Source organism: Saimiri boliviensis, chromosome 2 (assembly GCF_048565385.1).
Source record: "Saimiri boliviensis isolate mSaiBol1 chromosome 2, mSaiBol1.pri, whole genome shotgun sequence".
Classification (NCBI taxonomy): Eukaryota; Metazoa; Chordata; class Mammalia; order Primates; family Cebidae; genus Saimiri; species Saimiri boliviensis.
In genome coordinates this window covers 4,678,985-4,819,608 of record NC_133450.1, presented here as the reverse complement: position 1 = coordinate 4,819,608, position 140,624 = coordinate 4,678,985, and the positions used below count along the sequence as shown (strand labels likewise).

The window sequence follows — 140,624 nt, the reverse complement described above, 5'->3', positions numbered from 1 at the left end:
GAACTCATGAGCTCAAGTGATCCTTACACCTCAGTCCCCCAAAGTACTGGGATTACAGGTATGAGCCACAACACCCAGCCCAACATTGCTTCAAGTGTATAATTGGAAGAGAGAGTCCATGGAATCTGGTTAACTATTTATGCTGGGGGAAAAAGTTTCCATCATAAAATAAGCCTGGGAAATGCTGAATTAAACAAAACAAGATAAACCCTATGCTGAGGCTTTCTGAGGGCTTTTAACGTGTTCATGCATGTTGTTAAACTAGCAACATTAGCAAGCGCAGTTTTCCAAACTTATTTGACTATGAAATGCTTTGCCGTAGACTACATGGTAACACTGGTGTTCAACAGAACACATTCTGGGAATCACTCTTCTATAGAATTTTGAGACATGAGTTGTGACCTCACATTTTAACAACTTGCCTGGTGCATTCATGCATGAAGGCAACAGAGAAAGACTTTCCTACATGTCAAAACTTAGGACACAGGTCGTGTATGGTTCTATTTTTCATGGGGAAAAAAATAATCAGAGATGCACTGTTTCCAAGTCAGCAAGAGTCAAAGTAATTAAAATAATAGTGAGTGCAAAAACAAGTCCTGGGCTACAGTTCTCAACTTTGGCGCAAATTAATTCTCTAAATTAAAAAAAAAAAAAAAAAAAAAAAATCCAGCCTGGGCAACATGGCAAAATCCCATCTCTACAGAAAATAAAAAATTAGCCAGGCATGGTGGCACAAGCCTGTAGTCCCAGCTACTCAGGAGGTGGGCGGAGCCGACTGAGCCCAAGAGGGCCAGGCTGCAGTTAAGCGGTGACAGCGCCACAGCACTCCAGACTGGGCAACAGAGCAAGACCCTGTCTCAAAACAAAATAAAACAAAACAGAAGCAAACAAACAAAGAAAAACCAAATCAACACAGAGAAATTGCATAAAAGCTCTGGAAGTGAATTTTAAAAACATGTTAAACACATGGTTATGCACGTCTCAGTCAGGAGACAGAAATCACACCAGGGCCACTTCCTTCCTGCCCAGCCCGGAGCCCCACAAACCGCATTCATCGCCCCGGATCCCTTGTCCTCCAGCTCCTTGCAGAGTCAGACCACAGCAGGTATGGGCAAGAGTGTGGGAGGCGGGAGGTGAGAAGGGCTGGTGTATCTCGTCTGTGCCCCGCCTCTTTTCATGCCCTTTCTCTGGCAGGGCCTTTGTTCCTCCGAAGCTCAGCTCCTGCCTGCTCCTCTTCTCCGAGGTCCCAGCTCTCCCTGGGCTCCAGTCACACTGGTTCCTCCTGTTGTCCCTGAAGCCGTAAGGGTGGTCACGTTCACCACAATGTCTAGTCTCTGGGTACCTCATCATCCCTCGTTTGTTCCCTTAACCACATTTCCTTTTTGTTTGTTTGAGACAGCGTCTGACTCTGTCACCCAGGCTGGAGTGCAGTGGCGCCATCTTGGTTCACGGCAACCTCTGCCTCTCGGGTTCGAGTGAGTTTCCTGCCTCAACCTCCTGAGTAGCTGGGACTACAGGCATGTACCACCACGCCCGGCTAATTTTTTGTATTTTTAGTGGAGATGGGTTTTGCCATGTTGGCCAGGAGGTCTCAAACTCCTGACCTCAAGTTATCCACCCACCTCAAGTGCTGAGTTACAGGCATGAGCCATCACAACCAGCCCCCTTATCTCGATTTCTATAAGCAGTCCCTTCATTAAAGTCTCTTTAGTTAAACCATCCTGGATGAGTGTTTCTTGCCAGGACCTTAACTCAAACCCATCTCAATTCTTTTCGTAAAGCCAAAATAACCCTGACGCTAAAACCTGACAAGTGCCACAAAGAGAGACAGAATGAATGAGTCATATACCAGCCTCATTTATGCAGATGTAGAGTCCTAATGAAAATTTAATCAGATCAAGTCCAATGTATGTCAACAATGTATTAAAAGAATACACCATGAGCAAACATTCCTGGAATGCATGGATAAGTCGATATTAGAATGGCAGTGAACTGATTTACCACAGCAATAGGTCAAAGGAGAAAAAGATCATTTTACGTACTGAATGGATGTTTGGTAAATTGCAACATCCATTCTCGATTTTCTTTTTAAAAGCTCAAGTAAATGGGAAATCAAAATATACTTATCTCACATTATAAAATAAACAAATAAATCTCAAACCAACAGCCAAAGTCACAAGAGTAAAATACAAGTAGGATTCCATCAAATCTGAGAACAAGATGAAGAGTTCTAATAGCTTGTTACTTAACATTATTCTAAAGATCTTAGCTAACGCAATTAGATATAAAACATCAAAAAGAGGGAAACAAATTATAATTATTTACAAATATGATTGTCTTCCCATAAAAAACTAAAGGAATACAAAATTTTCAAAATATAAGGGTTTACATTAATGTGGCTAGTTATCAAATGTCTTCTCTTTTCTGTTTTTGAGACAAGGTCTTGTTCTGTCACCCAGGCTAGAGTGCAATGGGGTGCTCTTGGCTCACTGCAATCTCTGCCTCCTGGGCTCAAGCGATTCGTCCACCTCAGCCTCCCAAGTAGCTGGGACTACAGGTGCTCACACCACCATGCCCAGCGAATTTTTGTATTTTTAGTAGGGACAGGGTTTTGCCACGTTGCCCAGGCTGTTCTTGAACTCCTGGGCACAGGCGATCCACCCACCCCTGCCTCGCAAAGTGCTGGGATTACAGGTGTGAGACACTGTGCCCGGCCTAAAATAAATTCTTCATTTCCTAATGAACTGTTAGAAAACATGATACAAAAAGGGGGGAAGCTATATTAGTTATTTTTGCTATATAACAAATTAACCCAAAACTGAGTGGCTTAAAATGACATTTATTATCTCAAGTTTCTGTGAGTAAGGAATCCAGGTGTGGTTTAGCCAAGTCCTCTGACTCCACATCTCTTACAAGGGCAAAACTAAGGGGTCAGCCAAGGCTCAGGTGTCATCTGAAGGTTCAACTGGGGAAGGATTTGTTTCTAAGTTCCTTCACGTGGCTGTTAGCAGCCTGTGGTTCCTCACCAGTTTTGGGGCTGCGGGCCTCAGCTCCCGGCTTGCTGTTGGCCAGCTCCCACCCTCGGTTCTCCACCACACACATTTCCCATTAGCTGGCTCACAACACAGCAGCTGGTTTCATGAGTGCACACAAGCTAGAGGGTCAGAGAGACAAAGTCACAGCAAAATAGAAATTAGCCTCTTACAACCTAATCTCAGAAGTAACAACCCATCATTTTCTTTTTTTGCTATATTCTATTTATGAGCGAGTCACTAGATCCAGCCCATACACAAAGGAAATGGATCCTACTGGGGGTAACTACCAGAAGCTAAGAATCACTGGGAACCATTTCAGAAGCTGCCTGCGACACATGTCACTGCTGTATTTTATGAAACTAAGCACCAAACACACTACATTCATCTATAAACTAAAGCTTTCCTAAAGAACTATAATAAAAAAGACCTTAATAACAGAAAGACATGCCACGTTCCTGGACAAAGATATTCAACCGTGCAAAGAAGTTGATTACCACTAAGTTAATCTACAAAACAAATTCAATAGCAGTGCCCAGTGGGATTTTTGTTTGCTGGTTTATCTTGGCAGAAAAAAATGTCTAGAATTTATCTTAAAGCATATATATAAATGGGCCGGGCGTGGTGGCTCATGCCTGTAATCCCAGCACTTTGGGAGGCTGAGGCAGGTGGATCACGAGGTCAAGAGATCGAGACAATCCTGGTCAACATGGTGAAACCCCGTCTCTACTAAAAATACAAAAATTAGCTGGGCATGGTGGCGCACACCTGTAGTCCCAGCTTCTCGGGAGGCTGAGGCAGGAGAATTGCTTGAACCCAGGAGACGGAGGTTGCAGTGAGGCGAGATCATGCCACTGCATTCCAGCCTGGGTAACAAGAGCAAAACTCCGTCTCAAAAAAAAAAAAAAAAAAAAGAATATATAAATGACCACAAAGAACACATCAAAAGAAATGAAATGGGCCGGATGTGGTGACTCAAGCCTATAATCCCAGCACTTTGGGAGGCTGAGGTGGGTGGATCACTTGAGGCCAGGAGTTCAAGACCAGCCTGGCCAATATGGTGAAACCATGTCTGTATTAAAAATACAAGAATTAGCCAGGCGTGTACTCCAAGCTATTCGGGAAGTTGAGGCGGGAGAATCACTTAAACCAGGGAGGCAGAGGCTGCAGTGAGCCGAGATAGCACCACTGCATTTCAGCCTGGGCGACAGAGTGAGACCCTGTCTCAAAAAGATTAAAAATAAAACAATGGAACTTGTACTCTCAGTCATTAACCCCTATTAAAAAGTTACAATTATTAAAATAGGGCAACAAATACCAATGTAAGAATGATGTGATAGGCCAATGGAACAGAATGGTAAACCCTATCAAACACACAAAAATATCTGGTGTATGATACAATGGCCTTTCAGAGCATTGGGAAATGATCACTTTGTTTATAATTCATTTAGGGATAGCTGCTTAATTTGCTTTAAAGTTATGTTCTTACCTCTTACCACACATGAAGATAAAATCAAGAGTTTAATGTAAAAAAGTAAAATAAAATCATAAAGTCACAGAACAACATTTACTTTCTTTTTCTAAAAAATATATATTTTTTAAATAATAGAGACGGGGTTTTACCATGTTGGCCAGGATGGTCTCGATCTCCTGACCTCGTGATCCACCTGCCTCAGCCTCCCAAAGTGCTGGGATTACAGGCATGAGACACCGTGCCCGGCCATTTAATTGAAAATTTATATGTTCCCGGTGAAGGCAACAGTTATGCAATGAGAAAGTCCAAGACCACAAAGAAAAGATTAATGATCTGACAGCTTAAAAATGAAGCATCAAGAAAAGTATTTTAGAAATTGATGGAAATGACAAATTAGTTGCACAATATGTGACAAAGAGAGATACGTGAAAAGGGGCTAAATATACTACATCTTATAAACCAATACTAAAAAAATGAACATTGCAATAGAAAATAGTCAAAGAACATGAACAGAAAATTTACCATTCATTCACTCAACAAATATATATCGAGCACCTCTTCTGTGCCAGACAAGTTTACACATGGGACACAGCAGTGAATAAGACAAAGGTCCCTGCCCTCAAGGAGCTTACATTCTACTGGAGAGAGACAAACAAACAAATAAGGAAAACATGACGTATTTTAGAAGGTGATAAGTACTATTGGAAAAAAAAAAAAAAAAGAAGGAGAGTGAAGTAAGGCCATCAGGAGTGAGGTATGGGGAACTCAGGGGCTGGTGGCGCCTCATGAGGCAGGAGACATTTGAGCAAAGCTTTAAACAAGTTCAGGGAGTTGACCACGAAGAGCAGGGGAAATGGCCATGGTGTGGCGGGAGGGCAGGAGGAGGCCAAGGTGGCTGGAACAGAAAGAGCAAGGGACCAAATGGTGAGGACTTGAGAGGCCTTGAGCAGCACTTTGGCTTTTAACCTGAGGACCACCGCAGAGCTTTAAGCAGACGAGTGAAATTTTGCTCGATGTCTCAAAAAGATCATTCTGGCTCCCGTCTTGAGAACGGACTTCTGGGGTACAAAGGTAGGAGCAAGCAGACCATTTAGGAGTGCGACACACACAAGGCAACACGCTCACTCTCACAGGTAACCAAAAAAATGCAACCCAAAAATGTGTACGCTTGTTTTTAACCTGTCCGATTTTTAATATTCTTTACGAAAACAGTGTCCAGTATCAGAAAGGGTGAGGGCAGTTCAGGCAGGTAAATGGGAACCACCTTCCTGGGAGCACATGGGCATTTTTTATGCCAAAGCCTTAAAAACACTCTAACCCTTTCACCACAAATCCAACTGCTAATAAATTAATCTAAGAGTCTACAAATCACTGATACTTACTGAGTGCTTGCTCTCAGCTAAACCCAGGCTCTGAACTAAACCCATTCCATGTTACCCCATTTAAATTCTTACCATTATTCGCGTTTTACAGAAAGTAAAAAGGCACGGTGAGTCACACTGTGCACAAATGAGGGCTAGAACCAAACCCAGGCACTGTGACCTGCTATACAGCAGAAGCAGACATGAAGATTTCTTCAAGGGTGCCTATTACAGCATCATTTATAATAGCAAATAAAGTTTGCTATTACAAGAAAATTAACAAAGGAGGTTATTCATTCAGTTATGATTTGTCCACATCAGTCAGTCATTAAAAATCTTGTTAAAGAAAACTCGTTTCCGATGCAGCCAGGTGCTGAGACAGGCAGAACTTTCTGGAGCTCCTTGGAAGCTGCCAGCTGCTGTGATGTCCTGTTTCTTGATCCAGGTGTTAACTTCAGAGGTGTGCGCCCGTTGGGATCATTCACCTAGTGGTATACTTAGGATCTGTGGACTTTTCTCTGTGTCTGTGTGCTATACTAATGTTTTTAAAAGTTATTTTTAAAATTTTAAATTGCCGGGTGTTTCTCCTCCTAGGGGGACACAAGAAGGCTGCGAAGCCCTAGTTACGTAGACCCAAGGCTGGTAGCCACCACCTGCTCCACACGGAATTGGCTCTCAACCTTCTCCGGTCTGAGAAAGCCTGGTCCTTCCCATACCACAGGAAGGAAATCCCTAGGCAGGAAGAGGCTGGCCTCCTGGGCAGATAGAAATGAAGGTACTCCCCCACCCGACACTCCCCTTTGCATTCCAAACAGTGGGTTGACATTTCCACCTCTAAGTGAAACTGGCAATCAGACTGCAGGCCCAGGGTTCAGGTCCAGTCCTGAAGGAGACAAGGTCCCAACAGGGGAGGGGCTGTTAGGAGCCAGCCCCCGCACCACTCTGGAACAGAGTGGGTATTTTGGGGGGGTGGGGGACAAAGTCTTGACCTCCTCTTCATCTAGACAGGCAGGAGTTCCTGTGATCAATCAACATGAACACTCGAAGGAGAAGTGGGTCATGGCAGTTACCGTGACACAAGGAACTGTTCGTATTTAATAATACGAACATAACAACTGTTATTATGCAAACAAAGCAGCTTGCAAAATCACATAGACAATATTATCCCAATTGTTTTTTTTAAATGAGTGGGGGAGGGGGGAAGGTGGCGCCTAGAACAGTGGTTACAGAATGAATTATTTTTTCTTTTACTCTGTATTCTAAATTTCCTATAATTGACCTATTTCTTTTGTAATCTGGGACTAAACATTGTATTTAAAAAAAAACAAAAACAAAACCAACTTAAGGGACAGATTGCTGATATCTCATCTCTATTCTTCCTTCATCACCCTGGGGCCCTTTGCTTTCCCAGACCCCAGCTGGGTAAAACCAGACTCCAGTGGCCCCCTGGCTAGCAGTGGTCTATGCCTATCTTTTGATTATATATTTTAAAAGGGGTGGATTATTCATGAGTTTTCTGGGCAAGAGGTAGGGGGTTCCCAAAACTGAGGGTTCCCCTTCCTTTTAGCCCATATAAGGTAACTTCCAGATGTTGCCATGGCATTTGTCAACTGTCATGCACTGGTGGGAGGGTCTTTTAGCAAGCTATTATGTGACAATTAGGGTACTACGCAGAGCAATGAGGACAACCAGAGTTCATGTTCACCACCATCTTGGTTCTGGCTGGCTTTTTCATTGCATTCCGTTTTATCAGTGGAGTCCTTATGACCTGTATCTTGTGACCTCCTATCCCATCCTGTTAGATATGGAGTGCTATATCAGCTCTGTCATTTGCAAATCCCCTGTTACTACCAAGGCCTAGCTTCCTGGAAATGCAGCTCGCAGGTCTCAGCCTCATTTTACCCAGCCTCGTTCAAGATGGAGTCCGTCCGGTTGGAATGCTTCCAACATTTCCATCATCCACCTCCGCTCTCACCCCACACCACCCCCGCTTCTCCAGCTCCACTACCAACCCCCACCACAGGGAAATAAGTCAACTGCATGAGCTCTGCAGAAAGCAGAGAAAAAGCCACCTCACGAAGGTGAACCAGGGACTGAGTCACTGCAGACATTGATGGATGGGTAAATGGGCGTACAGACAGACACGGAGACTGAAATAGAAGCGCTTCCCAAAGGTCACAGAGTCAGTGCCATGTCTTCACCTCCCAGGACTACCACTTGTGACGCCTCCAGCAGCCTGGGCACCCGCTGGAGATTTGGCAGGTCTGGCTGCTCTCTGTGATGACTGCAGTCATCAGGGCCTGGTATTCCACAGATACCCAGGGGAACATGCTGAGCGAGTGAGTGAGTGGACGAAGGAAGGAATCGTTCATTGGGAGAAACCTCAGCAGACAGAGATGGAGGGGGGCAGTGTGTAAGAGAGTCGAGGAAGGACAGAAACAGATGGTGACGGATGGAGGCTGCAAATCGCCGAGATGGCCACAGACAGAAAATGAATGCATGAGACGGAGGGAGGTTACTGCGGAGAACTGCAAAGTATAGAGAGCCAGGCATGGTGGCGTGCACGTGCAGCCCTGGAAGCTGAGGCAGGAGGATGGCTGGAGCCTAGAGTTCAAGGCTGCTATGAATCCACCGCACTCCAGCCTGGGGAACATGGCAGGATCATGCTTTTCAAAACAAAAACAAAAAGCTCGAGAAACCCAGAGATGTCCCAGAGAAAGTTACAGAGACGAAAAGGAGTGAGAGAGAGAGAGAGAGAGACAGAGAGAGACAGAGAGAGAGAGAGAACGAGAGCACACGCGCAAGCCCTCCCTCAACCTTGTCAGGATGTTAGCGGTCAGAACCAGGGGTTCCTGCCTTAGTTTCCCTCCTAGTTGTGCAGGCCTCTGCTGGGCTGTGTCCCAAGGGCCTGGTGCCCTGCTTGGATTTGCCAGTTCTCTCCCTCGGGTAGGGCACAGTTGCAGTTGACCCCTTACCCCCACGCATGCCAGCTCAGGGCCCTCCCACCCAGAAGGCCCCAGAACACTACACAGAATTCTCCCCGCTCCCACCTAGGGTCAGGGGTGGGGTTGGAGGTGGAGGTAGAGACAAGAATGTTAACCTTTCTGCAGCCACTCAGAGTCCGCCTGCCCCAGACTCTGGGGAGGGGTGAAAGTCAGGGAGGAGAGAAGCTCTAAAGGGCCGAAGGGGCTTCAGGCTTCCACAGAGCCCAACCAGGATGCCCAGCTCTGTTATTTCCAAATCCCCTGGGAGCCATGGGGGAAGGGGCAGGGAGAGCTGGGAGGAAACCAACTGGGAAGTGGCCAGAGCCACAGAATTCCCCTGGGTCCTAGAGAAGGGTGGGTTCCTTCCATCCCCCACCCCATTAGTCCCTCGAAAAGGCTCTGACCTCACCTCACCCACTTCCAGAGTGGAGTTCCAGCCCTGATGAAACACTTCCAAACCCACAGCTCTGGCCCCCTCCTCGGTTGCCTCGGCCCTGGGGACTGGGTCCCCCTCCCCACCATTGTGCCAGATGTGGCTGCGGGGGAGGGGTGGACACGGGGTCCAGCTGGCAGTGGTCACTCGGTGGTCCTCTCCCTGCAGAGTCAGCGCTTTCTGTGCCAGCTCGCCCAGCCTCCTCACTCAGCACTTCCTCCAGCTTGCTTTCCAGAGGCAGCAGCTGCCTGGGTTGGGTCTTGGATTCCCAGTGCAGCCCAAAACCCATCTACAACGCAGTCCGGAAGATGGAGGGCTTGGGTGCTCCAGGGCCTGCTCTCATGGCTTCCCCACAATCACAGAAAATTCCAACCCTCAGTGGGCCTCCTGGTCCTTCCCTCTGCAAAGCAAGTGAGGAATCCCACAGCTCCTGACCTCTCTCTGCTCCCAAGACCCACTGCTGGTCAGGCCTACTGCTTCCTGGCTCCCCCATAGACTTTCCAGAGCCTGGACTTCCATGACAGGGTCACAGGACCCTGGCTGCTCCGTGGGAGGCCCAGCAACAGAGAGCTAAGCACGCGGTAGGGGCTTAATCAAGTCGTGCGTGATCAACAGGCCCTTTCAGCCTTCTATCACCAGCCCTCCGAGAGGTCTTTGATGCTGGTTCCTAGTGCCAGGAACTGGCAACAAGCCTCAAGCACATGCCTGGGTCTTAAAAAAGTGGGTGTGAATCCTAGCCTGTAGGGACAGGCAGAGAGAGAAGCTGCCCTCCCCCCAGACAGCTCTGGCCCAGCCCAGCCTGGAGTCCAAGCCCTCATCTGACCCACACTCTGCACCCTCCATAGCTTCCCAGGTCTCTTTAGGCCCCCACCCTGCACGTTTCAACCTAAGGATGCCAGGACACCTCCAGCTACTGAGGCAAGGCTTCGCCTTGAGGTGAAGGTAGGCAGGCTCCCCTGGGCTCACAGAGCTGCTGGGCCTGTCAGCCGCTGCAGGAGACCTAGACCCAAGCAGAATGAGGTCATTGCGAGGGAGCAGAGACGAAGGGAGAGGACAGCTCTGGCTTCCCTGCACACGGTTCATCCTGGGCAAGGAAAGATGCTGAAGACAGATAAAAACAGGAAAGACAGAGGGAGTGGGAGTGGGGGTCACCCCAAAGAGAGAAACCCCTCCCTTCTCTTACAAATCAAGAGGAAAGAAAGAAAATAGTGGCCACATGTCTGGCTCTGTGCTGGGGACTTTTCATAATCCCCTCATTCCATCCTCCCAAATATGCCACAAGAAAGGTATGGTTACCCCCAGGTCACAGACGGGACTCTGAGGCTCTGAGAGCTTAAAAAGGTTTCCTGGGCAGTGGCTGGGCCAGGCCAGGTCCCTAGCTCAAGTCACAGTGTAGACCCCCGGCTCTCCATCTCAGCAGGGATGGCTGGCAGGACCGCAGTCCTGGCCAGGGGAATCTGTGCAGAGGCCCAAGCTATGTTCAGAGCGGAGTTTATTCAGACAGAGCCTAACAGGAAACTTGGCTCCTCTGACTCACTCTGATTCTACCTTAAGAAAAAAGAGAGAGGAGCAGGAGCCAGCATCGGGTAAGGTTTCAAGCCAAGAGCTGGCTCCGAGGCCAGCTGAATGGAATGGCCTGTGCCCTGATCCCCCCACACCCAAAGCCTCGAGGCAGCCCCTGCCCTGCTGTCTGACTCAAGGCGAGGGGTCCTGCCTCCACTTCAGGGCAACGGAGTTCCCATCCTCACGGCCACCCTGTCCTCCCTCCACTCCTCTTCCCCTCCCTCCCTGCCTAGGGGTACCCAGAGGCCTGTTGCCACTTCTCCTCCTCCTCTGCAGCCGCTGCTGCCCATCTGGCTGGTGGGAGGGCCCTACAGGACCCCAGGGATTCTAAGCAGTAGAGGCCAACGCTGCAGGGGGCAAGCAGGAGGGAGGGAAGGCTTAACCCTCCAGGTCCCAGCCCTCAGTGAGCGCTGTCTCAGCATCTTGCTTGGTGTCAGTCACACCAGTGGCCCTTTGGAGGAACGGTGTCTGGAGTCTGAGATGGAAACCCCACGGTGGGGAGCACGGACAGGCTGCTGGCCAGGAGGTGTTGGAAGCCCCCTGCCTCCCTGGCTGGATTCTAGGCCTTTAAAGGGCAGAGACATTCAGGAGTCCAAGCCCCAGCCCTGAAGAACAGTGCAATGGGTGAACAAACGCTGCCTGGAGGGCATGGGGTTGGGAGGCCCACAGTTCCCGAGGAATGTCCACTCCAGTTACCTCCTCCCCAGGTGGGCTCCAGGAGTTTCCAAAAGAAGAAGGAATATACAGGGGCTGAATTAAGGACAGGTCCTTCCTACCTTGTTCATAAGCACGAGGGGCCAATTTCTGCCCTCCGGTTCCCAGGAACATGGTTGGAGAAGGCAGTCCCGGGGAGGCCTGAAGAGCAGCATTTGGAGTGCGATTTTCTTGGATGCCAGAGTGTTCAAACTTCTGGGACCCCCCCCCCTCCTATCCTTGCCATTCCCAGAAGGAACACAGAATCTCCCAAAACACTCTCAGGAACCATGTGGCCTCATCTTCCATTGGTCAGATGTGGCAGCTGGATCAGACAGAGTAAGGGACAAGACACACAGCCACAAGACCAGGCCCGTTCTCCGGGAAACCCCCCTTCTGTTGTTCGATGCTTACAGGATTCCCTGCCCCACAGTGACCCCTGTCCCACATCAAACACAGCCCCTGAGCTTCACTCTATCCATGTGTACACTCAAGTTATTCCCAGGCTCTGCAGAAGGAACAGATGCAGGACAGAAACCATAAGTGACGGTGTGGGACGTTGATCTCTCCCATGCTCTCCCAGGAACACAGCCCACTCTTCAGACCGGGGAAGTCAGGCCCTGAGGTGGGATGGGAGGCAAAAGCTGCAGCTTCAGTGCCTTTCTATGCAGGTACAAGAGCGGAGGTGCACCTGGGCCCCGGAATTAGAGAGTGAGCAAGGTGGAGACCAGGGATACTGCGTCCAAAGCAGAGAGGAATGGGGAGGGTGGTGCTGACACCCCAGCCCTTTTCTGCCTGCCAGAGCCCCCACTTACCAGGCCCGAGTCCCCAGAGGCCCCCGCCTACTGCCTGCTTGATTCCCTTCCTCAGAGGCCTGTCTGTGGCTTGGCTGGGAACTCCTAGGGACAGAGGGAGCACTCCAGCTGTGGGACCGGCGCATAGCTGAAAGCCGGCGGGCCATAGGGCCCCGCGGAGGAGGCCCCAGCAGGCGGACCAGGAGGCCGAAGCCTCCAGACGCTCCCAGCCTGTTGCTTATTCATTCAGAGTGGGAAAGCGCCAGCCGAGCGGCCAGCCAGTGCGGGGCTGGCCATGTAAGGCCCACAGGCGGTCCTGCCCGCCCGGTGCCCTGCAGAGAGCCTCGTGCAGCCCTGGGCATCGCCTCTGCCCTGCCCTGACCCTTTGGCCTCGAAATGCTGTCATCGGAGGAGCCGTCCCGCTCGGGACAAGGCCAGCATGGACAAAGCTAGAGCTGGAGCGAGTAAGGAGCCTTTCTGTCCTCGAGGCCGTGGGAAGAGAAGCGCGCACAGGGGGCCACTCCTGAGAGCCTCTCTGTCCACCCGGCCTCTGCTGAGTGGCCACCATGGCTCTGGCCCGAGGCAGCCGGCAGCTGGGGGCCCTGGTGTGGGGCGCCTGCCTGTGCGTGCTGGTGCACGGGCAGCAGGCGCAGCCCGGGCAGGGCTCGGACCCCGGGCGCTGGCGGCAGCTGATCCAGTGGGAGAACAACGGGCAGGTGTACAGCCTGCTCAACTCAGGCTCAGAGTACTTGCCGCCCGGGCCTCAGCGGTCTGAGAGCAGCTCCCGGGTGCTGCTGGCCGGCGCGCCCCAGGCCCAGCAGCGGCGCAGCCACGGGAGCCCTCGTCGTCGGCAGGCGCCGTCCCTGCCCCTGCCGGGGCGCGTGGGCTCGGACACCGTGCGCGGCCAGGCGCGGCACCCGTTCGGCTTCGGCCAGGTGCCCGACAACTGGCGCGAGGTGGCCGTCGGGGACAGCACGGGCATGGCCCGGGCCCGCACCTCCGTCTCCCAGCAACGGCACGGGGGCTCCGCCTCCTCGGTCTCAGCCTCGGCCTTCGCCAGCACCTACCGCCAGCCGCCCTCCTACCCGCAGCAGTTCCCCTACCCGCAGGCGCCCTACGTCAGCCAGTACGAGAACTACGACCCCGCGTCGCGGACCTACGACCAGGGTTTCGTGTACTACCGGCCCGCGGGCGGCGGCGTGGGCGCGGGGGCGGCGGCCATGGCCTCGGCGGGGGTCATCTACCCCTACCAGCCGCGGGCGCGCTACGAGGAGTACGGCGGCGGCGAGGAGCTGCCCGAGTACCCGCCGCAGGGCTTCTACCCGGCCCCGGAGAGGCCCTACGCGCCGCCGCCGCCGCCGCCGCCGCCCCCCGACGGCCTGGACCGCCGCTACTCGCACAGCCTGTACAGCGAGGGCACCGCGGGCTTCGAGCAGGCCTACCCCGACCCCGGCCCCGGCCCCGGCCCCGGCCCCGGCCCCGACGCGGCGCAGGCCTACGGCGGAGACCCGCGCCTGGGCTGGTACCCGCCCTACGCCAACCAACCCCCCGAGGCGTACGCGCCGCCGCGCGCGCAGGAGCCGCCCTACCTGCCTGTGCGCAGCTCCGACGCGCCCCAGCCGGGTGGGGAGCGGAACGGCGCGCAGCAGGGCCGCCTCAGCGTGGGCAGCGTGTACCGGCCCAACCAGAACGGCCGCGGTGAGTACCGCCCCCGACCCCCGACGCGCGCCCCTGGCCGCGGGGAACTGCCCCGGGCGCCGGGCCCCTCCTCAGAACTTTCCCGGAAGCCTCCTCTGAGCTGCTGAGCGCGGAGCAGCGCCCCCTCCCGACTCCCCCGACCCATCCAACAGCCTGGCATCTCACCTGGCACCTCACCTCCCAGCTTAAACTGCACCCAGGCACCATCAGTGCCAGGGGTTGGCCAGGCAGGTGTGGGCTCTGATCCTGACTTTGGCGGAGGGACTAGCCTAGCTTTGGGAGGAGGCGCCTTCTGTACCTGGCTTGGGTCATGTGAGGACAAAAGGAAGGAACCCCTCATCCTGCCTCTCCCTCATTCCAATGAGGGCATCTCCTTCGCCCCTTAGAGATGCCCTATGTCAGCTCACAGGGCGAGGCAAGGAGCATCAGAAACCTGAGTCTTCAGGGCCAGAGTGGCCTTAAGGGGTGCCCTGGAGGTGTGGCAAGTTGCCCATCACTGGGCACGGTGTGAGCTTGGCCTGAGTCCGCAGGAGGTTAGAGCAGAGCCTGTGACTCCAGGGGGAAATCTGCAAGGCTGGGGCGAGAGAGACCCGTCAGGCACTGGCCTGGGTGCAGAAGTTCAGGGGCTATCAAAATAACGCAATAATTGAGATGAGCAATATTGAGATGTATTTTTTAAAAGTCAGAATTAATGTTAAAAAACAAAACTCTGTGATAAACAAAATATCCACATTTTTAAATAGAGTCCGTAATAGTGGTGTGCCAAGCCATATTGGAGCCTGAGGCAAGCTAAAAAATCAGCAACACGGATCCTGTTCTTATTTAAAATTTGGATATTTTATTAATCACAGACATTTTTCCATTAATTTTGATTTTTAAAGCTGTTACGTTAAATATTATCTCGGTTACTGAGTTTTTTGGCATCCCCTAAAATTTTGCACCCCAAGCCAAAAAAAAAGAAAAGAAAAGAAAAGAAAAGAAAAAAACACTTCACCGGCCTCGTCCACTCACCCTGGTCCTGGCCCTGGCGGAGAGCCCCAGCTGTGGACAGACCTCCCTCTGGCTTTTCAGGGGATAAGGATACGTCCTCCTCTTGGGAAGGTCAAAGCCCTCTGCACATGAGGACACAGCTGAGTGGCAGCTTCCACACATGCTATTAGCAGATGGGGTTACTGTGACAAGGGTTGACTGGTGGGTCTGGCCGAGGCTGGACGGCCATCAGCCATTCTCTGCTGCCCTAGAATCCCCCTCCCTGCTACTCTCTCCATACAGATAGCTTTTTGGTGAAGGTTTTCCATCCATCCCGGTTGCTTATGCAGTCCAACCGTTCTTTGCCTCTTTCAAGCTGTTGTCAGTTTCGTCTACCCATGATTCTCTGCTCCCCATTGAGGTTGCTGTGCCTGGCCCACCAAGTAAGGGCTGAGCCCTGCAGTGCCATGCACTGTAGGTGCTACCACCCCAGCCTCCTCCTCAGCCTCTGTCAGCAGAGGGTTGATGCCTTGTCTCCAGCCAAGCTGACAGTGAGAGACAGTGAGAGGCTGCTGCTGACGGAGTGCCTGTCTCCCTGGGTCACGCTGGAGGCCAAGACTAGGGGAGAGGAGTGTCTGCACTGGGAGCACCCACTCCCTCACATCCAAGGTGTAGCACTTGAGTTGGGTGCTGAATCCCACTTTAAGAACCTGTGAGACCTCGGGAAAAATCAGATGGCAGGTCCTTCTGTGATGTGATGAAGGATGCATCCACCTGCTGTGGTCCTGACCAGGAACCTGCAGCATCCCTGCAGAAGGGCACATTGCAGCCATGCATCAGCTGCCCTAGGGCCCCTTGGAGCATAGGGTGTTTTACTTAGAGGGTGCGAAACTTTGGCAGTGGCTTTTCTTAGAATGCAAGACCTCAGCATGAGGCTCAGCCTGATGGGCCCCACCTCTGGGCAGAGAAAACCGAGCCCTCAAATGCCACAATACTGGCAGAGGCAAGCCTGGGACTTGGCATCTGGGCACCAAGCCAGTGGGTTTTCTAGGGCCTCTCTTTGGCCTGTTAGTTCTTAAGGAAGCCAGTTGGTTGAGAGGGGAATGCGACAGGGCGAGGCCATGTCTGGAGCCAGGGTGCTTGGTGCTTAGCAGGCCTCTGGCCACTGCCCCTGCGCCTCACAGTTCCTTTTGGGTCAGAAACATTTCTCCCCTGAAGGCAGCATCCTAGGTGCCAAGCTGAATGCGTTCACATGCATTGAGTCCAGGCCCTTCCCTGGGCAAGTCTAGCAGGAGGGGCATCTCAGTGCTGTGATTAGGCAAGCATTGGCGGGGCCGGGGGCTTTGGGAGCCCAGACGAGGGCCCTCCCAGTCAGGCGCTGGGGCTCAGGGAGACTTCCAGAGGAGGCAATGTCTAAGCATTGCTGCAAGGGATGGTCATCAGTACCCTCCAAGTAGCCCTTCCCCTAATCATTGAGGGTGTGGGGTGGGAGTGTGTTTTTTGCTGGGGAGGGGGTTGCAGGCTAGTTTAGGACTCACGAAGAGGCCAGAGAGGGAGCAGTAGTCTCCCCTGCCATTGGTTCCTCCCTCCCCACCCTGCTAAGCCCGACCGTGGAAAATCCCAGCCCAGGGAAGGCCAAGCCTTGTACTTGAGATCAGACCCCCAGGCCTGGTGTGGGAGCCCAAAGTGGATTCTCTGAGACTGACTTCATTCCTCCTGGCCCCACACCCAGGGGTCTGAGGCTGGGCGCTGGCAGCCTGCATGTGTGTGCGGGCGTGGACATGTCCTCACAACACTAAGCACATGTGAGCACCACCCACCTCCCTCCACGGGTGGGTGGTTTCCAAGCGCCTGTCCTGAGCCCAGTTTCTTCCTTGGGCACCTGCACCCTCTTCCTTCCCACCCTGGGCACTGGGAATACCCAAGGCTTCCTGCAGTACCATTCTCTCCAACTCTGAAATGTGAAACTGAAAATAAACTAGAGGAAACAGAGGCCCAGAGAGGGTCACACACTTTGCCCGGCTCTCCGGGATAGCAGATCCTTGAAGAGAGCCCTGGAGAGTGGCCAGCTGCTTCCCGGCCCAGCTGGGTCCCCTACGACGTGTCGGCTCCCTCGATGTGACCTCTCCCTCTGTCCCCACCAGGCCCTCCTCTCCTGGGATCCTCGCCTCAGTTCCTGCCTCCCCACACTTTCGGCTTCTCTGAGCTGGGGATCTTAGTGCCACATAAGAAACTCCACAGCCCCAGAAGACCAAAGCTCCCCTCCCAAGGCCTTACCCTCCCACCCCCTGCCTGACTCACCGGCTCTGGCAATCCTTTGAAAGGAACATGGAACAGGCTGCCCTGGGCATCCTCCCAGGGCATCTCAGATGGCTATGCTAGCCTTGCCTGGCGTGTGTCCTCTATCCCTGACCTCACATGGCCAATCAGAGGCCAGGAGGAAATTGGACCTGCCCCCTCCCCGTATCCTTGTCCCCATTCTCTCCCTCTCCAGTTTGTCCTACATGTGGGGCAGATAAACCCCAGCAGTCTGGCCAGGTTACTCCTCCGCTCAAGAAGATTCTGTAGCTCCTCAGGGCCTTTGAGACAAAGTCTAGGGTCTCAGCCTAGCACTCCAGAGCTAGAGGTAGCCCTTTCCTGTCCTTTCCTCCTTCTCCTTCGCTCAAGCCTCCACAGCCCCCACAGGACCATGCTGCTCAAGGGGCCTAGATGTTACATCTCCCTAGACACATGCAAGGGTGTTTCCAGGGTACCGCCTTCTCTGTCCAGCCTCCTGCACCCAAGAGGCCAGACCTGTCTGGACTCTCAGTTCCTGAGAGCAGCTCTGGCTGCCTGCTACCACCCCTCCTGCCTGAGCCCCTAGCTCTCCTGGGCCTGTCCCCCCGCACCACAGGCTGCCTGCCCACCTGCACCCTCCAGGTCGGCCACCTTTCCCCGCAGAGTTGGAAGTAGATGCAAGGAAGGACCAAAGCGGGCTTCACCCAGCAAGCTTCCAGAGGTAGAGCCCAGAGGCAGGGATGATCCTACCAACGTGGCCATTTGCTGAAGACTACGTCCTGGGCTTAGCAGCCTCAACGCACAACCTCCTAGTGAGGTGCAGATGAGAAAACTGAGGCCTAGGGAGGTGGCACAAAAGGGTACACCCGAGCCTGAATTCAAACTGAGCCTGTGCTCTCTGCATCACAGTGAGATGACCCAGGAGGAAGCCATGCTCCACCTGCAGGTGGGGCAGGGCAGGCGGTGAGCATGGACCCCTCTGCCAGCTTTGCCTCTGTGGGCCTTACCTCCGCCATCTGCATCCAGAGGGAAGAATTACGCTTGCATTTGCTGAGTGCGTTACATGACATGTCCTTTTGTTCCCAGGTCCGAGCCAGGTACTGTGATACAGATAAGGTGACAGGCTCCCTTGCTGACTTTTAGTAGTGGAACCAGCATTTGAGTCTGTGTGACTCCCTATCCTGAGTTCTTAACAACCATGCATTTAAAAAAAAAAAAAACAAAAACTTCTGTATTAATTGCTTAGATCCTGTATGCCTCACTTATTCACTCATTCATTTGGTCATTCATTCATTCAACAGGTATTTGACTGCTAGATTCTGGGTATTGTTTGTGACAGGGTGAGACGGGACAGTAGGTGTGACAGACTTTGGAAGCAGAGCCTCTCCCCAGTGTGGTGTTAGGGTGTTGCCTGGTCATTATTATTGCAGATTTCAGAAGGGTTGTGTAACAGATACTCTTATAGTGCATACTAAGTGCCGGACACTGTTCCTGGAGCTTTGCAGTTGGAGTCGCTTAATCCTTGTAACAACCCTGGGATTGCTATCCCCATTTTGCAGATGAGGAAACTGAGGCCCTGGGAGGTTCAGTGACTTGCCCTGGAGGTAGAATCACAGATCAGCATCCCTCCTTCCTTCCCTGAAGATGTCTCAGATTGCTCCTTCAGAAAGAAAGAGTCTTCAGGCTGAGAAAGCTATGTCAGGTCAGACAAGCTGTAGAAACAGAGGGTTCTGGGCCCTTCTCTTGCCTCCCTGTTTCTCTTTTGAGAGTCATTAGTGTCTGGACAAACAAACAGAGTCCCAAGCAGCCTCATCCCAGGCAGACTTCCTGTCTCCTCTCTTATCAGCCACTTGCAAAGCACCTTCTCTCCCGGCAGTCTCAAACTGGACCATCCCTGTAAGAACAGACAGCTCCTGTTTTAATGAGTAATAAGAATAGCTGATAATTATTGAACAGACACTATGCCAAGCATTTTATTTCTCTCATTTCATTCCCACAACAACCTTGTTAGATAGATAGTATTATCATCTCCATTTTATAGATGAGGAAACTGAGGCTCGGAGAAATGAAATCACTCACCCAACATCTCAGGGTTAATGAGTGGCCACACTTAGACCTAGGCCCCGGTCTCACTGTGTTCTGTCTCTTAGGAAAGGGTGTTTTCTCTTCCGTGCTACCTGTCTCAGTGTTCACTGTTCCTCTGAGGTCTAAACACCTGAAAAAAACAAAATGTGGGTTTTTGCCTCAAGTTTGCAGGCCCCACAGAGCTGCTGGGGATGGTGGCAGAGCAGGGTCGGAGCCATTAGTGCCTTTACGGGCACCAGGCTACTGCTAGACTTGGCCTGGGAGTTCTGGCTTTTTGCCTACTCTCCTTCCTCCTAACCCCAGGGGTCCCCACTGCAATGTCCTCTGGTCTCAGAAGGGGTACCCCTCCCCAGTAGCTCCCAGCCTGAGTCCATTCTACCTCCTTTCTAAGCCAAGAACACATGGAAGACTTCCCAGGACAGTGGCTGAAATGTGCAGGAGAGGAAGAGGGCAGGGAGGGAGCAGCGGTCCGCCCAGGCAGCCCACACCTGCTTCCAATTGCTGTGCCTGGCATTCCTGCGGAGGAGCAGTCAGGGTTGGGATGCTGGAAGGAGAGGCTCGGACTTGCCCCCTCCCCTGGCCCCTCTTAGCCACCTCCTCACCACAAGCAGCTGGACCAAGGGCCTTCTTTTTGTCTGGACTCATGATCACGGGGTGAGGATTGGGTCTGGGTCCCTCTCCCCCTTGCTGATAGGCACCTCAGAAACTGGGCATTGAAGTACCACCTGGAAATCGGGAGAGGGGTGTCAGAATGCCAAAGCAGGAAGAGACTCAGGATGGGAAAGCGAGGCCCCAGAGGTCTTTGCCATCCAAACCTCAGCAGACAACCCACCCTTTCCCCTGCTTGTGGGCCAGCTGGAACCACAGGTTTTCCAAGCCCAAAGCAAATCCTTCTGCAAAAGAAAGGACTTTGGAATGGATTCCAGACCCTGCTTGACACTGAAGTCTGCGCTCACACAGCCAGTGCCACCAGACCCTTGTGGAGTGTGGGCATTGGCTCTTGCACTTGTCAAGGGTATACAGGTGCCAGGCCCTGAGTCGAGCATGGAGAATTCAGGGGCACCCCAGACCCCTCCCTGGCCTCACTGACATCTCAGCCTGGCAGCGAGAAAATAGGCGCCTGGAGTGCAGAGTGGCCCACGCCCATGTCTGTCTTTTCCAGCTCCCGTAGCACCTGCTGTGCACCTGTGAGACCTGCCCCAGAAGCTGGGCACAGGCGAAGGGCATTGCCACCTGCCCCTGCCCTCACGGGCTCTTGCCTGGCTACAGAGTGCAGATATCATCTTGTGAGGAAATAGTCATTTGACAAATATTTATTGAGCGACTGACTGTGTGCTGGCCACTGTTCCAGAGCTGGGTATTCAGTCATGAAAAGAGATAAAACCTTGCCCTGTTGGCTCTTCTATTTTCATATATGAACATAATAAATCGGTTTAAAAAAATAGAAGGTGCTAAGTGCTGTGGAAAAATAGAGATAGGTAAGGAGGATCGGGAGGAGAGGAGAGGGGTGGGTGGCAAAGGTCGTCAGGCCTCATGAAGGTGACATTTGAGCACAGATTTAAGGAGGCACCTGAGTGAGCTGTGGAGCTGTCGTCAAGAGGAGCATTCCAGATAGGAAGACAGCCAGTGCAAGGCCCTGAGCTCCTGGGGTCTTCAGGTGTGCTCCAGTGTGGTTAGAACAGAGTAGAGCGGAATTGGATGAGGAGAAGGGGACAGGTCAGAGAGGTACGGGGGGCCCAGGCCATGGGGAGGCTTGTGGGCCACTGTGCAGGCTTTGGCTTTTCATTTCTGTGCATCCCTTTTACTCAGGGTTTGGGTTCGGCAGAGATATGGGCCCCTGACTGCTAAACAGGGCCCCTGACTGCTGTGCCAGGAGTGCACAGTGGGGGGTCAGCCAGGGAAACCTAGAAGAGGCTGGTCCAGAGACCAGAAAGAGTGGCAGCCATGGGGGAAGCCAGCTGGAGGGTATGTTCTTGAGATAGAGCTGAGGGGATTTCCCGCTGGGTTGGATATGGGGTATGAAAGAAAGAGAGGTGTCAGGGATCACACAGAGGTTTATGGCTGGTGCGGCTACAAGGTTGCAGTTGCCTTAAGCTGAGACAGGAAGGCTGTTGGCAGAGTAGGTGTTACAAGAAATATAAAAATTGGCCGGCCATGGTGGCTCACACCTGTAATCCCAGCCCTCTGGGAGGCTGAGGCGGGCGGATCACAAGGTCAGGAGATCGAGACCATGTGGACTAACGCGGTGAAACTCCATCTTTACTAAAATGCAAAAAATTAGCTAAGCGTGGTGGCAGAGGCCTGTAATCCCAGCTACTCGGGAGGCTGAGGCAGAAGAATCACTTGAATCCGGGAGGCGGAGGTTGTGGTAAGCTGAGATTGTGCCACTGCACTCCAGCCCGGTGACAGAATGAGACTCCATCTCAAACACAAAAACAAAAAAGAAATGTAAAAATTTCAGGTCACTGTTGGCAGGGTGTGAGAGGGAAGGGAGGGAACCCCTGGAGTGACTGAAGCATCAGAGGAAGCTTCTAGAGGTGAGTTCGGGGGCACCAGGCAGGTCCTGCCAGGACGGAGAGGGCTGCAGGGGCAGGGGTTGGGTTCATGCTGGGAAGAAATGTGCATTAGGTGTGCAGAGAGACAGCAGAGGCCTGGCCTCTGAGCAGGGAGCTGACTTCCCCAGTGGGTAGCGTCATCTGCCTCCCCCTCAGCCCAGGGCATCCTGGGCAGCTGGTGCAATTGAGCACACACAGATACCTTCTGTGAGTCAGGCCCTGTGCTGCTGCCGTCTCCTCGACGGAGGAGTGGGCAAATGAGTGCTGTAAGAGGGTGCAGGGTGCTGGTGGATGGGGAGTCAGGACTGACAAGGTGGGCTTTGGCGCTAAAGAGTGCTTACCCCTGCATGGGTAGAGCTGGGGTGTGTGTGTGTGTGCGCGTGCACGCACATGCATAGCTGGGAATTCCAGGACAAGGGCACCATGGGGTCAGGGGGTAGAAAAGGTTGGGGTATTGCTGCTAGAGACCTGCCTACTGACCCTTAGGGTTAAGAGTTCTGGAAGGCTAGGTAAGGCCAACCACAGAAGGCTTTGGCTGTCATTCTAAGACTTCTGGGTTTGATTCTGTGGACAATGGGGAGCCATTGAAGATTCAAGGCCTGGCTTCATGGCCATCCTCGCTCATGTGCCTGGGCTGGGATTAAACCTTCATGATGAGGCACAGTGGAATCTGCAGCCACTTGCCTGCCTGCTCACCAGGCAGGTGTGGCACCGCCAGGCCAGCGCTGACAAGTTAATTTCCTGATTATGAGCTAATCATTTCCTAAGGAATAGGGCAGCCAGCTCCCGCCCTGGAGGCCTCTCTGGCTCATCTTTATTCAAGGGCCTGCTCTGCAGAGCTTTCTGCTTCTCCCCCACCTAGGGGCTCCTCTGGAGTCTGGCTGCGCTAGCCAAAACATCCCGCTCAGCACATATTTCACAAGCAACTGACCGGTTCCTGCTGGACTTTGTTTATCCTCCACCCCTGGGCTCAAGAGATTAGGGCTCTTTTGCGTTCCACTTTCCATCCTCTGCCCCTCATAAGCAGAGACTCGGAGAGGAAAGATTTCAGAGACAAGGTTTACTGAACGCACAAAAAAGGGGAAGCCAAGAGGGAGACAGGTGAAGTGTGGGCGAGCGATGGGAACGCAGCCACAGGGCCCTCCGCGCTGGGCAGCCTCCAGGAACCGCCGGGCAGGAGGGAACAGATTTCTAATGAAGCAGGAAGGATTTAGGTCAGACGGTGGGAGAATTTCCTGACTGCTAAAGTATCGTCTGTAGGGGTTGTGAGAGGTCTTGGGCTCTTGCCCAAGGCTGGGAATGAACTGAATGACTCCTAAAAAGTATTTTAATCTCCAAGTGTTTATCGATCCATCCAACCTGTGTTGAAGGGCCAGCTCGTTCAGTCGCCCTCATCATCCAGATGGGGAAAGTGAGCCTCAGAAAGGGGACTGGGGAGACTGGACAAGATGGTGACCTCACCTCTAGAGCCTCGCCGCTGAGAAGGCCCCAGCTGCATCCTACCGGGGAAGGGGCAGATGGTCGTCATCCTCTGGTTCCTGAGGGCTGGCACGGGAGCCGTCAGCAGCTCCAGACCCAGCTTGAGCAGGAGGACAGAGTGGACAGGATGGGCTTGTCCCAAGCACATGTGCCCCAAGAGTCAGAGTGACAGGTTCCTCCTGCTGTGCCCCTGCCTGCTGCCACAGAGGAAGCTCCAAATACAAAGCCAGGATACAGAACATTGGTTCTATCTTCTTGGTTCTGTGTCTTCACTGCCTTGGAGGGTTGAATGGGGCTGCTATAGCTGAAAGGCTCACCCCACACCAGCGGCTGGCTGTCTCCCTGTGGAAGGGCCCTGAGATCCTGTCCCCTCTCACCCAGCTCCGCCCTAGCCAAGGAGTCTGGCTTTGGCCATCTCTAGGGTCTTCCCCACCCCATGCATCCCTGCCATCCTGGCCCAGGCTCTGTGCAGTCTGCATTTGAGGAAGAGTGCCCACAGAGGCCAGCACAGGGCCACAAGCCCCAAGTCAGATGGAGGACAATGAGAAGTAGAAGGATGGAGGCCAAGAAGCCCGAAGTGGGGCTGGGAAGGCCCAAGGCCACGCAGAAGGCCCATGACAGAGAAGGGTAAGAACTCAGGCTCCCATCTCCCTCCTGGGAGCCAGGAATGGATAGCGGCCAGGGTTTCTTCGGGTAGCCTGAGCAAGCTCATCCACCCAGTCTTTGGTGATGAGACCCACCCCAGCACACCCCCTACCAGTTGTGCTGGGGGCTTGGGAGAAGACTGAGCAGGGCTGAAGGTGGCCAGGGGAGCTGAATGTGTATCTCCACCAGGTCCAGGGGGGGCATGTACAGCCGCTCACTGTTGAGTGTTTGCGGAGTGTGGTTTGTGGAAGCGGGAGCCAGGAGGCCAGCCGGGTACGGTCACTCATGCCTGTAATCCCAGCACTTTGGGAGGCCAAAGTGGGCAGAACACTTGAGGTCAGGAGTTCGAGACCAGCCCGGCTAACATGGTGAAACCCTGTCTCCACTAAAAATACAAAAATTAGCCAGATGTGGTGGTGCGCACCTGTAATCCCAGCTACTAGGGAGGCTGAGGCAGAAGAATTGCTTGAACCTGGGAGGTGGAGGTTGCAGTGAGCTGAGATGGCGCCACTGCCCTCCAGCCTGGGCAACAGAGCCAGACTCTTTGTCAAAATAAATAAATAGAACAGGAGGCCAGCTGGAGGGGACTTGGAGGATGCACATTGTGGAATCCTATGTGGCAGTGACAGGCAGTGAACCAGATAGACCTTAAAAGTTTACGTAGATTGGGCGCCGTGGCTCCTGCCTGTAACCCCAGCACTTTGGGAGGCTGAGGCTGGCAGATCACCTGAGGTCAGCTGTTCAAGACCAGCCTGGCCAACATGGTGAAACCCTGTCTCTACTAAAAATACAAAATTAGCCAGGCATGATGCCACACACCTGTGGTCCTAGCCACTCAGGAGGCTGAGGTGAGAGGATCACTTGAACCCAGCAGGTGGATGTTGCAGTGAGTCCAGACTGCACCACTGCACTTTAGCCTGGGCTGATGGTTCCCCTGTATTTGGAGTAAGAAAAAAAAGACCTTCACTTGGCTGGGTGCAGTGGTTCATGCCTGCAATCCCAGGACTTTGGGAGGCTGAGGCAGGAGGATCGTGAGCCCAGGAGATTGAGGCTGCAGTTAGCCATGTTCACGCCACTGCACTCCATCCTGGGCAACAGAGCAAGACCCTGTCTCAAAGGAAAAAGAAAAGATAGAGGTGATGTGGGGAGCTAGATGTGTACCTTCACCAGGTCCAGGATCTTCCTTTAAAATGCATATTTTTGAGGTGAGGGCTGATCACACAGTCTGATAGTAACTGGACTGCACCCAGCATTGGCCACCCTGCCTGGAGGGCCTGTCACACCCTACAAGCCAGAAATTGCAGACCGGCCTCCCCACTCCCACACGGATCATGTCCACCAGCCCCCAACTCAATCAACCCTTCTTTATCCCCTTCCAATATCACATAATCCCCCCGCCCCAAGCCCTGCAGAGGGGCCGAGAGCCCAAGCCTGCAGGCCTGGTTGCTGACGAAATGTCCTCTGGGAGAGCTTCCCAGAGAGGGAGGCATCGTTCCTTCCCGGAAAAACATACCAGCCGTGGGAGGGGGCCCTGCTGTTCCCTGGGACCTCAGCGAGGATCCTGAGGGTGAGGCAGGGGGACCCAGCCTGAACTCCTGAGGCTGCTCCTTTCCAGCAGCTTCCCCGAGCTGCTGCCTCCCGCGTTGTCCCCCCACAGCCATGAGGGTGTGACAGAGGTGGAGCACAGAGAGGGAGCCACTGGGGGAGTCACAGGGTATAAGAAAATTACAAAGTAAGGGTAAGAGTGACTCCATTTAAGTCCTAGAAAAGGCATAACTAATCTACAGTGATTAGAAGCAGGGCAGAGGCTGCCTGGGGTTGCAGAGGCTGGGAAGGGACATTTAGGGAAGGGGCCAGAGGGTGACGGAAACAATCCACAGCTGGATTGTGGAGGAAGCCACACAGCTTATACATTTGTCAGAACTCGCCAAACCCTACACCTCAGGTCTGTGCATTTCACCGTGTATAGATTATAACTCAAAAAGTTTGTTTTTATAAAAAGAGCGACAGGAAGAGTCTTGGAGGGCAAGGAGACCCAGGATCTCCTCCTGGGGTACCCCGGCTCCCTGTGTGACTGTACGCAGATTTCTGGACCTCTCTGAGCCTCGGTTTCCTTGGATGTTTCCAAAGGCATTGTGTGCCCTGGTGTCCGGGGTGGGGGAGGGCAGGACATGGAGCACACTTGGGGGTGCCCGGAACAGTCATTAAGGAAGCTCTTTTGACAGAGGCCAAGGGCTTTGGGCCAGCCAGTCACCTCCAAAGCAAAAGTTGCTCCACTGAGGGTGAGGAGGACTCCGGCCCTGCCCGAAGAACGCCGTCTGGAGGGGAGGAGGCACACGCAGGTTAATATGGTGAAATCTAAGTGTAGAGCATCTGTATAGATAGGGTAGTGAGATAGGAGAAGTGTGTGTAGCCTGAGATGGCATTGCAGTCAGGGGAGACGTCTCACAGCAAGAGGCACCTGCCTGATGAGATTCCTCAAGAAGAGGAAGAAGATGGTCATCTGTGGCAAGGCTCAAGGCTCAGATTGTGAACGGCAGCCACAGGCTGCTTGTCCTTAGTCTGTCTTCCACATCTCCGGGTGTAGTACTGTACACATGCCCCTCCTCCGTAACTCTGGCACTTATAACCGTATCCCTCTCAGCTTTCATCATAAAGCCGTGATGATATCACAGCAATTTATTTTTCCTTTAGCTGAAGAGCTTTAGTCCATCTTCGGAGTACACAGAAATGAGACTGAGATTCAGAATTGCTGATAGACATCAGACCTCAGTGTGTGACCAGGATCAGGGCTCAGTGTGTGACCAGGATCAGGGCTCAGACTGTGACCAGGATCAGGACTCAGACTGTGATCAGGAACAGGGCTCGGGGTATGATCAGGGTCAAGGCTCAGGGTGTGCCCAGGGCCAGGGTTCAGTGTGTGACCAAGGTTAGGGCTTAATGCGACCAGGGTCAGAGCTCAGTCTGTGACCAAGGTCAGGGTGCAACTGTGATGAGGCACAGGGCTTGGTGTGTGTACATAGTCAGGGCTGGGAGAGGCCAGGAGCAGCACTGGCCCTCGCTGGCCCCACCTGGCCTCTTCCTCCCTGCTCCTCCAACTTCCCTGGGTTGCGTAGCCAGCCCATGAAATAGCCTAGAGAGGAAGGCTCAGGCCAGAACAGCTTTGTGGAGCCATCTGTGTAGTGTTTCTTGAAACGGGGCCTGGGGTGGGGGCAGCAAGCTGTCTGATGTAAAATGCTGGGTCCCCTGAGACTTAACGCCCAGCTACCCCACCCTGTACACAGCTGAGGGAAAGGCACTGGGTGATGGGGATGGGGCCCATCCCTCTCGTCCTCACCCCTCCCCCAGAGGCTTCCAGGGTCCAGAGAGTGAGAACCAGCTCCCAGCTGGCTTGAGGGTCTATGGGTCCTTTGAGAAATGACTGCAAACATTCCTAGGGGCTCAAGTAACAGGGCCTAGGCTGGCCAAGAAGTCCCCCACCAGCCAGGAGCCACCTCATCCTTACCCACCCTTGCACTCCGAGCTTCCTCTTCATTCCAAGTAGGTGAGATCACCCTGGCTGCCTGGACCAGGCTCCCCCATGAGGCCCAGGCCCCAGAGAAAGCAAAGCTAGGGTCTGGGAACTCGGGATGGTGTGGGGTGGGGGACATGCAGGCAGACACTTCTGCCAAAGGCTTAGAAGCCAGCCTTCCCCTCCTCGGCCTCATCTTCCAGATCTAAAAGCTGATGAGAGGGTCTTGGCAGCAGGAAAGGGGTGGAAAACCCCTCCACGGGACTCAAGTCCTCTCACCTTGCCTGTTCCCACCCTTCGCGAATCCCTCAAGAGCAGAGGTCTTGAAAGAAACGAAGAGGAGCTTACAGCCTCATCACTTACCTGACAGAATCCCTGAGGCCAGAGAGGAGGGGGAATTAGAGGCCCCAAGACCCCTCCCCTTTAAGTCAGTGGCTGGGCTGGGATAGAGCTCAGGGCTCTGGAGTCCCCCCTGCCCATACCAGCCCCAGCCCACACCTGCCCTAGCCTGCACCCCGTACCTGCCCCAGCCTGCACCCCATCACCCCAACATTAGGGTCATTCCTTTATTCCAGTGCAGGATGGAGTCTGGACACCTGAGTCTGGTTTCTGCTTATTCCTAGTAACTCTTGCTCAACCTAATGCATGCCCAGGGAGGAAGGTGGAAGGGGCAGGGACAGGATGCACAGGCCCCGGGCTCTGGGACATCCTGGGGAACAGGGGACCACAGGGACTGGAGCAGCCTCCAGACTTCCCCTGGGCGCTTGACCCTGGGCTTTGCAGGGGTGGGGGCCAGAACCTCCCTCAGGTTGGTGGCAGAAGGTTGCAGACAGGGGAGGGTGTGGTCAGGTCTAGGGGGCTGACGGTAGGAAGTGGTGGCAGGTGATGGGAGGGTACAGGGAGGAGTGGCTGTGCCAGGCAGGAAGGAATCCTGAGAAGGTCGGGCTGGGTGCACAGGCTGAGAATCCTGCCCCATCCGCAGCCTGCTCTGGGGAAGTGTTTTCCTTCTAGCCCATCCTGCTCACCCAGACCAGCATCCACCTGGCTCTGCCCATGAGCCTTCAGGGACACACTCCAGGCCAGAAGCCCAGGGCTCTCTTGGTGGTTCACAAAGAATGCTGACTGCAGGGATGAGAGGAACGGAGGGTGTCTGGGGGCTGGTGTCCAGAGGCCTGGGGAGGAAGGACTTGAGGGAGTGCCTGTGCCAGGAAATTACTTGGTTCACTCAGTCCCGCCTCCAGGCCTTTGTTCATGCTGTTCCCCTGCTGAGGACACCCGTTCCTGCTCTCTGGTTCTCTCAATCCCACCCTGTCTCCCAGATCTTGGTCACGTCCCACCTTTTCCGGGGAGTCTCAGTAGCTCTCACACCACAGAGCTCGAGATGCAAGCTCACTTTCCTAACCCCACACCTGAGCCCAAGACGCAACACCCGAGGAGCACGGCAAAGGGCTTTGGGTTACGGGAGGATGTTTGGGGTGGGAGGAGGTCTCTGGGCATTAGCAGTGGCCAACCTGATGCTCTCAATGTCATGCTCTTCCTCCCCCCACCCACTGCCCGCTCCAGGTCTCCCCGACTTGGTCCCAGACCCCAACTATGTGCAAGCATCCACGTATGTGCAGAGAGCCCACCTGTACTCCTTGCGCTGTGCTGCGGAGGAGAAGTGTCTGGCCAGGTAAGGAGCTGAGGCAGAAGTGGAGAGTGTTGGCGGCGTCCCCGGGAGTCACCCAGAACCCAGCCTCGCTGTGGCTGCCAGCTAGGCTGTCTGCAAGCTGATGACCCTGGCCAAGTGCCTGAGCCTCCTAGGACCCCGACCTCTTCGTGTGTGAGCCTTGCCCGCCCCGAGGGAGTCAGGAGGGGAGGGGAGCAAGTGGCGGTCCAGCGTTTCTGTATACTGTTCCTCACTCTGCAAGGACCTTCACTTTTACTGTGACTCTTCCTCTTCGCACGAGCCCTGAAGCTATGAGTTGCCGCCTCAGGAGACTGAGGAGCAATGAAAGGAACCCAGACCTCTTGGGTCTGAGCTGCTGAATGAGAAGGTTCCTCTTGGGAGCCCAGCTTCCAGCACTCTTACAGGGACCCAGGGAAGTTCTATAGGGCAGGTGTAACTGCGGGGTAGAGGCCAGGACTGCGCAACCACGTCCACAGAGGACAGCTGTGGCTTTGGCTGGCCCAGGCTGCCTCTGCGTCGTCACAGCAGGGGCAGTGAGCCCGGGGGACAAGGAAGCTTCAGTGAGATGTTGCACTGGAAAGAGGAGAAGGAGACCAGTTTCCATGAACCCAGAAGGTGAGCACAGCTGATGTGCCATTATTCGTGGGTGATCCTGCCTCTCGCAGTGTTTGCTTCTCATTTATTAGCAGTTCATATTCTGCTGAAATACAGGTGCTTTGGGGACACATCCCTGGGCTAAAATAACCAGTTAAGATTGTGTTATCTGCTTCTTTTGTTAATGTCCCTCTATGTTGAAAGCACCTCTTTTTCTTAGTTACCCGCTTTTTGGACATTCGAACTCTCTGCTTAGTTTGACTTTGTACTATCTAGGAAACTCTTTGGAATCTCCACATTTTCTCACTCCTAGAACTTCTAGTTCACGAGTTCACTGTCATTATAAGTAGCTGACCATAAACTCTTATCTGTCTGTAATAAGATAAAGAGCTTGCATCAGAATGTAACTCAACTCACTCCTTCATTGAGAAAGTCTTCCTTTAAAAAAAAAAAAAAAAAAAAAAAAAAGTGTCCACTGAACTAAGCAGAGTGATTAGTAATGTCATCAATGTACATTCTGGTGCACGCTCCCCATCCCATCCCAGGCTGGCATCAGTGCTGGACCTGCCCCTGGTCCAGGGACCACCACTCAGCCAGGCTCTCCAGGTACGTCTTCTCTTGTTTCCGTTGTCCTTGGGAGAAGAGTGTAATAGTCCTACTGGATTTTCTCCAGCAATGAGGAACTTAGAGCCTCCATGGCAGCCCTTCCAGTCTTAAGAGATTAACTCAAAGCTAAACCATGAATATCACTGCTTCTTCACGGAGGATTCCGAGTGCCCGCACCTGCGCTCCCCGCTGGGGAGAGGAGGCAGCCTGTCCTCTGTCCTGGAGGGTCTCCTGGTACACCTGGAGAGAGCAGCCCTCACCCATTACCCAGTGACAGAACCAAGACACGAGTGGAACCAGAGCCAGAAGGAGTGGTTCACGGGCCAGTGCTGCTGGGGGTCAGAGGAGGGAGGGGTCAGAAAAGGCCGAGGCCTCAGAGGAGGGGGGCACAGGAGTACAGACCTGGAGAGCCCTGCAGAACTGGGGCCCTGGGATGGGAGGGCCCTCTGAGATCATTTCAAATACAGGCCGCGGGCTGGTGCCAGTTCACACGCTGCAGGCAGAACCCAGAGAAGGAAGGGGACCGGTTCCAAGTCTCACCGCCAGTTTGTGGCCACGCTGGGCCTAGAACCTAGACCCTTATGGTTTCCCACGGTGTGCTGAGCCGAACAGAAGGGCAGGATTGAACGGAACAGAGGGAAGGAGGATGTTTTGTTTAAGCCCAGACATAGACAGATTCCAAGCCTCCCCCAGACAAGGCTGAGGGCCTTTCATCCTGGCAGACAGTCTGAGCCGCCTGTTGTCCAGACGTTCTCTCAAAGAGAGCGCTAATCCCTACCCCTGGCCACCGCTCCTCTCTGGCCTTAGGAACGGACCTTAATGAGTGCCAGGGAAGAGCCCCTGAGGCCAACAGAGTTAGCTGTCAGCTGTCACCGCTTTCCTGTTCCTACCATGCACACGTGTGCATGTGTGTATGTATGTGTGTGTGTATGTGTGCGCGTGTGTGTATGTGTGCACGTGTATGTGTGCGTGTGTGTATGTGTGGGCGTGTATGTGTGCGCGTGTGTATGTGTGCGTGTGTGTATGTGCGCGTGTGTGTGTGTATGTGTGCATGTATGTGTGTGCGTGTGTGTATGTGTGGGTGTGTGTATGTGTGCGCGTGTGTGTGTATGCGCGTGTGTATGTGTGCGTGTGTGTGCATGTGTGTATGTGTGCGTGTATGTGTGCATGTGTGTATGTGTGCACGTGTATGTGTGTGTGCGTGTGTGTGCATGTGCATATGCGTGTGTGCATGTATGTGTGCGTGTGTGTGTGTGCATGTATGTGTGCATGTGTGTGTGCATGTGTGTATGTGTGCGTGTGTGTATGTGTGCGCGTGTGTATGTGTGCATATGTGCATCTATGTGTGCATGTGTGTATGTGTGTGTGCATGTGTGTATGTGTGCATGTGTGTATGTGTGCGTGTATGTGTGCGTGTGTGTATGTGTGCGTATGTGTATGTGTGCGTGTGTATGTGTGCGTGTGTGTATGTGTGCGTGTGTATGTGTGCGTGTATGTGTGCGTGTGTGTGCGTGTGTGTGTGCATGTGTGTATGTGTGCGTGTATGTGTGCGTGTGTATGTGCATGTGTGTATGTGTGTGTGTGTGCGCGTGTGTGTGTGCGTGTATGTGTGCGTGTGTATGTGTGCGTGTATGTGTGCGTGTGTGTGTGCGTGTGTGTGCGCATGTGTGTATGTGTGCGTGTATGTGTGCGTGTGTATGTGTGCATGTGTGTATGTGTGCGTGTGTGTGCGCGTGTGTGTGTGCGTGTATGTGTGCGCGTGTATGTGTGCGTGTGTGTGCGTGTGTGTGTGCATGTGTGTGTGTGCGCGTGTGTGTGCGTGCATGTGTGTATGTGTGCGCGTGTGTGTGCGTGCATGTGTGTATGTGTGCGCGTGTGTGTGTGCGTGTGTGTATGTGTGCGCACATGTGTCTCCACTCAGTGCAGCCCCTCACTCCTCTCTCCGCCCTTTTCCTTTTGTGGCAAGACCTGCCTCAGCTGGAAATCTGGAGTCAGCAGGTGAGTTGGGAGCAGGCGATTCATACCAGACCCAGGCTCCCTGAATGGAAAAGGGCAGGTTGCCAGCCAGAAGTCATGCAATCAGGGAGAGGTGGCCCAGTCATACCCAACCCAGTGCAAGATGCAGGTGGTAGGTATCAGGCTGTGCCACAGACAGCGCCGTTAGAGCTCACAGGCAGTCTGAATCCTCTAAGTGAAGCAATCAGGGGAGACTTCCTGGAGGCGGGGACTTTTGAGTTGACCCTAGGAGGCTGGGTGAGCTTTGGAATTCTGGGTCAAGCAAACAGCATGGGCAAAAGTATGGGTCAGGGAAAAAAAGTTGAGCCTGTTTGGAAAATAGGCTTTGAAGCAGGAACCCGGGGTATGTCGGGGAGTGGAAGAGCAGATGGGACTAGAAGAGTAAAGAGGCTTTGACCAGAGGATCTCAAGCCTATTTTTCAGGCCCACACCCAAGCCATGGCATACTCTGGTCAACAGTTAGGGCTCTGTCTGGAGGAGGGAAGACTTACAGACGCTCTTGGACAGGACTTCCTTTTCTTTTAGAATGGGGGTCTCACCGTTGTCCAGAGTGCAGCAGCACAGGCACAGCTCACCACGGCCTCGAACTCCTGGGCTCAAGGGATCATCAGCCTCCCAGTAGCTGGGACTATGGGCATAAGCCACCTTACCCAGCTAATTTTTTAGTTTTTTTAACATTTCTTTAATTAAATTAATTTTTAATTGTAATTTCTCACTGTGTTGCCCAGGCTGGTCTCAAACTATTGGCCTCAAGTGATCCTCCAGCCTGGACCTCCCAAAGCTCTGTAATTACAGGCATGAGTCAAAGTGCCTGCCCCCCCGACCCCCCAGGTAGGGCTGTTTTTCAGAGGTTTCTACAGGCTCCTGCACCCAGGGGCTGACCCCAGCTGAGTCACCTGCAGGTGCCAGGGACGCTGCCACGCCTGGTACCACTTCAGAAAGACGCTGTTGGCAGCCGCCGGCCACATGGTGGAGGCCAGAAAGGAAGGGACAGCCATGATTCCACGGGGTGGGAAGACGGAGGAAGAGGGCGTCCTCCGCCACAGTTCGAGGCGTCAGAGGAAAAGATCTTCAGGGACAAGGGGGTGGGGACGCAGGACCAGTGGCCAAGGGCTGGGGGTGGGGCTGAGGGGGCCCATGCTGGGTTCTGGTGTCACTGCGCCCCAACCCCCCTCTTCACCCCCCACCCCGTCCCCGCAGCACAGCCTATACCCCTGAGGCCACCGACTACGACGTGCGGGTGCTGCTGCGCTTCCCCCAGCGCGTGAAGAACCAGGGCACGGCGGACTTCCTCCCCAACCGGCCACGGCACACCTGGGAGTGGCACAGCTGCCACCAGTGAGTGCGGAGGGGCTGGGCCGTCCTCTTCCCCTTCTCCTCCGGGCCGGGCACCTTGGTGCCCGAGCTGCCCTCCCACCACGCGGACTCTGGGAGATACAGGTCCTGGATGAGAGGGCCCGGGGAGGTGTTATCTGCCAGCTCTTGCTACTGGGACAAGAGTTTTTCAGAGAAGCCGTAGCCAAAGCGAGGCTGGAAGATGGATATCAGATATCAGAGGACTGGCCTCGGTAAGGGGTGGACGTGTCTAGAATACACGGCATCGCCCAGCGAGGCCAGTACAGGTGGGAGCCCAAAAAGGAAGTGAGGAGTCCAGAGGAGGCGCCGTGGTGGAGCGACCCAGCTAGGTGGGGGGCTCAGGGGACAGAAGAGTCCAGACCGGTCAAGAGCCCAGACCGGTCACAGCAGGGTCCCCTTGAGCCCGTCTCAGGATGGGGACAGGATGAGAGGCCCAGGGAAGACTAGGCCCTGTTCTGTCTCCTCTCCTCTGCCCCTAGACATTACCACAGCATGGACGAGTTCAGCCATTATGACCTACTGGATGCAGCCACCGGCAAGAAGGTGGCCGAGGGCCACAAGGCCAGTTTCTGCCTGGAGGACAGCACGTGTGACTTTGGCAACCTCAAGCGCTATGCGTGCACCTCTCACACCCAGGTCTGGCTGGAGAGACAGGGTTTGGGGCACAGGAGGATGAGGAGCGGGAGGCAAAGAGCAAGACCCGCTGAGGCCGGCTGGGGACCGGCTCGTGCCAAGGCTTCCGGCCACTGCGCTCTGCTCACAGTGAGGGTCGTCTGACGAGTCCTCAGGCCCCCAGTGCCTTGCGGGGACTGCTCCCTCCCTGCCCAAGCCCCTTCCCCTGTTATTCTCAGGCGATCTGCTCCTGGAGAGAAGGACACATGGCAACAAAGTGCGGAGAGCAACATGCCCCACTGGCCTATTCCCCCACCCACGGCCCTCTTTCCATCAGCCAGTCTAAACATCCACACACTGTCCGTCTGTCGCGTCTCTTTATCATTCTGCCATCCATCTTGCCAAGCCTCCCTGCCCCTCCGTCTCATCCCTCCCACTTGGCGATTAGATATCGCCGTTTTTCCTCTGGTCCATCTAGAGGGTGGCTCCAGGAAGGAGTGGACGCACCTGGGCCAGGGTCAGGGGAGAAACCCAGGGGAAGGGGGGCCTGCAACTCCTAGAAGTCGGCATAGGGTGGCTCTGGGGAACCAGCAGCATCACCGCCTCTCCTCCTGTCCCCTTCCCAGGGCCTGAGCCCAGGCTGCTATGACACGTACAACGCAGACATCGACTGCCAGTGGATTGACATCACCGACGTGCAGCCTGGCAACTACATCCTCAAGGTGGGCCTCTGGGTCGGGGCTTTCCCTCCAACCCGATGTTCATGTCCAGTGTCCTCCCATTCCCGAAAGAAGCGTCAGCCTCTGGGCCTGTTCCCTCCTCCCCAGCTGCTGAGCAGAGGCAGCATCCTGGGCATCCCTGGAGGTTTAGGCTTCCCAGGTGAAGGCTTAGGTCTCAGGCTGACGTAGCCTCTCTTTCCATGAAGAGCCCAAGGGACCTTTGCCACAGCTGTGGTGATGCTAGAGGCAGTGTCTCCCTAAGTGTCAGAGGACCAGAGCGGACAAGGAAGCCTTGGAGAGCCATGTGGTCCATCTTCCTGCCTCCAGACACGGCAGACTTTGTGTCGTTTGGGAGACAGATGAGAGGCCCTCAGCTCCTCCCAAGGACCCCTGCAAAGCCAAGGGCTCCTGTGGCCAAGACCCTTTTAGCCTGAACCCTTCCTACACCATCACCTCTTCCCTTGGTTGGGGGAAAAGCAGAAAAGCATGTTAACCACACACAGCCAGACTTGGTGTATCTGTGTAAGCCAGGCTGTCCTGGGCTCACCTGGGGAAGCCGTGGCTCGGCCTCCTGCACACAGGTACAAAATGAGTGGGGATCACTCCACCAGTTCTGGACCCACGCAGAAGCAGAAAGGCAGCTCAGCGAAGGAAGATCAGTGAAGGCGGTTTGCAGGCAGAGGCCTGCCTGCAGACAGGCAGCTGGTGGAGAGATGCATTCAGCAGCGATTCTCTGCAGTTCCTTCCGGAGCGCCCCGCAGCAGCCTCCAGGCTTTCTCCCCCAAGGTGTGGGGTTGTCCAGGATATTGGTTCTTTTCCTCATTCACCCACTTATCAAACACGTAGGAAGTCCCGTCTCAGTTCTAGGCACTGGACACACAAACCTCATAAGCAACACGGTTCACAGTCCCTGCCCTTCGGGAGTGTGCCAGGATTTGAAAGTCACGTCCCTGCATCTGTTCTTAAATGTTCTGCAGATAAAGCTGGCCCTACCCCAGTTAACCCAACATTTAGAAGTATTGTATCCCAGCAGCTCCTTTTCAGACAAAAGGCACGGATCATCTCGGGCTATCATCTCGGTGAATGCTGGGCACTCTGGGCTCCGGAGCAGGGGCGCTGACAGGCCCTCGATGGGTCACCTGGGCAGGGATGCATAGTGAACGACTTTGAGCCTCGGAGTCGGGGAAGCCAGGTGTTGAACCCCTGCTCAGCTCCTCGTTACTGCATTCCCCGGGGCAGGATCTAACCTCTCTGGCCCCAGATGCCCCATGCAGGTCTCACCTGGCACAGGCTCTAGCTCTAGGGAAACATCCCATCTCCCGATAAGGGGGATCAAATGATGTTTTCTTGGACTACCAGCTGCCCCTTCTCCTCTGTGTCTCTCTAGCAGTGTGTCTTTGTCTCCATGTCTCCTGGCCTCACAGGGTCTCTCTCCGTCTCCCTGTCTCCCTGTCTCTGTCACCTCTGTGTCTGTCTGTCTGCCTCTTCACCACCTTCTCTGGTGAGCAGGTGAGGTACAGCCCCCCTGACCAGACCCCCTTTCTCTCCCTTCTTCCTCAGGTGCACGTGAACCCAAAATATATCGTTTTGGAGTCTGACTTCACCAACAACGTAGTGAGATGCAACATTCACTACACAGGCCGCTACGTTTCTGCAACAAACTGCAAAATTGTCCAGTAAGCGCTTGCCCCCCGCCCTTCCTGGCCCTGGCCCTGGCCCTTTCCTGCCTGGGGAGCAGGCAGGGCCACCTGAAGTACCTAAGACACCTACACTTTAGGTCACCCTGATGGCCGAACGCAGCTGCAGCGGGGCCCAGTAGACAGAGCCTTGACCGTGCCAGCTGCAAGCTGAGTGTTCTCGGTGGGGCTCAGGCTGTAGCGTGTTGATCTGGGGCTGCCTCCTCTGGCTCCCTGAGATGTCCCAAGTGAAAACCAGCAGAAGGCAGAGCCGTTTGGTACAAGGGCGTGAGCTCCACAGTCCCAGTTCCAAAGCTTCCTCGCTGTGTGACGTTGGGTGACTCACTGCACTTCCCTGAGCTCCTTTTCTTAACTGTAGAATAGGGATTTCCGCACAGGCTGGGGATGAGGATCTACGGGCCTGGTATCTGCATGTTGCAGCCCAGCACACAGTGGCACACAGTCAACAGCAGCTGTGATCATTAGTGTCCTTACCAAGTGGATTGGATTAAACAATCACAGATTAGAAGTGATTCTGGTTAAAAGCAGCCATCTTCAATCCTAGGCACCTCCCATCCCGTTGTAGAAGAAGTCCATAAAACCTGGACTTGGGATTTTGGCAAATGGCTGCTGGGCAGGGTCCTCAGTCTTTCTCCTGATGCCCCACGTGAAGTACTTTGCAGAGGGACCTCCTGCTTACAAGCTCACAAGGAAACCCCACCACACTCCATGTGAATTTAAAATGTTTAATCAGATCAAAGTAACTCTTTTCTATTAAAAAAAAAAAAAAAAAAAAAAAGTAGTCCTTTCAGCCTTAGTTCATCAACTGGGAGGAAAGTGGTCGAGATCCCAAGGCCCAGAGAAGCATCTTTCCCTAAATGTGAATGCTTATTAATGGATGGCAGGTATGAGAGATTAAGCCTGTGACTGTGGTCAGGGTGCAGTGTATGGCCTGGGTCAGGGCTAAGTCTGTGGCAAGGGTCAGGGCTCGTTGTGTGGTGGCCAGGGGCAGGGCCCACCATGTGACCAGGCTCAGGGCTCAGTCTCTGACCAGGCTCAGGGCTCCATCTATGGTCAGGCTCAGGGTTCAGTCTGTGACCAGGCTCAGGGCTCAGTCTATGGTCAGGCTCAGGGCTCAGTCTGTGACGAGGCTCAGGGCTCAGTCTATGGTCAGGCTCAGGGCTCAGTCTGTGGTCAGGCTCAGGGCTCAGTCTGTGACCACGCTCAGGGCTCAGTCTATGGTCAGGCTCAGGGCTCAGTGTATGGTCAGGCTCAGGGCTCGGTCTGTGACCAGGCTCAGGGCTCAGTCTGTGGTCAGGCTCAGGGCTCGGTCTGTGACCACGCTCAGGGCTCAGTCTGTGGTCAGGCTCAGGGCTCAGTCTGTGGTCAGGCTCAGGGCTCGGTCTGTGACCACGCTCAGGGCTCAGTCTATGGTCAGGCTCAGGGCTCAGTCTATGGTCAGGCTCAGGGCTCGGTCTGTGACCAGGCTCAGGGCTCAGTCTATGGTCAGGCTCAGGGTTCAGTGTGTGACCAGGCTCAGGGCTCAGTCTGTAACCAGGGTTAGGGCTCAGTGTGTGTCCAGGATCAGGGCTCAGTCTGTGACCAGGGTCAAGGCTTAGTCTGTGTCCAGGGTCAGGGCTCAGTCTGTGACCAGGGTCAGGGCCCAGTGTGTGTTCTGGATCAGGGCTCAGTATGTGTCCAGGATCAGGGCTCAGTCTGTGACCAGGGTCAGGGCCGTCTGTTACCAGGGCCAGGCTCGTTTAGCGACAGCCCTCTCACACTTGGCTGCTACCACTAACCTGACTGTTCACAGCATGTTGCCACCACATCATGAATATTAAAAATGGGAACAGCAGCCTCCGGTTCAGTGCAGAGATTAGGTTCCTCATGAGTAGAAAGAGGTCAGAATTCCCCAGGGCACACAGCATGTTTGAAAGGACGGACCCCTGTCCCATCACTGGCAGTTTGGCTTTTTAGCGGGCCTGGGTTCCCAGCACATTCCTGCTCCTCAGGGCCTGTCTTAGCCATTCAAGACCCAAGCATCACCTAAGTGGTAGAAGCCATTCTAGGGAAGGAGGAGAAAGGAAGAATGGGGTACGCAGGAAACAAAAGAGGCTGCAGGGGGCTCAAGGAGGCAGGGAGTCCCGCCTGCTGCCGGGAAGGGGACATGGGAACAGAAACAGCGTCCCTTGTCCCGGGCGCCTGGAGCTGCCAGGAGGGCTCTCAGCAGGGCAGATGGAGAAGCAGCCGGCAAGACCCCCCCAGCTCCCCGGAGGCCTGTGGGCAGCAGGGGAGGCCAAGTCCTTCCTTCCAAGAGCTCTTTACATAAGTGCTTGGAAAGGCCGGGTCTTATTAGAGCGTCTCCGTCTCTGTGACCCTGACCGCAGGCAGGCGGCTGGGCCAGTGTGCACAGGAAGCCGGACAGAACGTTCCCAGAAAGGCCACGGGGCTGACGCCTGTGGGTTTCCATCGTGTTTCTGGAGGAAAAGGGAGGCTTAGAAAAGAAAAAAGTATTGAGTTAGAAAAAACAGGAAAGTATTTCCAGGCAGTAGCAGCTCTGCTAATGGCCTGGAGAACAAGCTGGGACTAGAGCTTGGCGGTGGGGGAAGGTGCTGAGACCGTGCCCTGGGTAGGGGGGAGTCTGTCAAACCCCGCCTTTTGGAGCTGGGCCGAGGGGGTCAGCCCTTTCTCCCGAGGGAAGTGGATCTGGGCTGTGGGAGGGAAGTCCTGGCTGAGGCGGCCCCGGGGGCGCTCCCTCGAAGCCCTTGACTGACCCACTGTCTTTCCTTCCTCAGATCCTGATCTCCGGGAGGGACAGATGGCCAGTCTCTCCCCTTCCAAAGCAGCCCTGCTCCCCCAGCAGCCTCCCGCCCGCCAAGGGGCCCAGCCCCCAACCCACAGGCAGGGGCATCCCTTCCTGCCGGCCTCAGGGAGCGAACGTGGATGGAAACCACAGGGATTCCGGATGCCAGACCCCACTGTATACTTCACTTTTCTCTACCGTGTCGTTTTGTTGGTGGTTTTTATTTTTTATATGTTGGCCATACCACAGAGCTAGATTGCCCAGGTCCGGGCTGAATAAAACAAGGTTTTTCTACTCTGTGGCTCTGCATGTGGCCTGCTGGCTGGCCAGCCACGGCTAGTTTGGGCTTCGGGGATGTCCTTGGGCGTCATCCTTCCCCTCGCTTGATGTGGAAAGGGCAGCCACCACCCGGTCAGGACCACAGTGGCTTTGAGGTCGCGGAAACCCTTGGGGTGGAGCCCTTGGCCAAGCCCATTGTATGGGAAGAGGACCACATCCGGCGAGGGAAGGGCCCAGCAGTTGGGTGGGTGGTGCCAGCCTGCTCTCCCTGCTCGGCCTCTGCTCCTGTCTGGGCTCCTTTGCCCTCTGCCACCCCTTCCCAGCCTTCAGCCTCCCACTCCCAGTGCCCCTATCCCAGCCCTCTCACACCGTTCGCTGTCCACCAGCCACCCACAATTGTAAGTCCCCCTTACAATTGCAGGCTCCCAAATTCAGTCTCTCGAAGGCCAGGCGCTGTGCTGGGCACATGCAGGAGCATCGCAGTTCCTGCTCTTAGGGAGCGCGCAAGCACAGGGAACGGGGAGCACGTGGTGCCCAATGAGGCCGAACTTAGGGGCAGCCGGGAGCCTTCTCATGGAGAGGGCCTCCTTCCAGGCAGGGAGGGGAGAAGAGGATTCTTGGCAGAGAGACAGCCTTGAGCAGAGGCCATGGGATGGACCTGCAGGCTGGCAGGGTGTGAGTGGGAGATGGAGGGAAGCCCCGTGGCCCTGCAGCCCCCATCCCCTGCCCTGGCTGTGGCATCCCAGAGGTCCTGGACACTGGGATGGACCAGGAAGAAGTGAGAGGGTCCTGCCTCTCCTCCTCCCCCGACCAGCGAGCCCTCAAGACCAGCGAGCCCTGCCCTTGGGATGGCTCCTCCTCCAACCAGCGAGCCCTCAGAATGCCTCCAGACCCACCTGCCTCCCTGTGGAAACACCACCAGTGAGACAGGGAAAGAGACTTTGCCCAAGTGCCAGGGCTCTGGGTTCCAGGCCAGTCCTACTGCTCACTGGCTGTGTGACGGTGAACAAGTCAGACTTCACCTCTGGGCCTCAGTTTCCCCACGGGTTAGATGGGAATGCCCTCCTGCCCAGTTCCCACCTAACACAGAGAGCTGATGAGCTGCTGCTGCAGTGGGGGCACTGTACAAGGTGTTGGCACCCACCCCTCCAGATCTTGGCAGCCTCAGTGCATTTGCAGATCCTCAAGGAGGGATCCCCTGCTTTCGGCTCTGATGGGATCTTGCCTCAGGGTGCCTGGTAGCAAGGAGGTTTTCTTTTTTGTTGTTGTTTGTTCAGTTTTTGTCTGTTTGTTTGTTTTGTCGTTGTTGTTGTTTTGAGACAGAGTTTCGCTCTTGTTGCCCAGGCTGGAGTGCAATGGTGCAATCTCGGCTCACACCTCCGCCTCCCCGGTTCAAGCAAGTCTCCTGCCTCAGTCTCCCGTGTAGATGAGATTATAGGCATGTGCCACCACGCCTGGCTAATTTTGTATTTTTAGTAGAGACGGGGGTTTCTCCATGTTGGTCAGGCTGGTCTCGAACTCCTGACCTCAGGTGATCCGCCTGCCTCAGCCTCCTGCAAGGAGGTTTTCTGATGCAGTAGAGGGAGGGCTTCTTGGAGCCATGCTATGCTTCCAGGAGGGGAGCCCTTGGGCCACTCACCAGCCCAGCAGTAGGGCAGAGCGGGTGTGGCTGCAGCCCTCTCTTGCCCTCCCTCCCCAAGTCTGGCTGGGATTTAACTCTGCTGACTGGGTAGGTGGCACAGCTCTGCCACTCTCCCTCTGGGGCTGGACCAGGAGGACTGAGAGGAATGTGGGCACATGCCTGTCATTCTGCCCCAGCCCCTGCCCTTGTGCCTCCAAGATACCATCCTTATTGCAGCCCCACCTCTCTCCATTCCAGGTGCTCCCTGGGGTGAGCCGGGAGGCATCAGACGAGGTCAACCAGTTCCAGACTGTCAGGAGGCCCCCATGAGGTAGAGGCAAAAGTCCTCAATTCTCAGGTCAGAAAACAGGCCTGAGACCACAAGCCAGTTCAAGGCAGACACAGTGCTAGAGCTCACCTCTCTAAGCCCAAGGCCAAGGCCAAATGCCACGTGTGTGCAGTTTTTTGGGGAGATCTGTACCCTCAGATGTTCAAGGGGGGCCCTGGCCCAGAACGCAGAATCGGGTGGAAGGAGAGAGGAAGGGTGGCTTTTCCAAAAAGAGGCACGTAACAAATTGTGGCGAGCTGGGGAGCACACACGGAGACTCCCAGACACTGCGCTCCCACGTGCACACGGACCTTTGGCCTGAAGTTCAGGTTCGAGGGGGCTGGTGGGTGTCCTCAAGCCTGCCGTCAGACTGAGGATACCTGGGCAAGCCCCCACATGCTGGGAGGACTCTGAGATTAGATCTCTGGGGAGGGGCTTTAGACACCTCTGGTTCCCGAAAAGCAGAGGAGGCTTTCACCCAAAGGAGGAGAGAGACAGAGACAGAGAGAGAGAGAGAAAGAGACAGAAGACAGCCACGGTGCACAGGGACCTGGCCAGCCCTCTCCGCTCCCTGGCTGACCTGTCAGGGGCCCATCAGTGCAGCTTTACAGCACCGCCCAGCAGTGACAGCCCCTTGGAAAGGGAGATGCGGCTGCTCCCACCTCAGGGGACAGGGCCTCCTCAGGTATTGTGACTCCATGTAGAATGGCAGAGTCTCCCTGAGAGTGGGGAGGGAAAACCTGTCAAGACTCAGGGCCCTGGCAGGCGCTGAGCTGAGGAGGGCGGCTGGGAGAGGAATGCTCTGCTGACGCGGCTCGGCCTCTGGAGGCCTGTCTGGCTGTCACTGTGGAGGAACAGTCTGCTTGTTCCTCGTTCCTGCTGTCACCCGGCTCAGGCTCCTCCTTAGGTAGAGCTTACCTGGTGGGAGGTGGATCGCCTGGACCCCTCCCCAAGCCAGGCCTAGGGAGGGGTGTGTGAGGCCCACAGGAGGCCAGGTCACACGACACAGGGACCCAGGCTCACTGGTCCCCTCACCCTTCCATCTGCACCTTCAAGGCCAGCTGAAACCCTGATTTCTCAAAGCCTTCCTTAACCATTCCCTCCCCCCATCTTCGACTGGGGCACATTGTGTGGCCTCACCCAGAACTCTCCCACCTCTACCTTGCCATGGACACACATGGGCATGGGAGGAGGCACCCAGGCCTTGCAAGCTGGTGAAAGATTACGTAAGTGCCATCTCAGCCAGGCGCAGTGGCTCACATCCGTAAGCCCAGCGCCTTGGGAGACTGAGGCGGGAAGATCACTTGAGGTCAGGAGTTCAAGACCAGCCTGACCAACATGGCAAAACCCCATCTCTACTAAAAATATAAAAATTAGCTGGCTTTGGTGGTGGGCGCCTGTAATCCCAGTTACTTGGGAGGCTGAGGCAGGAGAAGTGCTTGAACCCGGGAGGCAGAGGTTGCTGTGAGACGTGATTGTGCCACTGCACTCCAGACTGGGCAACAGAGTGAGACTCTGTCTCAAAAAAAAAAAAAAAACCAGCAACAACAACAAAACATAGGTGTCATCTTCACTCCTGACCCAGCGCCACCTTCTGGGCTGCATGGGCGGAGAGTGGTGGGCACCGTGTGCAGGAATCCACCTGGGCTGCACGGGCGGAGAGTGTTGGGCACCGTGTGCAGGAATCCACCTGGGCTGCACGGGCGGAGAGCGGTGGGCACCGTGTGCAGGAATCCACCTGGGCTGCACGGGCGGAGAGCGGTGGGCACCGTGTGCAGGAATCCACCTGGGCTGCTATGGCCTCGAGTCGCCGGCCCAGCCGCCCCTCCTGTCCGCTTCTTGCTCAGCCGCAGTGTTGGGGAGCTCACTGCTTCTCGAGATACCTTGAGGTGAAACAGAACCCCCGAAGCCTTCCCTTGGGCTGGGCCTCAGGGTCTGCTAAGTAAATGACTCAGGTGGGGTGGACGTGACTGGACAGCAGGAAGGACAGAGAGAGCAGAGCCAATGCCTGGCAGGGGACACAGCTGTGGCCCGCCTGTCCTCCAGTGGGCCTCGGTCTCCCCATCTGCCCTGAGGGGGCCGAGTGTCCCCCTATTCCTTGCCTGGCAGAGAAGAGGGGCAGGGAAAGAGAAGAGAGGGAGGGGAGGGAAAGGGAGGTGGAAGGAGGTTGGGTTGGGGAGTGGTGGGCAAAGTCCAGCCTGGGGGAAGGTGGGCAGGCAGCAGGGGGGCTGCCAGCGAGGGGAGCAGGGAGCCAGAGGGAGCACTGCTGGCTTGGAGGATGCCACAGAGGCCTGAAGTGGGGGCACTGGACCTCAAACCAGGGCTGGCCTGAAACCCTTGGAAGGGCTTGCTGATGATAGAGACAGAGGTGCCCTGGACCCTTGGCAGGTGGGGTGGGCTCTGAAAGCCAGCACGACAGGACCAGTCCAGACCTGACCCTCCACGGCCTACCCTCCCAGCCACAGACTTGACCTTCTCCCTCCCCCTGCACCTCAGATGCCCGCACACTCCTGTGCCCCACGCTGTGCCCTCCCACCCAGGGCAGCAGCCCCCTGCAGGGAGGGCCCAGGCCAAAATCCCACCCATCCTGTCTCCTCTCCCTCCACTAGAATCCCACCTGTTTTGAAAAGTTAGCTGGGCCTGTGTTAAGGAAGCACCTGATAACCAGGGTGAGAGTGGTAGCGCTGGCCCCGTGTCCTGTCTCACTTTTAGACGAAAAGCTTCTTCATCCTCAAAGAAATGACTCACTCAGAAGAGAGCCCTTGAATAGACTTCTCAGCCAGAGGTAAAGGGCTCGTAAGGACACTTAGAGATTCCTTGAAAACAGAGCTTCCAACGTTTAACCCTGGAGAGAACGGGAGCCTGGGCCCCAACTCCCGACCCTGCCTGAGCCTCCTCTCTGTACTGGAGGCCTCTGTGCCTGGGTCCGCACACCCCACACTGGCCCACAGGCCGTGGCTCCCTTCCGATACCCCCTGAGGCTGCTGGCATTGGCCAGGGCTCCCTCAGCACCTCCTGAGGGGCGCTCCTGCTTTCCCTACTTACTGCAGCCTTGGTTAGGGGGTCCACTTCCCAGCTCCCGCCAGGCCGCTCCACCCCTTTGTGGTCAAGGCAAGAGAGACCACGCCCCCTTGGATGTCCAGGCACCGAGTCCCTGCCGGCCACTCATACGGGTGCGCCGTCCCCAGCCGCTCCTCACCACGGCTGCATCCGGGCCCAGACCACATCCACAGCATTGTTGAAAAGCAGCTGCGCGCATCCCCCAGACTGAGTCACGCAGGCGGCGTCCATGGGCAGGCCTGGCCGGGGTCGGCACCAGCTGGCCAGAGAGAATGAGAGGCACCAACCACACCCAGGAGCCTCACCAAAGCCCGTGCATAAGGGTCGGGGGAGCAGACAGATCCCGGGACAGCAGGGTGCCTGAGACATGCATCACCCTGAAAGTCACAGCCGAGCTTTTCTGAGAGGGATGGCAAAGTCCTGAGAAGCTTTAACAACAAAACTCAACATAGGGAAGACAGAGGAAGCAGGTACGGATTCTGGTGGTTTTTGTTTTTGTTATTTTTAACCCCAATTATGTGAAATAGTTAAAAAAATTTTGAAATCACATTTAATATGCGTTGAGCCCCTTGGATACCAGGTGGGAAATTCAAAGTCCTGAATCCTTTACTCCTACCCTGGACACCTTGAACTTCAGAGGGAAGTGGTGTGGTCTTTAGTCCCCCCGGGTCACCGCTCAAGGGCTCATTCACTCTCCCCCAAGGGTGGTTTCTCTACTTACTGTAAAGCTCGGGCACATGGGCAGCCACCTCCCCAGGGCACTGCCAGGAGGCGCTGTCCTCTCTGCTAGTGAGCTAGAGCCGCCACCACCACCAGAGCCGCCACCTCCCCAGCCCAGGGAGCTCCCGCAGCCTCTTTCCTCGGCCTGTCTTCACTGCCTCCTAACTACTCACTCCTTTCCTCTTCCTCTCCGGGCAACGTCCCATCATCCCTGCCATGTGGCTTGGTTCACGGAATCAACTTTGGATTCTGGCCTTTGAGATGAGGAATCATTAAGTACCTCCTAGGAATGAGAAAGAGGAGAAGACCCAGCAGGGGAATGTCAATATCAGTGACACTCACTAACTTCCTCAACACTCAGCCATGGGCCAGGCCCTGCCCCAAATGCTCTATAAAGGTTAGGGTCCTTTAATCCTCACAAGGACTCTGTGAGGGGGACACTGTCCTTCCCATTTTGCAGATGGACAAGCGGAGGCACAGAGAAGCCATGTGACCTGCCCCAGTTCCGCCAGCTAGTGAATGGGAGAGCCAGAATTCCAACGGGTGCCTCCAGGTCCTCAGTGGCATCTGGGACCTGAAGAGAAGCCATAGGTCCGTGCTGTGAAACAGACAGAGCACTGTTCACACCGTCATCTCCTGCCTCCGCAAGCCCTCTAGAATCACGCGTGACGCGTGGAAACCACAGCTGGAAAAGACTGGCGAGAAGCAGAATTCCTCTTAGAAGTCGCGTCCTTAGTGTAACTCAGTCTTAGATTGTTCTTCATGGGTGAGAGAGAGGGCAAATCAAAATAGATAAGCCGGCCTGATGCGGTGGCTAATGCCTGTAATCTCAGCCCTATGGGAGGCCAAGGTGGCTGGATTGTTTGAGCCCAGGAGTTCAAGATCAGCCTGGGAAACGTGGGGAACCCCTGTCTATACAAAATAAACAAAAATTAGCTGGGTGGTGCATGCCTATTGTCCCAGCTATTTGGGAGGCTGAGGTGGGAAGATTGCTTCAGCCAGGAGGTGAAGGTTGGAGTGAGTTGAGATTGTGCCGCTGTTATTCCAGCCTGGGCAACAGCATAAAGCCGTGTCTCAAGAAAATAAAATAAAATAATAAAATAAAATAAAATAAACCATCAGCTAGTCAACAAAATATTTAAAAAAATATATATGAGATTAGGGCTAGCCACAGTGGCTCACGCCTGTAATCCCAGCACTTTGGGAGGCCGAGGCGGGTGGATCATGAGGTCAAGAGATCAAGACCCTCCTGGCCAACACGGTGAAACCCTGTCTCTACTAAAATTACAAAAATTAGCTGAGTGTAGTGGCAGAAGCCTGTAATCCCAGCTACTCAGGAGGCTGAGGCAGGAGAATGGCTTGAACCCGGGAGGTGGATGTTGCAGTGAGCCAAGATTACCCCACTGCACTCCAACCTGGCAGCAAAGTGAGACTGTCTCAAAAAAAAAAAAAAAAAAGAAAAAGAAAGAAAGAAAGAAAAGAAAAGAAAGAAAATATGGGATTAGAAGGGATATGAACACAGCAGCCATGGAAATGACTTTTCAAATTGAAGAAACTAGTGAAGGCTTATAATTTGGAGTGTTCCAACATTAAATAATAATTTTCTAGGAATGTGTTTCTAAATTGCCAAAACTGATACAAGAGTGAAAAGCACAAAAAGACCAATTACCATAGAAGAAAATTTAAAAATTATCATGTCTAAAAAAGACACCAGACCTAGAGACTTTTAGCATGAGTTATTTCAAACTGGAAGAACAGTGAATTTCTATGTTATTTAAACTCTTCCAGAGCATATGGGGAAAATGCTGAATTGATTTTATGCTTCTGAATGGATTTTATGAAGCTAATCCTAACAGCAAACTCTGATAAAAATTGCTATCCTGCACCACCCACCCTCACGCTGATAACCACAGACCAATTTTACTCCTGGCTACAAATATGAGAAGTCCTGGATAAAATGCTGCCAGTGGAATCCTGTACCATTGTACTGTCAGATGGAGCCCATATCCGGCATGCTTTCCTCTGTGCCCGATGTGTGCCAGGGAAAAACTGGAACTTGATATCTGGGTCCAGGCAATTTGGACACAAATTCACTTCTGTAGTCCTAAGTGCCCCTCTCAGGAAGCAGAGAGAGTAAAACGAAGCAGGTGTGCAAAGCTTGCAAACATACAGAAAGGTTACAGCTTGCATTACTGCTGTTGCCTGACAACATGGTTAACCACAATATCCCACTAGAGGGATTGTTCATCATTTCTTTTTTCTTTTTTTTTTTTTTTTGAGACAGAGTCTCTCTGTATCATCCAGGCGGGAGTGCAGTGACGCAATCTCGGCTCACTGCAACCTCTGCCTCCTGGGTTCAAGCGATTCTCCTGCCTCAGCCTCCTGAGTAGCTGGGACTATAGGCGCCTGCGACCACGCTCGGCTAATTTTTGTATTTTTAGTAGAGATGGGGTTTCACCATGTTGGTCAGGCTGGTCTCACACCCTTGACCTCAAGTGATCTGCCCGCCTCAGCCTCCCAAAGTGGTGGGATTACAGGTGTGAGCCACCATGCTCACCTGTCATTTCTTTTCCTTGTTGAGAAGTTCTTAGTATTTTTTGTGCTGTTTTGTTTTATTTTGTTTTGTTTTTAGGTAGGTGGCTACATTCTCTGCCTTTTCCCTGCAGAGTTTAATAACATGATTGAATAAGCAAGTCCTAATAAATTCCCTCTTTGCCGTATCAACATGCATACCCCCAAAATGCTTGGCAGACAGTGCCTGTGGTGCCCTGGGAAACTGAAACCTGGGCCCAAGGGACAGGATCCAGCTGGTAGTGTGCCTGTGCCAGGTGACGGAAAGGGACCTTGCCCTCTGCTGGAGTCGCAGCCGCTTGGGAGCTTCTCATCTGTGTTCACTGTTCATCACTGAAACAGAGGCCACCCTATTTCAGAGATAGGTGACATCAGAGGCCGTGTCATTTCTGATCCAGAGCCATTGCCCCTTCCACTTCTTCACTAAAATGCAGGTATATTAAGAAATATGTATTTTTTTGAGATGGCGTCTCACTCTGTCACCCAGGCTGGAGTACAGATCATGGCTCATTGTAGCCTTGAGCTACTTGGGCTCAGGTGATCCTCCCACCTCAGCCTCCCGAGTGGCTGGAACTACAGGCATGTGTTACCATGCCTGGCTAATTTTATTTATTTATTTGTTTGTATTTTTTTTTTTTTTTTTTTTTTTTTTTTTGTAGAAACAGGGTTTCACCATGTTGCCCAGGCTGGTCTCAAACTCCTGAGCTCAAGCGATCCTCCTGCCTTGGCCTCCCAAAGTGCTGGGATTACAGGCATGGGCCACCGTGCTCAGCCAAGAAATAAGCAGCAAAATGTACCCTGTTTAGGTGTACAGTTTGATGAATTTTGACAAACATACACAATGATAGAAACACTGGCCGGGCACGGTGGCTCAAGCCTGTAATCCCAGCACTTTGGGAGGCCGAGGCGGGTGGATCACAAGGTCGAGAGATCGAGACCATCCTGGTCAACATGGTGAAACCCCGTCTCTACTAAACATACAAAAAACTAGCTGGGCGTGGTGGCGCGTGCCTGTAATCCCAGCTACTCAGGAGGCTGAGGCAGGAGAATTGCCTGAGCCCAGGAGGCGGAGGTTGCGGTGAGCCGAGATCGCGCCATTGCACTCCAGCCTGGGTAACAAGAGCGAAACTCCGTCTCAAAAAAAAAAAAAAAGAAAGAAACACGCCCACAGTGAAGATGTGGAACACCTCCATCACTCAGGACTTCCCTTGCGCCTCTTTCTGGTCCCTTTTCTATTCCTGCCCGCAACCCCTGGCAACCACTAAGCTGTTTTCTGTTCCTATAGTTTTACTTTTTCCAGAATCTCAACTATACAGAATCATATAGTATGGAGCCTTCTGTATCTAGCTTGTTTCACTTAACATAATGCTTTTTAAGTTTTATTTTTATTTTTCATTTTTGAGACAGAGTCTCACTCTGTTGCCCAGGCTGAAGTGCAGTGGTACAGTCTCAGCTCACTGCAACCTCCGTCTCCCGGGCTCAAACGATTCTCCTGCCTCAGCCTCCTGGGTAGCTGGGATTACAGGTGCCCACCAGTGTGACCTGCTAATTTCTGCATTTCAGTAGAGACAAGAGTTGCCCCATGTTGGCCAGGCTGGTCTCTCAAGTGGTCCTTCCACCTCGGCCTCCCAAAATACTGGAATTACAGGTGTAAGCCACTGCACCTGGTCTAATTTTATTTTTAATTGTAAATTAACAAATAACTGTTGTATCTATGGAGTATGAAGTGATGTTATGATTTACTAATATGATGTTGAATAATCAAATCGAGCTACTTAACATATCCGTCACCTCAAATACTGTTCTTATTTTTTGTAATAAGAACATTTGGAATTTACCCTTTTGACAGTTTTGAAATGTGCAATGCATTATTTAAGATATTTGGCCAAGGGTGGTGACTCACGCCTGTAATCCCAGCACTTCGGGAGGCCAAGGCAGGTGGATCACTTGAGCTCAGGAATTCAAGACCAGCCTGAGCAACATGGTGAAACACTGTCTCTACAAAAAATACAAAAATTAGCCAGGCGGAGTGGTGGGCACCTGTAGTCCCAGCTACTCAGAAGGCAGGGATGGGAGGATCACCTGAGTAAGTGAACTGTGATCCAGCCATTGCACTCCAACTTGGGTAACAGTGGGAGGCCCTGTCTCAAAACAAAAACCAAAAACAAAGTAGCTGTTGTTCTATACGCTCACCAGACGCATTGTATCCTGTTTTTTAAAGCCATTCTAGTAGGCACACAGTGGCAGTCCTCCTTCCATATTCCTGGGGACTGGTTCCAGGACTCCTAAAAATAAAAAAATCGGGGGATGCTCAAGTCCCTGATATAAAATAGCATAACACTTGCATATAATGCACGCTCATCCCACTCTATTTTATCTCTAGATTACTTACGATCCCCAGTATAATTTAAATGTGATGCAAATTGTTGTTACACTGTACTGTTATTTGCTTTGTTTTTTATCATTGTATTGTTATTTTTTTTTTTCAAATATTTTTGATCTGTGTGTTCACTGTGCAGTGGGTTGAATCTGTGGATGTGGAACCACATCCATGGATACTGAGGGCCGACTGTATTTCATTCTGGTTTCATGTTCATTTCCCTAGTGACTAATAACGCTGAGCATCTGTTCCTGTGCTTGTTTGCCAGAGTATCTCTTCTTTGATGAAGTTTCTGTTCCAATCCTTTGCCCATTTTTAATTGGCTTGCTTGTCTTATGATTGGGTTGGAAGGGTTCTTTATCCATTCTAGATACAAGTTCTTTATCGATCATGTGTTTTGCAAATACTTCCTCCCAATCTGTAGTTTGTCTTCAGTACCTTCTAAAGAGCAGAAGCTTTTAATTTCGGTAAGAGCCAATTTATCCGTTTTTTTTTCTCCATTATGGATTGTGCTTTTTGTCCTATCTAAATCTTAACTTAAATAATGTCACAAAGATTTTCTGTAAGCACTGCAATAAATGGTATCCCATGAGGACTAAGCTCTGACTTTTTATCATGCCCAAATTCCTAACCAGACATTCTCATCAGATGGGTTTTATCTGACCCTATATATTGTGACTTACTTTTCTTTTTTTTTCTTTTTTTTTTTTTTTTTTTGAGACGGAGTTTCGCTCTTGTTACCCAGGCTGGAGTGCAATGGCGCGATCTCGGCTCACCGCAACCTCCGCCTCCTGGGTTCAGGCAATTCTCCTGCCTCAGCCTCCTGAGTAGCTGGGATTACAGGCACGTGCCACCATGCCCAGCTGATTTTTTGTATTTTTAGTAGAGACGGGGTTTCACCATGTCGACCAGGATGGTCTCGAACTCTCGACCTCGTGATCCACCCGCCTCGGCCTCCCAAAGTGCTGGGATTACAGGCTTGAGCCACCGCGTCTGGCTGTGACTTACTTTTCAATCTGACTCTGGCATAACATTACAAGGAAAGAAATATTTAATCTCAAAATATATTTCCCTGCCATACCTTGAAATTGCCCTGCATAGTCTCTTGGGGGAAAAATTCACATTCTCTGGAGAATTGCCTTCCTACTTTGTTTTCTTTCCTTTCTTTTCCAGATTCAGGAGATAATCAGCTAAGAGCCAAGCACCCTTTTAGGTCTCAGAAACATTTTACAACCCCCCCCCCCCCCCAGCCAAGTCTGCTATCTGAGAGATTCCTCTGCACAATTCTTTATCTAAATCTGAACATTCCTTTCCATTAATCCCAGGTCTCCAGATAAACTCAACCAATTGTCAGCCGGAAGATGTTTAAATTTACCTATAGCCTGGAAGTCCCTGCTTTGAGTTGTCCCGCCTTTCTAAACCAAACCAATGTATTTCTTAAATGTATTTGACTGATGTCTCTTGCCTCGCTAAAATATATAAAACCAAGCTGTACCCCAAGCACCTTGGGTATGTGTTCTCAGGACCTCCTGAGGGTTGTGTCACGGGCCATGGTCAGTCATATCTGGCGCAGAACAAATCTCCTAAAATATTTTACGGAGTTTGATTCCTTTCATCGACAGTTTTGACATGTTATATTTTTCTTTCCATTTAATTAAAATACTCCTAATTATCCTCATCTTCTTTGAACCCTAAGTTATTTCAAAGTGTGTTGTTTAATTTCCAAACATTTGGGAACTTTCCAGATATCTTTCTGTTACTGATTTACCGTTTAATCTCATTATGATAAGATAACATACTTGGTATGATTTCAATTATTTTTAATTTGTTAAGATTTTCTTTATGGCCCAGAGTATGGTCTATTTTGCTAAAGTTCCATGGGCACTGAAAAAGAATGTGTATTCTGCTGTTGTTGTGTGGAATGTTCTATAAATGTCAATCAGATGAAACTGGTTATTAGTGTTATTCAAGTTATCCATACTCAGACTGATTTTCTGTGTACTCGCTCCACCAAGTATTGAGAGAAGAATGGATTTGTCTATTTCTCGTTTCAGCTTTAGCGGTCTCAATTGCATGTATCCTGACTGTTCTCCCGTGCACGTGCATGGATGGTTATGGTGTCCTCTTGATTAATCAACCTCTTTATATAACGGTCGTTCTTTATTCCTGGAAATACTCTGTTTCTATTTCAGCTAATATTAATATAGACACTTGAACTTTCTATTATTAGTGTTTGCATGGCATGTCTTTTTTCCATTCCTTTGATTTTAGGCTATCTAGGTTCTTTATTTATTATCATTATTATTATTTTTTTCTGAGACAGAATCTCACTCTGTCCCCCCGGCTAGAGTGCAAATGACGCGATCTCGGCTCACTGCAACCTCCGCCTCCTGGGTTCAAGCAATCCTTGTGCCTTGGCCTTCCAAGTAGCTGGGATTACAGGCGGGTGCTACCACACCCAACTAATTTTTGTATTTTTAGTAGAGATGGGGTTTCACCATGTTGGCCAGGCTAGTCTCGAACTCCTGACCCGAGGTGATCCTCCCGTCTCGGCCTCCCCAAGTGCTGGGATTACAGGCGTGAGCCAGCTCACCCAGCCCTAGGTCTTTATATTTAAAGCGTGTTTCTCACAGACAGCTCGGGGGTCCGGGGAGTTTTCTCCAAGCTGCGGCTGCACCCTCAGCTCCCAGCGCCCCTGCTCGCCGGCACCGCCTCGGGGGCCCTCTGCTTGCTCTTGTCCGCCCCCTGGTGGTCAGCGCCGTTGCTGCTCCCCTCGGTTGGGCTGGTGGTGGAGGCAGTTCGTGGACGTGTTCAATGGGGTTTGGGGGCGCTGGCTGGGATGTGGCTCCCTTCTCCTGGCCCAGCCACCGCAGAGCCCGTGTGCTAGGGTCTCAGAAGGTGGAGTCTGTCCTCTCGTGCCTTCTATCTCCTGTGGGTTTGCCCAGGAGAGTGCGTCCTCCCCTCCCGCAGCGGCAGGTGGTGTTTACTTTGATGCTGCCCCAGGAGCAGTGGATCTTTGTTTCTGCCTCTCCCGCAGCAGCCCTGGGGCCAGAGACTGCAGCCTCCCACGTGGCCTGGCCTAGAGGGAACCGTCCTGGGGAAGCAGGTGGGGGTCCCGCGCAGCAGCCAATCACCGGTTGCAGGCTTGTGCCACCGCAAGAGGGGAGGGGTCTCTCCCGGCTCCCCCTCTGCCTCCAGCCTTTCTCCTGCAGTGAAGCCCAGTGCAAAAAAGCCCAGAAGGCAGTGCAGACACCCTCCTGCCCCCGCAACATGCTTGGCCCAAGACAAGACAGTTGGTCCTGCCTTTCCCTGGAGGGGGTTGTCCCTCTTTGGAATTCAGTTGTCTTGGTTGCCTGCCACCTCAGCTCTCTGACTGGTTTAAGAAATTACGTTTTTGGCCGGGCGCGGTGGCTCAAGCCTGTAATCCCAGCACTTTGGGAGGCCGAGGCGGGTGGATCACGAGGTCAAGAGATCGAGACCATCCTGGTCAACATGGTGAAACCCCGTCTCTACTAAAGGTGCAAAAAATTAGCTGGGCATGGTGGCGCGTGCCTGTAATCCCAGCTACTCCGGAGGCTGAGGCAGGAGAATTGCCTGAACCCAGGAGGCGGAGGTTGCGGTGAGCCGAGATGGCGCCATTGCACTCCAGCCTGGGTAACAAGAGCGAAACTCCGTCTCAAAAAAGAAAAAAAAAGAAATTACGGTTTTGCCAATTAATCTGGCATTTTGTTATTGTTAAGAGTCGGGGGCGGGGTGGCTCACTCCTGTAATCCCAGCACTTTGTGAGGCTGAGGTCAGTGGATTGCTTGAGTCCCGGCGTTTGAGACCGGTAAGCCTGGGCAACTCGGTGAAACCTTGTCTCTACACACACACACACACACAAAATTAGCCAGGCGTGGTGGCAGGAGCCTGTAGTCCCAGCTACTCAGGAGGCTGAGGTGGGAGGATCGCTGGAGCCCCCCCTAAAAATGAATGGGACAGATGTGTCCTTGTAGTTTTCTACATCCTAAAAGAAAGTAAAACACTCTTTCACTTTCAACGTATGCAGATGAGACTCCAAATGCCTCTGGGCAATGTCTCCTGGCTCGCAGTGCCCCGGGATTTTTCCCATTTCTTTCCTGACTGCGATTGTATTTGCTGTCTCTCAGGCAGCTGATATGTACCAAGCCCTTGCTGTGTTCCAGCACGGTTTCATTTAGAACCATCCCTGAAATGACTCCTCTTCTCTCTCAAACCCACGTTCAGCTTGTCAGATAATCCTGTTGGCCCTATGTTCAAAATATAACCAGTTCCTTTCAAAAATAAAAATGGACTTATCATAAAACCCAGAAATTGCACTCTCATGCTTTTTTTCCCAGAGAAACGAAAACTTATTTTCATGGTGAAACTTGTACACAAACGTTCATAGAAGCTTAATTTGTAATAGCCTCAAACCGGAAAATACAAACGATGGTATATTCATGCCATAGGATACTATTTCGCAATAGAAGGAATGAGCTATTGATAGAAGCAACAACTTGAATGAACTTTTGCTCAGTGAAAAAGCCAGCTCAAATGATACATCACTTCGTGATTCCATTTACATAGCAATGGTGAAATAATATAATTACAAAGATAAGGAACAGATTAATGGGTGTCAGGAGGTAAAGAGTGTATATTAGTCTGTTCTCCTCTTGCTATAAAGAAGTACCTGAGACTGGGTAATTTATAAAGAGAAAAGGTTTAATTGGCTCATGGCTCCGCAGGCTGTACAGGAAGCATGGTGGCTTTAGCTTCTGGGGAGGCCTCAGGGAGCTTACAATAATGGGGAAGGCAAAGGAGGAAGCAGGCATGGCTTACCGGCCAGGACAGGAGGAAGGGGTGGGGGAGGGTGGCTCGGTGCTACACGATTTTGAACAACCAGATCTCATGGTGCGAATCCATTCATGAGAGCTCTGTCCCCATGATCCAATCATAGTTCCCGTTCCTCAGGTTTGGTAATTTGCTAGAGTGGCTCACAGAACTCAGAGAAACACATTGCTTAACTATTACTGGTCTATTATAAAAGACACAACTCAGGAACAGCCCAGTGAAGACATGCATAGAACTGGGTGTTGGGGGGTTGGTGTGCAGAGCTTCCCTGCCTGCTCTGGACGTCACCCCTCCACCATCTCCATGTGTTCCAGCCTGGAAGCTCTCCAAACTCCATTGTTCTGGAATTTTATAAAGGTTCCATTACAGAGGCATGATTGATGAAATCACTGGTCATTGGTGACTGAACTCCATTTCTAACCCGTCTCCTCCCTGGTGGTCAGAGAGTGGGGCTGACCCTCTCATCGCCAATCACGGCTTAGTCTTTCTGATGAGCAGTCTGCATTCAGAAACGATTTAGGGTCCTCATTAGCATAAGCTCTGGTATGGTTGAAAGGGATTTGTTATGAATAACAAGACATTACTGTAACTCAGGAAATTTTAGGAGGGTTTTTAAAGCTCTGTGCCGCCAGGTGGGGTGGCTCACACCTGTAATCCCAGCACTTTGGGAGGCTGAGGCAGCTGAATCACAAGGTTAGGAGTTGGATACCAGCCGGGCCAAGATGGTGAAACCCCGTCTCTAATACAACTACAAAAATTAGCTAGGTATGGTGGTGTGTATCTGCAATCCCAGCTACTCCAGAGCCTGAGGCAGAAGAATCGCTCGAACCCAGGCGGCGGAGGTTGCAGTGAGCTGAGATCACATCACTGCACTCCAGCCTGGGACACAGAGTGAGATTCTGTCTCCAAATCAATCAATCAATCAAGAATAAAAGCTCTGTGCCAAGAACCAGGGTCAAAGACCAACTCGATATTTCTCACTATATACACAATTTCCCATTTCCTACAGGCACACGCAAACACACAGGCACACGCAAACACACACACACACATGGGTGCGTGCATAACTGTTTGATTCTGAATAAACTCAGTGGATTGTACCGGTGTCCATTTCTCCATTTCGATACTGTACCCTGGTTATGTGAGTTGCTGATATGAGGGGCAGGAAACATGGGACTTCTCTCTATGTTTCTTTGTGATCTTCTGTGACCCTACGATTATTTCAAAATTAAAAATTTTATTTATTTACTTATTTTTAACACGGGGGTTTCACCATGTTGGTCAGGCTGGTCTTGAACTCCTGACCTCAGGTGATCCGCCTGCCTTGGCCTCCAAACTGCTTGGATTACAGGCGTGAGCCACCAGGCCCGGCCAATAAAACATTTAAAATACAAACAACCAGAGTCTAACGCCCACTGTGCTACCGGCCTGGTCACACCACTGTCTTCTCTTACCTGGATTATTGCAGCAGGCTCTTCATGGGTCTTCCTGCTTTTACATGCAGTCTATTCTCAATAAAGCAGCTTTGTAAGACAGGTGCTGCCACTTGTAGAAATAAACAAAACCAATCAAACGAGAAACGCAAGGGCTGCTTATTCTGAGCTTGCTGTAGCAAAGGAGTCAGCCAGCATCACTTACATTTTTGTAGGGACTCAAGTCAGAGCGGGCCATAGAGTGGAAAAAAAAAAAAAAAAAAAAAAAAAAAGAACCGCTCCCTCAGGCCTGAATGTGGCGGCGATTTCTGCGAATGGACACCCTGGGAGGAGGTCGGCAGGGCTGGTGGGGAGGTGACACGCCTGAGCGCACGGGCTCTCGAGAGGAGAGACGGGGAAATCGGGCGTGCTCTGGGGCTGAGGGGGTCGGGTGGCTGAGCTGGTCGGGCGGCTGCAGGGTGGTCCTGCGCCTCAGTTTCCCTGTCTGGGGTCTGTTCAGTCTGGTGCAGGTCGCTTCATAGCAGGGCAGAAGGGATGGTCTGAGGGGCGCCAGGATTTTCAAATTTTGGTTTGTTGATTTTGAACAACTTTATTGAGCTGCTATTTGCATACCATAGTAGTTCGCCACTTTTAAGCTGATGACTCGGTTATTTTTAGTAAATCTTCAAAGTTGTGAAGCCGTCACCACCATTCAGCTCATCCCGCTTTAGAACTCTGCATCAGGCCGGGCACGGTGGCTCATGCCCGGAATCCCAGCACTTTGAGAGGCAGAGGCGGGAGGATCACTTGAGGCCAGGAGATTCAGAGTAGCCTGGGCAACGTGGCGAGACCCCATCTCTAAAAAAGATAAAAATAAATGATTAGCCAGGTGCAGTGGTACGTGCCTATAGTCCCAGCTACTCGGGATGTTGAGGCGGGAGGGAGGATTGCTTGTGTCTAGGAGGTCAAGGCTGCTGTGTGCTGTGATCATGCCACTGCCCTCCAGCCTGGGTGGCAGAGCGAGACCCCTACTCAAAACAAAACAAAACAAACAAAAAACAAAACTAAACTTTAAAAAAGCCGGGCGCGGTGGCTCAAGCCTGTAATCCCAGCACTTTGGGAGGCCGAGGCGGGTGGATCACGAGGTCAAGAGATCGAGACCATCCTGGTCAACATGGTGAAACCCCGTCTCTACTAAAAATACAAAAAAGTAGCTGGGCATGGTGGCGCGTGCCTGTAATCCCAGCTACTCAGGAGGCTGAGGCAGGAGAATTGCCTGAACCCAGGAGGCGGAGGTTGCGGTGAGCCGAGATCGCGCCATTGCACTCCAGCCTGGGTAACAAGAGCGAAACTCCGTCTCAAAAAAAAAAAAAAAAAACAAAAAAAAACAGGTGGGGGAAGCCTTTGGGTGTGCCCTGATTGGAGGCTAAAATAACCTGGGAAGCTGCAAGTGGGATAATTTGGAGGGGGCCTCTTCTGATATTGGCTGGGGAGGGGTGGGTACATATTTGGCTTTCTCTTGCTGGCCCTTGGCTGGAAACTGGGACAAAAATTAGGGCAGCTGGCAGTTTTTAATCAAGTCCTGGCCTTTGGGGGCTGATTGTTAGAGAAGTTATTGTTTTGCTTCCTGGATGGCCACTGGAGATAGTCATCTGGCTCCCTACACGTCTGACTTACAGCAGACTGGCATCCTGGACTGTTACTACAGATGAGGGGGTGTGTTTCCTGGGCAGCTGGCTGCAGGCTAGGGTCGGAGCTCTAGTTTCCATAGGGTCTGGCCATGGTGCCTGTGTATGCTCAGTCCCTCATGTTGCTCTGCTCAGAACCCTGCAGAGGGGCTCCCACTGCACTCAGCCCGTCCAGTGTCCTGCCAGGCCCTACACGAGCTGGCCCCACTTCCCCTCCAGCCTGGTCTCCGGCTACTCTCTTCCCTCTCTCCATCCCAGCCACCTAGCTGGCCTCCTTGCTGTTCTAGATCATGCCAGGCCCCCCCAGGGACTCGTGGTCTTCTAACATACTGTGTGCCTTTCTTAGCTAGCTATCTGTCTATCATCTATCTATCCATCCAACATCTATCTATCATCTATCTATCCATCTAACATCTATCTATCAATCTAACATCTATCTATCTATCATCTGTCTGCTATCTATCTACTATCTGTCATCTAGCTATCTTCATCTATCTTCTATCATCTATCTATCACCTATCATCTATCTACTATCTATTATCTATCATCTATCAATCTATTATCTACCTATCTATCTATCTACCTACCCATCTACCTGTTTGAGTCAGGAACTCACTCTGTTGTCCAGGCTGGAGTGCTGTCGTGGACCATCCGAGACGGGTAGGCACGTCTGCCGGGGGTCTCTCGACCTGCAAGAGGGTCCCAATACCTGGAAGAGGGAGTGCGCCTGGAAAATTAATAAAGACAGAGAGAGAGAGAAAGCGAGGCGTCTGGAGGGCTGATAGGCTGTGCCTAAACAGCAAATTTTATTTTTCAAAGGCCAGGAATAAATACACTTTCTTGGCTCTGGTTTACGTCATAGCAAGAGGAATGCAAATGTATGCCTCACATGGCCTATACAATAGAGAAGTCAGATACGCAATCAGTGGTTGTAAAAAGTAACAGAATTTCCTGTAATCACAAAGCTTGTTTGCATCCAAACATTATTCACAAAGCTTGTTTACATCCAAACATTATTCACAAAGCTTGTTTACATCCAAACATTATTCCTTCTGGCCGCAGGTATCTCTGGTTTGACCTCGTTTTAGAACTGAGATGCGAAAAGTTTTTCTGATTTTGCTCATCAGAATATCTTTTAATCGGATTCTCCTTTGTCTACTCCTGACTCAACTTAACTCAACTTCCCCATTCAGGAATCTCTGAGTCAGGAATCAAAGCCATCCCTTATGGTGGCATTTGCTTTGCAAATATCGACAGTTAAACCATTATCTAGGGTACAAGGCAGTCAGGTAAGGTTTAAGGCTTATTCTTAAAGAGTCATAAAAAGGTTAAAAGCAGGAACTGGTTGCCGGCAGGGGCAGCAACGCATAGTTTTAGGCCCAAACGATATTGTGGTTGATATTAGAAACTGATCATCCATCTTTCAGATCCTATATTTCCGGATAGCTCGGCTGCCTCCAGTAGGAAACTGTGTTTGGGATCAAACTCACCGTATAGTGAGACTCACGCCTTTTGGGGGTCTCACACGGGAATGTTCCCCACAGAGTGCAGTGGTGTGATCCTAGCTCACTGCAGCCTCAAACTCCCGGGCTCAAGCGATCCTCCCACCTCAGCCTCCCGCCGAGCTGGATTCCGAGCGTGAGCCATGACACCCAGCCTCCTTTCTGATTTTTAATGCTTATTGTGTATGCCTAACTCTCAATTATGTAAATTCCACAGGGACAGGGTTCTTGGTGGGTTTGTTCCCTACTATATCCCTGGCACCTAGAACATTGCCTTGCCCAGCACATAGTGAGTGCCCCAATAAAAAATATTTGAGTGAATGAATGAGTTTGTGAATCTGTAAGTGCAGATACATTTACTAACGTCAACTGCTTTTTATTAGGTGTTTAGCATTTACCAGACACTATGCTGAGTGCTTTCATCCAGTATGCAATTTTATTCTTCATAGCTTTCCTACGGGTAGGTGTCATCGGGCCACTTATCTCTCAGGTAAAGTGGTCCCAAAGGACATGCTCAGAGCCCATGAGCTTCTCAGGGACTTAAATAAATGTTTAAAACCCGAGGAAAGTCTTGGCTCCAAAATGTAAAAACTACAGAATCATCTAAATTAATAAACATTTAATCAAATGTCTACAAAGTGTCATCGATGGCTAATTTATGTCATTATTCTCTATTGGCCTCTTGAATTATTAAATGTCGTGTTCATAAGAATTTCATTACATTTGAAAAGAATTTGTAGACTAGATGTTTTTAACTCTTCAAGCACAGTCATGCATCTGTTCACCACAGGAATATCATCTGAGAAATGAGTCATTAGGGGATTTCAGTGTCGTGCAGACATCAGGGAGTGTCCTTCCGCACTGGGATGTGGAGCCTGTTCCACGCTCAGGCTCCATGAGACAGACTATTCCTCCAAGGCTACACGCCTGCACGGCATGTGACTTCACTGAATACTGTAGGCAATTATAATACAATCATAAGTATTTGTGTAGCTAAACATAGAAAAGGCACAGTAAAAATATGATATAAAATATTCAAAACGTACACCCGTCTCGGATGCTTACCATGAATGGAGCTCGCAGGACTGGAAGTCACTCTAGGTGAGTCAGTGAGTGCATGGTGAGTGAAGGGGAAGGCCTGGGATGCTACAGTACACTACTATAGACTTTAAAGTCACTGTCACTTAGGCTATACTAAGTTTATTCAAAATATTTTTCTTTGACCAGGTGTGGTGGCTCATGCCTGTAATCCCAGCACTTTGGGAGGCCAAGGCAGGCAAATAACGTTAGGTCAGGAGTTCGAGACCCGCCTGGCCAACATAGTGAAACCCCATCTCTATTAAAAATATGAAAAATTACGCCGGGCGCGGTGGCTCATGCCTGTAATCCCAGCACTTTGGGAGGCCGAGGCGGGTGGATCACGAGGTCAAGAGATCGAGACCATTCTGGTCAACATAGTGAAACCCCGTCTCTACCAAAAATACAAAAATTAGCTGGGCATGGGGGTGTGTGCCTGTAATCCCAGCTACTCAGGAGACTGAGGCAGGAGAATTGCCTGAACCCAGGAGGCGGAGGTTGCGGTGAGCCGAGATCGCGCCATTGCACTCCAGCCTAGGTAACAAGAGCGAAACTCCGTCTTAAAAAAAAAAAAAAAAAAAAAAAAGAAAAATTAGGCAGGCGTGGTGGTGGGCGTGGTGGTGGTGGTAGCTGTAATCCCAGTTATCCGGGAGACGGAGGCAGGAGAATCACTTGAATCTGGGAGGCGGAGGTTGCAGTGAGCTGAGATCATGCCATTGCACTCCAGCCTGAGCAACAAGAGAAAAACTCCATCTGAAAAAAAAGAAAAGTTTCCCTTCAGTAACAAATTAACAGCTTACCACAACTTTATGAACTCTTAAATGTTTTAATCTTTTTGACTTTTTGTAATAACACTTAGCTTAAAACACAAACACATTATACAGCTATACAGAAATATTGTCTTTCTTTGTAGCCTTATTCTATAATTTTTTTGCTTTTCAATTATTTTATTTTTACTTTTAAAACCTATTTGCTATAAACTAAGACACAAATACACACATTAACCTAAGCCTACGCAGGGTCCCGACCATCAGTATCACTGTCTTCCACCTCTACACCTTGCCCCACTTCAGAGGCAGCAACACGCATGGAGGTCACCTGCTATGACAACAATTTTTCCCTCTTTCTTTCTTTCTTTCTTTTCTTTCTTCCTTCCTGTCTTCCTCTCTCTTTTCCTCTCTCTTCCTCCCTTTCTCTCTCCTTCCTTTTCTTCTTTCCTCCTTCCTTCCTTGCCTTTCTTTCTCTTTCTCTCTCTCTCTCTCTCTCTCTCTCTCTTCGTTTCTTTCTTTCTGACAGAGTCTTACTCTGTGACCCAGGCCAGAATGCAGTGGCATGATCTCAGCTCACTGCAACCTCCGCTTCCAAGGTTCGAATGTTCCTCCAGCCTCAGCCTCCCAAGTAGCTGGGATTACAGACACGTACTACCACACTGGCTAATTTTTTTTTTTTTTTTTGAGACGGAGTTTCGCTCTTGTTACCCAGGCTGGAGTGCAATGGCGCGATCTCGGCTCACCGCAACCTCCGCCTCCTGGGTTCAGGCAATTCTCCTGCCTCAGCCTCCTGAGTAGCTGGGATTACAGGCACGTGCCACCATGCCCAGCTAGTTTTTTGTATTTTTAGTAGAGACGGGGTTTCACCATGTTGGCCAGGATGGTCTCGATCTCTCGACCTCGTGATCCACCCGCCTCGGCCTCCCAAAGTGCTGGGATTACAGGCTTGAGCCACCGCACCCGGCTCACACTGGCTAATTTTTGTAGTTTTAGTAGAGATGGGGTTTCACCATTGGTTGGCCAGGCTGGTCTCAAACTCCTGATCTCAGGTGATCCACCCACCTCAGCCTCCCAAAGTGCTGAGATTACAGGCGTGAGCCACCACACCTGTCCAACAATGACTTCTTCTGGAATCCCTCCTGAAGGATCTGCCTGAGGCTCTTCTTGAGGAAGTGTTAGGTCTTTTCAGAAATATGTCCATGGTGGTTTGCCAGGTTTGTTTCTTTTCTTCATTACAGATTAGCATGAGTAATGCGTTGAATTGGCTAGAATGTTAGATAGTCTATGACGTCATTAGGCAATAGGAGTTTGTCAGCTCCATTGTAATCTTGTGGGACCCCACTGCATACACAGCCCATCACTGACCTGAGACATCGTTATCTGGGGCATGACTGTACTTTAAGAATGCAAATGAATGCCCAGGGAGGGCTGAGGACGCGTGGGTAATTATACTGTCAATGAGTCAATGAATTACTCTTAGCCGAGTAATTTCCAGGGCAAACATACAAAAATCACTTCATGTTATCTTACACTGCTATGTTATAGTTCATGTAGGAATTCTGTGTATTTTCATATTTAATAAGGTGTGAGAAGGAACTTCCAAAGGTAATAGCACCTGGTCCTAGGGAGGTCTTATAACACCCTTTAATTTTGATTTCAGAATGCCTCATTTTGCAGATTTTTTTTTTTTAAACGGAGTCTCGCTCTCTCGCCCAGGCTGGAGTGCAGTGGCACCATCTCAGCTCACTGCAACCTCTGCCATCCAGTTCAAGCGATTCTCCTGCCTCAGCCTCCCGAGTAGTTGTGACTACAGGCGCACGCCACCATGCCCAGCTAAATTTTTGTATTTTTAGTAGAGACGGGGTTTCACCATGTGGGCCAGGATGGTCTCGATCTCCTGAGCTCGTGATCCACCCGCCTCGGCCTCCCAAAGTGCTGGCATTACAGGCTTGAGCCACCGCGCCCGGCCCATTTGTTAGATTTAATCTAGAATCCGCAGTTTCTGGCGACGCATTAGTCCACCTCGCCCAGTTTCTTCTGGCCAAAAGCCCCCACTTTCCTCCCTACCCCTACAACCTTGTCGAGCACACCTGGGCCAAGTACGACAGGGGTGTGTGTATGCGTGTGTGCGTGCGTGTGCGCGAGTGTATGCACGTGTGAATGCATTTGGGAAAGGCTGGGCAGGGTGAATATACCCTAGACCCCCTCCTTCACGGTGGTTCTCCCACAGCTGCCCCGGCCCTCCCTGGCCTTTGCAAGCAGCCTCTGGAAAGAGGAAACACGCTTTCTCCTGTGTCGCCACAAGATGGTGCCACAAGCTCGGGACTGGGCTTCTCTGAGTTCCCACCTGGAAAAACGGGAGCTGTGACCCGGGAGCCAAGGCGTCCAGGGAGGCCTCTGGGTGCCCCTCCCCGGGCTGCCTCTCCTCCTGGGGTGACTCGGGCCCTCTGGTGTGACCCGCATGGCTTGGTGGCTCGGGTGCCCACGGGGCCCAGAAGCCACCATGGAGACTCAGGGCCTCTCTTGGGCCGCTTTTCTCCTCATCCCCAGTGTGGAGACCAAGGTTGGGATGAAATCTGAACACGGGGCAGGGTACCTGACCCCAGAACAACTCTGAGAGCACCTCGCCCTTCTCCCCACGGCACACGCCGGCCTTCCTCCCCCGCTCGGCCTCTGCTGCTGCTTTCTTTTTTTTTCAGACAGGTTCTCACTCTGTCGCCCAGGCTGGAGTGCCATGGTGCAATTACAGCTCACTGCAGCCTCGACCTCCTGGGCTCAAGAGATGCTCCCTCCTCAGCCTCCTGAGTAGCCGGGACTACAGGCACACAACCATGCCCAGCTAATACCCAGGCTGGTCTCCAGCTCTTGGGCTCAAGTGGTCCTCCCACTCGGCCGCCTAAAGTATTGGGATGAAAGCTACGAGCCACCGCACCAGCTTGCTGCTCCTTTCTCCCCCTGCAGCCCTGCTTTTCACTCTGTCTCTGCCTCTGTCTCTCTCCAGTCTGGCTCCTGTCCCCTCTATCCCTGACCGCCAGTGGTTTTGCCCTTCCTAGTTTACCATCTCTCTTTCTGCCTCTCTCTCTCCCTCCCTTCTTCCATTCCTCCCTTCTTCCAGCCTCCTCAATATCTAAGACATCGTCTTATCCAACAAGCTCATTTTGCAAACCCGTTGCTGGTGCCTGATATATAGCAGACACCACGCCAGGCTCTGGAACGTCATTGAAAGCAAACTGGGACACAGGCCAGAGGGGAGCGATGGTGGACAAATCTTCAGTGCTCGGAAGAGTCTCTTTCATCTTCAGCTTCCTCCCTCTCTGTCTCTCCCCACCACCTCACATTTCCTGTCTGAGTGGGGATGGAGGGGTGGGGGCGTGGGGGCGGGAATCTGGGGCAGTAGGGGTAGAACCGTGACCCCTCTGTCCCACCCCCACAGCCCCCCTCCCAACTCCTATGCAGTGGAGTCAGGCTTGGCAGAGCAACTGAAAGGCCCAGATCTCAAGACCCTCTTTATTCTCACCTAATCCTACATCCCCACAGTTATGGGCATGGAGCCATGAGACCTGGGTTCAGGAACCAGCTTTGCCCCAAATTCCTCTAGGAAGGTTTTCTCTGGGCCTGTTGGACCCCCATCTTCCCTGGCCAAGTGGATCAATAATCCCCTGCTCTCCTCCCACTCTGCACCCCAAGGTGCTCCTGAACGCTGTTTCACCCCTGCTTCAGCTCCATCTAGCACTCCCAGCTGCCCTCAACAGTCTGGAAGACGTTGGCCCTGAATCATCACTGAAAGACTTGCTGTCCTGGTTGGACTCCACTTGGCCCAAGACAGGAATGAAAAACTACCCACCAGCCCCCACCACCCCCATCATATAAACAAGTCGCCCAATCGCCCCTTCTTCCTCACTCGCTATGATTTTGGGCTGGGAGGCCACACTGAGGGGCTAACCCAGAGCAGCTGATGCAAATGACCCGATGACTAAGATTTTACCATTAACACTTCTTTCCCTTGAAATGGTTACAGGTAATGAACATCGCAGAGCCAATGGGGTAAGATGGACTACAAAGATTTTCAACCTTTACCCAGGCCTTTACCTGCTTGCCCCGCCCCCTCATCCACACCCATCATACTTTCTCCCATCTTTCTCCAAGGCAAAGTTTCTTTGCCCCTTCACTGGGCTTGGGACTCCGGTCCCTTCTCTTCATCTAGAAACTCCCTCCTTCCCAGGTATGGTGGTGGCTCACATCTGTAATCCCAGCACTTTGGCCAACCCGAAGCAAGACGTCAAGCAAGACGATCACTTGAGGCCAGGAGTTCAAGACCGGCCTGAGCAATGAAGCAATTTTAAATCATGTGTCTACAAAAAATTTAAAAATTAGGTGTGGTGGTGCATACCTGTAGCCCTAGCTACTTGGGAGGCTGAGGCAGGAGGATCACTTGAGCCCAGGAGTCCAAAGCTGCAGTGAGCTGTGATCGCCCCACTGCATTGCAGCCTGGGCATCAGAGCAGGACCCTGTGTGGGTCTTGCTGTGCTGTCCAGGCTGGCCTTGAACTGGGCTCAAGGGATCCTCCCTCAGCCTCCTTAGTACCTGGGAATACAGGCATGTTTCACTGTACCCAGCTATACTAAAAACTTTTAAAGCTTAAGAATATTAATAGCCCAGGCCGGGTGCGGTGGCTCAAGCCTGTAATCCCAGCACTTTGGGAGGCCGAGGCGGGTGGATCACGAGGTCGAGAGATCGAGACCATCCCGGTCAACAAGGTGAAACCCCGTCTCTACTAAAAATACAAAAAATTAGCTGGGCATGGTGGCGCGTGCCTGTAATCCCAGCTACTCAGGAGGCTGAGGCAGGAGAATTGCCTGAGCCCAGGAGGCGGAGGTTGCGGTGAGCCGAGATCGCGCCATTGCACTCCAGCCTGGGTGACAACAGCGAAACTCCGTCTCAAAAAAAAAAAAAAAAAAAAAAAAAGAAATGGGCTATTAATATTCTTTTTTTTTTTTTTTTTTTGAGACGGAGTTTCGCTCTTGTCACCCAGAGTGCAATGGCGCGATCTCAGCTCACCGCAACCTCCGCCTCCTGGGTTCAGGCAATTCTCCTGCCTCAGCCTCCTGAGTAGCTGGGATTACAGGCACGCGCCACCATGCCCAGCTAATTTTTTGTATTTTTAGTAGAGACGGGGTTTCACCTTGTTGACCGGGATGGTCTCGATCTCTTGACCTCGTGATCCACCCGCCTCGGCCTCCCAAAGTGCTGGGATTACAGGCTTGAGCCACCGCGCCCGGCTAATAGCCCATTTCTTAAATGGGCAAAATATTTGAACAGATAGTTCACAAAAGAAGTTACATGCCCAATAAGCAAATAAAAACTGGCTCAGCATTGTAAGCCACGCCCGCTAGAGGGGCTAGAGCTGAAAAGACTGACTATATCGCATGTCCATGTGACCGCTTTGGAAATGTTTGGCAGTTTTTAAACCCAGCAATTCTACTTCTAGGTATTTACCCAAGTGAAAATATGTGTCCAAACAGAGACTTGTACACAGACATCTGGAGGAGCTTTAATAGCCAAACCTGAAAACGACTCAAATGTTCATCAACAGATGAATAAATCGTGCCTCTATTTAGACAATGGAATGTGACTTGGCAATACAAGAAACTGCAGATACACAGAATAACATGTATTTCTCTCAAAAGCATTACAGTGAGGGGGAAAAGCCAGACACAAAAGGGTACATACAGTGTACTCATTTCATTCCCATGAAATTCCAGAAAAGTGGAATGTGACCAGCAGCTGTGGAAAGGTCAAGGCTGCTTGAGGCTGGAGGTAGTGAGCACTGACTGGGAAGTGAGGTGAGGAACTTTGTGAGTGGATGGGAATGTTCTGTATTTGATTGTAGGGGGTGGTAGTTACTCAGGTGTTCACATTTGTCAAAGCACATCAAACGATATGCTTAATTTTAATTTTTTAATTTATTTATATTTGAGACGGAGTCCCGCTCTGTCACACAGGCTGGAGTGCAATGGCATGATCTCAACTCACTGCAACCTCTGCCTCCTGGGTTCAAGCAATTCTCCTGTCTCAGCCTTCTGAGTAGCTGGGACTACAGGCGTGCGCCACCAAGCCCTGCTAAATTTTGTATTTTTGGTAGAGACGGGGTTTCACCATATTGGTCAGGCTGGTCTCAAACTCCTGACCTCAGGTGATCCATCTGCTTCAGCTTCCCAAAGTTCTGGAATTACAGGCCTGAGCCAGCCAAATGATACCTTTTAAAAGGGTGTTTATCATATGTAAATTATACCTTAAAAATATGTCAATGTTAGGGAAAGACAGAAAACAGGAACGACAAAACCTGACCCTGTTCTTTGCTGGGGCTAGAAATCCAAGTCTTACAAAGCAATGAACAATTGGGCAACAAACAGGCTGGGCTAGGTGGCTTATGCCTGTAATCCTAGCACTTTGTGGGGCAGAGGTGGGATGATCGCTTGAGGCCAGGAGTTAGAGACCAGCTTGAGAAGACGCTAAGACGCTGTCTCTCAAAAAAAAAAAAAAAAAAAAAAAAAAAAAAAAAAAAAAGAGCTAGGTGTGGTGATCGCTTAAGCCTGGGAGGTTGAGGCTGCAGTGAGCCATGATCACTGCACTGCATGCACTCCAGCCTGGGTGACAGAGTGAGACTCTGTCTAAAAAAAAAAAAAAAAAAAAAAAAAAAAAAAAAAAAAAATTGATCAATAAGCACAAAAATTACACTGAAATACAAATTTTTACTTTCCAGAATGTCCAAAAATCTAAAAGTATAATAACACAGTGTATTGGCACGTCTATGAGAAAAAAAAAAAAAAAAACACCACTGACGATGGGAGTGTAAATTGGTCTAATCCCCAGAGAGGGTATTTTGGCAATATTTACTAAATTATAAATGCTTTGATCCAGCAATTCCATGTCTAGGATTTTATCTTATAGATAAACTCTGCCACAAATAGCACATGTTAAAGATTATTCATTGCAAAAGTGTTTAAAATAGCAAAACACAAGAAATAATCTAAATGTCTATCAGTCCAGGACAGGTTGAATAAATTAAGATGCATCCATACTGTGGAATCCTATGTACCTACAAGAAAGAACAGCGAAAGGCTGCCTCTGGTAGCCGGGAAAGATCCTGAATGGGTGATGTTAAGGGGAAAAAGCAACATTGTGTTTCTATGTTGCCATTTGTATAACAACAGGAAAAACAAAAACCCAGAGGATATATAGGTGGATTTTCTTGTATATGTTAAAAAAGCAAAACAAAACAAATCTCCTGGAAGAATTATGGAGAAACTAGTCACAGGGGGTGGGGGAAGGCATGGGAAATATGTATGGAAGGACAATTTTCATAATATGCTTTCTTATCTTTTTAAATATTCAGCCAATCAAATTTTAAATACTGGCTGGGTACAGTGGCTCACACCTGTAATCCCAGCACTTTGGGAGGCTGTGGTGGGAGGATCCTGTGAGCCTGGGAGTTCAAGATCAGCCTGCACAGCAAGGGGAAACACCCTCATCTCTATAAAAGAGATTTTACAAATTAGCCGGTTGTGGTGGCACACACCTGTGGTCCCAGCTACTTGGGAAGCTGAGGCAGGAGGATTGCTTGAACCTCAGAGTTCGAGGCTGCAGTGAGCTATGATCATGCCACTGCACTCCAGCCTGGGTGATAGACCAAGACTGTCTCAAAATAAATTTTTTTTAATAGTTAAAAATAAGGCCAGATATCATGCCTCATGCATATAATCCCAGCACTTTGGGAAGGCCTAGGCAGGCAGATCACTTGAGGTCAGGAGTTCCAGACCAGCCTGGCCAACATGGCGAAATCCCATCTCTACTAAAAATACAAAAAATTAGCCATGTGTGGTGGTGTGTGCTTGTCATCCCAGCTACTCAGGTGTCTGAGGCAGGAAAATTGCTTGAACCCGGGAGGTGGAGGTTGCAGTGAGCTGAGATCATGCCACTGCACTCCAACCTAGGTGACAGAGTAAGACTCATCTCAAAAATAAAAAAAAAACATACTTTCAAATAACATCAGAATAACACATTGTATATTTATATTAACCAGCATACTATAAATATTACCATTATGCACCAGGTTATCTTGAAAAAACATAATACATAATAGTCCAGTATCAGGACATATTTGGCACACAGTAATGGTTACTATTTCTATACACGGCCCCCCAAATGGCCCGCACACAACCTGTCTCGTACTCCCGGTTCTAGTTCCCGGAAGCCCAGTTGCCTGGCTGCCCCTTCCAGCTGTGCCCTTGCAGCGACTTCCCCTCTGCTGAATGATTTTCCCCATCTTTTCTCATTGTCCACCTAGCTGGTAGCTGGAGTGTGGGTGATGTCCCCTCCTCAGGGAAGCCTTCTCTGATTGACACACACCCTCCTCCTCCCTCCTCACACCGACCCTTTAGGTGGCCCTTGTCCTCCCTCCCCTGTGGACTGCAAGGCCTGCTAAGTCCCTCCGTAGCCCAGGGGCCATAGCCCGTGGGCCCCCGTTTCTGGAGTGCTGGCCAAGGATTAATGGCTGGGGCAGGCCTTACTCTCCACCTACAAAGAAAAGTTTCGGTTTTCTCTAAACGTTATGTCGATCTTCCCACGCCCACAAAGGAAAGATGAGCTTGGGTTTCCCCTAAGTTGTGATCTTATTTTTCCTGTCTCCCCTTCCCCCCAGCCCCAACCCAGCCAAGGGGCAGTGTCAGCTTTCATTGTGAAGCTGCCTGGGGTCTTCTGGGCAGCCCTTCACACAGTGTAACAGCGATGGAAGGAATCCACAGATGAACGCTGATGTGGGAAGCTCCCAGTCCAGCAGGGAAGGCGACGTATAGTCAAGGAGCAGGAACGCACAGTGCAGAACGGGTGCAGAGAGCTGGTCAAGGGCATAGAGGACAGGTATCATTGGGTCTCAAAGGGTGGCTGCAGGGACTGGAAGGCAGGCTTTGGAACGTATAGACTCAGCTAGAAAGCCCTGCGGGGGCCCAAGAGAGGCCTCCGAGAGGGCAAGGGGGAAGCGGCAGGGGCAGCAGGCTGCGACTCTAGGAAGGGGCCCTGGAAACCCGCCCCTCAATGGCCATGGCAGTGACAGAGGAGTCTGTGCTGGGCTTTAGGGAGGTGCCTCAGGCAAGGTGGAGGACGTCTAGGATGAGGGACAAGGCAGTGTCTGGCAAAGGCAGGGGCAGAGAGCAAATAAGACAAAGCCAGGCACCCAGGAAGGGGAGAGACCCCTGCGGGGAGAGGGAAGATGCGGTGCCAGAGGACAGGCTGGGGGCTGCTCTTAAGGGAAGGCTCTGTTTTTATGGTTTTGTTTTTCCCAGAAGCCTCTCCAGGGAGTAAGATTCCTTTCTTAGGACTGGAGAAGTCAGATGTCCCCTTCTCTGGGGCCGGGGTTTTGGGCTGGAGTACTGGAGCAGAAAGCAGGGCTGGCCTGGGCCTGGGGCCAGGCCTCAATGACTGTTTCCTTCCTGTTATTCAGTGGAGAAGCAGCGACAGAGTGTACTAGGAAGGGCAGCTGGCAGTGGCCCCAACTCCTCTTGAATGAGACATGCGCCCCCCCAACCTGACCCTCAGTGTTTGCAGGACCAGTTCTGGCACACTCATGCCTTCCTGTCCTGCTGAACCCGTACTCCACTACAAAGAGGGACAGAGAACTCCCCACCCAGACCCACCCCTGCTTGCAGGGACTTTGAGACACTCAGGAGGAAGAACTTCAAATATTGTGAGGGTCTGTGTCAGCCACCAGGATGTCGATCCCTGCCTGGGCTGGAAGCAGGGACCCTGTGGACCCTCCTAGGCCACCTCATGCTCCCAGGACCCCCACTTGGCTTCTCTTCTATACATTGTAAACACCACATTTATTTGTCTGAGGCTTGCAAACCTCTGGTAAGAAGCACAGAATGCAGGGCTCTCCTTCATGCTGCCCTGGACCCCAGCTCACCAGGCATGCAGGATGGAGCTGGCCTATGAGTCAGACGTCTTTGGGAGCAGTGGCAGGGGAACAGCAGGCTCTTCTCCTTCCTGTGCCCGCTCCCACCAGTCTGGGCCTGGACTGCAGCCAGGAAGGTGGGCCGGCCAGGATCCCCAGATAACTCCACCGCAGTGACCTCTTCTTGGAGACTGCCTTCCCTCCTGTTCCCCTCCCTCTCCAACTCCCCCAGAGCTTAGAGCCTGGGCCACGTGCTTGATCCCTCACACAAGGACCAGACCAGCTGCTGTCAGGCTGTTTCTGTGTGTCCTGCCTCTCCAGTCAGGGAGCTGGCAGGGCAGGGCAGGGCAGGGCAGGGCAGGGCAGGGCAGGGCGGTCTGGCTCTCCTCCTGGCATCACACCGTGCACCCAGCTCAGGGCTGGGCACTCAGCCGGGGACCAGGATGGGCAAAGGCTTGTCCAGAGAACCACTGTAGGGCAGACGTGCAGGGCAGCAGGACTCAGCCTCCCCCAGCCTCCAGCCTCCCCCAGCCTCCAGCTTCTCCCAGCCTCCATCCCTGTGCTCTTGGCTGGGCCTGAAACTTGTGAGGGCCTCAACTCTCCGTGGTCCAGATGAACATCTCCAAGATGCCCCTCGGGCTTGGTGCCAGGCTTGGGACTGGGCTATGGAAAGTCAGCCAAGGCTGCTACTTCAGGGCCCTGAGCACAGCCTCCAGCTTCATGGCCACGGCCAGGTCGCCCGTCACCTTCAGCCGTCCACTCATGTAGGCCCCCAGGGGCCGCAGCTCCCTGCACAGCAGGGCTTGTAGGTCTGCCTCAGCCAACTCCACCACCACATCAGGGATGCCATCGGGCACCCCGTGTCCCACCCTTCCTCGTCCTGTGGGGGAAAAGAAAGCCAAGTGTCAGTAGGGGGACGGGGGAGCATGAAGGAGAGCTATTGGGGGAGAGAGGGGCTGGCATTTCCCATTGGGAGGAGTGTACTGGTCAAGAGTTCAGGTTCTAATACTCTGAGTTTGAGTCTTACTGGCTGTGCAAACTCCTGGAACCTCAGTTTCCAAATCTGTGATAATGCTGATCCCTTTAGAGATGCTGAAATTCCTATAACATAGGCTCATGGTGAGAAGAAGGTGAGGTGATGCCTGGCTTAGGGCCTGGCAGGCAGCACCTGTAACATGGGCAGGCTTCTTGGTGTTGGAAGCCTGGCTGCGTTGTCCTGCAGATGGCAGGGAGACCAGGACACAGACAGTCACTGCCTGGAAATGGTGTCAGAGCCCCTGCCTGCCATGGGTTCACCCCAAATGATTGGCAGGAGCAGGGGACAGTCTACAGAGCACCATGGGGGTGGGTAACAAGCAACCTGGCAACTTGGATGGGAAGGAGGGGCAGGGAGGGCAGCTGCACCTGTAGTGAGGTCTAGGAAGTAGGCGCTCTGGGTGCCGCTGGGCAGGACGACATTGAACTGGTAGCAGGCCCGGACTTGGCTGACCAGGGCCTCAGACAGGAAGGGCTGTAGAGCAGTCAGCAGCCCCTCCACCACAGGCTGCTTCAGACTGGGCCCGGAACCAGCTCGAGGGGCAGGCGGCTCAACTTCACTCACCATCTCCATGGTGTCTGCTGGAGGTGGCCAACAGGGTTGGGGAAGGAGGCAGAGAGGTGGTCATCGCGCTGCCAAGGTCAGGACCACTCACTGCATCCTCCACACCTTTTGTGGAGGTTTCCTCTTACGTTCCCTTCAGGCTTCTGTTCAACGTCCTCCTCTGCTAGAAAGGTGCCCCTGAGCTTTCAGCCTAAACCCCAAGCCCAGTTTCTAAACTACTCCAGACTCAGATACAAAACTATTTTTTTTTTTTTTTGAGATGAAGTCTCACTCTGTCACCCAGGCTAGAGTGCAGTGGTGTGATCTTGGCTCACTGCAACCCCCACTTCCCAGGTTCAAGCAATTCTCCTGCCTCAGCCTCCTGAGTAGCTGGGACTACAGGTGGCTGCCACCATGCCCAGCTAATTTTTGTATCTTTAGTAGAGACAGGGTTTCACCATCTTGGCCAGGCTCATCTCGAACTCCTGACCTTGTGATCCGCCTTCCTTGTCCTCCCAAAGTGCTGGGATTACAGGTGTGAGCCACCGTGCCTCGCATAAAACTGTCCAGCTGCCCTTCTGGTGCTGTCGCCTCCTCCACACTCAGACACCTGGCCTCCTCTCACTGCCCTGGCTGTGGTCAGCGTGAGCTGAACATCTGTGCAGGGTGTGTACTGCACAGAGCTGCTGGGTTAGGGTGCCCCAAGCTGCAAAGTACACCCACCCTCCTCACCAGGGATCCTCACCTGGCCCCGGGGATGGGGTACCTCCTGCCACTGAGTTCATGCCTCCTCCCAGGAAGTGCAGGGCCAGCTGCTGGAGGGCGCTGTCCAGGTTGGGCCCGGCTGGGCTGTCCTGGGGCGGCTGCAGCACGGCCTCCACTGCCAGTTCCACACGGTCCACCTCCAGCCCCCAGGCCCTGGTCACATCGTTGATCTCCAGCTGGAGGACAGTGTGGGGAGAAACGCAATTCATTCAACAAACTCTTCCTGAGTACCTCCTTTGGGCAGACTGTGTGGCCGTGCATGGACATGGAGACACCACACCACCCTTGAGACCTCCCAGCCTGGGAACACAGGCAGAGGGCAATGACCACTCAGCTGTGGTAAGTGCCAAGACAGAAGCAAGGCCCATGGTAAGCCCCCAGCAGAGGAGGGTGGTGCTAGCAGGAGGGGGTCCTCAGGTGGAGGAGGACCCTTACAGGCAACAGGAACAGCATGTGCAAAACCGCAGACAAGAAAACCTGGCATGTTCGTGGAGCTGTGAGGAAGCAGAGTTCCATTTGGTGGGACCCTCGTGTGTTGGCTGGGGGACTGGAGACAGCTGAGGGGTCAGAGGTGGGGTGTTCCTGCTTACTTGGATTTATTCTGAGGCAACGAAGAGCCCCAGAGAGAAGTTTGAGCAGGCAGGTGACAGAGCAGACTTGCTTTCAGGCAAGATCCTCCTGGCTGCTGTGGATGCTGGATTGCAGGGGGCGGAGGGGAAGGACAGAGACCACAGAGGACATCCTTTCAAAATACAGCCAAGAAATGATGCTGAGCGGGTGAAGGCGGAGGGGAGCTAGGAAGCCGAGATCCACTGAGGCAGGCACACCCCTGTCAACTCTACTGAGCCACACCAGGGCACTAGGGAAGTGCGAGCACCAGGTAGGGGGTGCCTAGACATGCAATGATATGAGAGGGGGCGGAAGTGGGAGGAGTCAGGCTCCCTAATGGATGAGTGTGGCCTTCACTAGAGGACACACGGGGGTGGGGAGGGATGGCAACTGTTTTTTTTTTTAAACAAAACTACTGTAAGCTTGAGGTGGGGCAGTCAACTGTCTACTAGGCAGCTGGAGGAATGGCCCAGGGTCCAGGAGCTTCAGGGCTAGGCCAGGGCATTGTGAATAAAGAGCGTCCACAGGCAGCAGACAGCCCAGGCAGATGAGCTCTTCCAGGGAGGTCACAGATGAGAAAAGGCCAGTGATGAAACCCTGGAAACTACAGGGCAGGAGAACAAACGGCAGTAACCAGGGGTGACAGGGAAGGAGGAAATGCAGGGGATTCTGGGGGCTGGGCCTGGGTCCACCATGTCAAACGCTGCCACCAGGTGGTGCAAGGGAAGGGCTGAGAGGTGCGCACTGGGCTGGCATGTGAGAGGCCACTGTGATGTTGGCCAGTGCTGCCGGGGAGCCCAGGAAAGCCTAGATGAAGGATGTGGGGCAGGGATTGGGGGCATGGATGAAAGTATTGCAGAAGAAAAGGGGAGACAGAGAATGGGAGATAGAGGGGCCTGGGGCAAAGGGAGGGCACATTTCTACACAGAAAGGAGAAGTGACAGAGAGAGAGAGTGCATGGAGTGGAGGGAGGGCATCCTGGGAGAGCAGGGGACCCAGAGCACTGTGCAGTGCAGGGATGAGCCTCAGAGACTGGAGGCAGCCAGGCAAGGAGGCAGGAAAGCAGCACAGAGGCAGGGGGGTTTGCAGGGTGAAACTGGAGGAAGCAGAAAGACGCTTATCCTAGAGTCTTCTCCTGAGCGTTAGGAGGCAAGGCCTGCTGCAGAGAGCAACGGGCAGGGGTGGGGGCTGGAGGAGGGCAGGGAAGGCGTGAGGCAGCTGGCTGGGAGCACTGGCGGGGAAAGAGTGGGTGACTGGCTAAGGAGGGTCCAGCAGGTGAGAGGTGGGGACTCTGTAGAAGAAAATCAGGCAAAAAGGGGCATGTGAGCAAGTGTACGCCTCAGTCAGGGCCCGAGGGCAGTGTGCCGGACTCCCTGAGTTCTGTCTCAGCCACAGCCATAGATCTCACTCTACCAGGTGCCCACTCAGTCTGGGAAATGCGCCCTAAATGACTCACATCCTGGTGTGGGACTGACTTCCCCAAACTGCCACTTTCATACCAAAGCCATGTGCAACAAGACCGAGACCAACTTTCTCTTCCTAAAGGTGAATTAACACGGGACATGGTTTGATGAGTCAAAGTTGTTATCCACTTGCTACCTGAGTTGTGTCAGGCCAGACACTGGACTGAGGGGACAGGTGGGATGCAGGCAGGTGGTCTGGCCCTGGCTCAGCTCTGCCCTTGACCGCAGCTCTCAGAGGCAAGTCAAATTATTTGTTAGCCTTAGCTTCCTCCCTCCAAAATCAAACAGTAATACAAACTTGCAACAAAAGTCTGAAGCTCAGACATGCTGGGCCAGACAAAAGGACTCTGTAAACCATAAACTGCTATGCACATGGGAGCTACTGTTAGGATCTCAGATAGCATTTCCTCAGGGGTTTCAGCTCGCTGCCTGCAGTGGGCTCTCCAGGACTGGCATGTATCCCACTCCCCTGCCTATCCTCTAACCTCAATTCCCCAGGGCAAAGCAGAGCCAAGAGGAAGGGGAGAAACGTCACCTATGTGCCGCTATCAGGACACAGGGGAAGGCACAAGCTGAGTGTGACTGCAGGGACGTGGCCTGCATGTGTATTTCTACCCCAACTCAGCAGAAGAGATTTCAGGCAAACTCCAGTACACACATGGAGAAGAGGCAGGAAAGGGATCCAAATGTCCTCATGTGCCTTTGTTCTGTTCCAAACAAGGAAACCCAAATCACAAGAAGGCACATGCTGCAAGGTGAGCACGGAATTCCCCAGCAGGTAACCGGGCTGGGAGGATCCCTGCTCCTCCACCCACCTGCCTGCCCCATGAGTCAGGCCCAGAATGGGAGCTGCTGCAGAGGCCAGCACCATCACGGCAGAGTAGCGAAGGATAAAGCCTCAGCAGTCAGGGGCAGAGCCCCAAGAATTTCTGCCGGGGCCACTTCCTCTTCTCAGGGACATGTTTGCCCAAGATCACTATGGTCTCTGCCCACCTGCCATTCCTCAACTCATAGCCCCACCCAGACACTGGCTCTTCAAAGGTGGTTATACAGTTGGGACATATGGTAAACTGAGGCCCGGAGCAGTCTGATGCTTTGCTCAAAGTGACCCAGCAGGTGGCGCCGGGTCGGTGCCATTGCCCGAGCTCCGTCTTGTGAGGCGTTGCCTACCAGAAGCTGCTCGCTGATCTTGAGCTTCTCCATCTGGATCTCCCGCAGCGGCTTCTTGAGCAGGGCCTTGGTCATGGCGTTCTGTGCCGTCATGCGTGTGGCTGTGTTCAGGTCTTTCACAGTCATCACCGACAGCACCGGGTCCCAGATGCGAAACTGGACATCGGCTCCCACGGACAGCACAGCCCCATCCTTAGAGGCCAGCTGTTGGGGGAGACCATGAGAGAGAGACACTCAAGGGGCTGGGGTGCAGGGAGGTCAGGCCCACGAGGGCCAGCTTGACCCGCATGCTTGGCGGCTAGCTCCTCAAGGGCAAATGGTGTCCCCAAGTATGTAGGATTAGGTGTATGAAGCCAGGATGTCCCACTCCCCTCCATCAATTTTTGGTGGCACCACGAGACATTCTGGACAGGTCCCCGATTCCTCTCAAGGCAGCTGAGAAGCTCCTCACCTTGCAGGGAGGGACGCTGAAGGCTCGAGTCCTCAGATCCACCCTCTGAAAGGAGTCAATGAAGGGCAAGAGCAGCACCATGCCAGGTCCCTGGGGGGTGCGGATCCGGCCCAGGCGGAACACGATCATCCGCTCGTAGGTGGGCACGATCTGTCCACGACGGAAGGGAAAGGGCTGAAAACGGTCAGCCCAGGCCGGCCAATGTCATCTGCCTACGTCCTTCCTCCCTTCGCTCCTCCTCACCCGGGTCACAGTTAGGGATCCCTAGCTCTGTTTTTAGACGAAAGCCCACAGAGGCTAAGTGACTTGCTCAAAAATCACGTAGCCCCTAAGTGAAATTGGGAAGATTTGAATGTAGCTCTGAATAACTCCAAAGGCCATGTGTCTTTTTTTTTTTTTTTTTTTTTTTTTTTGAGACGGAGTTTCGCTCTTGTTACCCAGGCTGGAGTGCAATGGCGCGATCTCGGCTCACCGCAACCTCCGCCTCCTGGGTTCAGGCAATTCTCCTGCCTCAGCCTCCTGAGTAGCTGGGATTACAGGCACGCGCCACCATGCCCAGCTAATTTTTGTATTTTAGTAGAGACCGGGTTTCACTATGTTGACCAGGATGGCTTCGATCCCTTGACCTAGTGATCCACCCGCCTCGGCCTCCCAAAGTGCTGGGATTACAGGCATGAGCCACCGCGCCTGGCTAGGGCCATGTGTCTTAACCACTGCACTGTATTGACTTGATCCTTAGAGAAACTTTTCATGTCTGTGGTCTGAAGCTAAACATGACTCACACCAGCAAACTGTCAGTCCTTGGATTATTTAGGAGAAAAGCCTAGGCTGCCCTAATAACACCCTGAGGCAAAGGACTTTGTGAACTTTAGGTCCCTGGACCTCTTAAAGAAGTAGTGATGTCCAAATTGAGAAATGAAGGCCCAGAGAGGCAAAGCAACCTTCCCAGGGTCACACAGCATTTCTTTCCGTAGCAGTTTTAGAACTAGGATCTAGGGCCATTTAAGGACTCCCTTGCAGACCACACCAAACCCAGAGGCTGTCTAGAGAAGGGGACTGTTGCCTAGGGCCAAAGGGCAAGGCCTCCTTGGGCCTCCCCCTTCCCCACGGCTTTCACGTGTGATGCTGAACTGCAACTCCACAATTCTTCCTTTTCCCACTGCACCACCCCTTGTTGAAAATGAGGCCTGAATTCCTATGATGCATTACCTGCTGGGCTAATAAGTTGGGTGTTTTCATTTCCAAGTTAGTCTAACCCAAAGAGAAGATGATCTGGCAAAGACATCTATGTGCACCTTAAAGCCAGTGTCCAGATGCCAGGACTTAGGAATTTGGAACTTGTTTCTACCCGCTGTTGGCTCCCAGTGTGACTTTAGACAAGCCCAAGCCTTAGTTTCCTCGCCTTAACAATGGGAATTAATGATCCTTGACAAGCCCATTTCACAAAGGGGTAATACTATTTAGGGAAAGGGGGCAGAGGATACGCAAATTTCTCTCTTAGTGTGGCCCAACCACCCTGGGGGCTGACCCAGCCAGCCTTACCTTCAGGGCAAACCAGCCAGAAATGGGGAAGGTGACCAGCAGCAGCAAGAACCCCAGGAAACTGATGAGGCCATGACAGAGGCAGGAGGGCCAGCTCTGGGGTGCATCTGCGGTGAGAGCAAAGGTGGTCAACTGGACCTGCCGGAACAGCTGCAAGTAGAGTGAACGTGGGCAAATGTCCTCACGCGCACCTTCCCTTCCAGAGGCTCCTTCCTTCTCAGGGTTCTCCATTTGGCTCCTTGTCTAATATCCCCATACCTTTGGGCAGGTGTGAGTTAGGGTCTGTTCCCTCCTCCCATTCATCCACACTCATCTGTCCCAAGTCCAACAACCCTCACAAGGCCTTATTCTCTTGCTAGGCAACAGCCATTCAGTCTCAGAATCCAGTCCATGTGATGATGCTCTCCTCACTGGACTGGGGAGGGGTCAATCCTCTTGTTTGATTGACATTGCCTATCCATACCTGGCAAGGAGCCAGGAGCACCTGAGCATCTGTAAACATCCACTGAATGCTGCTGGCAAAACACATTCCTCCTATAGCATCAGCCCCAGAAGTGTGTTTTCCAGGAGTCATGAAGATGCCTCAGCCTACAGGGATAAAGCATGAATGGCTCATCAACAGGAGCCACAGATGAGGAATAAGATTATTTTTTTTTCAATTCCTCACCCTATTTTAATGCCTTAATGACCATTAAAAAAAAAAATGCCCATTTCAATTCAAGCAAATTGTTGGGAGGGGGCGGGGCTAGAAAGGTGAGGTTTATCCAAGCCAATTGTCCTGGCCCCTGGAGAACCAGGAGCAGGGGATGGGAGTGAAGCTGAGACAGCTCCAGAATCTGGGATGAGGTTATCTGCTGCTTTCCTTCTCCCAACCCTGGACAGGAAGCAGTCAAGAGCCTCTCCTCCATTCTTCCAGGAAGCCCTGCCCTCTGGGCTAAGCCCCAGAGCACTGAGGCTCCACTTGGTGCCTGGCTCTGATCCATCAGGCCTCTGAAAAGAGTTCTGAGTAGGGACAGCTGTCAGAACAGGAAGGCCAGGGAGGGATCAAATCCAAGGTTAGGTGGTCAAGCTGAGCAGCATGGGATCTGGCCTTGGGCCAAAGGAGCCACAGAAGACTTTGAGGACAAGACAGAAGCTGGGCAGATCCAACAGGCAGCTGAGGACCTGTCTTTTTGGCCTGCACATCCAGTAGATGTCTAGTTCCCAGGCTTCTAGAGGTGCACCCTAGGGTGAAAATTCTTCCATTTCTGTGCAGCAGGTGCCTTTAGGGTGCTGGTGGCCTCCTCTACCTAGACCTGTTTCTTGTATGCCCAACAGGAAGCTGAAACGTCTTCCCAGGCCTAAAGGGCTGGTAAGAGCCGAGGAGAAGCGCGGGGAGGTGACGTTTTGGAAGATGGGCGCAACGCTGGCTGGCTCTGGGGCCACAGCCCCGTGACCTTCGGGAGGGCGGATCGGCGCTAGCACCTGGCGCCCGATCCAGCCCCGTCTCCACATCTTATCCCTTTCTCAGTCCCCCCACGTAGGGTGCGGCGGCGCCGGGCCGGCCGACTCCACAGAGGCAGAGATTCAGGCCTGGGGATTGCCGGGCGGCCACTCACCCGCCCCCGTCCCCACGCCGCCCCGCTCCGGGGACAAGCAGCCCTTCTGCGAGCCCAGAAAGCCGAAGCTCGACTGCTGGAAACGGTCAAAATCCCCCAGGGGCAGCGCCCGGTACCCAGACCTCCCGAGCATGGCTCTTGACAGGGAACACGCCCCGCTCCTCCGCTCGGCGCCCGCCCTGACCAGCGGGCCCCAGGCGGCCCCGCCCTGCTGGCTGCTGCTTCCGGCTTCCCCCGCGCAGCCAGCGGCGGCGGCGCGGGCGCAGGAGGAGGAGGAGGGCGGCAGGGGCCCGCTCCCGCCGTCGCACGGCGCCCCCTGCGCTGGGAGGACCGAACTGCGGCCGAGGACTAAGGGGTGTGGTCGGCGTTCCCGGGAGCCCGCTGGAGTCACCGCCTCCTTGCCTCTTCTACCCAGCCTTAGAAAAGCTGGAGGGGAAGCTGGGCGCGGTGGCGCATGCCTATAATCCATCAGTCTGGGAGACTCAGGCAGGAAGATCGCTTGAGGCCAGGAATTCAGGACCAGCCTGAGCAATATAGTGAGATCCTATCTCTACTAAACATTTTTTTAAATTAGCCTGGCGTGGTGGTGCCCTGCCTGTGGTCCCAGCTACTTGGGAAGCTGAGACGGGAGGATCGCTTGAGCCCAGGAGTTTGAGGCTGCAGTGAGGTATGATGGCACCACTGCACTGCAGCCGGGGCGAGAGAGCAAGATCTCATCAGGGTTTTCAGGAAGCGAATCTTCTCCAGGATCAAGGACATGCTGTATCAACCTTCTCAGCACTCCTTCTCTCACACTGGAGGCAGGGCATGCCATATCTGGACTTCGGCTTTCTCTGGGACATGGTCTGCAAATTATTCGTCTTTGTGAACCCACTGCCCAGCAAGCAGCACCTGGCATAGAGTCACTGTGACCAAGGTGGACCAGGAAGGCCTGAACTTTGGCACAAAAAGAAAGAAATTTCTCATGCAGACCTGGGGGAGCATGGGGGAGTAAGGAAGAAGGGGATAGCACAGAGCTACATGAGGACAGGGGCCCCAGAGCACCACGAAGGCGAGCCCCGCAGTCCTGCATCCAGAAACACGCAGGCCCCTTGATCCGGGTACCTGGAATTAACTTGCCTCTCCAGGGCTCGAGAAGACCCGAATGCAAATTGCGAATTTACTCTGAGAAGTATTCACTTCCAACAGGACACTGAGCAGTCTGGGAGCAAGCTATCTTCCAAAGCAAGCAAAGAAATGAATAAAGCTTCCCCAGCCCTGCCTCCTCAGCCAACCACCTCGGGCTTCTGCAGCCCGATCCTGCCAGAGCTCACTTCCAGGTCCCTTGTGCAGATGGTAGCCCACCATATTTGGCTTTAATGGACTGGTTCTCTAAAGGCCTGGGAGTACTGACCAAGCTGGAGGGAAGGGCAGGCTCCTGAGGCCTCTTACAGTCCCTGGGAAGTTGGGTCTGTACAGTCCCCCCCAACCCCTGCCCTCCACCCTACAGACTATAAGCTTTGCAAGAGCCAGGCCCTATTACCATCCTTTCTAGTCTATTTCTAAGTTGGAGCAGAGCACAGAATGGGTACACAGGGGCCAGCACAGTGGTTGTGATGATTTAAGTTTGAGGCCAGGGGCAGTGGCCCAGTGAGGTCACCTGGAGCTCTGCTCTTTTCGCCTTACCAGCTGGGAGTCTGGCATGTTTTTCCATTGGTCAAGACCTAGCTGGCTCTCCCTTTGCCCTCTTCATACCTGCTCTCCAGCTCTCCCCCTCCCTCTTGCCCCCACCACCTCAGATCCACCAGCCTTTCCAGCTGTCACTCAAGGCATCCCTGCTCCCTGACCTCCAGTCACTGGCTTCCTAGGGTCTTTGGCTCAAGTCCCTCCTCTGCATCCCACAGCCACTGTCCACAGGCCACTTGCCCCTAGGTTGTCAGAATGACTGTCCCAGCATGCACCGATGATCGTGTTATTCCCTGGTTCGAAATCCCTCACCAACTTCCCATCACTCACCGACCTGGTCCAATCTCCTTAGCTAAGATCTTGTCTCAGCACACTCCTTGGGCATCATTTCTCATGAATTCTCTCTTAAATCTGAAAATGACCAAAACTAGTTCCCAAACAGGTGTTTGTGTTTCAAACTTCCACGCCTTTTGCCAGAGGTATCCTTTCTGTTTCTGTTTATTTTTCTTTTCTTTCTTTCTTTCTTTCTTTTTTTTTTTTTTTTTTTTTTTTTTTTTTTTTTTGTGAGATGGAGTCTCACTCTGTTGCCCAGCTTGGAGTGCAGTGATGCAATCTCAGTTTACTGCAACCTCCACCTCCTGGGCTCCAGCGATTCTCCTGCCTCAGCTTCCCGAGTAGCTGGGACTACAGGCGTGTGCCACCACACTCCACTATTTTTTAATTTTTAGTAGAGACGGAGTTTCTCCATGTTGGCGAGGCTGGTCTCGAACTCGTGACCTCTGGTGATCCGCCTGCCTCAGCCTCCCAAAGTGCTGAGATTACAGGCATGAGCCACCGCACCCGGCCTATCCTTTCTGTTTCAAGTGTCGCCTGTACCCCCCCACCTACAACCCTGAATCCCTGGGGAATTCCCACTGCTTTTTCAGGCCCCAGTTCACGGCTCTCCTTTCCAGAATGTCTCCGTTTGCAGGCCTGCTCTTCCATTACATCTAGGGCTCTTTGAAAGCAGGGGCCGCGCGTGTGACTCAGCTCTGGGCGCCCAGCTCCCAGCAGGAGGTGGCAAGAGGCAGTGCCAGTGTGAACTGATGAACGGATCAAAGCCGGGGGCGACGCTGCCCCCTGCAGCTCCGCCCTGCCTCTCCCGCTTTACCGTAAGTCAGGTGTGGGTCTGCGGCCCCCGAGCCTCTCCCCTCTTCCCGCTCTGGGCGTGTCTTTAAAACCCACCGTCTGCCTCTCAGCCCCTAGAACCGCCCCCAGCTTCTGTCTCACTTCCTCTCCAGAGGCGGGCCCTGAACGGGCACCTCCCCTTTCCGACCGCCCTAGGGGCTCTGCCAACTGGCTCACGTCTCCCTTTCACGTTTCCTCCCGCCCTCCAAGATCGAAACCGAGAATCGAAACTAAGCTGGGGTCCATGCAGCAGGAGCCTGCACCCGCCCGATCTCCGGGGCCCCAGCAGGACCCCGCCCGGCCCCACGCGCCCACCATGCCTCCCCCCGACACCCCCTCTGAAGGCCGCCAGCCCAGCCCCGGCCACAGCCCTGCAGAGGTATTACTGGGTTATGGAATGATGGGGTTAAGCTTTGTTGGTTTGCTGGGATGGGGAGAGGGCGGAAGAGAGAGGTTCTAACGAAGGACTTGGTCAAGTACCCTAGAGAGTGACCCAAAGCGGGAAGACTAGACACAGGGGTCCTGACCGTCTCGGCTGGGGCAGGGAGGGAGGGTAAGACAGTAGAAAAGGGGACCCGGAGGAGTTGGGGGGTCTCGCTGGATTGCGGTTCCCCACTGAGCAGTTGGGCAAGAAGGGTCTGTGGCCTCCGGGACTGGGCCCTGCCGCCCACCATGGAGCCTCGACGCTGCTGCCTCAGGTGCCGGACCACAACTTAGGGTGGATGGAGGCGGTGGCCCTGTTGGCGCAGGTCTGGAGCCAGGGGCATGTCCCATCGCTGCAAAACCAAAACCGACTTCGCAGATCCGAGGGGACACCTGGGGCCCGCGCTGAAGAGGTATCTTTGCCAAGGCCTTCCAGCTTACCTGCTTTCTGCTTACGGAAGCCTCCCGAACCCTTCTCTTGCCAGGCCTTTCCTGCCCACCCCCACCCCCACCCCCAAAGGAACCACTTGGGTTTCTCGATCTGCTGCCTTCCAGGCCCTTTTGCTCCGCTTCATGAAAGCACGGCGGAAACCGTATTACAGCAACTTTTGTTAGCATTATTGCAACTAAGAGTAATATTACTTAGCAATGCTAGCTAACATTTATGAGCACTTCTCATGTGCCAGGTACTTTATTAAGCACTTTGAGTTTGTTTTTTGTTTGTTTTTGTTTTTTGAGACGGAGTCCCGCACTGTAGCCAGGGCTGGAATGCAATGGGACGACCTCTGCCCACCGCAACCTCCGCCTCCTGGGTTCAAGCAATTCTCCTGCCTCAGCCTCCCAAGTAGCTGGGATTACAGGCACGCACCACCACACCCGGCTAATTTTTTGTATTTTTAGTAGAGAGGGGGCTTCACTATATTGGCCAGACTAGTCTTGAACTCCTGACTTCGTGATCTGCCCGCCTTGGCCTCCCAAGGTGCTGGGATTACATGTGTGAGCCATCACACCCGGGCTGTTTTTGTATTTTAAAAATTGTGGTAAAATATACCTAACGCATAAGTTTCTGTGTATACCATTTCTTTTTTTTTTTTTTTTTTTTTTTTGAGACGGAGTTTCGCTCTTGTTACCCAGGCTGGAGTGCAATGGCACGATCTCGGCTCACCGCAACCTCCGCCTCCTGGGCTCAGGCAATTCTCCTGCCTCAGCCTCCTGAGTAGCTGGGATTACAGGCACGTGCCACCATGCCCAGCTAATTTTTTGTATCTTTAGTAGAGACGGGGTTTCACCATGTTGACCAGGATGGTCTCGATCTCTCGACCTCGTGATCCACCCGCCTCAGCCTCCCAAAGTGCTGGGATTACAGGCTTGAGCCACCGCGCCCGGCTCTGTGTATACCATTTCTAAGTGTACAATTCAGTGGCTATAAGTAGATTTACAATACTGTGTAACCATCACCACCATCTATTTCCAGAACTTTTTCATTATTACAGAAACTCTGTACGCTTTAAACCATAGGGGAAGGGAAAATGGCTTCCCTCCACCCTTCTGGTTTCCTTGGCTGGGCTATAAATGGTCATAAAATAGATTAACAAAGGAAAACCGATATTTAATTACATATGTATACGCAGGAGTCCCAAAAAGTATGAGACTCAAAGAAGGGTCAGATGATTGAAGCCTATATAATATCCTGAGCTACAGAAACGATAGGAGCTTGGAGTTTCTGGGTGGTGGTGATGCAGATAAAAAGATCTTAGATTTGCTGCCTTCCTCCCCATCACCTGTATCTGGCATTTCTCCCCATGCTGTCTCTCCCCAACTCCCCACCCCCGCCACAGACCCCAGTGTGTGATGCTCCCCCTCCCTGTAATCACACTGCCACGTGTGTTCCTATGCAACAATCTTGCATGTTCTTCACATGTACCCCCAGACCCAAAATACAATTTTAAAAAAGTTCTTAGATAATAAAAGGTGTCTGGAGCAACCCTCTTCTAATATAGATCATTTTACTAACGTAGATTTTAAGATGTAAATGTCGCCGGGCGTGGTGGCTCAAGCCTGTAATCCCAGCACTTTGGGAGGCCGAGGCGGGTGGATCACAAGGTCAAGAGATCGAGACCATCCTGGTCAACATGGTGGAACCCCGTCTCTACTAAAAATACAAAAGATTAGCTGGGCATGGTGGCGTGTGCCTGTAATCCCAGCTACTCAGGAGGCTGAGGCAGGAGAATTGCCTGAACCCAGGAGGCGGAGGTTGCAGTGAGCCGAGTTCGCGCCATTGCACTCCAGCCTGGGTAACAAGAGCGAAACTCCGTCTCAAAAAAAAAAAAAAAAAAGTCTTTCTTTTAGACAAAAGGAAAGGTTTTCAGAGGTATTCTTGCATCAGCAAGTTCCTCAGAATAACCAGCTTAAAATATGCCAACAAAGTATATTTCAGGGGTGGCATATCCTGGCCTCCTGCAGTCATATTTTGAAGTGGCGTGTCCTGAGTCCCAGCAAAGCAATGGCTCCTCATTTTCCCCTTCCCTTAGCCCTTGGTAAACTTCTATTCCACCTTCTGTCCCTGTGAATTAACCTATTTTAGATATTTCATGTAAGTGGAATTGTCACCAGTAGAGGGTCTTGACTGCAAGTTGTTCAGGTTCTTGGCGTTTTGAACAAAGAACTGGACAAAATGCACAGCAAAGCAAGGAAAGAATGAAGCAATGAAAGCAGAGATTTATTGAAAATGAAAGTACCCTCCACAGGGTGGGAGCGGCTGAAGCAGGGCTCAAGGGCCCCAGTTGCAGAATCTTCTGGGTTCCAACGACCCCCTAAAGGTTTTCCATTGGCCACTTGGTGTTCACATCATGCAAATGAAGTAGGAGTCCTCAATCAGTCTGACTGGGTTTCTTTCCACAACCAATCAGAGGCTGAAGTGAAGTTACAAAGATTACACTCCTATGCAAATGTCTGATTGCTTGCACAAAGTTTTATGCAACCAGTCAGAGGTACTTTCCATTTTCCACCTGCCCCGCAGGAACGGGGGTGGTTTGCAAAGGGAGTAGCCTCTGGTCCTTTTGTTACGCAGGCATGGAGAGCTGGAGTTTTCCTTTGGATTTAGTAGTTCTAGGAAGTCAGCGGGAATCGGCCTTAGGTTCCTTGCCTCCAGACCCTATTCTCCTGCCTCAGAATCATACAGTATTCGTCCTTTTGTTTCTGGCTTATTTCACTTAGCATAATGTCACTGAGGTCTATCTATATTGTAGCATGTGTCAGAATTCCATTTCTTTTTTTTTTTTTTTTTTCTGAGACGGAGTTTCGCTCTTGTTACCCAGGCTGGAGTGCAATGGCGCGATCTCGGCTCACCGCAACCTCCGCCCCCTGGGTTCAGGCAATTCTCCTGCCTCAGCCTCCTGAGTAGCTGGGATTACAGCACGCGCCACCATGCCCAGCTAACTTTTGTATTTTTTAGTAGAGACGGGGTTTCACCATGTTGACCAGGATGGTCTCGATCTCTTGACCTCGTGATCCGCCCGCCTCGGCCTCCCAAAGTGCTGGGATTACAGGCTTGAGCCACCGCGCCCGGCAGTTCCATTTCTTTTTAATGCTGAATAATATTCCATTATATGTGCAGACCACATTTTGTTTATTTCACCTATTGATGGAGACTTAGATTGTTTCCACATTTTGATTGTTGTGAATAATGTTGCTATGGACGTGGTGCACAAGTATGTGTTTGGGTCTTTGTTTTGTGATCTCTTGGTTTTGCTGGGTCATATGGTTGTTCCATGCTTACCTCTTTGACGAACCCCCAAACTGCGCATGAAGCAATTTACATGACGTTGGTACTTAGTGTATCTGCCTTCCAAACTGAATTCCTTGAAGGCAGAATGTATCGTACACCTCTTCTTGTACCTCAGGGCCTGATACTGTGTCTGATGAGAAGTAGATGCTCAATAAATGGTGCAGTGAGAGCTGGATGGCCTGAGTAAATGGGAGGAGCGCTGGGGTGCTGATAAGCCAGGGTTTTGCATCATCCCATGACTGGCTGGAATGGAATATGAGGTCCTACTCCAGGCTCCAGCTGTAAAGTAGGGTGGTTGGCCGGCGGGTGGGGGCGGGCTCCTGGGACTTCTCCAGGCCTCACCTGACTCTCTGGTCCCCCAGCAAAGCACGGAGGAGGAGTTCCGGTTTCTGCGCTGCCAGAAATGCCAGGCGGAAGCCAAGTGCCCGAAGCTGCTGCCTTGCCTGCACACGCTGTGCTCGGGATGCCTGGAGGCGTCGGGCATGCAGTGCCCTATCTGCCAGGCGCCCTGGCCCCCGGGTGCAGACACGCCCGCGCTAGATAACGTCTTTTTCGAGAGTCTGCAGCGGCGCCTATCGGTGTACCGGCAGATCGTGGACGCACAGGCTGTGTGCACCCGCTGCAAAGAGTCGGCCGATTTCTGGTGCTTTGAGTGCGAGCAGCTGCTCTGTGCCAAGTGCTTCGAGGCACACCAGTGGTTCCTCAAGCACGAGGCCCGGCCCCTGGCAGAGCTGCGCAACCAGTCGGTGCGTGAGTTCCTGGACGGCACCCGCAAGACCAACAACATCTTCTGCTCTAACCCCAACCACCGCACCCCTGCGCTGACCAGGTGAGTGGGCCGGCACAGGGTCGGGTGGTGCAACCGAGTGGGAGGTAGAGGGCGAGAGGAACAAAGATCCAAAGAATCACATAGGTGAGGACAAGGAGCTTCTGGGGCCTTGCAGCTCAACATGTGGTCTGTAGATATGCAGCGTCCGTGGTGATGACCGCAATTTACGTTGCCAGTCCTCACGCATAGTTAAGTTTCCAATTTCCTCCTGTAATAAATAGTAAGTTTCCAATTTCCTCCTGTAATAAATAATGCTGCAGAATCATCTTTGCATCTTTATCCAGTAATTTCTTTAGGATAAATTTTTAGAAGTGCCACTGCTGGATGTAGGGGGATGGAAATTGTACATTTGCTACATGTTACCAAAATGCCCTTTAGAAAGTGGAGTGGCATTTTCCATGAGCCCTGACAGGGAATCTCAGTAAGGCTGGATTCTGGGATCAAAGGCAGGTAGTTAGTTTTTGTCTGAAAAGTTGAAACCATTAACACCAGGCCGTCCTGTCTGAGAATGTCTGTATGGGGAAAAAAAAAAAAAATCACATCCAGTTGTAATTATTTTTATTAAGCATATTTGAATTCAGTTTCAATTTTTTAATAGGTAATACATTTGTACAGTTCACAAACAAAATTTGTAAAAGGAGAGAGAGAGAGAGACAGAGACAGACAGCAGCCCTTCTGTCCAGCCCCATCTGTCTAATTTCCACTATTTCTCCCTCTTCCCATCCACAAGTAGCTATTGTGACTAGTTTTGAATGTTTCTTCTGAGTTTCTTTACGAATATATAGGCAGGTAGGAGCAGTCTGATCAGGTCTTATTTTACCTCTTTTAGCCAAAAAGGGAGCATAACTATGTGAACTTTTGACCATCACAAATAGGTTGTTTATAGAAGGCTTCTCGGTGGTTCTTAGGGACCCACTTGCAAAATGAAAGCGTTTTTCCACTGGTTTTTGACAACTCAGAACTACATACGGCTAAACCACATACCTGCTAAAACCAAGTGTGGTTTTGCTTCCTGCTTTAGAATGAAGTTCCCTTGCTATCAGAATAAGCTCTTCCCTCAACAGCTGATATCACCGTGTTTCTTAGCTCCCTGTAAAGGTTGAGTGGCTTTCCACTTGTTTATTAGCCGTTGTGTTTCTTTGCTTGTGAATGGCTTATTTAGGTCCTTTGCCCGTTGTTGTTCCCTTTGAGAAATTCAGGGACTAATTAAGGAATTCAGGAAAAAAATTCCTTGAAGGACAGAAATGTATGCTTTTCTTTCGCCCTTATCATTTATGCAGCTTTAAAACTTTCATATTCATTGGATCTTGATTGAAATTGCAATAAATTAGGGAAAATTGGCTTTATCTCTGGTTGTATCTTCTGGATTAAAAAAAAATTTTTTTTTTTGAGACGGAGTTTCGCTCTTGTTACCCAGGGTGGAGTGCAATGCTGCGATCTCGGCTCACCGCAACCTCCGCCTCCCGGGTTCAGGCAATTCTCCTGCCTCAGCCTCCTGAGTAGCTGGGATTACAGGCACGCGCCACCATGCCCAGCTAATTTTTTGCACCTTTAGTAGAGACGGGGTTTCACCATGTTGATCAGGATGGTCTCGATCTCTTGACCTCGTGATCCACCCGCCTCGGCCTCCCAAAGTGCTGGGATTACAGGCTTGAGCCACCGCGCCCGGCGCAAAAAAAAAAAAATTTTTTTTAATTCTTTGTTGTTGTTTTTGAGATGGTGTTTGCTCCTTTCCTGTCACTCAGACTGGAGTGCAGTGGCGTCATCTCAGCTTACTGCAACTTCCACCTCTCTGGGTCGGAGTGATTTTCCTGCTTCAGCCTCCCAAGTATCTGGGATTACAGGTGAACACCACCATTCCCAGCTAATTTTTTTTGTATTTTTAGTAGAGACGGGCTTTCACCATATTGGTCAGGCTGCTTTCCTGACCTCAGCTGATCTACCTGCCTCGGGCTCCCAAAGTTCTGGGATTACAGGCCTAAGCCACCACGCCCAGCCTTATACTAATTTCTTAATGAATTTGTAAGTTTCATGTTTTGAACATGATAATACAGCCATCCCACAGGATCCATGGGAGATTGGTTCAAATTCATGGATGCTCAAGTCTCTGTTATAAAATGGCATAGTATTTGTCTATAACCTCTGTACATCCTGCCGTATACTTTTATTTTTCATTTTATTTTCATTTTCTGAGATAGGGTCTTGCTCTATCACCCTGGTTGGAGTACAGTGCTGCACTCACTGCAGCCTCAGTTTCCTGGGTTCAAACAATCCTCCCACCTCAGCCTCCAGAGCATATGAGACTACAGTCATGCACCACCACACTCAGCTAATTTTTAAATTTTTTGTGGAGACAGGGTTTCGCCACATTGCCCAGGCTGATCTCGAGAACTCTTGGGCGCAAGTGACCCTCCCACAGAGGCCTCTCAAAGTGCTAGGATGACAGGCGTAGCCACTGTACCCAGCCCCTCCTGTATACTTTAAATCATGTCTAGATTACCTATAATGCCTAATACAACGTAAATGTTATATAAAGAGTTGTTTTACTATATTTTTGAATTTTTTTTATTGTGGTACTTTTTTTTTCTCCTGAATATTTTCTATCCAAGATTTGTTGAATCTTGGATCAAAACATTACATTATACCATGCATAATATACAGATACTGAGGGCTAATTCACTGTTGTTATTTCCTTTGAAAAATTGTTTAGCATGTAATATATGCTAAACATATACATATAAATTATTTAGCATAGTGGCTGGCATGTTTTAAATATTCAGTAAATGTTAAAGTTCTATTATAATTTCTCTGCTCTAAAACAGTTTGAAGAATATAAGAAATTCAGGCTTATAAAAGTTTTTTGGAAAACCAACTGGGAACTGGTGACTTTTTTGTAGTAGATTTTTGAGACTCTTTCCCATTTTTGCCATGGCATTAATCTATTCTGTTTTGGCTCTTGCGTGAGAATTTTGGAAAATTTTCCAGTTTATCCTGGGTTATCTTTCATAATTTAAAAATCTCTGTGCCTGTAACTCTACCCTTTTTTATTTCCGATGTTGTATATTTGTGGTGTGGTGGTCTTTTCAAAGTACTGTGCTTTTAGTCTTTCCTTAGAATGCTGACTGATTTTAACGTTTTCTTCTTTCTGTTTGATCATTTTACTTTTGTCATTTTCTTTCTTCTAACTTTTGACATTACTGTATTCATTTTCTAGCGTCTTGAACTTTAATTCATTTATTTGCAATCTTTATTGTTTAGTAATAATAACTTTTTTTTTTTTTTTTTTTTGAAACGGAGTCTTGCTCTGTCGCCAGGCTGGAGTGCAGTGGTGCAATCTCGACTCACTACAAACTCCGCCTTCTGTGTTCACGTGACTCTTCTGCCTCAGCCTCCTGAGTAGCTGGGACCACAGAACAGCGCCACCATGCCTGGCTAATTTTTTAATTTTAGTAGAGACAGGGTTTCACCATGTTGGCCAGGATGGTCTCATCTCTTGACCTTATGATCTGCCTGCCTCGGCCTCCCAAAGTGCTAGGATTATAGGTGTGAGCCACTGTGCCTGGCCATAACTTTTTTTTTTTTTTTTTTAAAAAGAGTCTCTCTCTGTTGCCCTGGCTGGAGTGCAGTGGTATGATCTTGGCTCACTGCAACCTCTGCCTCCTGGGTTCAAGTGATTCTCCTGCTTCACCCTCCCCAGTAGCTGAGACCACAGGTGCCCACCACCACGCCTGGCTAATTTTTGTATTTTTAGTAGAGATGGGGTTTCACCATGTTGACCAGGCTGATCTCGAACTCCTGGCTTCAAGCGATCCACCCACCTCAGCCTCCCAAAGTTTTGGGATTACAGGCATGAGCCATAGCGCCCAGCCTAATAGTAACTTTTTGAAGGCATAAGTTCTCTGTATATGGCTTTGGCTGTATGCTATAATTTTTGTAACTTTATTAGTGTTCTCACAGTCAATCATTTCTCAAATATCATTTCAGCCTTTTTTTTTAAAATGTTCTCTTAAAGTTGGGAGTTTGAGACCAGCCTGGGCGACATAGCAAGACCTCATCTTTACAAAAAATAAAAAAAAAATTAGCCAGGCATGGTTTTAGTCCTAGTTATTCAGGAGGTTGAGGCAGGAGGGCTGCTTGAACCTCAGAGTTTGAGCCTGCAGTGAGCTGTGATGGTGCCGCTGCATTCCAACCTGTGCACCAGAGCCAGACCCTGACTCAAAAAAGAAATTTTTTTTTCCTCTTGAAAAATTTTAGAGAAGAGTGTTCTCTAAAAATTTCAAGTGGTTTGTAATGTTTGGTTTCTTGCTCTGTCTTTGGGTCGGAAAGTGATGGTGCAGTTTCATAGTTGTTGCTAATTTCTGCACTATGGCCAGTTTATACAGTCTGTACAAGTTCTACATCTAAGACTATATTGAGATTTTCTTAGTGGCCTAGGATATTCCTTGGACTCACATATTCCTAGCAATAATCCTTAGAGTTGAAAAATTATATTTGTTGTACTTGTACAGTATACACATATATATACATACACAAATATATGTATATAATGTATATATGCATATATTTATACGTATATATCCATATATATGTAAGTTCCAGTGCGTGTGTGTGTGTGTATGTATCTCCACCCTATTGAAACTTTCTACCTTTCTTTCCTTCCATTCTGTTTCGCCAGTTCTCTAAATGATAATAATAGAGAGGTAACTTCCCCATTAAAACAGGTAAATAGGCCGGATGTGGTGGCTCTCATCTGTAATCCCAACACTTTGGGAGGCCAAGGCCAGTGGATTACTTGAGCCCAGGAGTTTGAGGCCAGCCTGGGCAATATGGCAAAACCCTGTCTCTACAAAGATTAGCTGGGCACAGTGGCACATGCCTTTATCCCTAGCTATTCAGGAGGTGGAGGTGTTCCTCGGGAAGGGTCACCTGAGCCTGGCAGTTCAAGGATGCAGTGAGCCATGATCACGCCACTGCACTCCAGCCTGGGTGACTGAATGAAAACTCTGTCTTTAAAAAAAAAAGTGTCTGTGCGCACGCGCACGCGCACACACACACACTACCACAAAGAGTAGAATATGAATATAACTATTCTTCCAGAGAAAATAAAACATTTAGCATACTTTTTCTTCTCTATTCCCTCTCACTTTCAGATTTAGTTGAAATAATGTGAACTTTTAGTTCCAGATTACTACCAACCTTTTGATGTTTTTCTCTGTTGTAAAAATCCTTTCTGAATAGGTATGAAGCTTTATGGCCATATTACAAGCCATTTATTAGCCATACCTTAGACTTTAATTGGTTTTATTGCTCATGATAATTTTTCCTATAACTTTTCTTCTCCTTTCTTGAATCATTTAAGGTGATTAGTTTTCTATTTGGCAGGAATACTCCATCAAGTAATTTTAAAAAAATATTTCAGAGTTTACTTTCTGAGACCTTAAGTGTCTTAACTTGTATGTCCTTCCTTTGCTGTTACATATGAGGGAAAGTTTAGCTAGATGTAAAATTCTGAGGTCACAATCACGGTGTTTCCACCTCAGAATACATAAACGTTGCTTCATAAATTTCTAGTCCCTGGTATTACAGATGAGAAGTCCACTTACTGTCTGTTTTCTCCTCTGTGAGTAATGTGTTTTTGTTTGCTAAGGGTCTTTATTTTTATTTATTTTTTAGAGATAGGTTCTTGCTTTGTCACTTAGGCTGGAATGTAGTGGTGTAATCAGAGCTCACCACAGCCTCATACTCCTGGGCTCAAGCAATCCTTCCACCTCCGCCTCCCAAGTAGCCAGTACTACAGGCACCTGCCACCACACCTGGCTAATAAATATAGTTGGGTGGTTTTCATTTGTATATTTGTTTGGAGACGCGGTCTTGCTCTGTTGCCCAGGCTGGAGTGCAGTGCTATGATCTTACCTCACTCTAATCTCAAACTCCTGGGCTCAAGAGATCTGCCAGCTTCAGTCTCCGAGTAGCTAGGACTATAGGTACCCGCCACCATGCCTACCTAAGTTTTAAAATTGTGTGTAGAGACAGGGTCTCACTATATTGCCCAGGCTGGTCTAAACTCCTGGCTTCAAGCTATCCTCCTGCCTTAGCCGTCCAAAGCACTGGCATTACAGGCTTGAGCCCATGCCTTGCCTGCTAAAGATCTTTATATATTTTTTTCCTTTTTTCAATAATCTTCTATCACCACTGTTGATCTGAAAAACTCAAGGCTTTCTTCAGCTCAGGGAAATTGTATTCTGCTTTTTCATGTTTTGTTTTTGTTTTGAGAGAGTCTCACTCTTGAAATACAGTGGCATGATCTGAGCTCATTGCAACCTTTGCCTCCCAGGCTCAAGCAATTCTCATGCTTCAGCCTCCCAAGTAGCTGGGACTACAGGAGTGTGTTACTGCACCTGGGTAATTTTTGTATTTTCTTTTTAGTAGAGACAGGGGTTTGCCATATTGGCCAGGCTGGCCTTGAATTTCCGGCCTCAAGTGATCTGTCTTCCTTGGCCTCCCAAAGTGCTGGGGTGATAGGTGTGAGCCACTGTGCCTGGCCTTACTTTTTAATGTATTGACAGCCCTTAATTTGTTTACATTTTTAATTTTTTTACTGCTGCTGTTATATAGATATTAGAACTCCAATAACATATTTTACATCTTTAAAATGTTTTTCTCCATGAATTCTATTGCTTTGCCTTTCTCCTCCAGATTCTGAGAGCGCCTCGAATCGGTTTTCTGATTCACCAGCTCATCTTTTTGCAGCCGACGCCACTCTTCTATCTGCCACCTCTGCTGAGTTGTGGAGTTTTTTTCCCCCAGCAATCTTTTTTTCTTTAATTGCCAAAAGAGCTTAATATTCTCAGGATGCTTCTTTCTTGGCAGCCTGTTCTTGTTTTCTCAATGTAGTATGTTCTTAAGTCTCCCTGAGAAACCCACTTGGCATTTACACAAGTGTGTGTTTCCTACATGATCCCGTTTTCAATGGGGCCTGAGAGACTTGCTCGGTTTGGCTGCTGATTCTCTTCATAGGTCCTGCGGTCTATGCTATCTGCTCTCCTGTAAAGGTGGACATCCAGATTGTTCAGTTATTTGCAGCTAGCGTGGGCTGGCAGCATTGTGTAAAGCACAATTTACACCCCACACTCAATCCCTGCAGTGGAACAGGACTGCTCCCCGTGAGCCTCGGAGGCCGTCAGCTTGTAAGCAGTCCCACCTCTACTGTGGGGGACAGAGGTGGATTTCTCCCCATTAGGGATGGAAAAAGCCTTTTTTCTGTACCCATTTTAAATGTCCAGCTAGGTCCCTGTAAATCAGACTAACAAGATATAAATTAACAAGAGAAAAGCAGCCCGTGTGCTGTGGCTCACGCCTGTAGTCCCAGCACTTTGGGAGACCAAGGAGGGCAGATCACCTGAGGTCAGGAGTTTGAGACCAGCCTGGCCAACACGGTGAAACCCCGTGTCTACCAAAAATACAAAAATAAGCCAGGTGTCATGGCATGCGCCTGTAAATCCCAGCTACTTAGGAGGCTGAGGCAGGAGAATTGCTTGAACCGTGGAGGTGGAGGCTGCAGTGAGCTGAGATCATACCACTGCACTCCAACCTGATGACAGAGCAAGACTCTGTCTCCAAAATTAAAAAAAAAAGAATAAAACAGGAGCTTTTTAGCATGTGCATCTAGCATGGGTATTGTGCATATATATATATATATATATATGGGAGTATCCAGAGATGACTAACTCAAAGCATTTGTTAAACAACTTACATAGCATCTTAATGAAAGAAAAAGAAACGTTTAGAGAAGTGACAGCATACAAGAAAGGGGTTTTAGACTTCCAAAGGTGGAAAACTGTCGGAAGGTGTGTTTCTGTTTTGCATTGCTAGAAGGAATGCTTGAGGCTGGGTAATTTATAAAGAAAAGAGGTTTATTTGGCTCATGATTCTGCAGGCTGTACAAGCATGGCACCAGAAATCTGCTTGGCTTCCGGTGAGGCTGCAGGTAGGTTTTACTCATGGCAGAAGGTGAAGGGGGAACAGGCCTGTCACATGGCAAGAGAGGGAGCCAGAGAGAGAGGGAGGTGCCTTTAAATAACCAGCTGTCCTGTGAACTACTAGAGAGAGAATTTACTCATTACTATGGGATGGCCCCTAGCCATTCATAAGGGATCCACCCCCAGGACCCAAACACCTCCCGCTAGGCCCCATCTCCAACACTGGAGGTCAGATTTCAACAGGAGATTTGGTAAATATATGGGAACACCAATGGAGTAAGGTTTGTTTGTGTGGGTCCACTTGGCGCCAGCTTTCCGTCTTCACGGCTGTAAAACTTCCCTGAGAGAGGAGATTCATGGCAGTCCTTGTTTCTCAGAAGTTTCTGCTTTTAGTCAGATAAGAGAAGCTCTTAGAAGTCTACTCTCTGCATCTGTTGGTTTTCATTTGCCTGCAGCTCAAAATAATCATAAGCCAAGGTGGCACATTTTGGAGTGGCATATTTTTATCCCCTCTGTCAGGTACAACGGGCAGGGAAGGTTCAGCCAGCAAGAGGGCAGGATTCCTGTCCCTTGAACATGGTGTATGGCCTTTACAAACCTGAAAAATGATATGCTCCCACTCACAAGTCACAGTTTCACAATTTACCAGTGGTTACTGGACAGACTCCTTTTTTCTGTACAAAACCTCAATGCCATAAATAAGAGCTCACAACTTTCCTCTGCTCTCAAGTCAGTTAGCAGCCACCTCGCTCTCTGACACTGAACTGATTCAGAGCTCACACTGGGGAGCAGCCCCAGAGGTGGCTTTAAATCTGGGACTGGGGTATCTGCCCTGGGGTGGCTGTCCTGGGGCCACTGGTATTCACTCCACGTGCCTGCGGAGTCCGTTCTTTCATGTTCATGTGACACCTACTGTGTGGCACGTTCTTTGCTAGGGGCTGGGGTAGAAATAGGAATGGACACGGCCCCTCCTTGAGGTCACAGCCTGATAAACACATCAGCCATTAACAATCGGGGCAGCAGTGTTCTGTGCAGAAGCCCGCGTCACTTTGCTGTCTGTTGTGACCGGGTTTTGATAGTTGCCTTTGTCACACTGTCTTCTGCGTTGTTTGCCCACCGCAGCATGCCCTGTCTGGCACAGGGCTGGCATCCGGTTTGTGCTCAGTCAGTTGTGGAAGGAAGAAGGCAGGCGGGCACAAAGGCGGCTGAGCTCAGAAAAGGCCACTTACCCTGCCGAGATTGGCTGGGGAAGGCGGCTTCCAAGAGGCTGTCACATTTGGTGTGATGTGTAAGAGAAACGCCACAGACAGGAGGGACCGCACGTGCAAGGCAGGGGCACTAGCGAGCCTGGGCCTTCGCAGGAGCTGCAATAGAAGGCTGATGTGAGGGCAGGCACTGGAAGGGTGAGCCGGGGTCAGACGTGGCAGGCTTGGAAGGAGTCAGGACTCCATGCTGCCATTTCCAGAACATTCAGTGTTCTCAGCTTTCTCTTTTGTCCTGCCTTCACACCACCGAATCTTCTCACCAGTGGCCATCCTGTGGACGAAATTGGAATGGGACTCTGTGGAGGGCTCTGTTGAAAGCCCACTGATGGGCACTGAGGAGTGGTGGGAGGATCAGATTCTCTCTGTGTACTCTGGTACTTTGATGAAAGTGGGCACGTTTGCGAGCAGGGAGATCTGTATTTCTTTGGCTGCAGACTTATTTATATTTTACCCTCTTCCAAGGAGAATTTGAGGGGATTTGCCACCATATGTGGGGTATGTATCCAACAGAAACTGAAGCAAAGAATCTGGACCAACGAAAAGGGAGCCTCATGGGTAGACTAAGGCCTGGGTCCAGGTGGGGGTGAGGCCCACAAGAATGCAGAGAGGGAGGGGTACAGAGACGGCTGCAGTCTCACACTGCCGGTACTTTCCTGACTGATGTTCTTGGGAGCGCTTCCACCCAAGCTTGGTGTGGGTCTAGGGCTGCAGGCGGACCTGTGTCTGGGTGTCAGATCCTAAAGTTTGCTGGATGGAGTGGAGGGTTTAATCCAGGGCCATCAAAGCCTCCAGCCAGAAAGAGCTCGAATTGTCATTCAATGGAGGAAGCAAAAGACCTATTAATGAAGTTGAAGAGGTGTGATGAGATCGTACTGCTAGGGAAAGAGTTCCCAAGACCAGAAGCTAGAAAGATCGGCTTCTAGCCCTGCTTGGTGCTCTCTTGGTGCCCTCTGTGACGTCAGTGGTAAATTGCATTTTATTAGGGATTCATGATGTTATTTGGATTGCTTCCTGGCCTGCAAGCAGCACCACATGGGCAGAAGAAAGGCTGCTGCCAGGAGTTGGGCAACGTGATGAAAGATGTGGACAATAAATGACCCATTTCCAAGTTTTTCTATGAACTTACCTCGAAGGTAGATTTGTACAATAGTATGTGGATAAAAGGGATTTTCCTCCTGGTCTCTTTTGATATTTTGGAGAAAGAAGCGAGGAATTTATTTATTTATTTGTTTTTGAGACAGTGTCGGGCTCTGTCACCCAGGCTGGAGTGCAGTGGCACAGTCATGGCTCACTGCAGACTCAGCCTCCCGGGTTCAAGCGATCCTCCCACCTTAGCCTTCCTAGTTTGTAGAGACCAGTTTTTGTCTTGTTGCCCACGCTGCTCTTGAAATCCTGGGCTTCACCCACCTCAGCTTCTCAAAGTGCTGGGATTACAGGCTTGAGCCACCACGGGCCCAGCAAGAAGCCAGGAATTTAAAGCAGCCCCAGCCAAGATCAGGATTAGGCCTAGGACTCCCGTCTCACTTCTCCTGAAGGCGTCTCCTCTTCTTCCTGCAGCTGTGGGAGTGGCCTTTGCTGTTCAGCAATGGAGGTCAGGAACCTTTTCGACAATTTGGGGTTTTTTAGTTTTGTTTTTTTGGGACAGGGGCTCACTCTGTCACCCAGGCTGGAGTGCAGTCGTGTGATCACAGCTTACTGAAGCCTTGATCTCCCAGGCCCAAGTGATCCTCCCATCTCAGCCACCCAAATATAACAGCTGAGACTACAGACATGCACCACCATGTCCAGCTTTTTTTTTTTTTTTTTTTTTTTTTTTTTTTTTTTGTAGAGATGGGGTTTCACTATGTTGCCTAGGCTGGTCTCAAACTCCTGAGCTCAGGAGGTCCACTTGCCTGGGTCTCCCAAAGTGCTGGAATTACAGGTGTGAGCCACTGTGCCCAGTCTTTAGAATAATTTTTAACAAGACTTGAAAGTAACAAGCTTTTGGCATAGTGGTGCACACCTGTAGTCCCAGCTACTAGGGGGACTAAGGTGGGAAAATTGCCTGAGCCTGAGAAGTTGAGGCTGCAGTGAGCCATGATCATGCCATTGCACTCCAGCCTGGGCAATAGAGCAAGACCCTGTCTCATAAAAAAAGAAATTAACAAGCTAACTGATAAAATTAAACCAACTATTAATAGAGCAACAGCCAGACAGCCATTGAACAATCACTTATTGAGCATTTATTTTGTGCCTGGTATTATCATAGCTATTGCCAGATGAAAAAGAATGCCTGCCTTTGAGGCTTGGATGTGTGGAGAGTTTCCGTTTATGGATAAGTTGCATGTGTGTGCAACCTTGTACTCTATCACAAGAACCCAGAGGTCCCAGAAGACACATTCAGATAACGAGCTGTGGCCGTTTTAAGAAGGGAAAACTTGTGTTTTAGGTAAGAGGATCAGGGAAACCCTGATATTTTAGTCAGCGTTTGAGCTATACCTTGAAGAGGTTTATTTGTCTCTATAAGTTGCTTCTAAAACAAACTATCAATTAGTGACACTTTTTTAGTTAAGTGGCTTAGGCAAAAGCTGGATTGATGGCTTATTAGGGGTGAAACTGGCCTCTGACCTAACCAATTAGATATTCAGATTGTGTCACCAGGAGGCACTTTCTCTGTATTTCTTGTGACCTGGCTTTCTTCCAAGACCGGTCCATTCACAGAAGGGTTTATTCCTCATGGGTGCCAGATGATTGCAACAGCTCCAGAAGCTACACCCTCAGCCCCATATTAAGGAGGGAGTATGAATCTCTCCCAGCATTCCAAGCCAAATCTCAGTGTGTCTTGGATTGGGTCAGGTTCCTCTCAATGCAAGGGTGGCTCAGGCTAGCGGGTGCTCAGATTAGCTCAGGCCTGAGTCATATACTCCCCAAAGCTCATGGACTAAGAACATGAATGTGTGGCTACCTAAGGGCAAAGTCCAGTTTCGTATTGGTATAAGAAGGAAGAAGAATGTTCCTTTAATATGTCTTAGAAAAAACGTCCAGTAGCCACCGTAAAGGCAAGCAAAGAAGAAAAAAATACTCCAGGTGTATGGAAGGCAGTGGAACAGACACTGAAGTGCAGGGGACAGGTTTGAAGCCAGCCTCCAGTGAAACACCCTGACCCCTTGGTAGCTGGGTAACCTCTTTTCAGTAGCAAGTCATCTCTTTCCAACCAGGTTAGGGCTGCATTTAACCTTTCCTGTTAACAAAGTAGAGTGCTATCCTGCCATTTGAGATGTTTTTCCCGTGCTAGTCTCATAATTCTCACACCCTCCTGTAAGATTATTGAGGAAGAGAGAACGGTTCCCTTTGTACAAACAAGGCAAGAGGCCAGAGAGTTAACATGAGCTTCCCAAAAGGGAGAGCTTGTCCGAGCCAGGGCCAGAACAGGTTGCAGAGTTTCCTGATCGCAGAATGGGTACCCCTTTCCTACTCTACCTTCAGGTAACCCACAGCTAACAACTGCACTGAGTTGCAAAACGAATTCTGAAAGCCGTTTCTTTAGAATTTAGAGTGTATCTTAAGTAAGCATGCAATGTAAGCAATGTTGAACTTAATTTTTCCTGACCTTTACAGAAGAAAAAGAAACTAACATAAAATTAGACTTGCTAAACTTCAAAGAAATAGGTCTTCATCTTAAAATATTTTCCTAAAGATCCGTCTAAGACTAAGAAAAAAAAAAAACAAAACACAAGACATTAAGAGGTTGGAGTCATATAGTTTTTTTGTTTTTGTTTTTGTTTTTGTTTTTCAAACAGAGTCACCCTATTGCCCAGGTTGGAGTGCAGTGGTATAATCTCAGCTCAGGGCAATCTCTGCCTCCCAGGTTCAAGTGATTCTCCTGCCTCAGCCTCCCAAGTAGCTGGAATTACAGGCACAAGCCAATAAACCCAGATAATTTTTTTTTCTTTTTCTTTTTGAGACAGAGTCTTGCTCTGTTGCCCAGGCTGGAGTGCAGTGGCATGATCTCGGCTCACTGCAACTTCTGCCTCCTATATTCAAGCAATTCTCTGCCTTAGCCTCCCAAGTAGCTGGAATTACAGGTGCCTGCCACCATGCCCAGCTAATTTTTTGTATTTTTAGTAGAGACAGGGTTTCACCATCTTGGCCAGGCTGGTCTTGAACTCTTGAATTCAGGTGATCCACCCACCTTGGCTTCCCAAAGTCCTGGGATTACAGGCAGGAGCCACTGTGCCCAGCTTCATATTGTTTGTTTTTAATAAAATGCTTCTATTTTACATGGTAGTAACTGAGTCTCTGCAAAGAAAGATCAAGATGGTTGACTTCCATCCTTCTAGTTTTGGTTCCATGTCAATAGGACTATAAGGCTCAGCATTGGTCTTTTTACTTGAACATCACTTTTCCCAAGTTTTTTATTTTGACTGAACTCTTAATTGGATAGATGTGATAAGCAGTTTTTTTCCCCAAGGACTTCTGTGTTCTGAATTCCTTGAGTCTCTTGGTGTTGAGAATGTCTTTGGGTTATTCTGATGAATGATATCTTGGCTGGGTATAATATTCTTAGGTCACACCCTCTTTCAAAATTTTGTAGATACTGCTGCATTGTCTTCCATCATCAAATGTTCATTAGGACAGCTCTGGGCCTAAACTGACTTGCTTTTTCTGCCTTGATGCCTAAAGATATTTTTTATTCTTGAAATGTATTAATTTAACCAAGCTGTCTTGGTGTTGAGCATTTTGTATCAAATTATTCTGGAACCTAGCATGCTCCTTCAATCTAAAAATTCTCTTTATTTCTTTTCTTTTCCAAGTCAAACTGTATCCAGCCTGATTAAATATATTTTCCATAAACAATCATGGTATTTCAGGCAGGATGTGGGCAGACAATTGTTAACAGTATACAACAATTTTCAAAATCCCTTCTTCGATGGACTACCAAAAATCAGAAAGCCACTATAAAACCCAATGAAGTCCTCATCTGATGCTCTGGACAGGGAAAGTTTAGAGTGGGGGTTGACATTTCACATTTAGTATATTGTTTAACAACTTTTCACAAGTCGGCCCTGACTTTCAGGAAGTGAAATGAAAATGACAGAATTTATCTGAAGCTCCACAATCTAGAAATGGAACCACTGCTCTTTTGACAAGTGCCATCTCAGTGGCATCGCTGGGAAGTCCAGATTGCCTGACACACTGGTAACCAATGATTGGGGGTCAGGTCCCAACAGATATCTGAACTTAAGGGAGTTAAGACTATGTTGAAAGATGGAAAGTGAGAAGAGGACATAAAAAAGAATTCGTTTTTCCATACCCCAAGACGTTTGTGCCAAGGTGGCCATGTGTGTAAAAGTTAGGAGGAAGTCTCTCAAAACTAGAAAGAAAAGGTGTTTTCCCCACATCAATCCAGCTTCGGAGACATTCTATTAATGGCATATTCCCCTTCCCCGAAAAACCACCATGAAGTGTGCTGTGTGCTAACAACATAGCTTAAAAAAAAAGTAAAATGAAATTCTGCATTTTTATAAAATTTGATAAAAGATAGTATTTCAAACTGTACAGTCACCAGAAGTACACAGTTATCAAAACTGCACACACTTCACTTGGCATCTGCAGCACCTTCGGCTTTCTGTGCCCGGTCTGTTTGGGCATCTCCATTTTCTGCAGGGTTATTCCCTTCCTCGCCAGCGTCAGCTTTTCCCTTTTTCCCTTTGGGTACCTTCTCTCCCTTCTTTACAGGGGCCTTTTTTGGCTTGGGCTCTGGCTTTGGAGGAGCAGGTTTAGCAGACAACCTCGCGGATCTTCTCTGTGATTTGTCCTTCACCTTGGCTTTATCTCCTTTAGCATCCCCTTGAGCCTTTCTCTTGAGGATGGTGGCAGTGGGACACAGGTGATGGGCGCAGGATGCAGGGGCTGGCGGGCTTTGGTCGGTCCAGGGATTGTTCTTGCCTCTTCTTCTTCCGAATTTCTCTTTATTTCAGTTGCTTAAATTCCTTCTCCCACATCTTCCTTTTCTTCCTTCATTTTCTTGCTCTATTACCAACAGTATCACAATTTGTAATTTATTGACTTGAGGTGTGTTCAGTTTAGCACTATAACAGTACTGCTACCATCTGGGGTGAGGGAACTTATTTACTTAATGACTAGTGAATGAGTAACCACGATTAGAACTACCATATACATTCCCTTGATACACATTTTTATAAAAGTGCCTGAGAATATCAGAATTATTTCTGTCACATAAGGAGTTACTGCCTGTTTTCTGTGTCACCAGATTCTATTAACATTTAATGATTGACTTTACTCTTTGGATTTTGTAACAAATTGCTGTTGTGGCATATTTCGCAATTTGGTTATGTTCTGCCAGAGCTGTGAGAGCTGGTGAGGTATTTCAAGATTGGCATGACTGAATAGAAGAGCTGCTTGCTCTCACCATATGTTACTTAACTCATAGGTGCCATGTTATTTAAAAAAAAATTTTACCCCTCCCCCTGCTGTGCAATTTTTACATTAATCATCAAATATCTTTTTTTCTTATATATGACTTTAATTAATTGATTATTTTAGGTATTTCCATCTCTTGACATTTCATTTACTGAAAATAGATCAGATTTAAATAAAATAGCTTGATAATCAGTATTTACGTGATAAACTGCTTATTTCTTGCAACATTTACTGGCATGTAAATGCAGATTGTGTTAATGTTTGTCAATATTCAATACTATATAATTGTAGTGACAATACTGTATCATCGTCATGAAAGTCAATGAATTTACACCAATGATCTACTTTGTTCCAAAATTTAAATCTCCTTTAATAACACAGAATACATAGGATGTCTAAAAAATGTCTCTATTTGGATTGGACTTGACAGGCATACTGGCCATCACCTCAGCATATGAAGATAACCATTATTTTAGAAATACGATGTGGGTGACATTGGGGAAAGCTGATTGGAGCTGGAGGGACCAGAGGCAGGGAGGCCTCTTAAGGCATCATGCTCAAGGAGATAAGCAATAACTGAGGCAAGAACACAGGCAGTAGCAGTGGGAACTGCTAGGGCAGCTCTAGGAGCCAGGATTCTGCCTTAATCATCTTTACATCCTCGGCCCTATGCCTAGACCGAGTTGGTACTCAGTAAGGACCTAGTTGGTATTCAGTAAGGACCTAGTTGGTACTCAGTAAGGTTTTTTGTTTGTTTGTTTGGTTGGTTGGTTTTTTTTCCAAGATAGAGTCTTGCTCTGTCTCCCAGGTGGGAGTGCAGTGGCATGATCTTGGCTCACTGCAACCTCCTCCTCCTGGGTTCAAGTGATTCTCTTATTTCAGCCTCCCGAGTAGCTGGGATTATAGGCACCCACCACTGAATCCAGCTAATTTTTGCATTTTTAGTAGAGATGGGGTTTCCCCATGTTGGCCAGGCTGGTCATGAATTCCTGACTTCAGGTGAGCCACCTGCCTCAGCCTCCCAAAGTGCCGGGATTACAGGTGTGAGCCACCATGCCCAGCCGGTATTCAGTATGTTTTTTAAGTAAATGAAAATAGGATCAAGAAGACTTAATTTAAAAATATTGTTGAAGCCATAGAGGACAGGGAGGCATCCGGGAGTGGCCACTGAATGGTTGGTGCCATTCCCCACCGTAAAGATGGCAGGAGAAACAGGGAACCCACGTGGCAGTGTACCTGCCACCTGCTGGATGAGTGACATGATCCAGCAGAACACTGTGCTGAGCCCTTCATATACACCAGCCTGTCTTTGTGCTTGTAACAGTCTATGAGGGAAGCATTATTACTCCCATTCTACAGGTAGGGGGATTAAGACTCAGAGAGAAAAGGTAATTTGCTCAAGGCCTTGTAGCTAGAAATTGGAAGAGCTAACACATACCACTTTTGGCATGGCAGTTTAGACATGGACAGCTTTAGGATGGGGAGATGGAGAACCCAGGAAGCATGTTGAGGCTTCTATTAAAATACACTGCTCAGGAGGCTGAGGTGAGAGGATCGCATGAACCCAGGAATTCGAGTCCAGCCTGGGCAACATAGCAAGACCCTGTCTCTGGGGAAAAAAAAATGGGGGAGGGATAACATGGGGAGAAATGCCAGATACAGGTGACGGGGATGGAGGCAGCAAACGACATTGCCGTGTGTGGACCTATGCAACAATCCCGCATGTTCTGCACGTGTGCCCCAGAACCTAAAGTGCAATAAAATATATTTTTAAAAAATTAACAGTGTGGTTATTTCACTGAAGAGTCATAAGGGGTAAGTGAAACAGTACATCCCAGAGAAGAGAAAGGGCTTTGTTGTAATACCTAGATGGGATGTTTCTTGAGTGTTTCTCATTGCTTCTTATTTGATGTCCAAACTCCTTTACTTAGAGTTGATTATAGAAACTTCTGGAAAATCTGAATAGGTGAAAAGGAGAGATGAGAGAAAGAGGTAACTCCTCTCACGCTAGACCTTTTCCTTTCATTTTTGCTATCTCTTTGATCATTTAAAACAAAATGAACACTTAGTGTTGTTTAATTTGCTTTTCTTATAAATAGTAAGTCATGAATATCTTTCCAAAAAATACATAGTTTTGAATGTTTTTGGCAGTGGCATCTCTTGATTGTATGGTTTCTTTCATTTCTTCAGTAATTATAATGTCTTTACTATGGTGAGAGTAAACAGTCAACTGTGTTTTCAGAAACGTCGTGATGTAATTTTTCACATTGAACTCTGTGATCCATTGGAAGCGTATCTGGTCTGAGACCAGAAGCAAGGTGCCAACTCGATTCCTGTCCCCTGCCCTCCCCCCTAGCCAATTTCTCTGATTCCAGTTGTTGAAAACCCCTTTCATGTCCATCCGTTTGGGTTGCTTTTTTTGTTATATAAAACATTACATTTCTGCAGATGCCAGGGACTACCTCAGGTCTATCTGGTCTGTTCTACTGATCCTTCTCGACTCTTGAACTAGAACCATACCCTCTTATTAATGCCATTTCTATAATGTTTTATCCTTTCCTGCTGGTGATAGTGGCTTAGGACTGAAATCCCAGCACTTTGGGGGCCCAAGGTGGAAGGATCACTTAAGTTCAGGAGTTTGAGACTAGCCTGGGCAAAATGGTGAGACTCTGTCTCCATTTAATTTAAAAAAAATTTTTTTCTTAGCTATTTTATCTATTTGTTCCTTCATATAAAATTTAGAATCCTAGCTGGATGTAGTGGCTCACGCCTGTAATCCCAGCACTTGGGAAGCCGAGCCGGGAAGATCACCTGAGGTCAGGAGTTCAAGGCCAGCCTAGCCAACATGGTTAAACCTCATCTCTACTAAAAATGCAAAAGAAATTAGCTAGGCATGGTGGCTCACACCTGTAGTCCCAGCTACTTGGGAGGCTGAGGCACAAGAATCCCTTGAACCCAGGAGGCAGAGGTTGCAGTGAGCCAAGATGGCGCCACTGCACTCCAGCCTGGGCAACAGAGTGAGACTTGGTCTCAAAAAGTAAGAAAGAAATTTAAAATCCTTTGGTTACGTTTCAAAAATAATTTAAATTGCCTTAAAGCTTTTTATTAACTTGAGGAGAATTAATAATCTTACAATATTTAGTCTCTCTTTTTGGGACCTCCATACAGTCTTCCAATTTTTTTTTTTTTTTTGAGACGGAGTTTTGCTCTTGTTACCCAGGCTGGAGTGCAATGGCGCGATCTCGGCTCACTGCAACCTCCGCCTCCTGGGCTCAGGCAATTCTCCTGTCTCGGCCTCCTGAGTAGCTGGGATTACAGGCACGCGCCACTATGCCCAGCTAACTTTTTGTATTTTTAGTAGAGACGGGGTTTCACTATGTTGACCAGGATGGTCTCGATCTCTTGACCTCGTGATCCACCCGCCTCGGCCTCCCAAAGTGCTGGGATTACAGGCTTGAGCCACCGTGCCCCGCACAGTCTTCCATTTTTTACACTTTATCACTTACTAGGTTTTTGTCATTTTTTTCTTATCACTTCTACATATTTCTTTTTAGGATCATGTCTAGGTATTTTGTACCTTTTTTTTTTAAATTAAAAAAAAAGTTGTTTAGAGATGGGGGTCTTGCTGTGTTGCCCAGGCTGGCCTTGAACTCCTGGGTTTAAGCAATCCTCTCACCTCAGCCTCCCTAGTAGCTGGGATTATAGGCACACAACCATGGCTTTGTAGAATTGTTTAAATTGCTGCTGTGAATGGGACCATGGAATTTTTTCCATATTTCTTTTCATTTGCTCTGCTAAGATATAATTATGCTTTCTTTTCCTTTCTTAATTATTATGTAATCTAGCCACTTTGCTGAGCAGTTTCTTACTAAGTCAGTGGTGTTTTTGCTCATTCTTTTGAGTGTTGCAGAAGCAAATAGTTATTTTGCCTTTCTGAAGATACAGTTAAGTCTGGGTTCTTATCATGAAGCCCTTCCAGGGAGGTGCCCACTTCACCTCTGCCTTTTCCAAAGTGCTGAGCACACAGAAGGTGCTCAGTGAGTGTCCTCTGAATAAAGGTAAAGGAACCTCTTGGCTAAGAAGGTCATTCCTGGCCCTGGGTAGCAGCCCTTTGATTCAGGGTCTGCACCTCAGTCTTAACCAGCAGGCTGGGGGCTTTCAGACCCAGGTGTCTGATTCAGGCTGGCCGCCTCATAGACACCTGCTGCCCATTTAACCATTTCCATCTCGAGAGGGAGCAGGGGCCAGTCTCCCTAGAGAGACCCCATTCAGGACAGAAGAAGCTTAGAAATAGGACCCAGCAGAGGCTACGGGCACCCAAAAGGTCTTGCTCTCTATCCAGCCAGGCTGCCTGAGGTATGCCCTTCCAGGCTTGGAGCCCTGTCTCCATGGAAGGGGATCCGACATGAGACACAGCCTGTCTCCCTTGGGTCCAAAGTGAGAAAATGACAACGGTTTCTCATTCTCCTCCCTTTATTCCTATACTTATAATATTATTTCCTATATGAGTATTCCTGTAATATGAATTCCTATACCTACAATATTATTCCTATTCCTATACCTTATAGAATTGCCCACGCTTATTAGTATTCTGTTTTTTAATTTCAAAAAGAGGGAATACATTCATACATTCACACATTCACAAGGCTCAAACATAACAGCAATCTAAAAAGGCATACAGTGAAATGTCTCACTCTGCCCTCATCCCACCCCATCCCATAGCCACTTTTATTAATTTGTGTGTCCTTCTAAGATGTATTTATTCAAAAACAATCAAAAATGAAGATATTCTTATTCCCCCCTTCTTACACAAAAGGTAGCATCTGATACACACATTTCTGCACCTTGATTTCTAACTTAAAATATATATCATAATAATACTAATAACTAGCATTTCTTGAACACTTATCATATGCCAGTCATTTTTTCAACTTTTATCCATATATTAACTCATTTAATCCTTCCAGTACTCCCATTATCATTATTATTATTATTATTATTTTGTGTGTGTGAGACGGAGTTTCGCTTTTGTTGACCAGTATGGAGTGCAATGGCGCAATCTCGGCTCACCACAACCTCAGCCTCCCAAATAGCTGGGACTACAGGCTTGCACCACCAGACCCAGCTAATTTTGTATTTTAAGTAGAGACAGGGTTTCTCCATGTTAATCAGGCTGGTCTCAAACTCCCAACCTCAGGCCTGCCTTGGCCTCCCAAAGTGCTGCGATTACACACATGAGCCACTGCGCCCAACCCAGTACTCCTATTAATCTCATTTCTCCATGGAGAATTTTCCTCATCAGTATATAAAGAGCTTCCTCAGTGTCTTACAGCTACATAGTATTCCATTGTATAGGTGGATCATAATTTATGTAACTAATTGCCTCCTGATCGTGGGTGGCTTCTAATTCTTTGCTATTGTGGACTGTGCTGCAGTGAATGAATTGTATGGATATTGTCTTGTTATGTGTGGAGACAGAGCTGCGAGCAGATCCATAGAAAGAGGATAGCTGGGATAAATGCGGTTGTAATTCTGATGGGTATGGCCAAACTGCCTTCTGCAGAGTTATTAGTTATTTTCATAATTGCTTAGTATTTCTAATTAAGTGTAGCATTGATGAGCACTCTGTATAAATCTGGCTGGCCAGCAGGCTCTCTGTTGGAGGTTTCAGAACAAGTTGATCTCAATGTGGCCCCTGATGAAACTCTTCTTTCTGGCCTCAGGTGGGCTGACTTTTTTTTTTTTTTTTTTTTTTTTTGAGATGGAGTCTGTTGCCCAGGCTGGAGTACAGTGGTGCGATCTTGGCTTACTGCAACCTCCAACTCCTGGGTTCAAGTGATTCTCCCACCTCAGCCTCTCGAGCAGCTGGGATTACAGGCTTATGCCACCAAGACTTATTCTTATCACTGCTGGTGGGGGTAAATTACAGCAATATTTCTGGGGAAATCATATTTTCCCTGGTAATATTTGAAGAGGCAGCCTTGTAATAGTTAGGAACATGGACACTGAGCCAGACTGCCTGGGTTTTTATATAGTTTTCTACTGCTGCTGTAACAAATTACCACAAATTTAGGGGCTTGAAACAATATAGGTCGGGTGAGGTGGCTCACGCCTGTAATCCCAGCACTTTGGGAGGCTGAGGTAGGCAGATCATGAGGTCAAGAGATCAAGACCATCCTGGTCAACATGGTGAAATCCCATCTCTGCTAAAAATAACAAAAATTAGCTGGGTGTGGTGGCATGTTCCTGTAGTCCCAGCTTCTTGGGAGGCTGAGGCAGGAGAATCGCTTGAACCCAGGAGTCAGAGGTTGCAGTGAGCCGAGATCGTGCCACTGCACTCCAGCCTGGCAATAGATTGAGACTTTGTCAAAAAAAAAAATAATAATTATATATATATATATATATATATATATATATATATATATATTTTACATATATATATTTATATATATATAAATATATATATATTTTTTCTCCTATAGTTCTGGAGGTCAGACATCTGAAACAGGTCTCACTGAGGTATATTAAGATGTCAGCAGGCTTTGTTCCTTTGGGAGGCTGTCAGGGAGAATATTTTCTTACCTTTTCCAGCTTCTAGAGGCTGCCCACATTTCTTGGTGCATGGCCCCTTTCTATCTTCAAAGCCAGCAACATCACAACACTCCCACCTCTGTGTTCATCTACCTCCCTGCCCTTTCCTTATTTCCAGATAATCTAGAATAATCTCTTTATCTAAAGGTCCTTAATTGAATAACATTCTGCAAAGACCCTTTTGCCATAGTAAGGTGACCTATTCACAGGTCTCAGGAATTTGGATGTGGACATCTTTAGAGGCCACTATTCTGCCTACTAGAGTTTGCATCTAGACTCTACCACTAACTAATTGTGTGACCTTGGACAAATTATTTTGCCTCTTGCACCAGTTTTCCCATCTTTAAAATGGGAATAATGGTACCTATTTCACTGGATTGTCAGGAGGACTGAATGAGTTAATATTTGCCAAATGCTTACAACAGTATCTGACACACAATAAATGCTATGGAAGTATCCACTAGCTAAAATATATTAACTAAATAAAAATATTAAAATACAAACTCTTTGATCGAGCAAGCCTATATTTATAAATCTATTTCATAGAAACAAAAGCGTCCGTGATTAGGCTATATAACTCGGATGTTACTAAAGTGTTGTCCATATTGGCACCAAAAGAAAAAACAGGAAAGGAAAAGGAAAGGGAAAAAATGCACAAACAGGAAATCACCTGAATGCCGGCAAAACGAGAATGACTGAATCAGTTGTGGCCCATATGAGATATACCAGAGCTATTAAAGAGAATACAGCAGGCCGGGCGCGGTGGCTCACGCCTGTAATCCCAGCACTTTGGGAGGCCGAGGCGGGTGGATCACGAGGTCAAGAGATCGAGACCATCCTGGTCGACATGGTGAAACCCCGTCTCTACTAAAAATACAAAAAATTAGCTGGGCATGGTGGCACGTGCCTGTAATCCCAGCTACACAGGAGGCTGAGGCAGGAGAACTGCCTGAACCCAGGGGGCGGAGGTTGCGGTGAGCCGAGATCGCGCCATTGCATTCCAGCCTGGGTAACAAAAGCAAAAACTCCGTCTCGGGGGAAAAAAAAAAAAAAAGAGAGAATACATCAGATCTGTGCCTATGGACCTGGAGGAATGTTCTGAGTGACAGTTTGGTGAAAGGAGGAAGTTACAAAGTATATGACTTGATTTCCCTCCCTCTCTCCTCCCTCTCCTTCCTTCCTTCCTTCTTTTGAACAAACATCAACCCCCCAAATTGTTGTAGATATCTGGGTCCATCATTTAACACGTTCTGTTTCTTCTTCTGGGAAATGTAGATAACAATAATTTTCACCCAAGGGGCTCTTGCAGCGGTTAAGTGGCCTGCCTGACATGCGTCGAGTCTGTGCCATCCTGCAGGAAAGCAGCCCAGCCTGGCATTTACGTAAGGTGGTTTCAATGAAAGAGGTGTGGAAGGGTGCACCCCACGATGCTCACCTGGCACCTCCATGGTGGGGAAGGGAAATTCAGAAGTGGTGGAAAGAGACTATTTTCTTTTCATATATCTTTGTATTGTTTTCCAGATTTTGAAATTGTTACTGTAGTAACTTTTTTTTTTTTTTTGAGATGGAGTCTCGATTTGTCGCCAGGCTGAAGTGCAGTGGCGTGATCTCAGCTCACTGCAACCTCCACCTCTCTCGATTCTCCTGCCTAAACCCCCTGCCCCCCAGTAGCTGGGGCTCCAGGCATGCTCCACCATACCCGGCTAATTTTTTTTTTTTTTTAGTGGAGACAGGGTTTCACCATGTTAGCCAGGATTCTTGCTGGCTAACCTGACCTCGTGATCCACCCGTCTCAGCCTTCCAAAGTGCTGGGATTACGGGCGTGAGCCACCATGCCCGGCCTACTGCAGTTATTTTTTATACTCATGTGTTATTGGTAGTTTGGAGACTATCATCATAACCACAAACACCGAATTGGGAAAAGCAGGAACCTAGAAACATCCCATGATTCAAAGTCTGGTAATTTTGCAAGAGGAATTTAATAACGAACGTTTTAAGAGGAAAAAGTCAGGAGAGTCCTCACCTAGGCCGACCTTGTGTGTCCACAGCATCTACTGCCGAGGCTGTTCCAAGCCGCTGTGCTGCTCCTGCGCGCTCCTTGACAGCGGCCACAGCGAGCTAAAGTGCGACATCAGCGCGGAGATCCAGCAGCGACAGGAGGAGCTGGACGCCATGACGCAGGCGCTGCAGGAGCAGGACGGCGCCTTCGGCGCGGCGCACGCGCAGATGCACGCGGCCGTCGGCCAGCTGGGCCGCGCACGCGCAGACACCGAGGAGCAGATCCGCGCGCGCGTGCGCCAGGTGGTGGCTCACGTGCAGGCGCAGGAGCGCGAGCTGCTGGAGGCGGTGGAGGCGCGGTACCAGCGCGACTACGAGGAGTTGGCCAGCCGGCTGGACCGCCTGGACGCTGTGCTGCAGCGCATCCGCACGGGCAGCGCGCTCGTGCAGAGGATGAAGTGCTACGCCTCGGACCAGGAGGTGCTGGACATGCACGGTTTCCTGCGCCAGGCCCTGTGCCGTCTGCGCCAGGAGGAGCCCCAGAGCCTGCAAGCCGCCGTGCGCACGGATGGCTTCGACGAGTTCAAGGTGCGCCTGCAGGACCTCATCTCTTGCATCACCCAGGGGACAGGTAAGCAAGCCAGCCACCTTCCTGGGTGGCCTGTGCCTCAATGCTGCACCCTGAGGAAGGCGAGTCAGAAGAGATCATCTCCATTTAGCGGAAATGGAAACTGGGTTTTTATTCAGTCTCTGGGGTTTGATATGCTCTTAGGTTCCAGAGTACAGGATAGAGGGTGATGAGGCTTTGAAAAGGGCTGCAGCCACACAGAAGGGACAGGTTTTACTAATTTACGAGGCTTTATGGATTGACCAAGCGATGACTCATGGGGAACATGTGAAAGTTGAAAAACTGCAAAGCTGAGAATCAGACCTAGTATCATTTTGGCGCCAGAGGGACCAACCACTTCAGGAGGCTCTCTTAGGCCCCTTGTCTTGGAACAGAGAAATCAATTGGGACCCGGGATTAGAGCAGAAGTGGGCTAAGAAAACCTCCTGGGGATGGTCGGGTGCCTACCCAAAACCATACAGTGGCTCAGTGGAGGGGATCCCTTGTCTGCAGGATGACCTGCTGTCTTCCAACCTCTGTACACCCTGCCTAGTGTTGGGCACTTGAGAGGTAGGGAGACACAGACCATTTCCTGATCTCAAGGAGCCAGAGGGACATCACAGAGCTGGAGAATGAAACAGTGCTCAGTTTGCAATCCAAATCCGGAAATTGTAGCGGCTCGGTATTAGCTGGAGCAGGGGGGCTTTCAAAATAAGGGGTGATGGGAGTACACAAGAGGGTCTCCGGGGACTCTGACCAAATCTCTAAGCTGGAACGTGAGTTCTGAGCAGCTGGTATAGGATGTACTTATTGGGAAAGGGTAGGGAGGCTACGGAATCTGAAGGCATCTAAGCAGCTGCCAGTGACAGAGAGCTTACTTCTCCTGGAGCTGGACATGGGTCATAAAGGGTACTCCTAGAGGGCCTAGACCTGTGCCTTCTCCACCTAGGCAGTGAGTGTTACCCATATCAAGGAAATGACCCCACAGAGTTTACACAGCTTGCCTTGGGTGTTACAACCGGGCAGTGGCAGAAAGAAGGGTTATTTTATTCCGAAGCAAAAGAGATTCAGATGAACAAAAACCAGCCTGCAGATAAGGAAGATCATGGAAGTCTCACGGTATGCAGAGAGTTGGTGGGTAACGCTGGCTTTGTGACTGCACACACTTAGCCTTGCTGGTGGGCCCAGAGATGGAGAGGGGTGTATTTGGGGTTTGGAGCCAAAAGCAAGCCCTCTAATGCCATCTCTCTTTCCCTTCTGGCTGGGTTCCTGCCCACTGCAGTTGAGAGAGCTCTCCTTCCAGCTGTATCCCCAGGCAGTTGTCCAGTGCTGTGGGATGCCCTGGAATATAGGTATCCAGGAAAAGCAACAGGAACCTCCTCTCTATCACTGTCCCAGGTCAGGATATTCTTGACCTGCCTGTGACCTTCTCTGTGTTCTACAGATGCAGCTGTATCCAAGAAAGCCAGGCCAGAGGCTGCCAGCACTCCCAAGGACCCTATTGATGTTGACCTGGTGAGATGGGTTTGAGATCGGAAGGGGAGGTGGTGGGGCCCAGCAGATCAGGCAGGTTGTGAGTCTCCTGTCCCTGTGTCTGCAGGGATAGTGTATGAGTGAGGGACAGCAGTGAAGGAAGGGTTGGCTGGCTGGCTGGCTGGCTCTAGGCTCCTAAATGCCATAGCTGCTCTTGATGGGTCATGAGCCAGGTTCAGTGGGGGTTAGATGCGGGGTAGACAGACGGCCACAGGTCAGGGCTGCTGCAAAGGAAATTCCAGCATTAGATGGCATGTGGGTACCTTCCAGCCATAAGAAACTAGGGTTGTTAGATGTATGGTTAGATAAAGGGCCAGCAGCCCTGAGGTTGTTACAGATGTCTTCTCCCCTCCTGCGACCCTCCCCCGCAGTGTCTGAGCCTTCTCTTGGAGTCAGCATAGGTGAGCCTTCCCCCGCTCTTCCCCTGCATGAGGTTCTTGGAAAGGAATGGGGAGTGGTGCCGGGAGTCAGATCGCAGTCCCAGTTGCCTGGTTCTGCTGGTGTGATTCCAGAACCACCATTCATGTAACAACAGAGTATCTCAGGGCTGGAAGGTGCCCATGCCCCATCTAATGCTGGCATTCCCTCTGCAGCACTTCTGACCTGTGGCTGTCCAGCTTTCATGCACCTATCTCCAGGGACAGGAAGCTTGCTCATTGTAGAGGCAGCTGCTCCCAACTCTGGACTGCTCTGACTTAGAAAGTGCTTCTCTGGGTGGAAATGCATGGTGTCCCTTTGACTTGTCCCCTTCGTCACTCACAAGTATGGCTCCTCTCCACCAGAATAAGCATCCTCGGTTCCTTCCTGGACCTGGCATCTGGTCTCTTCCCCAACCTGGTCACTCAGGTTTAAGCGTGCCCGACCCATCAAGGATCTGGCCCGGGACTGGCCGGCCAGTCCTTCATGAACTGCAGGTCTTCTGGTGGGGGGGCGGGTAGGGACCTGGCTTTTGCCATGGCGTAACCCGTAGGAGAGAGAGAGAGTGCTGTAGGTTGAGGTAATCAAGAGGCTTCCTGGAAGGGACAGGACTTAGAGTCTGCGAGTTTTAGAGCTAGGCAAGAGCATGGAGTTTAACCCTGCTTTTTTTTTTACAGAGGATGAAGCTAAGTCCCAGAATGGGGATGTTACTTACCCAAGACTACATGCAGCAAGTTAGGGGCAGGACTAAAAGCTGACTCTTAACTGCCTTGGGTACTGCACTCCTATATACACAACTTCAAAAGTAAAAAGAGGACTTTAAAAAATATTTATATAGGTAATACATTCACATAGTCAGAAATAAAAACATAGGAAGTGATCAGTAGTGTCTTATTCCCACTCTAGCCCCCAGTTCACATACCTAAATACCTAGATTTTAAAAATTTCTGTTGAGACAGAGTCTCACTCTGTTGCCCAGGCTGGAGTGCAGTGACACAATCTTGGCTCACTTCAGCCTCTGCCTGCGATTCTCATGACTCAGCCTCCTGAGTAGCTGGGATTAGAGGTGTGCACCTACATGCCCAGCTGTTTTTTTACATTTTTAGTAGAGATGGGTTTTGCTATGTTGGCCAGGCTAGTCTCCAATGCCTGGTCTCCAGTGATCTACCCACCTCAGCCTCCCAGAAGTGCTGGGATTACAGGCATGAGCCACCATGTCCCGCCTCTTTTTTTATTTCTTATATATCCTTCCAGAATTTATGTAGTTACAAGCAAATGTCATTATAGATATTTGCCTTTTGCATTGTATGTTTTGCAAAATTCACATAATACTATATACACATGGTATCGTACCAGAATTCTTATCCTAAGGTAGGGAGCTTCCTGATACCTTTTTGCAGTGGCGTAATGGACTGTTGCATGGATATGGCAGGTTTTATGTAGCCAGTTCCTTGTTGCTGCATATTTAGGTTGTGTTGCTATTACACACAATGCTGCAATGATTAATGTTCACAAGCAAATCATATGAAGTAAGAAGGCCGAGTGCAGTGGCTCACGCCTGTAAACCCAGGATCTTGGGACACTGAGGTGGGCAGATGGCTTGAGCCCAGGAATTTGAGACCAGCCTGGGCAACACGGTGAGACCCCGTTTCTACGAAAAGTATAAAAATCAGCCAGGTGTGGTGGCACGTGACTATAATCCCAGGTACTCAGGAGGCTGAAGTGGGAGGATCACCTGAGCCCAGGGAGTTGGAGGTTGCAGTGAGCCGTGATCACACCACTACACTGCAGCCTGGGCGACAGAGTGAGACCCTGACTCAAAAAACAAAGATACAGAATCCAAATAATAATAGGGAAGTGCCCTTGGTCTCAGCTGTCTTCCAGGTGCTAGTCATTGGTGAACGAATAGCAAGAGAACCTGCACTGTCTTGTGTGAAGGTCAAGGTATTTTGGGTCTTCGTCTTAATAAAAGCAGAATAGACATGGCCTCTCACCATCAGCTATGAAGCAGTTTGAACTTGGACTGCCAGAGGGTTGCTCTCTTGGCAAAGCCTCTGGCTTCAGTCCTTGCCTGGGGATGGTGGTGGAGCTGAGTGGGGGACACAGTGTGAGTGCAAGGACAGGTGAGGCAGGCACCGATGGCCGTCCCAAGGGAAAGTGGCTCCATCGGCCATGCCGGGACAGAAGCAGCAGCTCTTGGGCCCGTGTTTCTGCCTTAGAAGGCAGGAATTGCGTATCTAGCTTCAGTGCTCATCCCTCTCGAAACTGCTGGTTTGTTTCATTGCAACTATATGCCTGGAGGAGATGAAGAAAGCTCAGCAGGCTTCACTAGGATTGTTTGAGCGGGGTGGCTGCAGGTCGGTGCCTTCCCTCCTCTGTTTCTCATAGGCCTTTTGTAATCATGTTATAACACTTTAATGGAAAAAAATAAATTTATTATTTTAAAGCTATAAAAATTATAAATCAGTTATTATGATTTTTTTCCCCCCTCTACTGAGCCCTCTGGTGTGTTCCCTGTTTTATTAAGGTGGATGGAGGGGGTGTCAGGGAGGTTGGGACAGAGGCAGAGAGGCGGCCAGCCTGGCTTTCGGGGAGTTTGTGGCCTGTCTGGAAGAGGGTCTTTTACATACCAGTAGTTTGCACAGCCAGATCCCAGAAGGATAGAGAAGGAACTTTTAAACTCCTTTTTAAAAAAAGTTTAATTGTGCTAAAATACATATAACATAAAATACATCATCTTGACCCTTTCAAAATGTTCAGTTGAGTGTACACTGAGCGTACAGTCCTGTAGCACTGAGTATATTCACACTGCTGGGCAGCCCTCACCACCACCTGTTCCAGAACGATTTTCATCCTCCCAAGCTGAAACTCTGTCCACATAAAAAAGTCACTCCCCAGGCTGCCTCCCCGAGGCTGCCTCCCCTCAGCTCTGGTGACTCTTGTCTACTTTCTGTCTCTATGATTTTCAGTACTCTAGGTACCCCCCAGAAATGGGATCACTCAGTATTTGTCCTTTTGTGACTGGCTAATTTTACTTAACACAATGTTCTCAAGGTACATCCATGTAGTGTGTGTCAGAATTTCCTCCTTCCTTTTTTTTTTTTTTTTGAGTCTTGCTCTGATGCCCAGGCTGGAGTGCAGTGGCATGATCTCAGCTCACTGCAACCTCTGCCTTCTAGGTTCAAGCGATGCTCCTGCCTCAGCCACTTGAGTGACTGAGATTGCAGGCACATGCCACTATGCCTGGCTAATTGTTTCGTATTTTTAGCAGAGACAGGGTTTCACCATGTTGGTCAGGCTGGTCTCAAACTCCTGACCTCGTGATCGCCCACCTTGGCTTCCCACAGTGCTGGGATTACAGGTGTGAGCCACCGCGCCCGGCCAGTTTCCTTTCTTTTTAAAGCTGAATGATAATATTCCATTATGTGTATATTCCACATTCTGTTGATCCACTCATTATTGATGGACATTTGGGTGGTTTCCATTCATTGGCTATTGTGAATATTATACTATGAACACGGGTGTACAAATATCTCGAGACCTTGCTTTCAGTTATTTTGTATGTTTACTCAGAAGTGGAATTGCTAGAGCATATAGTAATTCTATTTTTAATTTTCCTGGGGACAATCACCATGCTGCTTTCCATTTTTTTTATTGCACCATTTGACATTTGTACGAGCACTATGTAAAGGTTTTGACTTCTCTACCGCCTGGCTAACATTTGTTAAATTGTCTTTTTTTTTTTTTTTTCTTAAATAAGTCATTCTAATGTGTGTGAGGTGGGTTAAACTTTTTTGACCACTATCCTCTATTTAAAATTATATATATTTTTTACATCTTAACTTACAGTATATACATATGTGCATACATACCTGTAGCTGAAGCAGAAGTTTTATGAAATAGGCCGGCCACAGTGGCTCACGCCTGTAATCCTAGCACTTTGGGAGGCTGAGAAGCTGATCGCCTGAGGTCAGGAGTTCGAGACCAGCCCGGCCAACATGATGAAACCCTGTCTCTACTAAAAATAGAAAAATTATCTAGGCACGGTGGCACGCACCTGTAATCCCAGCTACTCAGAAGGCTGAAGCAGGAGAATCGCTTGAATCCAGGAGGCGGTGGTTGCAGTGAGCCAAGATTGTACCGCTGTCCTCTAGCCTGGGTGACAAGAGCGAGACTCTGCCTTTAAAAAAAAAGAGAGAAATTTTACAAAATAAGTTACAGTTGTTACATGGGATGTACCCTGATAATTTCTATTCTATACTATTAATTTTGATACAAAAACGTTGGTCATGACCCACTAAATTGCATTCATGGTTGGATCCACAAATGGGTCAGAAGCTGCAGTTTGAAAAACACTGGCCTTAAGAGTGACTGTAGACTTTCCTAGAGGCCTGGCAGAGACAGATCCTGGCAGATCATCTGTTTCTCTCCCCTTCCCCAGACTCAGGCTCACACTCCCTAATCCAGAGACCATTCTCCTTCTTTTTAAAGATGTTGAGAAAAAGAAAGGAAGGAAGGGAGAAGGGAAGGACGTCAGTCCATCATGGCCAATGGTGTGGGAGCCCACAAAAAGGACCTGCCATGGGGTTCTGGTACCTGGCACACCCCCGAGCCAGCACTGTGCTGGAGCCACCCCTGCCTTCACTCCCACACCCTACAGCCTCTGTGATGAGCCTCCTCACCCAGCCTCAGCTTCCCCGGGCGGTTCTCAGAAGGCCCACACAGGAGAGACAGAGCTTGTCCCCATGAGGAAGGCATATCTCTGCCATTCATTTTCAACAATGAGTCCAATGAATGCTTCATTTTCACATAAGACAGAAAGATGGTGGGGAGGGACGTAAAAGACTCGGCAAGTAAAGAAAATGAAGAGCACGTGGGGCAGGAAGAGGCCTCCATTTCAAGACACTGGATTTGGCTGGGCACGGTGGCTCACACCTGCAATCCCAACACTTTGGGAGGCTGAGGCAGATGGATTACCTGAGGTCAGGAGTTCGAGACCAGCCGGGCCAATATGATGAAACCCCATCTCTACTAAAAATACAAAAATTATTGAGCATGGAGGTATGGGCCTATAATCCCAGCTACTTGGGAGGCTGAGGCAGGAGAATGGCTTGAACCCAGAAAGCGGAGGTTACAGTGAGCCGAGATCATGCCACTGCACTATAGCCTGGGCAACAGAGTGAGACTCTGTCATAAAAAAAAAGAAATCAACAAAACCAAACCACTGGATTCAAGCCAGGCCAGGGTTCCCGAGCTGTATAACCTTAGGAAATCACTTCACCTCTCTCTGACTCCGTTTCCTTCTCTGAAGATTGGCAATAGTCATAGTATGGTACCCACTTTTTTTTTAACTCTAATTTTTATGGCAATAAAATTCACATAAAATTCACCATTTTAACTCTCTTGAAGTATGAAATTTAGTGTTATTACATTCATAACCTTTTTAAAAATTTTTTATTTTTTTTCTTTGCAGCTCCAGCTCAAATGATTAAGATTTTTTTTTTTTTTTTTTTAATTTTCAGAGATGAGGTCTTGCTAGGCCACCCAGGTGGGAGGTTCAGGTGATTCCCCCACCTCAGTCTCCTGTACTTTCATTATCTTGCACAGGCCTTGCCACCTATCTGGCCCCAGAATATTTTTATCACCCCAAAAGGAAACCCCTCACCCATGAAGCAGTCAGTGCCATTTCTCCCTCCCCCATCTCCTGGCAGCCATCAGTCTGCTTTCTGTGTCTATGGATTTAGCAACGCTGGACATTGCATGTAAATGGATTATTCAATGTATATTTTGTGTCTGGCTTCTTTTTTTAAAAAAAAAATTAGTTTATTATTATCATTTTATTATTGTTTGAGACAGAGTCTCACTCTGTCCCTCAGGTTGGAGTACAGTAGCACAATCTCAGCTCACTGGAATGTCCATCTCCTGGGCTCAGCAATTCTCATGCCTCAGCCTCCCAGCTAGCTGAGACTACAGGTGTGCACGGCCATGCCCAGCTGATTTTTGTGTTTTTAGTAGAGATGGGGTTTCACCATGTTGGCCAGGCTGGTCTGGAACTCCTGGCCTCAAATGATCCACCACCTCGGCCACCCAAAGTGCTGAGATTACAGGCATGAGCCACCATGCCCAGCTGACTTCTTTCATTGAACGTAATATGTTCAAGGCTCATCCATGTTGTGTATGTCAGTATGCCATTCCTTTTTATGGCTGAATAATATTCCATCACATGGCTGTACCACATTTTGTTTATTCACTCATCACTTGATGGATATTTAGTTTGTTCTACCTTTTGGCTATTGTGAATAGTGCTGCTCTGAACATTCACATGCAAGCTTTTATTTAAATATCTGTTTTCCCTTCTTTTGGGTGCATACCTGGGGTAGAATGGCTGGGTTGTATGGTAATTCTACATTTAATTTTTTAAGGAACTGCCTCTATTTCATTTGGAGATAGGTACATGAAGCACTCAGCATGTGCGTGCCTGGCATTATCAGTTTAACATTATCAATGGCATTTTCTAAGTGCCAGGTATTTCATATTTTACTTGTATTAACACATTTCATCCACATTACCATATGAGATAGATGTTACTATTCCTATTTAACAGAGCGGGACAGAGGCCCAAAGAGTTTTAAGCAATTCATCCAACTTGTGTAGTAGCTGACCCAGGTAGAGTTAAGACTGAGAGGCAGAGGTAAGGTCCGAGGGAGGCCGGTTTCAGCTCAGTGGGAGGATTTTCTCACTGTTACAGGAGCTGCTTTTGCCAGTAGTGAGGTGTGTCCCTGGAGGTGTGTGTGTAAGCTGGACCAGTTATTGAGCATGCCCTGAGTTGGGCATTGTGATTCCTGGGGTACCTTCAAGCCCTGTTGCAACACACAAGAAGCAAAGCAGTCCCCAGGCTCCAGTAACTCAGAGTTGGAAGGAGGTGATGTCAGGTGTGGTGGCTCATGCCTGTAATCCCAGCACTTTGGGAGGCTGAGACTAGAGAATTGCTCAAGCCCAGGAGTTCAAGACCAGCCTGGGCAACAGAGTGAGACCCTGTCTCTACAATTTTTTTTTTTCTTTGAAGGAGATGATGTGATAGAGAGTTTGAAGGACTTCTTGTCCCCAGTGAGCTCGGAGCTTTGAGTCAGGGAGCCTGAACCTGTGAGGGGGTGAGCCCCAGGGATTGGGCCAACCACAGGTCTGGGGTACCTGGCCCTGGGGCTGCTGCCTTGTCACTTCTGACCCAATTTTCCCAACTTTGCAGCCTGAGGAGGCAGAGAGAGTGAAGGCCCAGGCCCAGGCCCTGGGGCTGGCTGAAGCCCAACCTGTGGCTGTGGTACAGTCAGTCCCCGGGGCATACCCTGTGCCAGTGCATGTCTTCTCCATCAGAGACCCTTCCAACAGAGAGGTAAGGTTCTCCCCAGCCCCAGCCTCCCCTCCTGAAGGCCTGGATTCCACCAAGAAAGTGAGGTGGTGCCAGGGGGGAATCCAGGCCTTCATCAGATCAGCTCTTCGCGGGGAAGTGTTCGCTCAGCACCCGCTCTGTGCTGTCCCCTGTTGCTGGCTGTCTGGTCAGGGAGCTCCCTGTAAGCATGGGCCACTCCCAGCACAGCAGGGGCGCTGAGACACTCAGGGCTGTCAGAGGCCAGCAGAGACTGGTAGACAGCAGATGGTACCAGCTTGGGAAGGCTTCCTGTCTGACGATAGGCATGATCTGCATGGCTGAGAGCAGAGGAGAGGGGACAGCAGGAGCAAAAGGGCGGCCACAAGCCCCTGGCACCCAGGGCAGGCTGTGCCCACTCACCCCTGGAGGCACCTGACCTGGCTTTGTGACTCCCTCTGTGCAGGAGGTCTCCAATACAACCACAGTCCAGAAGAGGAAGAGCATTCAGACCCAGTGCACCAGGAAGATGATCAAGATGGAGTCCGAGGAGGGGAAGGAGGCGAGGTTGGCTCGGAGCTCCCCCGAGCAGCCCAGGCCTAGCACCTCCAAGGCAGTTTCGCCACCCCACCTGGATGGGCCCCCCAGCGCCGGGAGCCCCGACATAGGAAGTGAGGTCATCCTGCCCAACAGCAACCATGTGGCCAGTGGCGCCGGGGAGGCAGGTAGGGAGGTGGGTAGGGCAAGTGGCCTGTATGCTGCTTGCCAGGGTCTGGGTGGGGCCCCTCTTCTGTATTTTGGCTCCATCCAGAAAGCCCAAAGCCAACAGGAGTCCCTTATTCCCACTGAGTAAGGCAGGGAAAGTTCACAGTGTGTTGGGGGGGTGAGGGTGGATACAGCTTACCATGTGCTTTGCCATGATTAAGGTGTGGGGAGCCTGCCAGGCTAAAATGCATAGTTCTGTGAGTCCTTTCCCCAACGCACTAATCTTACAGTGCCCAGCACCGTGCCTCTGCACAGGGCAGGTCTCCACAAGAAATGTTTGCTGGCAGATGCCTTGCGCACTCCCAGAGGGCTTGGGCACACCATCACAGGAAACTGGACTCCCCGTGACCTTAGCTGTGCCCTCCCAGTCCACACCCATCATTTCCCCAGGTGTTTCCGCAAAGGCCACCTACCGAGTGTCTCATTTGTCTGAGTTATCCTCTGTGCACACCGTCAGGCAGGGAGTCAGCTGGACAGGAGTTGAGGTCAACCTAGAAAAATCTGGAACAAGAGTTCTTCCTGGATCTCTTCACCCAGAATACAGCTTTGTTCTTCATTCTAGATCCCAGACTCATCCCCAGCCCTGATCACACACTGAGCATTGACTGATAATTCCTTACCCACAGATGCCATTGGTAATCAATGGGTTTTGATTAACTAAATGAGGCATCTTTTAACTCCAGACATCCCAGCTGATGGAACTGAGGATTGGGCCAAACCGCTGCGCTTCTTTAGGATTGCAGAAGGTTCCAGACCAGGTGGTGGTTGTCAGGCCTTCTGCGCCGGGAGCAAATTCTGATTGCTGGGCAAATAACTTAATTGAATATTCATAGATAAGGCACAGCAAGAAATGATGGAAACCCATTTGTGAATTACATCCGAACGCAAAGCAGATTCACACTGGCACACACAGTGGATGTTCCCATCCCCCTGCGGGGCATCCGTTGCCCTCAGCGCACTGGCCTGCAAGGATTCCCATAGGTGCACACCCACATCCCTCCCAGCGTGCATCCTAGGCAGTGCATAATTCGGCTCCTCTTCCCCGTTTCAGAGGAGCGCATTGTGGTGATCAGCAGCTCGGAAGACTCCGATGCCGAAAACTCGGTGAGTGGCCCAGAAGTTCAGCCCAGGACTCCTGCCTACCCCCATTTCGGGTCCCAAGGGGCACAGCACAGCAGGTGACTCTCAGATCTGCCTATGCCTGGGCAATTTTCCAATGAGGCAGTGAGTCCCAAGCTGTGCTGAGGACAGTCTCCAAATGCCAGCTGCATGCTTGGACCACCCCAGCCCTCCCACCACACCGGGGCAGGGGCCTTCAGTAGCCATACGTGCTCCTCTGAAATGCTGATAGTGTGCGTCCAGAACCCCGTCTCTTTTCTGGAATGTCCAGGGCCATTTTCTGGAGCTCCCTTATGCATTTTCTGTTCCCTGAGTCCTCAGTGAGGAGGGCTGGACAAGAAGCCATTTCCTAGTTAATTGCAGCCAGTGGGGGCCGGTGAAGGGGTGTGAGGCCACGGGGGAGCTGTCCAGAGGCCAAACAAGCCAGGTTTGACTCTACCCATGTAAGAAAGAACTGCAAATCCATTCCACGCTGAAACAAGTGGCCTCATGGGTAGTGACCCTTCTGTCCCTGGAGGTTTACTACTAGAGGCTGGGCTATCACTGGTCCAGGGGAAAAGGGGATCTGAATAGAGTGAAAGGATGGACCGGGTGGCTCCTGAGGTCTCTTCCAGCCCTCAGTCTGAGGTTCTGTATTGGAAAGTGCGTGGAGCCCACGGAGACCGCCGAGCCGCAGTCCTCGCCAGCCCTGTCCCTGCTGAGAGCACAAGAAGCCTCCGTCCTGCCGCTTGGTACGTGCTGTCCCTCAGCTTCGCCTCCCCGCCAGCCCACTGGGCAGGCTGCGGTTCCCGACGCTGAACCTCAGAGCCAGCCTGCCGATCACCAGGAGCGCCCTACTGTCCACCGGGGGATCCGCCACCTGCTGTGCAGAGCACAGAGAGCCATCCGCCTTCGCCGTGCCCTCCACTTGCACCCTCGATTGCATCGGGCCCCCCTTCGGACTTGGTCTCACCACGTGGTCCAGGCCAACACTCCTGCCACCACGGGGCCCCTCAACCATCCTGCCAATGCCCAGGAATACCCTGCCCAGCTGCAAAGGGCCATCAGCCCATCCCGCCGGATACGAGGGGCCGTGAGATCCCGCAGCCGCTTCCCTCGGGGCTCCTCTTATTTATCCCAGTGGCTCAACCACTTCTTTACCCTCCCCGTCTCTGTGGCTCCCCAGCTTGTCATTTCTTCCATGGTGGGGGCAGGGGGAGGCAGAGCCCGGACTCTTGGAGCAGGTGTTCCCCCTGGGGATTCTGACAGAGGCCCCATGGAAGCCCTCCAAGTCCAAGTTCCTCGGGAAGCTTCTCCAATTACAATCCCACCACCCTGTTCCCCAGAAAGGCCTCCCATCAGCCCAATCCCGGGGCCCCGTCAAGCAGGCCTCTGAGCGTGCCGCCCCTCTCTTGTAACCTTGCAGCCAACACCCCTGCCCAGCCCCTGAGCTGCCTCCTACAGCCCATGCTCTTACAGGCCCTGGAGAGTAGGCATTCATTAATTCTTGGTTAAAGAATGGATGAATGAATGAATGGCCGCGCATGGACCTCTGGGTAGGGAGACTTGGGTCTTCTCTGGCTGAGAGGGGAAGGCTAAGGCATGGCTGAGATTCAGGCCACCATTACAGGCCTCTTTGCTCAAGAAGGAAGCTTCTCTCCCGCTGCACCCTCCTCTGTTCTGAGTCCCTAGCCAACAGCACAGCCCTCCATGCCCCTCCCCCCACCCCAAGCCTTTCCACAGGGCCTTTGCCAGGATCGAAGCCCATTAGCACAGGGACTGGCTATCCCAAACCCTGGCAGACATGGCTGCTTAATAAACACTTGTTGAACCATCACCCTTGCGAACCCTTATTCCACGACCATCACGTTCTCTGATGGGTCCAGCTCCTCTCTGCAGGCTGCTCTGGTCTCTTCCCTACACTGGAACTTGGTTCTCCTCTGGGGATACCATGTCCCCTTCCCTCCCACACTCATGGGTATCAGAGGTGGGAGGTGGGGTCAAGGCCCTGTGCTTTCTGGACTCTTCCAGCCCCCTTCTGGCTGCCTGGTAAGATCCTCTGTGCCTCTGAGGATCCTCTGTCCCTCTCGGGAGGTGGGGGGGGGACCCATGCTTCCCAAGCTCATCTCTGACACCCACCTGCTCCCCCTCACTGAGGGCAGACTTGAGCATCCGCCTCCCAGATTTCTTCTGCTTGCTCAGCTCCTGCCTTCCTGCTGGGTGACTTCTGTGTCTACCACCCTGCCTGCCATTCCTTGATCTCTGAGGGGCCGTCACCCCATTCCCCCATCAGCCACTTGCCCCATGGGTGTGCCCTGCACCTCGCCATCCCTGAGCACTGCCGGTCCCTCAGCCGGCGCCCTTGGACTCTGACAGCAGCCTCCTGTTCCTTGAGCTCTCAGTCCTGCCTTCGCCTCTGTCCAGCCCCGTGCACTCCCCACTTCATCCCATCTTTCATCAGAATCGCACCTCCCTGCCCAGCAGAAAATCCTGGAAGGACTCTGGCGCTTGGTGCCTCTGTGCTGCCACCTGGAGGCCAAGGTCTGCGGGAGAGAAGCCACACATCTGGGAAAACGAGGGGCGATGGCCTGTGACTGCGAAGGGCTCCTCGGTGCTCTGTTCAGCATGTCCTTCCGCTCTGCACGGCAGCCCCCGCCTGCCTTTCCTCACTCTGGGCCCTTGTCCCAGCTCACCCTCAGCTGGTGGCGGCACCTTCTGCTCCAGGGAGAAGACAGCAGCTCTCCAATGGCATCGGGACAGTTGACATCTTGCTCTCTATGTACAGATTTATCTGTCCCCATCACATCTCTTCCCTGCCCCTCCCGTTAGGGTGGAAGGGATGTCCGCCTGCCTCCAGGACTCACCCTGTGTCCTGGCCCCACCCCCTGACCCCCTGGGAGCCTCACTCCTCCTCCGCATCTCTCTTACATCTTCTCACGTATGCACTGCCTTCTGAACGAAACACCCTGAATGAGGTCTTTCTCATCTCAGAAAACGCCACCCACTTCCCTCTTGAGCGATTGGCTCCCCTTCCTCTGGTCTCCTGGTTTACACTTCAGCCCTCTCCTTGCTCCTTCACCCCACCTCCTGTGCTTCCCCGCCAGCACCAGGGTGGCCGTCACCGCTCTAGTCACAGTGTCTCATATAGTCATTATTCTTGACCATATGCCCGCCCAGCGCCGGGCGCCCTCCTGGAGAGATTGCCTGTTTGGGTGCAGGGGGTTCTGCTCCCTGCTCCTGCAGCTCTGGGCACCCCTCCCTCTCCTCTGCAGGCTCTGTTTTGTCTTGGGCCTGGGCTCCTCCAGCTTTGCTGCTGGCCCTCTCCTCTTCTCAGTCTGTGTATTCTCCCACTGGGTATCAGCTACCCCTGGGCAGTAACTGAAGTCTCACACCCCTGACTTCAGTTACTGCCCAGGGGTAGCCGACACCCAGTGCTTGCTCCTGCCTGCCAGACCAGCACCACCAGTGACCTTCCACAGCTCCGCATGGATGCCCCATAGGTACCTCAAACTCAGCATCTCCTCCTCCCCTCTCAGTGGTCTGCCCCACTCTCTGCCCCGTGGCACAAGCTGAGACCCCAGAGCCACGCAGGGCACCCCGCTTTTGATTATTCCTCACATCCAGTTACTGAGTCTTGTCTTTCTAGGGTCTAAATTCCTCTGAAGTCTGGGCCCTTCTATCCATCCCATAATCTTGGTAAAATTAAAGCTACCACTGACCCTGCGTAGAGGCAGAAGCCTAGAAAGGAAAGGTGGAGAACAGGATTGGAATGCCAGCAGTCCCCCCAGATGGCATGGAGGGTCAGGCAGAGGGACCGCAGCAGTATTGGGGGTGGGACGTGGAGTAGCTAGTGCTCAGCTGTCAGCAAGGAGTCATTAAGGGCTGTCCAGTGAATTAAGGACGTGGGAAAAATCACGTTTCAGGTGATGATGAATTAAACACCTCGCGGAGCTCATATTAGAGAGCAGGCCTGGAGGTAGGGAGGGAGCCAGAGGACTTCTTTCCCATATGTAGCTTTCAGATACATGTTTTAAACATTGTTACAGGAGTCCCAAACTTCAGAAAATACACGTTTTAAAACCCCAACAAATTAGGTCCCCCTATGCATTTCTCACCCAACTTCTGGGTCCTTTCCAGACCTCTGGTACCCCTAGAGTACCCGCAGCACCCCACTGCAATGCCTCCTCCCCAGCATGTTGGGGGGTGACATTTCCAAGGTGACCCCGGCTCCCACCTAACCCGTCCTCCCCAGCTCTGAGCTTTTATCCAGCCTTCCAGTGAGGAAAGTTGCAGAATACTGGCCTGCTATAATATCACACTTAACAAGTGTATCAGGGCACGTAGGGGCTCCTCCCTTGAGCTTCAGCTGTGGCCTTGGGATTCATCGAGACACTGCTTGTGCGAGGAGCACATGGTCATGGGGTGGAGCGCTGAGTCTCCCAGGCCTGGTTGTGGAGTACCTGGGGTGAGGACTTGGTGAGTGGGTCAGCAACGCGCCTGCCCTGGGGCTCCTGCTTTAGGATAGGTGTTCTCACCCACTCTTGTGACAGATGACTGGCTCCGGTGGCTCAGTGGCAGCAGCAAGAGGAGGGGGTCACGGCGAGGGGGCAGCCTGTGGCAGAAGTGGCAGTGGTGACGGCAGACCAGGGGAGGAATGTGGGGAATGGCTGATCCACGGGAGGGGCCGTGGGACTGGTGAGTGTACATCTGAGAAAATGAAACAGACGTGCTGGCCTAGAGGCGGGAGCGAGGCAGAAGGGCAGCAGAGGCCGCAGGCCGGCCAAGTTCATGGTCCAGTTCACGGATACATGTGCAGTATTCGTGGGGCCTTGGAGGCTTTGCGAGAGCTGGGGTTTTGTGTCTGCAAAAAGACAGCAATGCATGTGTCTTGCCAAACCGATCCCAGCTCTGGCTGATGCTTAAGTGCTCAGCAAGTTCTTCAGGAGCTTGAGCGTTCTTGATAAGCATGAATGTCAGATGCTCTGTATCTTCCAGAAGCTGGATGCTGACTATCAGAGAGTTTGGCTTGTGGTTGTTTGGCTGATGAGTAAACCTGGAACGAATCCGTGATAAGGACTGTTGTTCTCAAGCTGGCTATACATTGGGGAGTTGTCCCAACTACAGTTTCCTAGGTCTCACGCCCCGAGATTCTAATTGAGTCAGTCTTGGGTGCAGCCTGGGCTTAAAGAGTGGTTTTTTTTTTTTTTTTTTTTTTTAAAGCTATGAATGCCTAGCCAAAGTCAAGAACCACTGAATAGGGGGTTTCACTGCATGTCTGCGGTAGAGGAATGCTGCTCATTTGTCTGTAGTTGTAGCTGTCTTGAACGCAGGTGACATTTTCATACTGCGGTGTGATATAGTAGTGGAGAGGAGAGGCTGGATCTTCCCTGATGCACCTCCTAGACTTTTGGAAGGTGATGATGCCAATCCAACCCCTACCTCTGAGCACCCTTGGGACGCCTGTTAGAGCTGCTGTGTTGAGTTGGAATGCAGTTGACTTGCTCAGGCCGTGAGATCCATGAGGAAGGGGAGCGAGATGGGTGTCGCTCATGAACCAGATTGTGTGTGTATCCAAGTTGCATGTAGATCCTGAAAAAGTCCTAGCTCTCACGGGGCTCAGCCTGAATGCAGTTTTGCATTCAAAGAAACAATGTCCATTAACCAATTATAATAAAGAAATAAATCCCAGTATTTACTGGCATCTTTTGAAAGAACATTGAAGGGAATCCAGCTCATAACCCCAGCCGCGCTTCTTCCGTCCCTCTTCCCCTTTTCTTTGTCGCCTGGCATTTCCCATTCCATAGCAAAGCTTTCCCCCTTCCTTCCCGGTCCTCGCATGCAGGCTCAAAGCTGTTTCCCATCCACTTTCTTCCATCCCCCTTCCCTTTCTCTTCCAAGCAAATCTAAGCCTTTTCCAGTGACTGTCCCTCTCTATGCTCCCCTGACACCCAATTATCCTTATTTGTGGAATAAGGCCAAGGTGTGGGGTCCAGGGGCAGAACGGGAGAGTCTCCCCTAGTGAGCAGGGAAGGGGGAATGTCCCACACTGGCCACTATGTCTGATGGCCCTGCTGGCAAATGTGTCTTGTTTAAATGCACCTGTACTTCCCAGATGTGATGCTGGCATTTAAGGTGGGGCAGGGGAGGACTGTGGGTTTACAGCTGGCTGGAGTTCCAGTGAGACCAGCTCCATGGGTGGCCGTACTTTATGGAAATCTCCAAGGCAAGAGGAATTTTGGAGGAAGTGAGTCAGGGCTGAGAGATCCAGCCTCTCCTCCATTAACAAGCTCGGTGGAAAGGGGGTGTCATTTTATGAAGGGAGCCAGGAGAGGTCTTTTAGAGAAGGCAGCTCCAGTAAGTTTAGGACAAAGGACATTTCCCTGGCCCCAGGACAATGGAAGGCTCTAAAAATGAGGTGCTAGTGGCTGCCATAAACGACCCTGCTGTGAAGATAGGAGAGGTGGCCTGCAGAGACAGCGCTGTGGCTCTCAGGGAGCTCTGCTCTTAGAAGGGCAGATCTGAAGGCCAGGAGACCGGTTCTAAGGCCGGGGATATTGCCCAGAGCTTTGTGAAGGCACTGGGGAACACAAAGGGGCATTTGCCGTTACATCTGGAGCAGGAAGAAGAGCAAAAAAGAGAAAGCCCTGTGTGCCATGTCAGTGGACGGCAGCAGGGACTCAGCCTCAGCTATGGGCACCAGAGATCGGAACCAGGGAGGACTCAGACGGGGAGCCCAGCCCCGCCGTCAGCTCACGGGAGAGCATTGCTGCCCGGCCAAGGCTGGAGAAGAAACTGGATTCTCCCAAAGCAGGAGAAGGTGGAGTCTCCAGTCCCCTCGCCACAGGCTAGGAAGATGCCTCGTAGAAGGCTCCTTACAGGGAGAAGACCGGGTCACGACGGTTGAGACAGCAGTGGGGGCTGACCCAGGGCAAGACACGTGAAATCAGCTTTGACGGCGTGGCCAAATCAGGATCTGGAGATGCAAGACCCCGGGCAGACTCTCTAACTAGATCCCTGGATCTGAAGAGGCGAAGCCAGCTCTGGATGGATTCATAGTGAGTGTCTGCTTCTGAGAATGACTGGCAGAAAGCTGGCAAGCCTGGAGCAGGGCTCTGAAATGCAAATCAAGTGAAACCCAGCCACTCCTAGGAGAACCCCCTTGTGGGCAGTAATTCTGTTTCTCTCGGTTGAAAACAGCTGTTTCTTGTGGGCATTGGAAGGATCTGGAGAAATGTGCTGTCTCCCAGACCAGGGACATTATAGCCAGAGGCCAGAATTAACTGAGGCTTCAGCACCAGGTGGCACCAACTTTGTTGAGAAACCAGAGGCAGTTCACAAAGAGGAAAAACGCAAGTCCTGCCCTGGACTTTGTCCCAGCTCTGTGATGCTGGCCATGTCCCTTCCTTGCTGGTCTCCAACTAACATCCACAGGTGGCATTTCACGGGAGGTTTCAAGTTGGTCTCAAAGACTAAATATCTGGGCTTGGCAGCTGAGCAGATGATAAGCAATTAACTCTGTGTATTACCATCACAGAGGCTCCACCTCCCTCTGTAGTCCCAGCCCCTTGGGAAAATCTCAGAGCTGGAGCCCTTCCCCCATCCTCTGGCTACCCCCCCCCCTCCACCGACTCCAGGGATTCTCGAACAGTGTGCCCACCAGACCTTGGGGCAGGAGAGAACCCCTCACCCGAAGGACTCCCAGAACTCAGGTTTCTCTAAGCCGCTGGGTCAGATGCCAAGGGCCTCCACTGTCCTCGCACTGCCACGGACCTGGGTGTCCATCTAGCTGTGGCTTCAGGAGGCCAAGCAGTCCTTCCCCGAGCCTTTGGGCAGGACACCGGCACCCCAGCCGACTTTGGGGACAAGAAAAGCCAGGCTCCTGACCCCTTCCACAGAATCATCTGGGATTCAAGATGAGGCTTTTTTCTCCCGTCCCAAGTTTTTGGTGTTTCTTCCGAGTCCGCTCAAACAGATGGAATTAGGAGCTGACATCTCAGGTCCTGCCTGCCACAGCAGTTGGCTCCTTCCCTGAGCTTCCACACATAGCACCATGCACTTACCCAGACACTCACTGGCACTTCCTCTCACTTCCATATGCTGTGTCAACGCAGGTTCCCAGCTCATACGTAACTGTGTGTGCACACACAGACTTAGCCTTGACCCACTCCCACGCGTGCATGTTCACATACTCATCTTACCTGCCTGTGTCACCCTCCCTCCCCTGCTCATGAAGGTGTGTGCCCTGGCTCACACACGTAACCCTCACATGTGACACACCCAGTTCACACCATTCATGCACACATACCTTCTCTTGTGCACACACGTCCCCTTCCCCAGGGGTACACCGTCCCCCATGTGCACGCAGATGCCCCCAGCTACACGAGTTTGTTCGTGCTCTGCACATGCACTTGCCTTGGCCCTCTGAACCTGTGACGCTTGGTTTTTCTATGTTGCAGTCCTCCCGAGAGCTCGATGACAGCAGCAGCGAGTCCAGTGACCTCCAGCTGGAGGGCCCCAGCAGCCTCAGGGTCCTGGATGAGAGCCTCGCCGACCCCCGAGCAGAAGACAGGCCTCTGGTTTTCTTTGACCTCAAGCTTGACAATGAAAGTGGGTTCTCCTGGGGCTACCCCCACCCCTTTCTAACTTAGTGTCTGGGTCTGCAAAAGAAGTACAGGCAGAGCCGTCCGCCAGGCCAGGGAGAGCTCTGAGCTCTGGCCAACAGCTGCAGCCAGCGGGGGCAGCGCACTCCAGCTCATCACCTGGGATCCCGGGGTGGCATTTGCTGGCTTGAATAAAGATGTCTGCCTTAGCCAGCGCCTGAGCGTGCGAGGGAGACAGGTGCCTCCATGAGTGCACCTCTGATCAGTTCTCAGACGGAGAGCCTGGGGGGCGCACTCCTAGACAGAAACGCAATGCGTGAGCGCATTGCCGTGAGCCCAGTCATCCAAGTAAGGCCTCTGGCTGTGCTGCACGTTTCTGAATACAGGGCCTGTCCCACAGGTGGCTGCACAGGGCTGCCCACAGATCCAAGGTCACAGAGGGATCAGACCCCTCATCCTGGAAGCCTCTCGACTTCCTCCGATGCTCGCCCTGACTCTGCAATGCCCCTCCTCGAGCCCGAGCCCCAGGTCCTACCTACCCCATGGCACGGACTCAACATGGAGGCTAGCCCAGCCAGACAGAAACAGCAAGCGTCTTCACGGTACAGGAGAGTCACTTGCAGCCCTCAGTGGGAGGCTCTGGGCCTTACTCTGAGTGGAGCAGGCCGAGCAGGCCTGCTGTCTATGGCCCAGGGCTCTGACTGGGCCGGGGTCCTTGAGGGGATTGGAGGAAGGAGCAGGGGATGGAGAATTAAGGTCAAACAGCCTGGGATCTTGAGGGTAGGTGGCTGAGGCTGAGAGAAGACAGGAGGGACCTGGATCCACAGGATTTGGCCAACTCTGGGGCCGATCGTGGAGGAGGGGATAGCTGGATCCCCAGCTGGCCAACGAAGTGTTTGGAGGGCAGCCCAGCCTCCCCTCTGACCCCTATCCCATCAGAACCAGGGGCAGAGCTGCATTTGGGGGCTGAGGTGTGGCTCCTGCCAGCCAGCCCGCAAGTGAGGTCTCTAGATGGTGGGTCGGCAGCCCTAGGAGACCTCCTGCTCCCACCCCAGAGCTCTCCGTGGGCCCCTGGGTCCTCACCGCGCCCTTCTCTCCTGCCCAGCCCAGAAGATTAGCCAGCTGGCAGCAGTGAACCGGGAAAGCAAGTTCCGCGTGCTCATCCAGCCCGAAGCCTTCAGCATCTACTCCAAGGCCGTGTCCCTGGAGGCGGGGCTGCAGCACTTCCTCAGCTTCCTGAGCTCCATGCGCCGCCCCATCTTGGCCTGCTTCAAGCTGTGGGGGCCTGGCCTCCCGAACTTCTTCCGGGCCCTGGATGACATTAACAGGCTGTGGGAATTCCAGGAGGCCATCTCGGGCTTCCTGGCTGCCCTGCCTCTCATCCAGGAGCGTGTTCCTGGGGCCAGCAGCTTCAAACTCAAGAACCTAGCCAAGACCTACCTGGCGAGAAACATGAGCGAGCGCAGCGCCATGGCCGCTGTGCTGGCCATGCGTGACCTGTGCCGCCTCCTTGAGGTCTCCCCGGGCCCCCAGCTGGCCCAGCACGTCTACCCCTTCAGTAGCCTGCAGTGCTTCGCCTCCCTGCAGCCCCTGGTGCAGGCGTCAGTGCTGTCCCGGGCCGAGGCCCGCCTCCTGGCCCTCCACAACGTGAGCTTCGTGGAGCTGCTGAGCGCACACCGCCGGGACCGGCAGGGGGGCCTGAAGAAGTACATCTGCTACCTAAGCCTGCAGACCGCCACGCTGTCCCCCACCCAGCCTGCTCTCAACCTGCAGGCTCTGGCCACCTACTTCGAAGGCCTGTCGGAGGGTCCGGCGCTGGCACGGGCAGGTGTCTCCACCCCCCTTGCTGGCCCTGGCTTGGCAGAGAGGGCCTCGCAGCAGAGCTGAGAGGAGTGGGTGACCGGCTCGGGTTCTCTGGTGGGCAGAGAGGGATGGGGTCCCTGAGCCAGGCCCCGCCCATCACAGCATTCCCAGGTCCTGGTACCCAGCTCTCAGTTGTCATTTGGTTCAGAAGCAGTTCCCTCTCTCTGGGACCAAATTTCCCTTCTCTAGACATCCTACAGAGAAGCTTCCGAAGCTGAGGCCCCACCACCCCGGGTGTTCACCAGGCGCCCAGCCCCTCCTTCCAGGAGCTAGAACCAGAGATGTCCTGAGTGAGGAAGGCATGACCTCTGAGCTCTCTAAGTGGCCCTGGTCTTGCCTCTGCCATCTCACCTGCCACTACCTTGGGTGTCCTTACAGCTCTGCCCTGACCCCAGCCGCTGTGCCAGCGGACCTGCTGACAGCTCCCGCAGGGAGCAGTCCGAGGTGGTGCTGGCCACGCTCCCACTCGAAGTGCCTTCCAAACCAGACTGCCCCTCGTGAGGTTAGGTTCCTCCAGCCTCCGCCCGCCCAGCGGCCAACGCTCTTCCCTTCCCCTTTCAGCCCACGGGGGCCTCATCAGCAAAGACAGAAGCTGATGGTCCACGCATGTCCCCGCTTTCAAAGCCTGACCTTCCAAAGTTTGCTTCCTTCCTCCTGGGCACAGACACCTCTGCTTGGCCACAGCTTTGCTCTTTGGTCCTCAGGCCACCAGACCCTCACAGCATGGCCCTTGGCTCTTCCTGCCCCGCCCTCACCCTCAGACCTCCCAAGGAGGGTCCAACTACCCAATGTGTAGTCCAGGGCATCGGCATCCCCTGGGAGCTTCTTAGAAATGCAGACCCGTGGGCTCCACCGCAGGCCTCTGGAATCAGAAGCTTCAGGGTGGGGCCCAGCAGTCTCTCTTTTAATGGGTTCTCCAGGTGATACTGGTGCATACTCCAGTTTGAGAACCGCTGCTCTCACAGACGGCTCCTCCAAGGGGAAGGGTGTGAAACAGCAGAGAAAGTCCCATCCCTGTCTCTGTGCAGTGAGTGTGGCCTAGGAAAAAGCCCCTTCCTAAGCTCCAGCGTCCCCACCTATAAAATGGGCTGATTGGCCTCCATGGTCTCGGAGCTGCCCTCTGGCTGTGCCAGCCTGCATTTTTAGGAATGGAAAGCAGGCCTCTGAGGCAATGGGCAGGAAACTTTCTCATTCTTGAATTCTAGCTCCCATTCCAAGCCGTTAGTTCCCCAACTTGCGGTCACACCAGCGGTCAACAGCAGAACGCAGGCAGGTCAGGCTTGTCCTCTCTGATTAGCAGAACTGCGGACCCTTCCTCCTCCTGCCTCCCTCCCACCCGTCCTCCTTGGCTCCCTGCTCCTGGGATGCTTCCCAGACAGCCCAGGCGTCTAGCCTCCACGGCTGATGACCTCAGCTTTCACATCGGTGAGATCTGCTTGCCCATACTGCAGCCCCGTCCCCTGCGGGCCCTGAAGACTCACTGAGGGATTCTGTAGGATCTTGTTCCCATGACGGGAGTGTGGCTCTAGCAGTGAACGTTGACACATTTAAAGTAAGATTCTGATGCCAGACTGTTAAAGCAGGTGCTGGTTCTGAAGCACCTATGGAAACATATTGATGTAGATTGAAGGAGGAAGGGAGACTGGGTCCACTGACTTCCAGCCTTGCCATGTGTTGCTGTCTTCAGATGTAGCTGAGGGGTGCTCTGCCCTGCCTCCACTGTCACAGCCTTTAATAAAGATGTGAATCTTGAAAGTCTGATGCTCTGATCACAGACTCTGCTCAGCAGCCCCAGAGGAACCACTGAGAAGCCTTTTGCCTGGATAGGAGGGGGCTCTCCCAGGCATGGGCTTGTGGCCACTTGCCTAGCACAACCGTGTTTTGTGAGGTGTCTTTCAGGACTTAGCAGAGCTGAGAGGCCTTTCTTGCTCAGTGCTGCGGGCCTTAAGCATGGGAACCCCGCCATGACAAGTGGGGAAGTCCAAGACCCAGGGTAGCCTTGCCTTGGGATCATCTCCAGAGGGGAGTGCCATGTGGCAGGAAAGAAGCACCAATTTCAAGAATTTCCTCCTAAAGAAAGAGACCAGAGTCTGCAGGAACTTTGCCACTGCCCCTCACTAGCGCATCCTGTATCCTTCTCTGTGTTCCTTGAGTGACAGGTGGTAAAACCCTTAAAAAGGGAGGTGTGGGAGGCCTGGGACATTGGGAACAGGTGATAAATGTGTTGTCTTGACTGTCATAGATGGAACTTAGGTTAGTACCTGAGGGATTCCCATGGCACAAGCATTATAGGATTTAGTCCACCGCTGGCGTGGGTGAGCAGCTAGGTAATGGGAATTGATCAGGGCCACCACCCTTGACCCACCTACCATCCCAGATGCCCAGATTCTAGTCCTGAAGTTTTATTCTCTCAGTTTGACCCTTTGACCAAGAAGATCCAGTCCCAATATGTCACCTGTGCTTCATCTTTGGACTATATCTCAGGTGTTTACATGTCAACTAATGCTAGCTTACTGGGTTAGAAGTCAGGACACCGAGTTTCAATCCTCACTTGGTAGTCTGTGGCCCTCTTTGGCATGTTTACCTCCCTCCCTGATCCTCACGCTCTGCTGCGGTCAAATGGGAGAATGAAGCTCCTCTTGACTTCAAGGGATCTTTGTGGGAACCAGTGAGAAAATGTATGTGAAGATAGCTTTTTGGTATATTTTAAAAGCACACAGGTAAGCCGGGCACGATGGCTCATGCCTGTAAACCCAGCACTTTGGGAGGCCGAGGCGGGTGGATCATGAGGTCAGGAGTTCAAGACCAGCCTGACCAAGATGGTGAAACCCCATCTCTACTAAAAATACAAAAATTAGCCAAACATGGTAGTGAACACTTATAATCCCAACTACTGAGGAGGCTGAGGCAGGAAATTGCTTGAACCTGGGAGGTGGAGGCTGCAGTGAGCCGAGATCACGCACCACTGCACTCCAACCTGGGTGACAGAGCAAGACTCTGTCTCTAAAAACAAACAAACAAATCCCGCCCCCCCCCACACACACAAATTTAAAATCTTTCTGCTTTATGAAGTGCTTTACGAATCATAGGAAAATAAACACATCTTGGATCTTAACAAAACAAAACATGGATTTGTTTTCAGGGGATTAAAGAAAATGATCAGGGATGAGCAAACAACTGTGGGGGTCCTGGGGTCTGAGGGAGGCAAGATCGGGGGCCCCACCGTGGAGGGGCTGGGCAGGAGGTGACGCTGTGCTCCCAACACACCCGGATGGGACATTTCGATCACTGAGGCCCAGAGTAGAGAACAAGCTTCCTGTGTAGCAGCTCAGCCACGCCCTGCTGCGGGGCCTCCTTCTGAGGCCCAGGGTCTCCCTCACACCTCTGGGAAAGTCATTGAGAAATCTGCTTTGCCCCCAACCCCAACCTGGCTCTTACCGCCGGCTGCTGTCCCGGGGCCTGGCCGGGCTGTTCTCCCACCCTCCACCTCCCCTTGTCCTGGCCCATATCCACCCTTCTCCCTACCCCAGCCTCACTCTGACTCCTGGCCCCAACCTTGACCGCTCTCCATGCCTCAGGGTCTCACCTTCAGCCCGGCCCTGCCAGCTGGCCCCCTCTCCTCCTCGGACCTCAACCCTGTCTCCGCCTCACACCCCAGGTGCCTCCAGCACCTATGCCTGGAGTAAGGGGCTCCCTTCTCGCCTTTCTCCGCTCCTCACAATTAAGGAAACTCCATAGCTAGTGCGCATGGTACCCAGGCTGGGATGTACCAAATGTCAAGTCAGAGAGAGTAGGACGCTGGGGACCCTGCCCGCCGAGAAGGGGGGCTGAGCCAGGGCTGCTCCTGGGCTCTGCCCCCAGAGGGCGCTGCAGCCCCCATGGGGCCTGGCAACAGGCATGGGTCACAGCGGTGCTGGCGGTGCCAGTGGTTTAGGCTCCGCAGCTCAGTCCTTTCTAAAGAGCCGCGCGTCCTTCCCATGGTATGGGAGATAATCGTAGGTAGGAGGCACAAGGAGAAACATTTTTTAAAATGTTAGACCTTTTATGTTTATTTTAACATCTGTTAGAAACAATACAACCAGGCTGGGCACTGTGGCTAACAGGCTGTAATCCCAACACTCACTTTGGGAGGCCGAGGTGGGTGGATCACCTGAGGTCAGGAGTTCGAGACCATCCTGGCCAACATGGTGAAACCCATCTCTACTAAAAACACAAAGATTAGCTGGGTATGGTGGCGTGTGTCTGCAATTCCAGCTACTTGGGAGGCTGACGCAGGAGAATTGCTTGAACCTGCGAAGTAGAGGTTGCGGTGAGCTGAGATCATGCCATTGCACTCCAGCCTGGATGACAAGAGTGAAACTCTGTCTCGAAAAAAAAAAAGAAAAGAAAAGAAAAGAAAAGAAACAATACAACCAACCATCTGGGATCTAGTTGCTCAGAATGACGCTGAAGTGAAATTCTTTAAAGATCCACTTAGGACAAACAGTAAGTAACTCCATGCTGGGAAGGGTCACAGGTAGAGCGAAACGTGGCCGTGGAAGTAAATGACCCATTAATTTGGGGAAATACTGGCTGACAGTGGACTTAGGGTGAGCGTTACAGCTAAGGATAGGCCCCAAGTTAGAACTGGGGTAAGGATCAGGTGGGCTTAGAATCAGGGTGAGTGTTAGAGCTGAAGTTCAGGATGGGGGGGGGGCCCAGGTTAGGATTTGGGGTTAGATCAAATCGAGGGACACATTTGGTGCTTAAGGTTGAGAATAAACCTTAGGAATCAGGAATTTAGTTAGAAATGGAGTTAGAGTCACACTTCAGGCCACAGGTCTTTGTGACTTTAGCAACGGAAGAGTCCCTGAAACTGCGAACAGATGGGCAGGAGCTTCTGAGGAAGACCCCCTTGTAGGCACCCCAAGTGCGATCTGCCTTTTGCCCCAAATCCTCTTCTAGAAGCACCTGGCAGGGGCTCTGCCCCGGCTCACAACGCCACCAGGGGCAGTGTACATGAGCGGATGGCAGGGACCGGGAGTGGGCAAGCCTGCCCGGGAGTGAGAGCACGGGCCGACCAGGTAAGGTAACGGGGCACCAGACATGATTTCACCGTTTAGCAGAAGTAACCTTGTTTAATCTCCCCGATTGTCCTATGTGGTTACATCCCATCCTCCTCCTACAGAGCAGCACGGCGGGGCAGCAAGGCTGAGTACCCTGTCAAGGTCATTAAACTTGTATGTGGCGGAGCTGGGATTTGCCTGCAGGAAGCCTGTGTCT

General features: G+C 51.2%; 3 protein-coding genes and 1 pseudogene across 25 annotated transcripts; 2 read left to right on the top strand and 2 right to left on the bottom strand.

Moving 5' to 3' along the window:
• The first annotated feature begins 12,567 nt into the window (after positions 1-12,567).
• Positions 12,568-39,898, top strand: LOXL1 (lysyl oxidase like 1). Its single transcript, XM_010332020.3, has 7 exons — positions 12,568-14,032; positions 29,117-29,225; positions 33,639-33,776; positions 34,274-34,430; positions 35,033-35,128; positions 36,686-36,801; positions 39,597-39,898. Exons 1-7 carry the CDS (start codon positions 12,901-12,903, stop codon positions 39,601-39,603), a joined length of 1,755 nt encoding a protein of 584 aa, XP_010330322.2. The 5' UTR covers positions 12,568-12,900; the 3' UTR covers positions 39,604-39,898.
• Positions 39,899-69,912: 30,014 nt separating this feature from the next.
• Positions 69,913-84,708, bottom strand: STOML1 (stomatin like 1). 8 transcript variants are annotated; one of them, XM_074392684.1, is made up of 7 exons: positions 84,686-84,708; positions 79,392-79,498; positions 77,850-77,999; positions 77,399-77,602; positions 74,137-74,332; positions 73,217-73,429; positions 69,913-72,692 (listed from the first exon to the last, which is right to left on the bottom strand). In XM_074392684.1, the coding sequence occupies exons 3-7, from the start codon at positions 77,976-77,978 to the stop codon at positions 72,499-72,501; spliced, it is 936 nt and encodes a 311-aa protein (XP_074248785.1). In that variant the 5' UTR covers positions 77,979-77,999; positions 79,392-79,498; positions 84,686-84,708; the 3' UTR covers positions 69,913-72,498. The 8 variants fall into 8 exon arrangements, with proteins under 8 accessions (XP_074248785.1, XP_010330326.1, XP_010330327.1 ...); XM_010332024.2 differs by lacking the exon at positions 84,686-84,708 and adding an exon at positions 83,805-83,884; XM_010332025.2 differs by lacking the exon at positions 84,686-84,708 and adding an exon at positions 81,112-81,222.
• PML (PML nuclear body scaffold) lies at positions 83,945-138,524 on the top strand. Of its 16 annotated transcripts, XM_010332030.2 has the most exons (10): positions 83,979-84,200; positions 88,394-88,860; positions 113,167-113,747; positions 115,168-115,238; positions 122,920-123,063; positions 123,503-123,761; positions 124,853-124,905; positions 133,356-133,506; positions 133,900-134,101; positions 134,605-134,705. In XM_010332030.2, the coding sequence occupies exons 1-10, from the start codon at positions 84,066-84,068 to the stop codon at positions 134,615-134,617; spliced, it is 2,076 nt and encodes a 691-aa protein (XP_010330332.1). In that variant the 5' UTR covers positions 83,979-84,065; the 3' UTR covers positions 134,618-134,705. The 16 variants fall into 16 exon arrangements, with proteins under 16 accessions (XP_039324606.1, XP_010330332.1, XP_074248780.1 ...); XM_039468672.2 differs by lacking the exon at positions 133,900-134,101 and having other exon boundaries at positions 83,945-84,200; positions 134,605-138,514; XM_074392679.1 differs by lacking the exon at positions 134,605-134,705 and having other exon boundaries at positions 133,900-134,598.
• On the bottom strand, positions 103,642-104,422 carry LOC120363925 (non-histone chromosomal protein HMG-17 pseudogene; annotated as a pseudogene).
• Positions 138,525-140,624: the final 2,100 nt, after the last annotated feature.

Coding starts and splice junctions, on each gene's coding strand:
- STOML1 (XM_010332021.3), bottom strand. CDS start 81,122: ATGCTCGGGAGGTCTGGGTACCGGGCGCTGCCCCTGGGGGATTTTGAC. Junction 78,000..79,391: donor CTGGCTGGTTTGCCCTGAAG/GTAAGGCTGGCT, acceptor CGTCGTGGACAG/ATCGTGCCCACCTACGAGCG. Junction 74,333..77,398: donor AGATCAGCGAGCAGCTTCTG/GTAGGCAACGCC, acceptor ACTGTCCTCCAG/CTGGAGATCAACGATGTGAC.
- PML (XM_039468672.2), top strand. CDS start 84,066: ATGCAGCAGGAGCCTGCACCCGCCCGATCTCCGGGGCCCCAGCAGGAC. Junction 123,064..123,502: donor GAGACCCTTCCAACAGAGAG/GTAAGGTTCTCC, acceptor CCCTCTGTGCAG/GAGGTCTCCAATACAACCAC. Junction 133,507..134,604: donor CCTCAAGCTTGACAATGAAA/GTGGGTTCTCCT, acceptor TCTCCTGCCCAG/CCCAGAAGATTAGCCAGCTG.
- LOXL1 (XM_010332020.3), top strand. CDS start 12,901: ATGGCTCTGGCCCGAGGCAGCCGGCAGCTGGGGGCCCTGGTGTGGGGC. Junction 34,431..35,032: donor CGTGCACCTCTCACACCCAG/GTCTGGCTGGAG, acceptor TCCCCTTCCCAG/GGCCTGAGCCCAGGCTGCTA. Junction 35,129..36,685: donor CTGGCAACTACATCCTCAAG/GTGGGCCTCTGG, acceptor CTTCTTCCTCAG/GTGCACGTGAACCCAAAATA.